The 144,179-nt window shown below is 42.4% G+C and overlaps 2 protein-coding genes across 2 annotated transcripts; both read right to left on the reverse strand.

The window, feature by feature from the left end:
• Positions 1-4,438: 4,438 nt before the first annotated feature.
• LOC148037117 (uncharacterized) lies at positions 4,439-51,982 on the reverse strand. The gene is made up of 3 exons (XM_087676051.1): positions 51,375-51,982; positions 5,734-5,840; positions 4,439-5,519 (listed from the first exon to the last, which is right to left on the reverse strand). The coding sequence occupies exons 1-3, from the start codon at positions 51,852-51,854 to the stop codon at positions 4,808-4,810; spliced, it is 1,299 nt and encodes a 432-aa protein (XP_087532177.1). The 5' UTR covers positions 51,855-51,982; the 3' UTR covers positions 4,439-4,807.
• Positions 51,983-92,752: 40,770 nt separating this feature from the next.
• On the reverse strand, positions 92,753-95,393 carry LOC148037118 (uncharacterized). Its single transcript, XM_087676052.1, has one exon. It carries the CDS (start codon positions 95,246-95,248, stop codon positions 94,346-94,348), a length of 903 nt encoding a protein of 300 aa, XP_087532178.1. The 5' UTR covers positions 95,249-95,393; the 3' UTR covers positions 92,753-94,345.
• Between the last annotated feature and the right edge of the window lie 48,786 nt (positions 95,394-144,179).

The following is a 144,179-nucleotide window of genomic DNA, read 5'->3' on the forward strand; positions in this document are numbered from 1 at the left end:
GTAATGAATATCTCCAATTCTTCAATAGTAGTAGGATTTCTATAATCTTCCATTGCTTTTTTCCTCTTCAATACTGCCATTGCTTCCATTTTCAACCTTTGTCAGTGCTTGTTGATGGTAGTTTTGCATTCTGCGCATAAAAAACATGGAGCCCCAAGAGGAACACCAAGAAAATGATGAAACTACTGCAAAAATCTATCTTGTCATATCAACAAGCATGTTCTTCGTACTTTAATCGACCATAAGAAAAAAAAGAATGCCAAGAACTAATAATCTTCACACAATATCATATAGTGAATCTCCCACAGATTTATCACGATAAATCTTTAACATATTCTTCATAGAAACTATCAAAGAACCAAAAGAACACAATGAGTGATCAACTTTGAATGGAATTCATCACATAAGTATTCATGTTTCATCATCTTCATAGTCTTCATAGTCTTTCTCTCAATCTCTCTCATGTAGATACAATGTTTCTTCATAGAAAATTGCTATCTCTCATACACTATCTCTATCATATATGCTCTCTGTTAATAGTACATTGGAATAACAAAGAATAACACTCAATAATCCTCTCTTAGTTGTGGATACCTCTTCCAAGAGATATGCTTGCTATGAGGGCTCACCAAAGACACTACAATGACATTTAGAAGCTCACTACTATCATTATTACCTCAGTCTTCACTTCAAACCTTCATTAGCTACTTCTGCTTCTTCGAGCTATTAACAGCTTTCGTTCATCTCTTTTCAAGATTACAAAACATTCCCAAGCTAAACCTTAATCCAACAGAACACTCTCACAAAAGCATACAAAATAAAATAGAAGATTTACAAAAGCTCAACAAAACACTTCACAAAAGGTCTATAAAGGGCATAAAAACCATATAGCTCTAGCTAAAATCAATTCAATCCATAAAAAACCATCCATCTCACTTTGAATCACTCTTCAAAACACTCATCTACATTCATAATCTGTCAATAAAAAAGACAGATCAAAACAAAACCAAAATACACCTTTCAAAACTAAACAGAAATAATATAAAACCTATCAAAATATCATATCTCATCCAAAAATCATCATGAGCTTCTCAATTGTACTCAATCCATCCCAAAACACTTCCAAACCATAAAAATCAATCAAGAAACCCTCATAACCAACCATTCAGCTCACAAAAACACAAAAATCAACTAAAAAAACAAGCCACTTCAATGCTCAATAATTGGTGCATCAAGACACAGCATTGGAGATAAAATGACATTCAAAACATGCATTATAAGTTAGGTATGAGCTAAACAATGCACATTACCATTGTATTTAGGCAAAGCATACGTAGAGACTATGCACTTGTCCTCCCCCTCTCTCAATTTTTCATTCATAGTATAAATATAAACTTTGCTATGTTTATAACTACACTCAAGAATAGCTTAAGTAGGAGGGAAAGTGGTTCCATTCCTAGGTGAGACTATTTATGCAGTCAAAAACTTTTTCCGATCAATTGCTCTTCTATACATTGTATTTGACCACCACATGTAGTGTGCTATAATGCGAGTCAAACTCAAACTTAGCCATGAAACGACATTAAAAGTAACATCCACAAGCAAAGATGCGCAATGCAAAATGAAGGCACAAAAATATCTTGTGAATGTGCTATTTAAGCTATTAAATAGTTTGAACCACATAAAAAAGCTAAGGAAATCAAAGTCCTAAGCAAAACATATTATAGAATGATTCCTTTGTCCTAGCCAATGAAGGCTACAATACAAGGCAGTTTAATAGCTATGAAGAGCAAAAGAAAGAGTACATATCGATGTGTTTTATTGCCATTGGTTGAAACTTTTGGGATAGCAAGTTTTGACATAATAACCACATGTGAAGATTTTCTTCCACATTGTGTTTTTGGGAGTGCTAGCATAATTGGACTATCTAGAAATGCTTTTTTTTTTCTCATTCCTAAGTGTGAAATCATATAGCTCGATTGAAAGATCATCTTCACTAATAGTTTAGCCATGGAAGCATCATTCCCAATGATGATCTAGTTTCTTGGCATATTACAATTTCTTCACTTTCTTTGTTGTACATGTAGTCTGCTTGTAACACTCATATTTTCATTCACAATTGTTATTACAATTAGTCTTTTCAGAAAAAAAAGAGAGCACGTTTTAAATGCAAGATTATTATAATTTGGAAAAAAAATTGAGAACATTGTTTGCTTGCCATGTAGGATCCATTAGTAGATTTGCCAATTATATTATAGTATAGATAGTATAGATATAGATTGTAACATATGGCTTCACCCTCCAGATGTTGTGCATGTATTACATAGTATTTTAGCCTAGCATGATTTGAGTTTAAATGTGATGCATGTTAATATGCACCATATACATATAAGTACAATAGTCGCTTTTCTCATCAAAATCTTTACTATCTTCAATAGCTTTGCAAGATGGATCAAATCATGATAAACAAATCAACAAACACCCAAGCAAGAGATCAAAAACATGTGCCAATTGCTAAACTCTAGACTCTCCTCTCAACATGAGATGTGCTATCACCATAAACCTTATTGTTTTCACTTCCATAAGGACCACATATGATGGCACCAACTCAACTAATCATTAGGCCAGCCTAATATTATTGTTGAATACTTATATGTTAATCACATCACCACCAATGCCTTAACGATACAATCAAGGTTTCTTCTCAGACAAGGCAATAATAAAAATACTTAGTACACAACAATATCCAATAGATAACATATCTTACAAACACAAGCAAGAATCTTAATTGATCCCATATACAAATTTAGACAAATTGCCACTATGAATTATGACATCAAGAGCTTCTGTGAGGTATGAATTGCATACCTAGCTAGGTGGGTGTCAACAATTCCTTGTCCCCAACCTACCTAACTAATCATGAGCTTCTAAAACATGGGAGGGGCCACACACCTAGCTAGGTGCCGCTAGGGGTAGGGGATTGCCAAGCGAGGCCAACAATCCCCTGCCCTCAGCCACACCTAGGTAGGTGTGCGGTGCCTTGTGAGGAGAAGCTCACCATGTTGAATGCTATAGGGAAAAACAAGTAAAAAGATCCCCATTTCCCACATGGGAAGCTGTAAAAAACTTAATGTGTAAGCACGGTGCATGCCATAGCTCCAAAATCGATGATAAACCAGCCCAACAATTTCGAGTATAAACTGATATCATATTGGATTAGGACCAAACCGACTACTTGAAAGCTTTGCCCTTAATTTGGTTGAGAAAACACTTTTCATGGACACTACATAGCCGTGATGAAATTATAAACAGATGGATTATGAACCTTGATTGCTTCATTATTCGAAGTTCTCATCATTATCATATGGCTGCCTAATGTTTCTTATCATTATCATATAGATAATGGATGCCCACAAGTGGGATAATTACTGTGTGGTTCTTGATCTCCTGTTCAATCAGCGTACAACACGGGCAGATGTGTGCCTAAACCCGCGCGCGCGCGCGCATGCAGCATCGATGCTACATGGCAAAGCAATTGGCACCCCATGCGGTGCCAAAGCAATGTCGTTTAATGAGAAGCTACAAATGGGTGCCAAAGCAGTGTCGTTTAATTAGAAGCTACTAAGCTATGGCTTTAAAATTCTGTAGCAAACTCTTTTTCTGACTCATGGATTAGCAGTCGTGAGGGCCATGAGCGTGGCTGGAGACGAGTGAAATGAGCTTTAGCTTAGGAACTATGGCGCCTTTCAAATAACGATTATTTATTCGTGATATGCCTATCAAAACACTGATCGCTGCCTACATCTCATGGCCTCATAATTTTTCTTAGTACAGGTTACTGTTTTTCTTAGGGTCGCGTACTATGTTTAGTGGGATGAACAAGGGCCAGGGCCATACACAATATGATAAGCTTTACTCTCTTAACCAGACCGTAAGGATGTCAATAATCCCCTTCTTTGTCCAAATATTTCAGGTATCCCAATCCTGCTCATCGTACGAAACAAACTTACTTCTGCCGCACTAATGAATCACGTGAAGCTTGGTTTTGGAGTCAGTCAATGCTACAATAATGCTATAACGGCGTGCACTTTACGATGTTTGTGTGAGAGAAGCAAGAGCATGCCTAAGGCCCCTGTTTAAATTTTATGCAGTATCAACTCATAAAACAATTGAATCTAATACACGGTAACCTGCTTGTGTGAAGCAAGAGCATGCCTATGGTCCCCATTAAATTTTAGATAGTATCAACTCATAATAAACTCAATTCAATCTAATGTGTGGTAACCTGTTTGCTGAGCAAAATGGCACGTTGCGGCTTACATACCATCAATGCTACATTGCAATGAACTAAGTACAGAGCAATGGCGAGTTGCTGCTTATGTATTATCAATGCTATATTGGAATATTAATACAAAGCAATCCTCCACAACAAGAAACTTGAGCTATCCCAATCACAGGCAACAAACCATGGGAGACCCAAAACCATCAATATTTCAAAATTATCATCGCCTGATACATAGATACTGTTTATGTACCATCAATATTGCATTGGGACATGAGTACATAGCAGATCAACTCATGTATTTCTTTTTCTTAGGTGTAGTGTAGATCATATCAGTGAGAGATATGAGAAAATCAGTGAGTGAAAACTATAACACAACAAATTGCAATATAAGAAAGATCATGGGGAGGAAATGCCTCCACCTAAACATCAAAAGGCCATTTGCTAAGAAGTAAGATAGGTCCACTTCCAAGAGATCCTTCATCCACCAACATAGATGGTCCTACAAAGCATTTAGGACAGGTGTCATAGATTCGGAGGCACAAGGTCAATTCTTTCCTTGCGATTGGCAAGATCATGCACCAGCCCTTCCAAAAAGTCTCGGGATAAATAAAATTGGTTGTTAAGCTGCTCCCTTGCATCACTATGTATCCTAAACCAGGGGCCAAGCATGCTATACACATGTGAGCGTACCATTCGAGGGCGAACGGGATACTTCTCCACTAAGTCAACATACTCTAAGAGTAAGCGCAGCTGATCTAGGGACCTCTCTTTGTCCTTGTGATCTTTACTTCCATCATAAACAGTAGGTTCTGACACTTTATAGCCAGCAAAAAGAGCTGGATTCTCAAGTAGAGATTCTGCTGACATGACTCCATCCACACCAGTTTCTTTCAGACAATCATTAATATCATCAAGGCACCGGATGTTTCCATTTGCCAAAACTGGAATCCCAACAGCCTCCTTAACTGCTTTAATGGCATTCCAATCTGCCCTTATTCTCTTGCTGTCCTTCTGATAGCGTGTTCTTCCATGGACTGCTAGTAAAGAGCAGCCTGCTTCCTCAAGCATGCGGACATATGAAAGCGTGTCTTCAAGATCAGGGAAGATCCTAATCTTGCAAGAAACAGGAACCAGCAGATGTGATGCAAGTTTTTCTACAATGAATTGGACAAGTGGTAGATCATTCATTAAGAACGCCCCATATCTGCCTCGTTTTGCAACACGCTGAGGACACCTGAAAATTGACAGGGAGCTGTCTGTTGGAGCTTTACAAAAATCTGGAAAGAATGCTACATTTTACTGCACCCATCTCTTCATCCTTTGACCAAATTGAGAACCTCCACAATTTTTCATTTATAAATGTCATGTGCTTAGATTACTTCAATGGACATGTTGATGGCACACAAAGTAGCAAACTAAAACTTCCCTCACAGCAAACAGAAATTTACCCTAGATTAATGTCCACATAGTCACACATTGGTTCAACCATTTTGGCAGCCGCTAAAAGTGTGTCAGGATCATTCCCACAAAACTGTACGAATAATGGTCGGTCCTCCTGCAGCCAATAAGTGCGAGTTTGAACCTTCAAATATACTGAGATATTTATATTGAGATGACATCAAACAGGAATACCATTAAAGGAAAGAACACTTTAAAATGAAGAGCCAACTGCACCAAACTATTAGCATTGTGCATATCATGGGTATATGATACCTTCTTTATGGCTGGCGTATGAATTTTCATGATTTACTGATTCATTTCTTGATTTATTGATTGATTTAGCATCCATTCATTCATTACTTCCGTCTGTTTCTTTTGTGTGCTTATCTAAGTTCATTGTGTTTTAGTCCTGTCCATACACCCTGAGTGTTTTTCTACAAACCCTGGTGTACCTTCACAAATGCTGCCACCCTTCATCAATCCAGACAGCATAGTCATCCTCTTCTCTCCTTCCACAGGTGCTGCCAACTGTCTCCAACCTGAGCTTCGGGACAATCATCTTGAGCCACTCCAATGTCACCAACCCCTTGGCTCTCCTCAGCCCCATTCGTAGAGAAACGAAGGACCAAGGTCATTGTATTATAATGTATTTCATTCATCATCATTCATTGATTCTCTGAGTTTGTGAGTTCATTCACTACTAGTATTTGTCATGCATTGCCTTTTGTCTCCACTGCAAAACCTATAGTTCTTTACATGTGGTTGTAGCTGAACTGAGAGACTCTGACTCAGTGCACATCATTATGAACTATCATCAAGGTACCATGAATTAGTTCAAATTACCCAAAAAATTGGTTTAGTATCTTCCCATTTGGATTTACTACTGAATATTTGCATTCATTCAATGTCCCATGTAAGCTATTTGAAAGAGGGCCAAGGTGAGCCTATTGTCCCAATTGAGATGGTCCCATACTAGGAGGATACAACTCATACATTCCACTTGGACCCATATTGGTTCTTGTGAGCAATGGAAGCAAAAGAACACAACTGTTGAAACACTGAGAAGAATGAACATTGAAAGAGAACACAAGAACTGAAAGAATGAATGAACGTGCAATAGAGTCCAAAACACAAGGCACAAGATGTACCAAACAAACCATAAGTGATGCCACATGTGACAATAAATAGTATCTCAAATTTTTCCATGTGGTTATCATCATGTACAAAAGAATGAAGGAGTGTAGTATTATATTCGCTACAGGACGAGAGCCAAGACACAAATGGACTAGCCCTATATGATACATGTAGCTATCCATACAAGCACCCAAATAATGGCCTAATAAAGTGCCTGACACCCACAATATGTATACCGCTAAGACTCTCTTTTGGATCATGGGCGATCATTGATCAGTACAATAAATATACAATGATGGGAACATACAACTTCCTAGGGGCCTCCACCACCTCCCATACCACAACAATGATCTACCAAAAACTTGCAACACAATAGTACATACAACAATGACAAGTGATGCTCCAAGAAGTCACTCGAAGTATCTGAATGCACCACCAAAAATACTCCAAGACTCTAGCTTTGGGTCATGGCTCCTAGTCCATGACATCTAAAGAAGCAGGAAGTCAACATTGATCGTACTCAAACCTAGATGACCAAACTTATAAATAGCCAGTTGTAGATGTCTGTCACAAAGAGCCCTATAGAAGACATCATGACTACAGATTTCCTGCCTTCAGCTAGACTGGCAAAGTGTTCCCCTATGTGGGAACTAACTAGGAACACACACCACTTGCTGTCCAACCATCCATCATGGACCTGAAAATCAAACCAGCCCCAAGATTTAAACCAACTAACTAACTTGATGCATGTAGAAAAGCCTCTCTTAGGGTCCACATCATGTAGATGTATGGCAAGCATCGACATGTCCTACCTCTACTCTCTCACAATCATCCCTCTCAAGACCAAGGATACATCATGTAGATGTATGGCAAGCATTGACATGCCCTACCTCTACTCTCTCACATCATCCCTCTCAAGACCAAGGATACTTAAGGGGCACCACTCCACCATGATAGAATAAGAGCATCCATGCTCCTTGCCAAAGCATGTACCGGAGAAGAACCAATGCCATTGTAGAGGAGATCAAAGAATGCCTTTTGTCAAAAATAATAGGTATGCTCTCATACCATGTCAAAATAAGCAACGGTGCAAAGAGACAATAGGGTTTGCGGGGAGTGACATAGTGTGTATGGCAAACACAGAGAAGAGAAACTAAAAAACAAGAAGAACATGGTGATGATGCACTGAATCATGCTATGAGAAGAAAAGTTGATACATTGAAGCCAAAGCTCAAAAGATAACTGCACTGTCCTATTTGAATCAAGCGACAACACCTATGGGAAATCTGCACAATGAAGGGAGCGAAACGCAATCCTCCGAGTAGTGGGCTATTGAAGTAATCACTAGAAGGTGAAAGACAATTGTTGGGGGAGAAAACCACAATCCTCTAATGCCATTGGAGATATGGAGGATGATCACCAACTCTCCAGGGAACGAACTGGAATCCTAGGCAGCAAAACGCAAATCCCAATGGCCATGCTGCAAAAAAGTAAGTCCCAACAACCATTATGATAGACAAGTGATGAAATCACTTATGGTTGGTGATGTAGATTGTCGCCAAAGGCTAGGATACTGACGCCAAGCTAGAGATGATGACGCTAGGCAAGGAGAAGACCTCCAGACTAAAAAAGGCAGATAAAGGTGGAGCCTTATGGAAAAGGGTGCCGACGCCTAGCAAAAGATGGTGATGCCAGGTGGAAGATGCTCCAAACGCAAGACCTGATAATGGAACAAAATGTTTAAAGCAGAAGAGAAAGGGTGAAGGCAGCCAGCAACGAGCCACCAACCACAATTTCCTCCTAAAGAGGTGTGTGGGCAATGGAAGGGGTTGGTGAGAGAAGGGAAGGGTGTTTGATGATAGAAGAAGAGAGGTGAAGAATGACTGAAGAATGGTGGGGTGGTGACCAAAGAAGGTGGTGAAGAATGAACAAAGTGAGTACCTATTTATAGGCATAAGCTGTATAGGGTGGCGCACCACTATGTGGATGCCCACTGAAAAGTGGCCAAAAGGTGGACACCAACCCTTTTTGGGGCTATCAATGTGAAACCCTAAAATGAGATGAAGTGTGTGAACTGAAGAAATGCATAATTATAGATGAGGGTGAGCCTCTTACATATAAAGAGGCCAAGTCATGCAAACTTAACAGTACTTGGGATCTTGTGTCGTTGGCCAAAGGAAGAAAGCCTATTCCAAACAAATGGGTTAACAAAGTAAAGACACTTGATGGGAAACCCAAGTACAAGGCAAGACTGGTTGCCAAAGGGTATGCACAGAAGGAAGGGATTGACTTCCAAGAGGTCTTCTCACCTATTGTGAAGATGACCACTCTACATGTGATTTTTGCTCTCACTACTGTATTGGATTTAGAGCTATACCAAATGGATGTGAAAACAACTTTTCTGCACGGTGACATTGATGAGGAGATCTACATGAAACATCCCGAGGGCTTTGTAGTTCTTGGAAAAGAGCAGTTGGTATGTAAACTAAAACGCAACTTGTATGGGCTGAACCAAGCACCACAGCAATGGTACAAAAAGTTTGACACTTTTCTGCTCTCTCATGGGTTTACACGCAGCCCTACAGATCATTGTTTATACATGAAAAAGGATATAGATGCGCGGCCATCTTGCATTAAAACAACCCCAATGTTGTTTCCACATGCATCACATTGCACAACAAATGACTTCCTGAGATCGGGCAATACAAGAACAAGGCCCGAAGTTATCTTTTCTTTTAATGCATCAAATGCTAAAATTTCCACTACTGTCCATCTGAATGGCACATTTTTCTTTTGCAATGCATGCAATAGAGAAGCAATTTCAGCAAAGTTCCATACATACTTCCTATAGTACAAACATAGACCCATAAAGCTACGCATCTCATGAACATTTCAAAGATGTGGCCATGAGCAAATTGCCTCAACTTTAGCAGGATTCATACGAATGCCATCAGCCGATACAATGTGGCCCAAAAAGTGAATTTCATGCAAAAAGAATTCACTTTTCTTGTCATTAATCAACAACTGATACCTATGCATCTCATTGAATACTATGGCCAAATGCTTGTGATGCTCGCCCTCATTCTTCAAAAAGACAATCATGTCATCAAAGAAGTGCCCACAAATTCCTTATACTACCGAAAGATGCGATCCTTCATTCTATTAAACGCGATAGAAGCATTTGTAAGTCCAAATGGCATGACAAGAAACTCATATAAACCAAAAGGTGTTCGGAAGACTGTCTTGGATACATCCTCAGGCCTAATCCGAATCTGATGGTAACCACTTTTCAAATGTATACAGCTGAAAATGGCTGCCCCTACAATCTATCCAAAATATCATCGATCCTAGGGATCAGAAATCTATTCTTTATCATGATTTTGTTCAACGCATGATAGTCAATGCACATACGCCATGACCCATCCTTCTTCTGCACTAGAAGCACTGGAGAGCAAAACGGAGATGAACTGGCTGAATCAGCCCTTTCTCTAACAGCTCATTTACTTGGCTCATAATCTCCTCCTGTTGGGCTGCACTAACCCTGTAAGGTGGCTTATTAGGTGGCCTATTGCCAAGGATCAAATCTATGTTATGATCCTCAGGCCTTTTAGGTGGCAAGTGTCCCGAAAGTGACTGAGAAAAGCAAGCAGCATACATGTGCAAAAATGACATGCGATCTTTATCCAAAGTAGTCACATTCCCAACATTTCCATTATCACTTTTATCCTTAGTGAAAACTAAGTATGCTGAAAGATAATTTTTCATTACTTTGGAAATAGTAGAAGCAGATACAATAGGGACAGATTCCGCTTTCAATTTTACATCCAAAGTATGAACTTTGCCTCTATGGAAGAGGGTCACAATCTTATCATGAGTATCAATCACTGCATGCACACGATGACACCAAGGCATACCAAGCAAGACATCACATCCTTCCAATGGAGCAATAAAGAACTCTTAGCTGTCCACGTAACTTTGAATGTGCAAACGAAGCTTTCCAATGATAGGAGTGACCAACTCTACATGTCCCTTGCATGCCATACCAATCTCACCCATGGGTCCCATCTCATCCTCTCTGATGCCTAAACGGGCTGCCATATCAAGAGAGATGAAATTTGACCGTGCCCCTGGATCAAGAAAAATCAATGCATGCTGATTTCTGATTTTGCCCCATGTCCTGCAAAGTTTAGTACTATCTTGATTAGGCTGATACTCCACTACATCAAGCACTAAACCAATAGTGGTTTTGCCTTTCTTTCCCTTATTATCATCCTTTTCAGCTTGCTATTTATTAGGACAGTTGCGTTCCATAAGCCCTTCCTGTTCACAAATATAGCATTTATTTGCAGCCATCAGCTCCTTACGTTGTGCATCACTTTTCCCACTCGTTCTCTGCAATTAGTTCCTCTTTCCAGCCCTATTTTCAGATCTGCCCTGATTTTCAGCTTTATTGTCAGATTTTGTTAGGAATTAAGGCTCTCGTGCCTTTAAATGTGCTCCGGTGTGAACACACCCTTAGCACTTGTACTTACACATATATATCTATCTAAAAACCTAAAGGTACACTCTCTTCATTGTACCAAAAAACGTGTACACTCTATTTTGCTCTCTTCCACTCTCTCTGTCTCTCCACGCCTAAGGAACACCTACCGTCTCAATCTTCTTGTTGACCCGTCACAACAAATTGGTATCAAAGCTACGGTTGAGGCATTTGTACCTCTCGGAGTTCGAGCAAGACAAGCAAGCAAGTCGTGAGGCGATTGACGGGAGCTATAGCCTGAATCAGGCGGCATTTAGTCACAAGCGACGGGTCCTAAGCTGCAGAAGGCTCCAGCATGCAGAGTGTGCGCCTAGCCCCATCATGGAGAGCCGGGAGCTGTAGCGTGGCAGCGTTGACAACAGACGCTGCATGGCTCAGAGACGCGACTGGCAGGAGCTGCACACGACGACTGCAGGCGATGAGCGAGCTGCATGACGGAATCGCTGACGGGCCTCCACACGCGACGCGACAGCTAAGAGTTCTGGGAATTGAACCAAGCGGCGGCTTGCACGGCAGATCCGTTGACACGTCGTTCAATTGTTTTTCCTTCAAGATTCTTTTTTCTTGAAGTTCCCCTACCGAGGGTTCACGCGTGGAGGCACACCATCAAATTTTCGTGCAACCCAAGCTCAAAAATTTGGGGTCTTTTCCCAAATTTGGGGATCTTAACGCAGAACTAGACAATCTGACTCAGAAATTGCAAAATCGGTGCACATTTACCCGGGAATTTTGGGGCTTTTTCACATTTTAGTGAAATTCTTTCAATTTCACTGAAATTAGTGTATGGAAGACTTGGAAAATTTGGGGCTTTGTCAAGATTTGGTGCACGCAAGATGCAACAGTGATATCTGTCTCAGAAATTGCAGGAATTTGTGACATTTTGCCTCCGACATTTGGGGCTTTTCATGTACATGCACAAATTGGGCTGAAATTTACCCAATTTCTTGACATTGATGCACATTGGACCCCATGCAATTTGGGGCTTTTGCAGTTTGGGCAAAATTTGTGCACCATTTGGTCATTTTATGCGCATGCACGTTCAATTCCATGTAATTTGGACATCCAACACTTGGAAAATTTGGGGGTTTTGCTGAAATAGCTCTATTTTGGCAAAATTGGGCTGCTCTATGCATGACAGAGAAAATGCGGATGTGTGGTTGATGCTTTGAGCACAAAAATTTTGGTGCTTTTGACCGTGCGTGTCAAAAATTATGCCTGTGGGTACATGTACAACAGAAATTGCAACTAAAATTTGGGATTTCTCATGCAATGTGATGCATATGCCCTTGGAACAGCTGTAATCAGGTGTGGAATGCTGTAGCACATGGTTTGGTGCTTCTGAAAAGTTAATTACAGATCTGAAATCTGTGCTTCTACGTGGTCATTTATTGCTAGTTGGTACTTGTTCGTACCTTGGTCACTTGGGTGACAGTTTGGGCCTACATTTGCTGATTTTTTGGTCACATTTGGGCTGAAAATCATGGCTGGCAACAGTGACAGCAGTAATCTCATGCACATAAAGAAGCTTGAAGGAGCACATAACTTTGCAGTTTGGCAAAAATAGTGCTACAATATCTTGTTGCAAAAGAAGCAGGCAAAGCCGATTAAAACCAAAGGGGCAAAGCCTGCGGACATGGAACTGGAAGATTGGGATGAGTTAAATGAGCTTGCATGCTCAACCATGGAGCTATGAATTTCTGATGCCTTGCTATTTCACATTGAAGGTTGGATTCTGCATATGCTATATGGACTCGACTGAAAGAACTATATGCACAGAAGAGTGTTGCAAGCAAAGTGTATTGGCTGAAAAAGCTTATGGATTTGCGTATGAAAGAGGGTACAGCAATGTCTACTCACTTGAGTGAGTTTAACTCTATTTTCAGCCAACTAGTTGCCTTGAAGTTCTTAATTGTCTCCTTGCTTTGGTGGGCCTTATGTTGATAGTGAAAACTAAACAGTCGGTGATTCAATCTATTGGCACAGAAACTCTAACCACAGAAATCAATTACTCAAATGTCACAGGCTCGGTCTACTTGTATTCTAATGAGCTTGTGGCTACCTATGGCTTTGTGACAACAACCATATCTGTTAACCTGGGTAGCATATGGACAAAGATGACACTTGCTTGTTTATTCTCCACGAGATTCATTCCAATGTATTCAATGCATCGAATACAGGCCTTAGTTTAGACCTAAGATGTCGTGCAATCGCTTATCATGCTTAGAACCCAAGGTCGCTATGGCAGTTCGACAAACATCATAGCACCATTCAAGTGCTCAAATGGGCATTAGACAAAATGGTCCCTGCAGGTGGTACCGTGTACCTTTTGCACGTACAACCTCCACTACGCTTCATCCACACTCCACTAGGGCACCTCCCTTTCAATCACGCAAATGAAGAAAGCAGGAAGCAAGCCAGATACCAATATGCTGCAGTAGCTGAGAACCAAAGGTCTTTTGTATTGATAGTGATTCTATTAAAGATGGAGTGCTGCAACAAGTCCAAGCCCTTAGCATCTCCAAACTTGTTCAGGGATCTTCATCTCAAAGTGGACTCAAGAGATTCAGGCAATCACAAACTTCAACATCAATAGCACATGATGATCCTTATTTTTTTATGCTGTCATGGTTGTGCACAAAGGAAGACTTTCTTCAGTAAAAAATGCAAAGCACTCATTGCTATCAGTCTCTTCAAATGGCTTTGATACCATGAAAGAAATTAGAGAGAGAGACAGCTAGGCCACAAGGGTAGCAGCCATGCTCCCTATTCAATTCATTATCTTTCCACAGTCAACTGTGTACACACACCAAAATCATACAAAAGTAAGGTAACCTATATGTAACCATAGGTGAGTCAGTGTGACCCAACCTTATTCAACTAAGGTAAACAGACTGAACCAAGGATCATGAGCTTGACTCTCAAAACAACACGTTTGCGAGCAGAAACATAGACTGTGTACAACAAACATTGAGAGAGAAGAGAAACTCAGAATCACAAGAAAGACACAATGATGATGCATTGAATCATCCTATGAGAAGAAAAGCTAATACAATGGAGCCAAAGCTTAGAAGATGACTACACTGTCCTGTTGTGCTAAGAAATGCGCCTAGCCACTTAAACAGCCCCAAAACATGCTTATTTTAGGCTTATTTTAGCCAAAACCCTAAAACGGGGAGCAGATCGAGAAAGTTAAGTGGGAGAGGATCTAAAACCCTAATTTTCTATAAATTGGCAGCCAGCCCTCCACTCTTTTACAATCTCGTTTTTGCAGGTTTCAGGTGCTACCAGCTTGCTGCCCACACGCCGGTCACGAAGGACATCTCATCCCTTGCTGCCCACACCCTGGTCACGGAGGACATCTCATCCCATGCTGTCCATCATTGTTCCCTACAGTCTGGCGCCTATTTCCAGCCCTCCACACGCTGATTGCTGTTGTTTCTACCTGGCGATTGACTGTTGTTCATCTGCACTGCTGTCGTACAGCCTACCAAGCAAACTGCTGCGTTTGCAAGCTCCAACTGCCGCCCTAACAGTTTTCTCTCTCCTGTCTACAGTCGCTGCAGTCTTACTCTCTCTTGCAAGCTCCGTTTTTAGTCTTTCTCTCTCTTGCAGGCTATCCTGCATACGTTTTCAGTCTTTCTCTCTCCTGCAGGCTCCGTTTTTAGTCTTTCTCTCTCCTCACTGCTGTCTGCATCAAATTCAGCTTCTCACTGCTACGTTTGTTGGTGTTCGTCATCCGGAGGCTGCCTTGCCGCGATTCGAGATCCGTTCGGAGTACGATACACTCTCCAGCTCATTACCCTTGCCCTGATCCTAGAGATACAGGAGTTCGAGGTTCAGTATTCATTCACTGCATAGTGTGTTTGCTGCATGAGCATCGTATTATTAGTAGTCATATCATTTCATTTATTCACTGTGTTCATTGTCTCTGAGTTACTCTAACCCTAACCCTAACTCTGTTCTTTTTATCAATTCATGCTTTGTCGTACGGTTTCTGTTTATGTTTTTGTGTTAGGGTATTTTACTTTACATGTCCTGTCAAACTTAGGCGACAATACCTATGGGGAATCTGCACAATGAAGGGAGCAAAATGTAGTCCTCCGAGCAATGAGCTATCGAAGTAATCATTGGTAGGTGAAGGACAACTATGGAGGGAGTGAAGCGCAATCCTTTGATGCTGTCGAAGATGCGGAAGATGATCATCAACTGTCAAGGGAGCGAAGCACAGTCCTTAGACACCGAGAAGATGACCTAGGCAGCAAACGCAAATGCATGAGACTTATGTGAGCTGACGCCTAATGAGATGGAGGTCGCCAGGTAAAGGGGCAGCCACTAGGAGGGTAAATCTGGTGGTGCTAGAAGAGAGAGAGCTGACGCTTGTGTGGAGATGATGATGTCAAGCAAGGAAAAACTCCAAATGCAAAGTCTGATAGTATGGGAACAGGGCACTTGAAGCAAAGGGAGTGGATGGTGGAAGGTAACCACAAACCACGAACCGCAGTGTCCTCCCGAAGGGGTGTGAGAGCTATGGAAGGGCTAGGTGGAGAAGGGAAGGATGTTTGATGACAAAAGAAGAGGAGTGAAGAATGACTGGGTGTAGAATGAATGAAGTGATGGCATATTTATAGGCCTAAGCTATCTAGGGTGACACACCATTGTGTTGTCGCCCACTGAAAAAATGACCAAAATGAGGATACAAGCCCTTTTTGGGGATATTAGGCGAAACCCTGACTAAAGTGAAGAAACTGAAGGAGTGGTTTCTTAACAGTGCCCAATGCTCTTGTTCTTGTTGGACCCACCCACCTCAAGCTTTCAAAACCTCTAAAGGTTTGGGTGACTAGTTTGCCACACTTGCTTTGTTAGACTTCACACAACATGCTCTTCTAGCCACTCTTCTAGGAACTCCTAATGCATTCCCACTTCGATCCATTTCTTCACCTTGCCACGAGTTTCTTTGGCAAAGATATGTTGATGGACATGTGCTATGGTGGCCACAACCTTATGCTAACACCTAGGATCCTTAAGGTATCCTAAGCTAGTACATTCTTAGGCCAGCCTAGTCTTCACCTTACTCTTAGTTCATTAGGCTAATGAGTCACGCCCATAGGCTACTATCCTTTAGGGTTTTCATTTATCTTTTATTGCACACTTTTCTTTACAACATTAATCATTCATTTCTAAGCTTATTTTTCCATTAGCTTTGCATTCCTTTTCTTTGCTTAGCATCAAAGCATCTCAATATGAAGCATTGGTGTGTGAGTTCTAGTCTTTTACCAATACTTACATGCTTGGTTTTGTACTTCAATTAAGGACTAACATTGCAATTTTGCATTGGTCCTTACTAGACTAAAGACATGGTAGCGATCAGGTCCTGGCCGCCGGCAGCCAGTCAGACTGCACAGTCGGACTGCCACGTGGCAGTCCGACCTCAGGACAGTCGGCTGCATTTAATGCAGCCAACCTGCATTTATTGGGCGCCTGTTTTGTGGCTATTTATAGCCGATTTTCCAGCAGTCTTCTCACACTTCTGATCGTAGATTCAGGCTGGAGATTCGTGCAGATTCCGTCTCTGTTCGCAGATTTCAGGCAGGAGATCGTGCAAACTGCAGCGGACTTCGAGGTGAATAGCAGGTTGCATCGTCGAGGTGGAGACACGCAGTCCAGCACGCTGCGCCCGTGTATATATCTGCATATCTTTGTATACAGCATACTTATACAGCAGATCTTCATCTTCCACTGTCTCTTTCTCTCTCTTCTCTCTGCGTTCTCTCTCTCTCTCTCAGTCTTGGTCCCACGCTTCCGCATCGCTGCACTCTGACATGGTATCAGAGCAGTGTAGAAGGGCTGGCTGAGTGAAGAACCAACCTGAAGAGGAGTTTCCATCGCGACACAAGGCTGCGTTTCCAGCGTTTGAGGGCGAAAGAGCGGGAGGGCTGCGCCTCGGAACAAGGCTGAAGCGAGCATGGGCGCGCAGGAAAGGAGTCCAGTTGGTGGATTTGCTGATGTTTGCTGTTGTTTGAAGAGGAGGAAGGCTGAGTTTTCAGTCTTGAAGTGCAGGTTTTGCTTTTTCATCGCCTCCGGCGGGTGAAGAAGGTTCGGGACGCGGAAGAAAGAGCCCTAGCAGGCTGCGTTTTCACAGTCAGAGGGGGCTGCTTTTACGTTTGTGAAGGCATTACAGGTGAAGATGTCTACAGAGATTGACTTGGAGTTCCAGACGATCATGGACCGGAAGGTGGCTGTCTTACTGGCTCTTCCCGCAGATCAAAAGCTCGATGGCGATAACTACCGCATCTAGCACGTGATGATGTTGGCCATCCTTGAGTCCTACGATTTGGCGGAGCTTGTACAGGAGGAGATCGACCGGCCCTCGGTGAGAGATGAGTCCAAACTCTCTTTCGATGCTCGTGCGGAGTTGGCCAAGGCACAGTCTCAATGGGACAAACTGAATGCCACGATTCATTCTTTTCTTTTTCTGTCTTGTACTACAGCCGTGATAGCCGACATCGAGCACTTGACGGTGGCTCGAGAGATATGGTTGGAGCTTGATCAGATGTATAACCGGATGACCCTTATGAAGCGGGTTTCTTTGGAGGTGCAGATGCGAACTTTGTCCGTAAACAAGTCTTCTTCGTTGCGGGAGCACATCAACAAGCTTAGACAGCTTCAAATGCAGGTTCAGAATGCAGGGAAGTCGATTTCCTCCGAAGACATGGCGATCACACTTTTGTCCCAGTTGCCGCCACGATTCGGTGCTTTCTACTCCGCCCTTATTGCTTCAGGGCGTGAGTCTACTCTTCGGTGGGAAGAGCTAGTTCCTATGGTCTTGGACCAAGAGGAACAATTGAAGGGACAGCATGCTTCCAAGTCGGAAGCCTTGACAGGTCGAGCCTCTCAAAAGAAGGGGAAGGACCAAAAGAAGAAAAAGGAGGACAACAAGTCAAAGAAGGACAAGGACAAAGAATCCACATGCCCTATTTATGGAAAGACTGGCCATTGGAAGAAGGATTGCCCTGACAAAGACAAGAAGGACACCAACAAGAAGGACACCAACAAGGACACCAAGGATTCTGGACATGGCTGCACCCTCATCAACTGCGTTTCTTTATCTAGCTGTCATTGAGGACTCTACACCGAATGCTTCTGATGCTGCGATGACAGCTCCCCAGGCTCGAGAGTGGATCGTTGACAGTGGTGCCTCCCGGCACATGGCTCCTTCATCAGATGGTGTTGCCCAGTTGCGACCTTCGCGTGGGCAGATTCTCATTGGAGATAGCTCTTCGGTGTCTATTGCAGGACGGGGTGAGATGCAGCTTATTCCAGATGAACGTGGTGGTACCCATACCTCAGAGGTTTTGCATGTGCCAGGTTTAGGGTATCATCTACTTTCGGTTCATGAGATTTGTTCCCTTGGACTTTTGGTGGAGTTTGACAGTAATTCGATGCGAGTCCTTGATCGTGGGTCAAGGAAGGTTCTCTCATCAGGATATGAGGAGAACGGCATCTACAAATTGGCGTCTTCTACTGCCCTCCCTACTCTTCTTCTTACCTCTCAAACACGGTCAGAGTTATGGCATGCTCGGTTTGGTCACCTCAACTATGATTATCTTCGGAGGGCGTCACGTGGACAGCTTGTTCGAGGGTTGCCGAACATAGTGGTGAGCCAGCAGCCATGTGTCTCTTGCATTCGTGGGAAGCAGCTTTAAAATATTACACGGCGCAGCGAACAGAATCTGAGAAAGAGATAGAGAGTACACAACAGATAAGAGGAGAATCAGTAAATTCTTTAACTCCAAACAACTGATATAAAGATGGCTCTGTCCACCCGTGCGCTTCCACTGTGTGAAGCTTAGATGGCGATCTAGACAGAAGATAGATGAAGAGCTTAAGGCTAGCTGGAACAACAACTTTGACTGGGTGAAAGATGAGTGATCGATGGCTGTGAAGGGGTTTAGCTTTTATAGCCTACGAAGGCCATGAGGTTGGCCTGACCGACCTACCATATAAGCCTCCACTAGTCGGTCAGGGAATATTCCAAGGAATATTCCCTTTACCATCGGGCCAGGGGTGCTACCCCCGGACCCCCACCAGGGGGGCCGCTGGCCCCCCTAGGACCCCCCCAGCCAGGGGCCGCTTTTGCGGCCCCCGAACCCCACAATAGGGGCCTCTTTTAACTCCCTTACCCCGCAACTCGATGCAATGCGCCTCGAGTTGCTACCAGCTTAACCACTCCGTCTAACCCAAAGATTAGACCCACAATGGTCACCTTTTTGCCATCCGGTCACATAGACCTCATCTGATATACAAGTCAGGACTAAACTAATGTCCCGGCTCACATTTGGCTTCTCCTCATAATGGGGGCCTTACAACTTTGAGCACCATGGATCATTGGTAGCACCTAATGAGGGTGGGGCATTGATCATATCTAACACCCCCCCTCAATGTCCACCCATAGGTGAACTATCTCCTTGGCCCAATGCGGAGTCTCTGAAGATGAACTTGAAGCAGATCCTTCGTAAGTGCTTTGGTGAAGATATCTGCTCCATTCTCCTCTGTTGGACAGTAGACCAGTTCCACTATCCCATCCTCCATCAAATCACGCACATAGTGATACTGGATCTCTATATGTTTGGTGCGTGGATGAAACACTGGATTTTTGGCAATGGCGATGCAACTCTGATTGTCACATCTCAGCATAGTTGGTTCTTCATCCTGCACTCCCATATGCCATAGAATCCTTCTCAACCATACTGCTTCACATGCAGCAAAACAAGCTGCCTTGTACTCTGCTTCGGTAGAAGACAATGCCACTGTTGGCTGCTTCTTACTAATCCAAGAGAAAATTCCTGAACCCAAAGAGAAACAATAACCAGAAACTGACTTCCTGGAATCACTGTCTCTTGCCCAATCTGAGTCACGGTTCCCCACAAGAGAAGTTCCGAAACTGTATGTGATACCATAGTTAAGAGTTTTCTTCAAGTATCTGAGCACCCGTATCCCAGCCTTCCAATGACTCTCATGAGGTTTGTTTGAGAACCTGCTCAAAACACCAACAGCAAAACTGATATTTGGTTTGGTGTTACACAAGTAGATCAGACTGCCGACCAACCTACTATACCTCCCAATGTCTGCTAGTGTTGATGTATCCTCGACGGATAACTTTGCATTCACCTCCATAGGTGTAGCTATCTCCTTGCACTCGGTCATGCCAAATGCCTTCAAGATCTCCCATGCATACTTCTTCTGAGAGATGAAGATCTTTCCTGGCTCTTGCCAAACTTCAATCCCCAAACAATAGTGCAACAAGCCAAAGTCTGTCATTTCAAACTCAGAACTCAAAGCCTTTCGAGTTTGGTTGATCATATCTTCATAGTCACCTGTAATAAGAAGGTCGTCGACATATAGGACAATCACTACAGACTTTTTACCATCCCTGTAAACATACAAGTCAGCATCTGAGGCACATCTTTTGAAGTTTAGGTTTAAAAAGAACTTATCTATCCGCTGGTACCATGCTCTGGGGGCTTGTTTCAGCCCATATAATGCCTTCTTCAGCTTACACACTTTGTTCTCAGAATGGGGGGACCTCAAACCCTGGTGGCTGAGCAACGTACACCTCCTCCTTGAGGTCACCATTTAAGAACGTTGACTTAACATCCATTTGGTACACTGGCCACTTCTTGTGGGCAGCCACTGCAAGTACCGTGCAAATAGTGGTCATTCTGGCAGTTGAGGCAAATGACTCTTGAAAATCAAGCCCTTCAACTTGTGAAAATCCTTGGGTAACCAATCTAGCTTTGTACTTTTCTAAGGTACCATCAGCCTTGTACTTTACCTTCCAGATCCACTTGGTGCCAATAAACCTTCCGCTTTGCTGGTCGATCCACTAGCTCCCAAGTGTCATTCTTCATTATGCTGTCATACTCCGCCTGCATAGCAACCTTCGATGATGGATCTGCAAGTGCTTCTTCTAAGTCAGTTGGCTCCTTTACTTCTCTCATAATCTCAACCATCAAGGCCATATTGACTATGTGAGCAGAAGCCCTCCTTTGCTCCTCTATTCTCTGAGACCTCCTTGGTCCGTCTGCCTTCTCCTCAATAGATGCAGGCATAGGATTATTGTGGTCATAGAGCTGCTTCACCCAGCGCGGCAATGGCTTTTCCGGTGGGGTGATGTCAGGTTTTTGAACTTTTTCCTCATCATCTGAAGATGATGCTTCCTCCTCCTTAAGGATAGGGATAGCTCTCGGGATAGGTTCATAGTGGACTACTTCTTCGCTTGATGATAAAGTGGAAGAACTTGTTAGAGATCACAGCCAGGCAGAGGCAGGTGTGCAGTCGGACTGCACAGTCGAACTGCCACGTGGCAGTCCGACCAGTGCAGGCAATCGGCTGCATTTTTCTGCGCCCTGTTTTGTCCAGATTCTGGCTATAAATAGCCGACATCTCCAGCAGTCTCCGACACTTATCTGCTCGCAGATTACAAACCGGTGACACGCGCAGATTCCGTCTCTGTTCGCAGATTTCAGACAGGAGACAGTGCAAACTGCAGCGGACTTCGAGGTGAACAGCAGGTTGCATCGTTGAGGTGGAGACACGCAGTCCAGCGCACTGCACCCGTGTATATATTTGCATATCTTTGTATTCAGCACACTTTATACAGCAGATCTTCATCTTCCACTGTCTCTTTCTCTCTCTTCTCTCTCTGCGTTCTCTCTCTCTCAGTCCTACGCTTCCGCACCGCTGCACTCTGACATGGTATCAGAGCAGTGTTAGAGGGCTGACTGAGCGCAGAATCAACCTGAAGAGGAGTTTCTATCACGACACAAATTTGCATTTTTTGCGTTTGAGGGCAGACAGGAGGGCTGCGCCTTGGAACAAGGTTGAAGCGAGTGTGGGCGCGCAGGAAAGGAGTCCAGGTGGTGGATTTGCTGCTGTTTACTGCTGTTTGACGCGGAGGAAGTTTGAGTTTTCAGCCTACAAGTGCAGGTTTTGCTTTTTCATCGCCTTTGGCGGGTGAAGAAGTTTCAGGACGCGGAAGAGCCTTAGCAGGCTGAGTTTTCACAGTCAGAGGGGGCTGCTTTTGCGTTTGTGAAGGCATTACAAGTGAAGATGTCTACAGAGATTGACTTGGAGTTCCAGTCGATTATGGACCGGAAGGTGCCTGTCTTACCGGCTCTTCCTGCAGATCAGAAGCTCGACGGCGACAACTACCGCATTTGGCGCGTCATGATGTTGGCCATCCTTGAGTCCTATGATTTGGCAAAGCTGGTACAGGAAGAGATTGACCGGCCCTCGGTAAGAGATGAGTCCAAACTCTCTTCCGATGCTCGTGCGGAGTTGGCCAAGGCTCAGTCTCATTGGGACAAACTGAATGCCAGGATTCGTTCCTTTCTCTTTCTATCATATACTACAGCCGTGATCGCTCACATCGAGCACTTGACGATGGCTCGGGAGATATGGCTAGAGCTTGATCATATGTACAATCGGATGACCCTTATGAAGCGGGTTTCTTTGGAGGTACAGATGCGGACCTTGTCCGTAAACAAGTCTTCTTCGCTGCGGGAGCACATTAACAAGCTAAGGCAGCTTCAGATGCAGGTTCAGAATGCGGGGAAGCCGATTTCCTCCGAAGACATGGCAATCACACTTTTGTCCCAGTTGCCGCCACGATTCGGTACATTTTACTCTACCCTTATTGCTTCGGGGCGAGAGTCTACTCTTCGGTGGGAAGAGTTGGTTCCTATGGTCTTGGACCAAGAGGAACAGTTAAAGGGACAGAATGCTTCCAAGTCGGAGGCGCTGACAGGTCAAGCCTCTCAGAAGAAGAGGGATAACAAGTCCAAGAAGGACAAGGACAAGGACAAGGACAAAGACTCCACATGCCATATTTGTGGAAAGACTGGCCATTGGAAAAAGGATTGCCGTGACAAAGACAAGAAGGACACAAAGGATTCTGGAGCGGTGGCTGCACCCTCATCAGCTGCATTTCTTCGTCTAGCTGTCATTGAGGACGCTTCACCGAATGCTTCTGATGCTGCGATGACGGCTCCCCAAGCTCGAGAGTGGATTGTTGATAGTGGTGCCTCCCGACACATGACTCCTTCATCAGATGGTGTTGCCCAGTTGCGACCCTCGCGTGGGCAGATTCTCATTGGAGACAGCTCTTCAGTATCTATTGCAGGTCGGGGTAAGATGCAGCTCATTCCAGATGGACGAGGTGGTACCCATACCTTAGAGGTTTTGCATGTACCCGGCTTAGGGTACCATCTCCTGTCAGTTCATAAGATTTGCTCCCTTGGCCTTTTGGTGAAGTTTGACAGTACTACGGTGCGAGTCCTTGATCGTGGATCGAGGAAGGTTCTATCATCTGGATATGAGGAGAACGGCATTTATAAATTGAAGTCTTCCACCGCCCTCTCTACTCTTCTTCTTACCTCTTAGTCACAGTCAGAGTTATGGCATGCTCGGTTTGGTCACCTGAACTATGATTATCTTCGGAGGGCGTCACGTGGACAGCTTGTTCGAGGGTTGCCGGATATAGTGGTGAGCCAACAGCCATGTGTCTCCTGCATTCGGGGGAAGCAGCATAGGGATGCCATTCCCCACACAGCTTCGCGGCGGTCTACTTCACCGATGGAGCTTGTATCTACGGATCTATGTGGCCCTATGAGGAATGCGTCCTTGCGTGGGAGCTCGTACTTCATGCTGATCGTAGATAACTACAGCAGGATAACATGGGCCTATTTTTTGGCATTAAAGTCAGAAGCTTTCTCACACTTCAAGGATTGGCTTCTCTTTGAAGAGAACTGATCGGGCCGGAAGTTGAAGACCTTGCGATCCGACAAGGGCGGTGAATTTGTTTCTAATGAGTTTGCTCGGTTTTGTGCAGATAAAGGAATTCACCAGGAGTTTGCCAATACCAACACTCCTCAAGAAAATGGCATTCTTGAACGGAAAAACCGCAGAGTGATCGAGATGGCGCGCACCATGATGGAGCACCGACAGACCCCTCAGGTTCTGTGGGCCGAGACTGTGGCTATTGCAGTCCACATCCTTAATCGATCCCCTACTTCGGCCGTGGAAGGGATGACCCCGTTGGAGGCTTACTTTGGGACGAAGTCAGATGTTTCTTACTTTAGGGTCTTTGGGTGTGATGCCTATCTTCACATTCCCAAGGCTCACCGTGATAAATTTGAAGCAGCTTCCCGCAGACAGGTATTTGTTGGCTACAGCTCCTAGTCCCAAGGCTATCGATTGTATGATCCCGTCAAGCGAGATGTGTACACTAGCCACAATGTGCGGTTTGTGGAGGTTCCGGCCATATCAACGGGTGACCTCCTCGCTGGGCCTGTGACACACTCCGTGATTCAGGGATCGAGGGGGTTCCTGAGGAGTGGGGACCGCAGGATGGTCCACGGCAATCACGGCGGCACCAGGCACATTCTACGGAGCTTGTTTGCTCTAACTATTGTTTGATGACCCGTGTTATACAGGATCGAGAGCCCACCTCCATCAAGGAGGCTTTACAGTCCGCACCATGGAAGAAAGCTATGGAAGCCGAGTTGGAGTCTATAGAGAGGAATGGCACTTGGTCACTCGTGCCCCGCCCCCTGAATAAGAAGGTGATTGGCGTCAAGTGGGTCTTCAAGACCAAATACCTTAGCGATGGTTCTTTGGATAAGCACAAGGCTCGCCTTGTTGTTTTTGCTAAAGGTTTTGCACAGCGCCCAGGGATTGACTGTCATGATACTTTTGCCCCCACAGCTCATATGGCGAACATTAGAGCTGTTATTGCCTTGGCTGGCCATAGGAGATGGCCTGTTTACCAGTTGGATGTGAAGTCGGCCTTCCTCAATGGTGATTTGAAGGAGGAGATCTATGTTGAGCAGCCTCCTGGCTTTGGATCCTCAGATGGGAAAGTCTACAGGTTGAAGAAGGCTTTGTATCGCCTCAAGCAGGCTCCGCGTGCATGGAACGAGAAGATTGATTCGTTCCTCCAGTCTCAGTTGGAATATCGGCGTTCCAAGGCCGATCCGCAGCTTTATATTCACACTGCCGAGGATGGTTGTGTGCTTTTTGTGTTATATGTTGATGATTTGATTGTCACAGGTGATGATGCACAGCAGGTCCGAGAGACGAAGTCAGCTTTACATCGGACGTTCGAGATGACGGACTTGGGTCTACTCCATTTCTTTTTGGGCCATGAGATTTTTCAGTCTCAGAGGGGGATCTTCATCTCTCAACAGAGATATGTACAAGAGCTCTTGGTGTCTTTTGAGATGGAGGATTGTCGAGCCCTTTCTACTCCTATGGATCCGAACTGGAAGGCCACTTCCCATTCAGCTTCTCCTATGGCGGATGCTTCCCGCTATCGTCAATTGATTGGGTCCTTGATTTGGCTTCTCAACACTGGGTTGATCTTTGTTTTGCTGTTGGGCTCTTGGCAGGGTTCATGAGTGAACCTAAGACGGTGCATTGGCAGGCTGCTCAGAGGATACTTCGGTATTTGAGGGGGACGTCTGATTTAGGGATTCATTACCCCGCAGGGACAGATGGTTCGGATCTTGTGCTTGCAGGTTGGAGCGACTCGGATTGGGCCGGTGATGTGGACCACAGGCGGTCTACTACAGGTTATTGTTTTACCTTGGGTGCAGGTGTTATCTCATGGAGTAGCAAGAAGCAGCCCACGGTAGCCCTTTCGTCTACTGAAGCGGAGTATCAGGCCGCGTCTTCCACCACATGTGAGGCTGTGTGGCTTCGGAGATTATTGGAGGAGCTTGGGTGCCCCCAGACTCGTCCTACTTTGCTGCAATGTGACAATGAGAGTTGCATTGCCTTGGCACGGAACCCTGTTTTTCATGCCCGGACGAAGCACATAGAGATCCAGTACCACTTCATCAGAGAAAAGCTTCTGGATGAGACCATCACTGTGGAGTACTGCAAGACGGAGGACAATCTTGCGGATTTGTTTACGAAGGCACTTCCCCAGGCTCTACTTCGGTGACATTCCAAATCCCTCAGGCTTCTACCCTGCCCCGGCTCTGAGAGGGGGTGTTAGAGATCACAGCCAGGTAGAGGCAAGTGTGCAGTCGGACAGGTAGTCGGACTGCACAGTCGGCTGCATTTAATGCAGCCGATAGGATATTTTCTGCGCCCTGTTTTGTCCAGATTCTGGCTATAAATAGCCGACATCTCCAGCAGTCTCCGACACTTCTCTACTCGCAGATTACAGACCAGTGACGCGCAGATTCCGTCTCTGTTCGCAGATTTCAGACAGGAGACAGTGCAGACTGCAGCGGACTTCGAGGTGAACAGTAGGTTGCATCGTTGAGGTGGAGACACGCAGTCCAGCGCACTGCGCCCGTGTATATATCTGCATATCTTTGTATTCAGCACACTTTATACAGCAGATCTTCATCTTCCACTGTCTCTTTCTCTCTCTTCTCTCTCTGCGTTCTCTCTCTCTCAGTCCTACGCTTCCGCACCGCTGCACTCTGACAGAACTTGCCTTCTCCTCCTCCACTGTATGCGGCTCCTCCTTGAACACCACATCACGGCTCGCGATGATCTTCTTTGCCTCTTGGTCATATAATTTGTAGGCCTTCTACTCATCACTATAACCCAAGAAGATACATTTTCTGCTTTTTGGTTTTAACTTGTTTCTCTTCTCATCTCGAACATGTGCATAACATTCACATCCAAAAATTCTGAAATATGAGACAGATGGTTTCTTACCAGTGTAAGCCTCATGAGGTGTTTTTCCCTTGAGAGCCTTTGTGTAGCTCCGATTTAGAATGTAGACTGCAATATTAACAACTTCAGCCCAAAAAAGGTTAGGCAATCCCTTGCCCTTTAGCATGCATCTTGCCATCTCCACAATGGTGCGATTCCTGCGTTCCACAATACCGTTCTGTTGAGGTATGTGAGGCGTCGTCAATTGACGCTTGATCCCTTTGCTCTTGCAAAAGCCTTCAAACTCCTTTGAGTTGAACTCACCACCACCATCTGTTCTAAATTTCTTCACACTTTTCCCTGTTTCATTCTCAACAAGTTTTAGCCATTCTTTAAACTTACTAAAAGCTTGAGCCTTATCACGAAGGAAGTACACCCACATCTTCCTACTGTAGTCGTCGACAATCAACATAAAATAAGAAGATTCCCCCAAGGCCTGTGTAGGCATCTTACCACACAAGTCAGCATGCACCAACTCTAGAGGAGCCTGTGCTCTATTCTTACTTTCTTGTGGAAATGCCTTTCTCTGTTGCTTGCCCATCATACAAGCTTCACATGGTTCCTTCAATTCAGTTATTGTAGGTAGGTGAGCAACCATACCTTGCTTTTGCATCTCCTTCAACACTACAAATCCGATGTGTCCAAACCTTTCATGCCAAAGCTTACTTGTGCCCACTCCAACGGTGGCTGTAAGAGCACTTAGCTCATACAGTTTATTCCTTCTTTCTCCTTTGCCAACAATTGTGCCAGCATTATCAAGAATTTCTGCACTTGTCTTCTTGAACCTCACTTTATGACTAAGATCAGTTAGGGCAGCAACTGATAAGAGATTTCTCCTGATTTCGGGAACATACAACACATTTGAAAGCTTTTTGACTTCACCATTTGCAGCAACAAAAGAAATAGTACCTGTGTCCGCAGCAAGGCATTTAGCATCATTTCCAACCGTCACAGTGATGGATTCTTGTAGAGGCTACATAGAACTGTATAGACCTTTCTTATTGGTCATGTGACGGGAGGCCCCACTATCCAACACCCATGAGTCAGTTGTAGATTTTTCTTGCGCCGAGGAGCACACTTCCTCAATGGTTGCCATGAATAATTCCAGCTCTGCTTCAGCCGTATTGGTTGTCTCTTTCCCTTTATTTTTAAGGGTACCATTCTTTTCATCTGCCTTCTTGACACGACAATCTGCAATTGCATGTCCTTTCTTCTTGCAGTAGAAGCACTCTCCTTGAAACTTCTTCTTTCCCCTCTTCTTCTTTTTGTCACCATCATTTTTGGTGGAGGAACCACCTTTGCCTTTTGCATTGGCAAAGAATGCAGCATCTCCATTGTTGCTTCCTTCTCGGGCTTTCAGCCTCAACTCCTCCTCCATTGATAATGCACAAAACTCCTCAAAAGTCAAAGCTTGAGGTCTCACCTGAGTATTAAGGGCAGTTACTAGTCCATCAAACTTTTGTGGACAAATCCGAAGACATCTCCGAGCTAGCTCTTCGCTAGTTTTTTGTATCCCAGCGCCAGCCATCTGGTCGCGCAGCTTCTTAATCCAAGTGATAAATGCTTCAACCGTCTCTCCTTCAGCAAACTTCTCCGCTGCTAGTTGATTCTCCAAGTTTTGAATCCTTGTTTGGTTTCATGTTTCATACTGACTCCTTAGTACATTCCAAGCCTCTGACGCTTTGGTTGTATGTTGAATCAAAGTCAGAACACTGTCAGAACAGCTTGTAACTAAGACACACAATGCATCTGCATTCCTTCGTTTCCAAGCTCGTAGAAGATCTGCATTTGGAGGAATCATCACACTAGGATTTGATGGATCGAGAGTAGGCTCTGGTTCTGCGTCAGTCCCCAGCACAGTCTCCAGAAGCTCATAAGAATCAAGGATAGTTGTAATTTTAAAGTTCCACAAGGTGTAGTTTGTACCATCTAACATGCCTTCGCTGAAGGTTGGTGGACGAGTCCTCAGTGTTTGAATAGCCGGTACAGCAACACCACCTCCTGCACTGCTTCCTGATGCGCCAGAACCGCTTCCGGAAGTCATCATAGTTTCTCTTTGCTATTGAAGCCTTTGCCTCTTGCACACTCTCCGATCTCTAGAGCCCCCTGGGCTCTGATACCATGTAAAATATTACATGGCGCCTTTTAACTCCCTTACCCCGCAACTCGATGCAATGCGCCTCGAGTTGCTACCAGCTTAACCACTCCGTCTAACCCAAAGATTAGACCCACAACGGTCACCTTTTTGCCATCCGGTCACATAGACTTCATCTGATATACAAGTCAGGACTCAACCAATGTCCGGGCTCACATTTGGCTTCTCCTCATAATGGGGGCCTTACAACTTTGAGCACCATGGATCATTGGTAGCACCTAATGAGGGGGCGGCATTAATCATATCTAACAGCAGCATAGGGATGCGATTCCCAACAAAGCTTCGTGGCGGTCTTATTCCCCGATGGAGCTTGTATCTACGGATCTTTGTGGCCCTATGAGGAATGAGTCCTTGAGAGGCAACTCGTACTTCATGTTGATCGTAGTTGACTACAGCAGGATGACTTGGGCCTATTTCTTGGCGTTGAAGTCGGAGGCCTTCTCCCACTTCAAGGATTGGCTTCTCTTTGAGGAGAACCGATCGGGCCGGCGATTGAAGACCTTGCGATCTGACAAGGGTGGTGAATTTGTTTCTAATGAGTTTGCTCGTTTCTGTGCAGATAAAGGTATTCACCAGGAGTTTGCTAATACCAACACTCCTCAAGAAAATGGCATTCTTAAACGGAAAAACCGAAGTGTGATCGAGATGGCGCGCACCATGATGGAGCACCGACAGACACCTCAGTTTCTGTGGGCCGAGGCTGTGGCTACTACAGTCCACATCCTTAACCGATCCCCCACTTCGGCCGTTGATGGGATGACACCTTTTGAGGCATACTTGGAACTAAGCCCGATGTTTCTTATTTTAGGGTTTTTGGGTGTGATGCCTATGTTCACATTCCCAAGGCTCATCGTGATAAATTTGAAGCAGCTTCCCGAAGACAGGTGTTTGTTGGCTACAGTTCTCAGTCCGAAGGCTATCGTTTGTATGATCCCATCAAGCGGGATGCATACACCGGTCGAGATGTGCGGTTCGTGGAGGTTCCAACCATAGTAGCGGGTAAGGAGCATCCCGTTCTTGGAGATCCAGGGGAGAGTTAGGCTCCCGAGACAGTTCCTTTGGAGCCCGCGCCTTTTGATTCCGATTCTGTTTCCGATACAGAGTCTACTGTTCCACCGGTCACCCCCGAGGAGTTACCACCGGTGGATATCCCAGAGTCTTCAGCTGATGAAGAGAGATGAGGAGAGGTCCGGCCTCCTCGTTGGGCCCGTGACACACTCCGTGATTCAGGGATCGAGGGGGTCCGTGAGGAGTGGGGACCGCAGGATGGTCCGCGGCGGTCACGAAGGCACCAGGCACATTCTACGGAGCTTGTTTGCTCTAACTATTGTTTGATTACCCGTGTTATGCAGGATCAAGAGCCCACCTCCGTAAAGGAGGCTTTACAGTCCGCACCATGGAAAAAAGCTATGGAAGCCGAGTTGCAGGCTATTGAGAGGAATGGCACTTGGTATCTCGTGCCACGCCCCCCGAATAAGAAGGTGATTGGCGTCAAATGGGTCTTCAAGACCAAGTACCTTAGCGATGGTTCTTTGGACAAGCACAAGGCTCGCCTTGTTGCTAAAGGTTTTGCACAGCGCCCAGGGATTGATTGTCATGACACTTTTGCCCCCACTGCTCATATGGCGACTATTCGAGCTGTTCTTGCCTTGGCTGGCCATAGGAGATGGCCTCTCTACCAGTTGGATGCGAAGTCGGCCTTCCTCAATGGTGATTTGAAGGAGGAGATATATGTCGAGCAGCCTCCTGGCTTTGGATCTTCAGATGGAAAAGTCTACAGGTTGAAGAAGGCCTTGTATGGCCTCAAGCAGGCTCCGTGTGCATGGAACGAGAAGATTGATTCGTTCCTTCAGTCACAGTTGGGATATCGGCATTCCAATGCCGATCCGCAGCTTTATATACACACTTCCGAGGCTGGTTGTGTGCTTTTTGTGTTGTATGTTGATGATTTGATTGTCACAGGTGATCATGCACAGAAGGTCAAAGAGATGAAGGCAGCTTTACATCAGACGTTCGAGATGACGGATTTGGGTCTACTTCATTTCTTCTTGGGCCATGAGATTTATCACTCTCAGAGGGGGATTTTCATCTCTCAGCAGAGATATGTACAGGAGCTCTTGGTTTCTTTTGCGATGGAGGATTGTCGGACCATTTCTACTCCTATGGAACCGAACTGGAAGGCCACTTCACATTCAGCTTCTCCCATGGCAGATGCTTCCCGCTATCGTCAGTTGATTGAATCATTGATTTGGCTCCTCAACACTCGTGTTGATCTTTGTTTTGCTGTTGGTCTCTTGGCGGGGTTCATGAGTGAACCTCAGACGGTGCATTAGCAGGCTGCCTGGAGGATACTTCGGTATTTGCGGGGGACATCTGATTTAGGATTCATTATCCAACAGGCACAGGCGGTTCAGATCTTGTACTTGCAAGTTGGAGCGACTCGGATTGGGCTAGTGATGTGGACCACCGGTGGTCTACAATAGGTTATTGTTTTACCTTGGGTGCAGGTGTTATCTCATGGAGTAGCAAGAAGCAACCCACGGTAGCCCTTTCGTCTACTGAGGCGGAGTATCGGGCCGCGTCTTCTACCACATGTGAGGCTGTGTGGCTTCGGAGATTGTTGGAGGAGCTTGGCTACCCCTAGACTCGTCCTACTTTGCTGCAATGCAACAATGAGAGTTGCATTGTCTTGGCACGGAATCCTGTTTTCCATGCCCGGACGAAGCACATCGAGATCCAGTACCACTTCATCAGAGAGAAGCTTTTGGATGAGACCATCGTTGTGGAGTACTGCAAGACAGAGGACAATCTTGCAGATTTGTTTACGAAGGCGCTTCTCGAGGCTCTACTTCGGAGACATGCCAGATCCCTCAGGCTTCTGCCCCGTCCAGGCTCTGAGAGGGGGTGTTAGCGATCAGGTCCTGGCCGCCGACAGCAAGTCGGACTGCACAGTCGGACTGCCACATGGCAGTCCGACTTGTACTAGGACAGTCGGCTGCATTTAATGCAGCCGACCTGCATTTATTGGGCGCCTGTTTTGTGGCTATTTATAGTCGATTTTCCAGCAGTCTTCTCACACTTTTGATCGCAGATTCAGGCTGGAGATTCATGCAGATTCCGTCTCTGTTTGCAGATTTCAGGCAGGAGATCGTTCAGACTGCAGCGGACTTCGAGGTGAACAGCAGGTTGCACCATCGAGGTGGAGACACGCAGTCCAGCGCACTGCACCCATGTATATATCTGCATATCTTTGTATACAGCACACTTATACAGCAGATCTTCATCTTCCACTGTCTCTCTCTCTCTTCTCTCTGCGTTCTCTCTCTCTCTCAGTCTTGGTCCCATGCTTCCGCATCGCTGCACTCTGACAAGACATGGGTTGTTAGCCTTTCCCTTTGCTTTCATTTTTCTTTAAGCCTTGTTCTTCTAGCAGCATGGAGGCTTCATCTTCCACAGCAGATCTTTAGGCATCTCTTGATGCCCATAGCAACTACTTCTCCCCACTACCAGTCGAAGTACTGCTTCTTCCTTCATCACATGATTCTATGAGAGCATGTAGTAAAAAGGAAAGTGAACACAAAGTGAGAGAGAGAGAGAGAGAGAGAGAAGGAATGCAGAGCAAGAAACAATCTGACTGAGACTGAATGATACAAAGACTAATCTATGACAGCCCCAACACACAGCTCTTGTTAACAAACGTGTGTCTCGTATCGTCATCTCCTATCTATGAGCATCAATCTAAGTCAAATGAGAACATTAGGAGCTCTAATATTGTCTATTCTATCATTTACATGCTTTAGGCACTTTAGATGGAGGACACATCATTGCATTTCTTTGTGGGCATTGTAGGCTATCCTAGGCGCACACATTATGGCCTTGGCCACTTTATTACCAATTGTGGCCCTAGGGTGTCTATTTAAAGGTAGCTTGCCCTCTCACTCTCATTATCCCCATCATTGATCCTTTGTGATCAACCACCCCTCCTAATTCTCTCATCCCTTGCTATTGTCTAGCACCCACATTGACGTGTAGAGTTGTGTGTTGAGGTTGACTGTTGCAGCCTTGTATCCTTCAGCCATTGGAGTCAGATTGTTCCTTCTCTCACTTGCGTTCTCTTGCAATCTCCTTCTCTCCTTGTTTGCTTTTTCTATCCTGCTACACACTCTCAAAGCTCAAAGCATTAGTGCGGGTGCCAAACAGAAGCAGAAAAAGAAGATGATGATGGAGGATGGCTGAGAAGACTAACTAGTGGAATGAATACAATGGAGAGTGGGCTGGCTATCTATAGCTAAAAGAGCCAAAAACTGGCTGACCTCATGTAGAGGCCCAAAATATAGCTGACTTGACCTATGTGCCCTAAAACTAATGTGGCTACTATGCAACTAACTAATGGAATGAGTATGGTGGAGAATCAACTAGCTATACAACCAAAGGAGCCAAAAACTAGCCAACCTCATGTAGGGGACCAAAATATGGTCGACCTAATCAATGTGCCCTAAAACTAATGTGGCCACCATACCAAAAAGTACCACCACCAAAAGTGTCTAGGACACAAACTAAGAGACAATCTCAATGTCAAAGCTCATGTAGATGACCAACATAGCTGACCTCATGTAGAAGACCAAAATAGAGCTGATCTGATCAATGTGCCCTAAAACTAATGTGACCACCGTGCCAAAACAATAATGCACTAGTACCACCACTGAAAGTGTCTAGGACACAAACCGAGAGACAATCTCAATGTCAAAGCTTCAAATGTCCTCATCTGACTCAAACTAGGACTCGTGGGCAAGAGATGACTATATATAACATACGATTATGAACACCCCCTCAAATCCTAGATGTGGCAAAAGGCCAACTGAGACGAATGGATTCCAAGGTGGTAGGAGTGTCACTTCCCATGAAATCTATTGATGAAGAATGTAAGTCAAGGAGTAAGACCACCTCTCGGAATGAAAGCCCAATGCAACAAGATGCCACCATAGGCGAAGGAAAGCGAAGAGGCCTCAAACACATCACTCTAGAAAGCTCTAATCAAGAAGAGTACACCAAGCCTTTGCTCCAAAGGAGAGATGTCAACGAGGAGCTATCAAAGGCACCATAACCTACCAAAGAAGAACAACAAGGACCGAGGGCTAGGGGATGGGTATGCAAACAACAGGGAATGGTAACTTGATGACAAAGGAAAGAGGCCGCCACATGAAGGAAAGGACCGTAGAAGATTGCAATCCTAAATAATCTCCTTGCGATCCTAGGAATCCTCTTCTAAAACACCTCGCCTAGGAAATCCACAATTGCATGTCCAATATCATCCCCCTCTAAAAGGGATGGGGGGCACAAGGGAACTGCTAGAAGAGACAGTGGGGGATGGGATAGGACCTATGGGGTGGAAGGTGCACAAAACAGTTGCTAGAATAGAAATTTGCCTTAGAGGCCCTTCACACTAAAATGGGAGTGGAGCTTATATGGCCCTTCCCCTACCAAGCTATCGCAAGAATGGCTCCTAAATTGGGATCATAAACAAAGATGGTCTGTTCGATGAAGACAACTTGAATACTGAGTCTCGTAAGGCCATGAACACAAAGGAGATGGAAGCCCAAGTCTAGAACATGTAGGACTTCTAAGATGAAGCCTAGAGATGGACGATTAGGCAACAAGGATAAGGTGCAAACATCACAAATAGGCACCAATGAAATGGCACCTACAGTGACTATACTCTTAAATAAATGAAGATCCTAGAGCCAATCTCCTTAGGATGTCATATGCCTCAATGTACCACTATCTATGAGCCAAGGCCTCTCAAAAGATGAGACAATTGAAGACGACAACTCCATCTTACGAATGTGAAGAAACACTGACTCATGAGTAATAGCAGGTGTAGACTAGGAAGTAGAGGTAGAGGGAGGCTCTGATAATATAGCTCCATCCTTCACTCCCAAATGAAGGCGAGGATATTTCTTCCAACACTCCCCTTGGGGTGCAAAGTTTTCCCATAGTGTGGACACTTGGGATATCCTTTGGGCTTCCTCTCTAAATTATTTCTTGGACTTTTTCCTCATTTCAACTCAAGCACTATTGGGACTAGCTCGTCCCAAGTAATGGTATCCCTCATACAAGAGGTGAGAAGATTGTAGTAGAACACGTCATACTTCAATGATGAAAGATGTGAGAGAAATGTCACAGCAAGGTCCTCCAAAACCAAGGGATGCTAGCTCATTCCCAATCTCCTTCATCTTGTAGATGCAGTCCTTCATGGAGGGGAATCTGCGCAACATATAGCTATCAAAGCTTTCGCTCGAGGGTTATACAATGCCCAAATATCGAGACCTGGTAGAGAGATGCAAATCTCTTCCAAACCTTTGCAACAGTGTGGACGCATTTTCATGCACGAGCACAGAACCTACACGACTCTAAAAAGAAAAGGACAAGCCCAAGCGTTGAGCCAGTGCCATAAAGTTATGGAGTCCACCGTTGATCCAACATGGTCAAAAAATCGCGACTATCACGAAATCCAAAAGGTAAAAAGTGTTGAGAATACACTCACCCAATCCCATCCAACTTTTCTGATGTGAGAAGAGAGGGTAGGACAAGCACCTATTGAGCTAAGATAAGCATTACATGCTGGATTAGCCACTTAAACAGCCCCAAAAATGCTTAATTAATTAAATCCCTTAATTGGTGTGTGGTTTGAGAGAGAGTTTCAAAACAATGCGCAATACGAGGTCCCGAAACTTTTTACAAATAGATGGGGCTGCCCTCCATTCAGTTCCAACATCATTTTTACAGGTTTTAAGCCCTCTAGCTTTGTTGTCTATACCCCGTTCATGGGGAACATCTCAACAGAAGCTGCCCATTTCTATCTACATCAGTCCAGCACCTGTTTCCAGCCTTCGCTTCGCAGTCTACATCCCTCCCAGCTGTTGCATGTTGTCATCTACCCTTCTAGTGGCTGCACATCAGCCTAGCAGCCCATTTTTCTACGTTTACTGCAGCAAACTGCTTGGCGACTACTCCTACGCCTGCATTTGGACCTTCCAGCTACCGCCCAGTACTCTACATATTCCATACTACTACATTTGGTCCTTGTTGCTGCCGCCCAAGCTGTCTATACCCTACATCTATTTGCGTTTGCAGTTTTCTCTCTCGTCTACTACCTGTTTGCATCAGATCTAGCCTCCTTGGCTGTGTTTACTTGTGTTCGACTCTGGTAGGCTGCCTTTGACGCGTTTCAAGATCCATTGAGTATGGCACTCTTCCACTTAGAATCTCTCCCTCGGTCCTCAAGACATGAGAGTTTGGGGTACAATTGTCATTCCTACATGGTTTGTTTGCTGCATGAGCATTGTATATTCAATATTCAGTCATTCATTCAAATTCTCTAGGTTCATTGTCTCTGAGTTACCCTAACAATAACTGTGTTCTTCTGAGTTTATGCTCTGTCATACACTTTAGCTTATGTTTCTGCGTGAGGGTATTTCTTCACATGATATCAAAGCAAGGTTCTCTTCCACGAAACCTTGGCCTTTGATCTCGAAGCCCTTTGCAAGAAGCAAGAACAACATGAGGGCAAGATGACTTCGAACACAAATTCGCCACATCATCATGATGCTCTCAAGCCTAGCACATCGAGACACGCAATAGAGTGGGCTTCATAGCTTGCTCCTCCATCCAACATGGCCGGAGAGTCTTCTAACCACCGTGGAGTCCACGGAGCATATGAGATTTCACGAGCCAAGTACGATCTCATTCTCATGTATTGAGCTCAATAGCAGATTAAAGATGAATTTGAGTTTTCCCCTTTAGATTCAATGCACCGATCTAATGATTTTGCATGAAAGACCAAAGTTCCACAAAGGACTGATCCCCCTTATGTGGAAACTGGCATGGAGTATAAGCCATTTTCTCCTCCACCTTCATTCACTCCCATGTCAAGTGCACATGCTACTTCTCAATCTTTTGAATTTACTCCCTTTTTTCCGCAAGTTATATCAAATGTATCCCAGTGCCTCCATCTCCACCGGCACTTTATGGAAACATTCATGTTACAATGCCTTCACATCAATTGGGCACCCATTGGACACTATCAACCTAGTTCTGCCTACCCACCTCCCCCTCTCACTTATCCCTCTTCAAACCCCCCCCCCTTCCTATTCCATTTATCCAACACCTGATGGTTCTTCATTCTCATCAGTCCAACATGCCTTTAATGATAAGACTCGTTTTAACAAGTCAAACTTCACTACTTGGTTAAACCTAATGAGATATATCATTGACTCCCACAACCTATGGGATCTTGTGCAAGGGTTGGAATCCCAACCTGATCCCGAACTCGTTTCATACAAGGTTGTCCACTTATGCAATGCTAGAAATGTCTCCGCTATTGTCGAGATGATACAAGGTGTATTACCTAAATTTCATTCACAACTTCAACATTTTGACTTAGCATCCAAGCATTGGGCACACTTGATTGACCCCTATGCGGCTTGAGATAGGACCCGTTGCATCAATTTGGATCATAAGCTCCAAAACTTTAAATCAATGACTACAATGACTTGAAAGTTAAGTTGGCTAAGTATCAGCGCCTTCTTACCAAGTTCTCTACCACAGGGGCTCCCAAGTCCTCGAACAACCAAGTCACATTGTTTCTAAACAAACTACCAAGGAAATGCTTCTATTTTATGCAACAAGTAATTTCATAGCCCACCATGCCCACATTCCATGAATTTGAGTGTCAACTACTGCATTACACCCAATTGTTCAATCAATTTCATAGTTTGACCTCTATAGAGAACTCCCGTTGCTTCTTATTAGAAGGGGTAGCAAGGCAAGGATAAACAAAATCAAAATTTCAATCAAAATCAAAATCAAAGCCAAACTAGTGAGACCCAAGGAAATTCCCACTCATCTCTAAAACCTGGGTGGCAGAATGTACTGAAGAAAAATCAATATTATCAACATTGTCAAAAGGCTGGCCATTTTGATGACGAGTGTCAATCAAAGGTAAGAGACACAACACCAAAAGCTAAGAATCCGAACCCCGCCCCTCAATTGGGTAATCCCCAACAGGGTAGGCAAGGTGATGGCAAGCCTCTCAGTACACGCAGTGGAAAAGTCAAACCCACACTACCACCAATCAGTCATCACAATCAACAATGTTTTCAACACTAGAAGGCTTGACCAACTGGTCTACCAAGGTCCACATCATTTCCATAGAGACATTTGAGGATGCGACTCGCGAGTCTTGTCCACATCTGCGAGTTGCCTCCTAACGAGGTGACTACAAAAGCCCACTCATCACAACTAAGTACTTCAGCTACTCCTTGGATTGTGGACAGTGGAGCTACTCATCATATGACTCCCATTGCGGACATTTTCACTTCCCAAGCCCCTACAACTCAGTATGCCTGAGTTGGAAACAACTCCTCCATCACAATTTAGGCTCAAAATTGCATCAATTTTTCCACTACCGAGCTTGAATCGCACTACACCGGATGATGTATACTATGTCCCCTAGCTAAGGGTGAACTTGTTACCATTCAGCAGCTTTGCCAATTGGGTTGAGCACTCTTCTTCACAACGACCACAGTCGAGGTCCTTGACTCTCAAACTGGTTTAGCGATTGCTCACAGTGAGGCACAACCTATTGGCTAGTACCACATGACAATTTCTTTCCAAGTCGACAGTTGAGGTCTCTTGGTTCCACCACTTCCAAGCTTTAGCCACTACGCGGGAGCCTACGAGCACTGAGTATCTTTGGCATTATTACTTAGGACATCTTAGATACAACTCTCTTTATAAACTACTGTGTCATCAGATTGTTGATGGCCTTCCCCGCCTAAAGCTATTGCGGGATGTTTGTAAAGCTCATCAACTTGGGAAATAGCACCATATCCCATTCCCTCGGCAATCTACACAGAGTAGAGGTGCCTCTTAGATTGATTCATGTTAATCTTTGTGAGCCAACATCCTCCACCGCCTAAACAACACATTGTATTTCTTTTTTATTATGGATCATCATTCTCGTTACATGTAGATGTGCTTTCTCAAGTATAAGTCTGATGCCTTAACATATTTTTCTACTTGGATGTTATTAATGCATAACCAAACTGGTCCTCATGGAGGATGCATAAGGAGTGATAGTGGGAGCGAGTTAACCTCCCACAAGTTTTCCAAGTTTCTACATGGGCATGGTATTTCCTACTAGCTCACCTCTACCAACTCCCCCTCTCAAAATGGAGTTGTAGAGCATAGGAACAAAACCATTATAAATATGGCACGCTCTATGCTCTTTGCAACAGAGCTCCCTTAGCACCTTTGGATCGAGGCTATTAACACTTTGATGTACATCCTCAACCGGTGCCCAATAATATCTATTTCTCAGAGGACTCCGTATAAGGCATTCTTTGGCTCTCGGCCTGTAGTTTCCCACTTTAGAGTCTTTGGGAACCATGCTTACACACACAACCCTAATGACAAAATGAGCTCACTCCCCGAGCTAATCTCTTATTTTTGTAGAATACTACTCCAAAGCGAAAGCCTATTGTTTGTTCAACCCTCAAACAAACAACATGATCATTAGGAGGGATATAGTGTTTGATGAGAGAGACATTGTGCAGTCTTCTACACTAGATTATGTGCCCTTTCCTCATATTATTCCTAGCAAGATAATGCCTTCTAAGCCAAGTCTACTACCCACTCCTAACCCACCTACAAATTCACCTCCCATGTCCCCTCCACGAGACCCATTACCTCACTGGTACTAGCAAACCATGCGGGATTCAAGGATCCTTCCACTAAATTCCACAGAAAATTGATAGGAGGCTCTTCAATACCCCTAATGGCGAGAGGCCATGGAAAAGGAGCTTGAGAGTATTGACCAAAATGAGAATTAGACCTTGGTGGATTGTCCAAGCCACAAGAAAGTCATTGAGACAAAGTGAATTTTTAGAACTAAGCTACAAGTTGATGGGACTTTGAACAAATAACAAGCTCACCTCTTGTGGTGCAAGGGTTTCAATAGAAGTAAGGTATTGACTATGAAGACACCTTTGCTCCTACAGTGCGGTTGACTTCACTTCGTCTGTTAGTTGCACTCGCTACTCACCACAGTTGGCCAATATATCAGAAGAATGTCAAAAGTGCCTTCCTAAACGATTACTTGGAGAAGAAGGTCTATGTGAAGCAACCTTTCAATTTTTCTTATGCCACTAACTAGAAAGATAAGGTCTTTCGATTGCGGAAAGCTCTCTACAAACTAAAGCAAGCACCATGGTCTTAGTTCTAGAGGATGGATGAGTTCCTTATCATTCTATCCCTAATGGCCCGAACTTCTATGTCCATACTACTTCAAAGGGGATCAGCTATATCCTATTGTATGTAGATGATTTACTTATCACTGGCTCTGATTCTACTACCATACCAAAGATAAAGGCCCAGCTTTGCTTTACTTTTGAGATGACAAACCTTGGTTTGTTGTCTTATTTTATGGAAACAAATTGAGTTGGGCTTTCTTTCTTGCTCAGTTTTGGGGCCTAAGGGGGTGTTGAGCTAACATAAGCATTACATACTGGATTAGCCACTTAAACACCCCCAAAAATGCTTAATTAATTAAATCCCTAAATTAATTAAACCAATACATGGTACGAGGTCTCAAAACTTTCTATAAATAGGTGGGTTGTTGCCCTCCATTCAGTCCCAATCTCGTTTTTGCAAGTTTCAAGCCTTTCTCGCTTTGCTGCCTACATCTCGTTCGTGGAGAACATCTCAGTCGAAGCTGCCCATTGCTGTCTACTTCAGTCTAGCATCTACTTCCAACCTTCACTTCGCAATCTACACCATTCCAACTATCACCTACTGTCATCTACCCTTCTGACGGTTGCGCATCAACCTGGCGGCCTGTTTTTTTTGTGTTTACTGCAGCAAACTGCCTTGCGACTGCCTGGACCTTCTCGCTCCCACCCAACAATCTACACACTCCACACTGCTGCATTTGGTCCTTGCTACTGCCACCCAGACTGTTGACACCCTACAAGTATTTGTGTTTGTAGTTTTTTCTCTCATCTACTGCCTGTTTGCATCAGATCCAGCCTCCTTGGCTGTTTGCTAGTGTTGGAGTCTTGGAGGCTGCCTCTGCTGCCTTTCGGGATCCGTCAAGAGTACGACACACTCTTCCACTCAGCATCTTTGCTTCAGTCCTCGAGGCACAGAGTTCAGGGTATAGTTTTCACTCCTACACAGTTTGCTTGCTACATGAGCATTGTCTATTCAATATTCAGTCATTCACCCAAAATTCTCTATATTCATTGTCTCTAAGTTACCCTAACCCTAACTATGTTCTTCTAAGTTTATGCTTTGTCGTACACTTTAGTCTATGTTGCATTAGGGTATTTCTTCACAGGACAATACACAAAAGGTGCCATACTAGCCAATTGGGGACTTATAGCCTTAGAGATTGAGAAGGGAGAGAAATATGTGACGGTGATTGGGAAGGAACCAAGTCAAGGTCCATCCTATTATCTGAGCCACAATTGTCACCTCGATGGTCCCCTTAGTCCCAATCCACACCATCTTGCCTATCATCGTCGTTTGCCATGGATGACTCTCAAGAAACCTGCAAGAAAACACACGAAACACTGCAGTTGATGGAGAAAACAGCCTAAAAAAGGATGTCTTCAACCTGTTCAAGGTCTGTCTTGTCTACTATACAGCAGTGTTGATTATGTCAGAATTGTAGATCGGAGAGCATCCAAGGCCAGAAAGCCAAAACCCTTCTGGGAATTAAGCCTGGACTGAAAACACAGGGTGGGCAGGGGGTGCAGACACAAAAGGCAGCCTTAGGCAGGCTGAAAACTATGCATACAGCACAGATGGATGCAGCCCTGCCTGAAACACAGTGTTCCAGCACTCCAGTAGATGACGTCAGCACCAGAATTATGTCACCCAGAAAAGGAGGAAGGCCATCTAGCTGCTATGTTATCCCATATGGTGAACACCGCACCGTTGATTGGTTTATCCCTTCCTTTCGGACAGCATTTTGTTGCTCAATCATTAGAAAATGACATGTTCATGATTCTGAATGCAAGAAGGGATAATCTTCCCAATGAAGAGTGCGAGAGGAAGCACTCAGGAAATGTGCATGTCAATCGAGGTGTGTGCAGCTGTTCAGTGCAATGAGTGAAGAGTCGAGGGATGGGTCTCTACTAGTGTGGTACACACAAAGAATAAAAGAATGTATTTATATTTAGGGTACAGTACACTTACACCCTCAAGGGTGTGTTCACATGTGTAAAGTAATATATACACGCGAGTAGCATAAGAGCCTTTACACCCAACAACCTCCCACTTAAAGGTCCTAAGCAAACCTTTAACCAACTCCCACTAGTCGAATGCAAAGCTCATGTTGAGCTTTTGCAAGACTTTTAGTAAGAGCATCTACAACGTTATCCTGTGTTTTGGTCTTAGCCAACATGACTAGACCATCATCCAGAACCTGTCTGATAAAGTGATACCGCACATCAATATGTTTGGTTCGTGCATGAAACATGGCATTCTTAGCCAGGTATACAGCACTCTGGCTATCACATCCAAGTACAAGTGTTTTGGTGGGCAGCCCAAAATCCTTGACCAAACGACCAAGCCAAATAGCTTCTTTCGAAGCTTCAATGGCTGAAATATATTCAGCCTCAGTGGTAGAAAGTGCTATTATCTTTTGCAATCTAGAGCACCAAGAAACTGTTGACACGTGTAGACCTTCTTACCCACTGATCTGTGTCATCAAGCAATGGATCCACATCCAAAGAAATATCAATGACCTCATTATTTGGTTGCTGAACTGCATGTTCAGGTTGCTGTAATAGATTTTCTGGCTGCTATAATTCATTTTCAACATGCTGATTTTGTTGCCCAAACTGGTTTTTAGCATCCCTTTGCTATGCCCATTTTCATCTGGCTCAATGATGATACGCTCATTATCTAACCAGCATCAAATGGAGCTCAATTTTCAGTGGGGCTAATGGTTGTTCAAGTGGTTGATCATGCTGAAAGTTTACTTTCTTTTTGTCCAAGTCATTAGATCTGGCATTTTCCGGCAATTTTGACTCATTAAATACCACATCTCGGCTGCGTAGCACCTTTTTCATGCTTGGAACCCAAACTCTTTAGCCCATTTCACCTTCATCTCCATAACCCATGAAGATGCCTCTATGGGATTTCATGTCAAGTTTGGTTCTGCTATTAACAGGTACATGTACATAGCATTCGCAGCTTAAGACCCTTAGGTGGTCATATGAAATGGGTTTGTCATACCAAACCTCTTCAAGGATGCCACTTTCAAGTGCAGTGTGGAGATCGGTTGCAAATATGCACCACAATTTTAAGTGCCTCACCCCAAAATGATTGTGGGAGATTAGCTCTGGACAGCATGCACCGAATCTTCTCACATAACATGCGATTTATTCACTCAGCCACACCATTAGATCATGGATTATAAGGAGCTGTAAGCTATCGTTTAATCCCATTGACATCACAAACTTTATTAAATTCTTCTGATACATACTCTCCCCCGTTATCAATTCTTATGCATTTCAATTTCGAACCCTTTTGAGTACTAACAAATGCATAAAACTTTTTAAAAGCGTCCAATGCCTCGCTTTTCTGATTAAGCAAGTAAAACCATAGCTTTCTAGAATGGTCATCAATAAAAGACAAAATAACAAAAACCACTATGAGTTTTTATTGGCATGGTGCATACATCAAAATGGACTAAATCCAAGATGCATGCCTTCCTAGAGGCTATATGAGAGTATGAACTCTTTACATGTTTTCCCAAAACACAATCATCACAAAAGTCAAGCTTTGAGTTTTTAACATCAACTCTTCCAAGTGAAGAAAGTGCTTGTAAACCCTTTTGGGTCATGTGTCCAAGACACTTGTGCCATAACTCCATGTGTGGCTGCACTTCAGCAACTGCAACAAACTTTCCAAGAAGTGCCTTGCAGTAGAGATAATATAGAGTTCCCTTTTTACCACCTCTAGTGACTAGCAGACCCTTTCTGTATCTTCCACATTCCACCACCAAAGGTAGTGAAGTAACCCCTACTATCTAGCTGCCCAATAGAAAGCGAGCTCTTCTTAATGCTAGATACATATCTAACATCATGAAGAATCAATTCCTGACCATTTTCAAGAGCCAAGTGTATGGTGCATATTCCTTTAATATCACATGTATGGTTGTTTCCTAGATAGACTTTCCCAAGGTTGCCTTCTACATAAGAAGAAAAACACTCCAAACATGTAGTTACGTAAAATGACGCACCACTGTCAAGAATCCACGATTGTGACAAACCATCATGAGCTAACAACAAGGCATCTATCACATCCCTTTTAGTGATATACATGTCTTCTACTATCATAGCATGTGGATCTAAAGATGCAAAAAGCAAATCAACATCTTTATCTTCTTCTATCTCCTCAATAACAACATAAAATATCACATTTGTCTTCTCTGTTTCTTTTGGGATAGAACTATCATCCTTTTCATTCTTTTTGCCTTTTGCATTAGCCTAAATCTTGCATTCTTGCTTCTTTTTATAGTACTTGGAATCAGGTTTTTTATACCCTTTGCGTCCACACTGATAACAAGTGACATCTTGTTGTTTTGCCTTGCTTTTGCTATGATTTTTGTTCTTATTTACAGCATTTGACCTTTTTTCGGTTCTTTCTCTTACATTGTAAGTTGATCCACTGTTTTCCCCACTTGTCTTGCCTCTAATCTCTTCATTGAGAATAGAACTACGCGCACCATCAAATGCCAAGTTGGGGTTGTTGCTCAATGACACAACCAATGCTTCCCATGAATCGGGCAAAGTCATGAGTAAGAAGATAGCCCTCAATTTAGGATCAAAACTTGGCAAGCCTACATCCTGTAACTGACTCAAAATACCATGAAAGCATTTAAATGCTCTAAGGTAGACTTAGACTTATCAAGCCTCAAGTTAAGCAACTTTCGCATGAGATGTACCTGATTGACAAGAGTTGTATTCTCATATGTAGCCTTGAGTTTCTCCCAAACCGCATAAGCAGTAGTAAGTTCCTTGATATCAACCAAGATATCATCTGTGATAGCCATTCTAATACAAGTAATACAAGTAATAGCATTTTCATTCATTTAAGCCCAATCCTCATCTGACAAAGCAACAGGCTTATGTTCAGCCAAAGCATCATCACAATCCTTCAGAAAAAGTATACTCTGCATACGATCTTTCCAAAGATCAAAGCCATTGCCATCAAATTTACGAATCTCAAAGAGATTCTTTGTGTCACATGTAGATGCACTGCCAGCCATCTTCAGCAATAAAAGACTACAACAAAATGCTGAATACTTTCAACCAACAGCAAGGTTGCTGAATATAACAGCAAGTACACACACTTGTACTTCGAAAGGTATCCAAGAAACAAATGTTTTGCTGCAATTTCACTCTCAAGTACCGATTACAACATATACATGAATCAAATCTGATACATTTGCATAAACGACAACTCCCACTTCAGTAATACATCACCATAATGCCCAAATGCAATAACCCAAGTGCTGTGTATACCACTATTTCACTGCATAATGATCATTCAACAATACATGTACCAAGAGGAGCTGCCCTTTTATAACATTTGATATATCCCAAGTCCAAATTTCTCCCACTCAGCAGTGAATCTGTTGTAGTTTTATTGTCAAGGCACAAATCGGCTCAAAATGCATCTCCGAAGCGAAAAGCCCCAAAATTTTTGCAATGAATCTACCCCAATTGCATCAATACATCATCCCAAGTATCAAATGCGGATAAATGTTGCAGAATTTTCACAAATTCTGCAAAAATCCCCAAATTTTGGAATCCAAATGTGCACAAATTACAATGAAATTGGCTCAGCTAAGCAAAATTTCACTTGTACATGAAAAGCCCCAAAATTTCCGGAGCAAATGTGCACAATGTCTACAATTTCTAGGTCAAACGTCACTGTTTTGCATGACCAGCATCAAATCCGAGAAAAGCCCCAAATTTTCAAGTATAAATCTACATAGATCCATGTCCTGTACTTGTGGTCGTGAATCTCCGTTAATAAATAAGGGGCCTGCTTTGCTGGAGGGAATAAAAATTTATCAAAAATACCAAGAAAAATGACGAATGGCCCAACCCTTGACATATGACATATCGTCTGTTGTCCATCGCCTGCAATCGACGCCGCTTACCGATCACTAGTCCTGCCAACCTATAGCCAATCCTGCCAGCTGTCACCAGTCCCGCAGGCTAGTTCGTGGCCTACAACTGATGTTTCCTACCGTCGACTATCCGCGCCAACCTGTGGCCTGCCACATGCCTATCACCTACAAACCCTGTTCATCACCTGGTGCGAAATGTCATGCCTGCCTATTGACTATGCTTGTTGGTCACAACTAACAATGACTGCATGTTTCGGTCCTTGAGATTGCAGACACGTTTTCCAATGCTCTGATACTAGTTTGAAGAGTGCAAGAAGAAGCACTCAAAAAATATGCACGTCAATTGAGGTGTGTGCAACTATTCAGTGCAGTGAGTGAGAGTGAAGAGTCGAGGGATGGGTATGTACCAGTGTGGTACACACAGAATAAAAGAACGTATTTATACTTAGGGTACAGTACACTTACACCCTCAAGGGTGTATTCACATGTGTAAAGTAATATATACAAGGGAGTAGCGTAAGGGCCTTTACACCCAACACCCAAGGCGAATGTTTGGAATTGTCTTGGTTATGCTTCTAGACTCCATACTAATGCTGCGAAATCCTCCCTCATCACCTACACTTAAACCGATTTTCAATCCTTGGAATGGCAAGGGATGGTACTACCCCATCACAATGTTATCAGGTATCTAGGATACCCCTTGGGTGTTGATGCTCACCCAAAGCTCTTGCTGAAATGGATCTCGCGAAAGTTGAAGGCTAAATTTTTTTATTGGAAATCCCAAGCTTGGCCCTTTCATGTTTGAGCTAAAAATGCATAGCTTTATTAAAACATCCTAAAACTCAATTAATTAAAGAATTAAATCTTTTATTTTTAAAAAATGTGTTCTTAGAGAGTATTTATGTCCCATAAGCACAAACCCTAATTGGAAGGACCCAAACTTTCTATAAATAGGTATGCTACCCTCCATCCAGTCTCAATCTCAATTTTGCAACTTGCAGATGCCAAAGCTTTGCTGTTCACACCCCATACACACAGGATATCTCAGCCAAAGCTACCACCACTGTCTAACATCATCAAGCATGTCAAAATATGCAACAATGTAAGGAGAAACACAGTGTGTACGGCAAACACGCTGCCAGGTGTAGTGGACTATCACCAAGCTGGAAAAGGTGATGCCAAGTAGGGGAAAGGCCTCCAAACTGCAAAACGCAAATGCCATGTTGATACCAAGAAGATGGGTGTTGATGCTTGTTGGTGGAGATCCTCCTAATGCTGCAAACGCAAGCTAGAGAAGCCTGCGATGATGCCATGATGATGGAGATAGTCGCCATGCTAATGGCGAGAACATAGACGCCAACCACGAACCGCAATGTCCTCTTGAAGGGGTGTGAGGGCAATGGAGAGGTATGAGAGAGAAGGGAAGGATGTCTAATGATGGAAAAATGAAAAGGATGTCTAATGATGGAAGAATGTGTGGTGGAGAATGAATGAAGAGTGTAGAATGAATGGAGAGGTGGCCTATTTGTAGGTCTCAGCTGTCTAGGGTGGCGCCCACTCCAAGATAAAGTGCCCAAAATGAGGGTGCTCGCCATTTTTAGGGCTATCAATGCGAAACCCTAACTAAAGTGAAGAAACTGAAGAAGTGGTTTCTCAACAAGGCACCTGCTGTCTGGCCTTCTCTTGCAGATTTTTTAGTTTTTCCAACTACTGTTCAGCTGCTATCCAGCCAAGCATTGCTGTTGTCTACTCTCAACCTATTGTCACCTGCATTCAGCCAGCCCAAAAGGCTGTGTTTACTCTTGTTTGTCACTTTCCACCCTGCATGGACCAGCCAGGAGCTGTGGCCTACTACTAGTGGCTCCATATCATGATGCATTTTGAGCAGCAAGTGGCAGGCCAGCCACAAACATCATTCTAGAGGCTGTGTTTTGATCATTAGCTGCTGCCCAATCCCTCCTCTACTATATTTGCTGCCACATCATCATCATCATCTATGTTTGCTGATTTTACCCTATTTGCTTCTCATGTGACACTAATCCGGCACATCTCTGCCACATTTGCTAATGCCAAACACATTTGAAGGTTACCTTGCTGCGTTTCAGAATTTGTCAACGTTCAACACACTCTCCAACTCATACTCTTTGCTTTGATCCTCAAGACACGGGAGTTCAAAAAACAATATCCTTCACTGCATAGTGTGTTTTTTGCATTGAGCATTGTATTCTATTCAATATTCATTCATTATTATTCATTGTGTTCATTGTCTCTACATTAGCCTAACCCTAACTATGTTTCTTTATCAGTCTATGCATTTGGCATATGATTGTTTTTGTGGTTTCTATGGTATAGCATTTCTTTACATCATGTACATCTCAAAATTGCACAAGCCATCATGCTGCCCATGCTTGCTTACTTTTTGCCACTCCTGCCTTGGAATACCACTACCTTGAATGGTCTTACTAGGCACATTTGTTTCATGTTGTGGAAAGAGGACTCCTTGCATGCAAGTATTTCTTGGATTTCTTGGAGTTGCGTTTGCACCCCGGAAAGCATGGGTGGAGCAGCTATTCAAGATGTGGAGACCCATGTGATGGCTCTTCGATGGTCAGTTTCAAAGCTATGTGCACTAATCATCACCCTTTAGTTTTTATTGTCCATTTCTTTCTAGAAGACTGGGATCTCCCATCAACAGCCTCCTCCTTTTTTGTGAATCGTTTGGCTTGTTCTTGGCAACTAGTTCTTACAAATGTATACTAGCATCTGGGAGAGGATCGTTTGACAACTAACTCCTTTCAATTGGAACTGCTAGCTGTGTCGTGCCTGCTCTCTTGGGATGAGAAACAAGAGGACCGGCTAAAATGTAATTGTATGGCACATCTAGGTTTGTCTTCTATTGTTGATGCCACTCTTGTGAGTTGCAAGGTGTTGATGTCCTTTTGTACAATCACAAGACTTTCAGATTCCTCATAGATATTGTAACTTATGGCGCTAGATTGAGAGGGCCGAACAACCTATGCAACCCTTTTCCGTACTTGGTTATAATCGTCTTTAATAGGATTGAAATCTTACAAACCATCTTAATCTTCAAAAGGCTTCAGCTAACCATGTGTATCATTGCATGATCAAGGATCATCGTTGGTCGATCACCAAAGCCAATTCGGTTTCAAGCATGCATAAATCTCAAACTTGGTAGAACACAATTGAGATGGAAGATTGGCTGTTGAACAAGACCCCATTCAAATACAAGGCCTTTCTTTGGAGAGTGCTCATTGTTGGAGTTCCCCTTGCCTTGGCTCTTTGAAAATGTCGCATATCAAATAGCAATTGTTTTTTTGCATGACCAATATAGAATTCCCACATCATAGATTTATTTCCTACTCTTTAGCTAGGAAAATATGGACCCTCTTGTCAATTATTTGGAGAGCTATGGTTGGCTTGTTGCTATGTCCCTCTAACTAGATTTTTGCTATGGCAAAATACCCCACCCCGATGCAACCATATATGAAGATTTTGTTCCACTTTTTCAAACTTTGGAGTTGTTGGCATAATCGGGTTACTCGGAATTTCTTCTTCGACTCTACAGCACGCATCTAGTGATATATTGCCAAGATTAAGAGTCTTCTATATTGGCAATTAGATCTTGTTCAATATGCTAATCTTCTCCCTTTGGGAGGATTTAGCTCCTTGGCGTACAACAATCACTTCTGCTTCTTTACTGTGACTTCGTATCTTTCCTCTAACCTAACTTTAGTACTCCTAAGATTTGACATATTATAAACACTCACTACAAAAAAAGAGAGAGCATTGGTGGAGACCACATTTCAAAGCCTTGTGCTTTGCACTATTAGTACGCTTTATATCCTTATGTTTAGGAGATGTATCCCATTGCCCACTTCTGAGCCACCTCATGTCTATATTTATTTTTACTATTTAGTTCATGTGTATTTGTAATCTTGTCTTGTGTGCTATTGTTTCCATTCAATGTATATTCTCACACAAACACCTTTGAGCACCTAGAAGGGCAGTGCTACTATGAAGATCAAGTGTAGCAAAGAGCATGACCTATTTGTAAATATCTAGTCCAATCCTTCACATGTCTGTGATATTAGAGTAGAAGAACAACTATACCGAAATGTATTTAGTAGATAAATACAACCCTTGTAAAAAATGTAACCATGAGCACACGAGTAGCAAGCACATTCAGCTCAGAAGACTATTGAAGTCTAAATGCACTTTTTTGTATGTGATCTGTTGATCATGATGATCCTTCTCCTCCCTCCTGAAGTCCAAACACCCTGCCAGCCACTGCTCTGCAGCATTCCTACACCCAGGCTGCTGCAGACTTCCTTTGAGACACTGAAAACACTTCAAATGGAAGGCGGCATTTCCCACTAAAGAGGTGGAAAATTCTGTGAGGCATGCCAGGCCCAGTATAGGAAACCACATGGCAGGTGACAGTGGGAATTATCCTCCACTAGTCCAGGCTCCAATGCGTGTTTGCAACCCGAGAATCCAAGTGGACAGTCTGCATCAATCAATTTGACATGTGTTTCTGTGCAAGTTTCTGCCATAGCCTCACCCTTATTCCTGTAAGTATATCCTACTACCATACAAATGCTAGAAACTCAACTTTGATCTTAAGAGTTTGAATCCGACTTCTTGGTTTGGACTTGTCACAAAAAACTTTGCATGAGTCTCATCTATAACCATGGCATTACAAACCGGGTGTTTATGATTCACCATTGCTGACTTGAAGAATTAAGGATATACTCCGTGCATGCCATTGATATGCAGTTTAAGCTACTTACTGGAAAGTTTTCTCATGTCAGGTTCTTATGGAGCAGGTCTTGGATGGAGTGGCAAGCAACTCTACCGGACAAGTGGTGAAATCCATACGGTAGTTTGGGTCATCCACAAAGAGTCTGGCATGAAGCATGGGGGTGTAGGCAGCAGTCGCACCGTACTTCCTGCACAGCATCCGAAACGGGAGCTCCGATTGATCTGCCATAGGTGCAACAATGAGCTTGGGGGCTCCAACATTTTTCCAATGCTGCCATGCCATAGCTACCCTGGTAGACTTGGAAGAAAGACTGCAGAGATTCCCTGCTCCCCTGCCATCTTTGCCAGAGGGACACGCCCTGTGTGAGCCTTGGTCAGCAGAATGGCCTTCCGAGGGTGTGCCATCTTGCTGCTGTGAGTTATGGCTTTGGGCGGAGCTCGTTCTTACTGGAAAATGATTCGTGCTCCTGCGAAAGAGGAGCAGAACACATTTCTGCTTCGAGACAGAACTCTCGCTCGTTGATGAGCATCCACTGTGCAGCAAGCTGCTACAACTGATGTAATAGGAGATCATCGAGGGCCAACAACACCCGAGCTTCTCTCCAGAACGCAAGCCGGGAGATTTGCAGAAAGAAGAGGCGCTTGGTGCACGTGACTATTGCCCCTTACCTCTAAATTCTCTTGGAACCTTGGATGTCATCATCGATTCAGCATTGGAGAAAAGTTTGAATATCTAACTTACGTATAGAGGTATTTATACTTTGATATTTACATCTCTTATCTTTTACTTTTTATCTTTTTTATTCGCATCTCTTATCCTTTATTTTTTATCTTTTTTATTTTTTCATTTTTAAAAGGAATTCAATAAAGGCAACACTCCAAAGTACCAAAATACAACCAAGCCTACATGGCAGCCATTCATGTGTCTCAAGCTCAAAAATATATATAAAGAATTTACAAAATTTCAAAAACATACATGTGGTATCACAAACACAATCTCTCATGTGTCACACATTAGCTCTCGCACTTGCGTTGCACTTTACATTTGAATTTCAACCATTTGCTCTCTCTCTCTCTCTCTCTCTCTCTCTCTCTCTCTCTCTCTCTCTCTCTCTCTCTCTCTCTCTCTCTCATGAAATCCTCAAGTTGGTGAGGAGGAGGTGTGGTAAAGAGGAAATGGTCATCATTGCCTTGCAAGTAGATGATGTAGTAGCATGCCCATAAGACCATCAAGCAGAAGAGCATTCAGCATGGGGTTGCCTAGCTACCCAATATATTTCCCTAGTCTTCTTAGGGTTCTCCATCAAAGGCATCCTCTAGAGCCAACAGGCTCATCATCACTCAATCTGACTCCATTAATATGCTCATAGATGTTGTCCATCCTTTAACGGCCTATTCTATGCCAATCTGACTTGCTCCCCATTAATTGAATCTACCCCATAATCAATTCGTCTATTTTTTCTAAGCTTTGATAAGTAGTTAGCCCCCTTTTCTAATGCTTCCCTTCAACTCAAGCTCATGAGACTTCTTCATAGTCAAGCATCATCATCGAAAAACCTGGCCACAACATTGTTGCTATGTGAAGTAGATACTGTCCATGTCTTGATAGTTTCCCGCCATGGCGTTACGGATTGAGAAAGAAGAGTCATGAATTTCTGTCTTCCACGATGGTGTGCTAACATAAGGGGGGTCGATTGCCTTTCCAATTGGCTAAGGGTAGGTTTGCACAAGGACGAACTAATGGATTGTGAAATACTCATGTCCGTTCTCCTTGTGTTTCCACATAGACCAATCAAGGTCAATTTTTATTTTTTGGCATCATGTTCAAATAAATGATTGTAGGCCTATTCGATTGGCCACTTAGATGCCGAAATATGTATTGAGAGCTCAAGGCTTGTCTTCACACTCACAATGTCTATTCGTTTGTTAGCTAGCATCAAAGTGGTGAATGTGTCTAATGTCCATCCACTTTATTCAATGTCAATCATCTTTTGTGTAATAAAGCAACTTTCATGCTACCTTAGTTAGGAAATTAGCCAATTTTAAATTGGAGTATAAAAGGCAAGAGGATGCCAATGTAAATGATCTAGGTTAATCATTTTTCACATCTTCACTTCTTGGAGCTTGAAGGTAATTCCTTCCCCACCATTGTAAGGGGTGAGTTCCTTGCAGTAGCTATCATCAATTAATTCTCAAGCTTCCATGGCTTCAACATCTCTTGTAATTCTTGGTTGTAAGGCATCTTGAATTAAGTAGTGGCAAGCTATGGTTCTCAGCATTTCTTGTTGCTTAGCATTTCTTGTTAGTCTTTGTGTAATTTCCATTGAAGAGGCAACCTTCTTTACATTGGTATCAGAGCATGGACTTTGATCCATGGAAAGAGTCACTTTCATGGAGAATTTAGTCATAGGACAGGTAGTAGATAATTGGAGTACCAAGATTTGGTCACAGGGTTTGGTATAGTTCAAATCGTGACTAGTCGGGATTCTATACAATAAGTCGGGATTAATTTTAGAGGTTTCTTAAAGGAGATCTTGAGGAAGATGGAGGTTCTTGGCCGAAATGGCAGGTCGTGGTCAAATGGAGGCCCATTTTGAAGGTTCTTGACTCTAATTGGAGTCTAAACAGGGATTACTAGAGTTAAACTTTGGTTACTTTTAGAGCTAGCGTCTCTCTCTTCTTTCTCTCAAGATTTTCTCAAGCTTTCATGGTGGATCTTGGCTTCTCCTTTCTTCCAGGCCTTTCAATGACTCAAGTAACCTCCAAGGCTGAAATCTTCACGGAATAAGCTCTCTATAAAGTAGCTTTGAGCTTGCATTGCCTACTTCTCATTTTGAAGTAGGGGAGTATGTGTTTGTGCTGTTTGCGTTGAAAACACACTCCCCTACCTCATGAAAAATTTCAACCATTTAAGCCTTGTCTATGGCTTTAGCAAGCTCCAATTGGGATTCCTCAAGCTTTCTAGCAAGCACTCAGAGCTATTTCTCATTCTCATGATCATTCTTAATCTCCCAAACCCTAGCTATGGCAAATTTTATGATAGTAGTGAAATTTCTTGGAGCTTCTTCAACACTCAAGGGACCGATGTTGAACCATTATTGAACTTGAAGCTTCAAGGATAGTTGGCTATGGAGTGAAAATAGGGCAACAAGCTTTAGGCATCAAATTCTTGGATTATTCTCTTCCATTTCATAGGGCTTTTGCTCTAAATCACTCCAGGGACTAAGTATTCAAGATTTTGAAGAATCCAAGCAATGCATTCAAGATTGAAGATCAATCTTCTCTTGAACTACAAGTATGGCAGAGATTGAAGAATTTCTTTGAAATCTCCATAAAAAAAGATTCAAATTCAAGGGATTTTCATCTATACTACGCAATGGAGCTGAAGACTTAATCTAAACATCATTCTTAGATCATATTTGAAGCTAATGTGTGGATTATGGAGTCTATTCTTCTCTTGATCATTTGTTGGATTCAAGAAGACGATCTATCAACCTTTATGGCTGAAGTTTGACTCAAGCAACATCTTTTTCTTCAATCATTGAAAGAGGTACTTCTATTACTCTTCTTTAATCTCTCCGATTCCTCATTCAAATGTTGTTGCATTTCCTATTGTTGAAGGAGAGGTTAAGAAGAGTACTCTCGCATTGAGCTTTAATCTTTGCATTGATTGAATGAACCATAATACTCAAGTATTGGGGCATTGAATCTTGAATCCCAAGCATGAATTGATTGATGAATCAGCCCTTTGAAATTAATCCATTGAAATTGATGGTATCATTACTCTTTGCATTGTTTGATTGATCAGTCCATAGCATAAACCATGCAATTTCCTTTTGCTAAAGGATTTCTTAACCTCTAACTTTGGGGTCTTTTTTGATTCAATTTATTGAGAATACCCAAGAAATTTGTAAAAGGTGAGCATAGTAAATCAGTGAGTCACTAATTACTATAGGTAAACCTTTCTCACCCTCATTTACATACATTTTACCTTCCAATTCCTGCATATTATGGAAATATCAAAATCTTGATTCAGCCATGCACACCATGTCCTGATTTTTAGAGCACTTGCTTTGCCATGTATATTCCAACCAAGCAAAAAGGTCGTAACTAAACAAAATAGCAAGACAATAGTGAGGTGACGCTCCCTTGCTATTTATGATTCCGTAGGGGTGCACAACCTGGCCCAAAAGGAACTTTGCACACCTTCCGGAGTTTTAGAGCCCATTTAGGTTCCTGTTCATCGTTTTATCCCTCACCATAGGTAGTGGACCATGGAAGACCGCTTGGGAAAGAGTGGACAAAGACTTGAAGATTTATGGTACCAAATAGGGCAATTGGAGACAGTTTTGAACACATATATATGTCTATAGGTACTTTGAAGGTGATCATATTTTGGTGATAGAGCCTACAGGTTATACTTCAGTGCCCACATAGGATTCTTTATATGATCTATGACCAAATGGTTGAAACAGGGTCCAAACAGTGAGTTTACAGGTTGTTACAGATTGTTGTCTCATCCTAGACAGTCATAAAGAATCAATTATAGAAGTGGGAGTTTGGTTCTTATACTCTATGCGTAGAGGAAAAAGTTATCTTTGACCCTACCTATAGAGCACCTCATTTGGACCTACGGTTCAAAAGTTTTGGTCATTTTAATGACATGTGGTCACTGTAGACAACACATGGACAGGTTGACAGGGTACATTGTTTTGATCTGAAGCAACCATATACCTATTCCAAACTTGTAACCTCAGTAAATTTCGTAGAACTAAGTGTTATTAGCTTCATTTGGAGCTATCAAACACTTAGATTGGAGGAGTATGGCTCTAGTTATTGACCATTCTTTGACAGGCAGTCCTAATTTACTACAGTTTCCATGATGGCAAGGAATAAGAAGAAGGAGCATGTATTGGAGCACATTAATGAGGGCTTAGAAGATTACAATGCTGAAGCAAATCCTACCATAAGGGCCACAAATCAGCGACATGAATTTATGGGCAATTTTTACAACTAATGAGAGATCCAATGGCCAAGGGTTCCTCATGACAATGATTCTAGAACTGAAGTAAATGTTACTCATGACTCTAATGATTTCGAGCAACTATCAAAGTAAGTTGGTAACATGAATGAAGGTCTAATCCAACTTACCCATTCAATGGATGACAAGTTTGGCAAGATGATTACACACATGGAGCAACAAAACCATAGGTTGGATGCCAAATTTGAACAGCTGGTTACAATACTTAGTAACTTGGGTAACAAATTACAAAGCAATCCACCTTCCCATGCTGAAGATGTACCTATTACTCATGGCAAAGTGAGGTTCACAATAGCCCATCAGCATATACCATCCACTTTTGAACATGGAGGACCTTCTAAGGTGAATGAAATAGTTCAGCCTCATACCAACTCTTGGAATAGAAATAGGCCAAACTTCACTAATTCAAGAGATAAGAAACAACAAGATTATTCCCTGCATGATGACATCAATGAATTTGATAGAAATGAATTTGTGCATGGATGTCATCCCTTCTATAAAGAGCAATTCTCAACATACTCAAGTTCATAATGTAAGAGATGATCAAGGGCAGTATGCACATGATAAAGCAAGGAATAGAGACAATTTCCAGCATGTTGAAGATCATGATGATAGGTTGCCACATGGGATATCCACTCATAACCAACAATCACATGGGAACTCATTGCTTGGTCATCAATCTTTTGGAAATAATCAAAATGGGCAGCATTCATTTACCCCTAATCATGGACAACAAGCAATGAGTGATCATTTTAATAGGCAACAATCTTTTGGATATACCAATCATAATGGGCACCATTATCATTATGACAAGGAATATAAGGACAAGATCAACATATTTGATTTCAAAGGAGGTAACCCTTCACTGAGACTGAGCTTGAGGAATGGATCAACAAATTGGAAATGTATTTCACTCTCTACCCATGCAATGATCAATCAAAGATTTTTTATGCAGCCCTACACCTAGAGGGATATGCACATACGTGGTGGAGATACATGACCAAGATTGGGGAGAATTTTCAGCCTTGGGAGGACTTCAAATCAGCCATGACTCAAGTGTTCGTGTCAGCGATGGAGAAGAAAAGGCTTGAAAGGAAATGGTATGATCTTAGGCAAAGGGGTTCTACCGTGAGGGGGTATTCTAGCCACACAGTTCTTAAACCTTTCCATGTATGTGGAAGGTATTTCCGATTTAGCCAAACTGAACAATTATATTTTTGGTCTTGATCCAAACCTTTCAGCTGAAGTTGGGGCAGCCAAGCCTACAAATGTCCATGCAACCATTCAATATGTTGAAAGGTACAACCAAAAATATAGAAGAGATTTGATTTGATTTCAACACAAAATAGGAATGAATTATCAATTAAATCAGCCTATGAGATTTGGACAGTAGTTCAGCCAATAAAGAGAGGGATTTAGAGCTGAAAACAAGTTTCAAAATAATTTTAGCAAGGTTCCAATGTACCCTACAGCATATGCTTCAAAATGGGACAATAATTTTAGATATAATCCTGATCCAAAAGGAGAATTCAAGTGGGCTGAAGGCGCAATTAAGCAATATTCCAATGACAACAGCAACAAGGCACTTCCTAATGACAAATTCAAGGATCTTTGCTATAAATGTAGGCAGAAATGGTCTCTTGAGTACAAGTAGAAGTGCAAAGGATATATGGCAAAGTCTAATATGCTAAATATTGAAGACTCTGATGAAGAGGAGACACAAGAAGGAAATCTTTTGCAAGTAGAGGTAGTTCCTACTTGTGATGAGATGCATGAGCATGATGATCAGGACACACAGGAGGAATTAGAGCCAATTAGTAGTTTTCCTTATGATCCAGGTGGTCCATTTGATCCTAGTGGATCAGAGATTGATGATCCTTCTATGGTTTCTTGTCAGCCCATGTTATGTTCCATATCTCAGGATGCATGGATAGGTTGTAAAGGTGAAAATACACTTCGGCTCAAGGGTACTATAAATTCAAAGGTTTCTCATATTCTCATTGACACAAGTAGCACACATAGTTTTGTCAATGCCAAATCATTGTATGAGCTGAAGTTACTACCTCAAGAGATAGATGCTCCACTGAAGGTACAAGTGGCTAATGGTGCTCAAGAGTTGAGCAAAGAGATATGCCGACAAAATCCTATTGAATTATCATAGTGTTGCACTATTATGATGGACTTGATTGTCCTAGATATGGGTCCTATTGACATCATCATTGGCTATGATTGGCTTAAATAGCTTGAAATTTTTTATTTGGACCAAAATCAGATGTTCATGGAGTTTACTCGGAATGGGCAACATCAAGTAAAACTTAATGGCATAGAGAGAAAGCAAGTGGAAATAATCAGCAACAAGAAGAAGATGAAGAAGGAGATTAATGATGTGTCTTGCATTTTCACACTTCTTCTATCAAAGGTAGATGAAAATCAACAATCTACTTCACCTAAGGAGCAAGATCCATGTCTATGTAAACTTCTAGAAGAGTTTAAGGTATTCTAGCCACTTACATCATTGCCTCCTCAACGAGAAGTGGATCATCCTATTGATTTAATGCTTGACACTAAACCCATCAACAAACCTCCTTACAAATTATCCAAGTACAAGAGGGAAGAAGTAGAGAAACATGTTAAAGACTTACTACGAATGGGGTTTATTCAGCCTAGTCAGTCACCTTTTGCTTCTCCCATACTACTTGTCAAGAAGAAAGATGGATCATTTAGGATGTGTATTGACTATAGAGACTTAAACAAGAGCACCATCAAGAACAGGTACCCAATCCCCCGCATTGATGATTTGTTGGATGAACTAAAGGATGCAAGAGTTTTCACTAAGATTGACTTAAGGTCAGGATATCATCAAATCATGATGAAAACAAGGGATGAGTACAAGATAGCTTTTAGAACCAAAAGAGATCTCTACCACTTCCTAGTTATGCCATTTGGACTTTCAAATGCACCTACAACTTTCGAGGCTCTTATGAACAAGATTTTGTAGCCATTCTTGTATAAATCAGTCTTGGTATTCTTTGATGATATTCTCATCTATAGCAAAGATAGAGAGGAACATCTAAAGCATGTCAGAGAAGTCCTTCTTACCTTGAGGAGACACAAGCTTTTTGCAAAGGAAAGCAAGTGTACTTTTATGGCTGATGAGGTAGAATACTTGGGTCATATGATTGGTAAGAAAGGAACTATGGTTGAAAGAAGGTCTAGTGCATCAATGATTGGCCCATACCATAGAATTCTACTTAATTGCGAGGATTTCTTGGATTATCTTCTTTCTATAGGAGATTAATCAAGAATTATGCCCATGTAGCAGCTCCTCTCACTGAAAATTTGAAAAAGGAAGCCTTCTTTTGGGATGCTACAGCCACTATGAGTTTCAATGAGCTGAAAGGTCTTCTCATCTCAGCACCTATCTTAGTGTGCCCAGATTTTTCAAAGGAGTTCACTATATTTGTTGATGCTAGTGGCAGAGGTATTGGGGCTGTTTTATGCCAAGACCATGGTGTTATTGCTTACGAAAGCAAGAAGTTGCATGATAAAGAAGGATAACTCCATGTCTATGCATAGGAAATGTTAGCTATTCTTCATGCAATCAAGAAGTGGCACCACTACATTTATGGCAGCCATTTTAAGGTGAAGAGCGACCATCGTGTACTGAAGTATTTTCTCTCTTAGCCAAATCTCTCTCCCAAAAAAGACGATGGTTAGCTACACTTCAGGGATATGATTTTGAGATTTCTTATATGGCAGGCAAGGATAATGTAGTGGCAGATGTCTTATCCAGGATGTGGGCATGTTCTGTTTCTACCATCTCTACCATACATAAAGATTGGAATTCAAGAAAAATATCTTTTAGATGAGCACATTACCAATATTATGAAGAAATTATAGCAAGATGATGGATCTAAATTTCCCAATTTCAAATGGCAAAATGGACTTATTTGGTTTAAAGGGAGAGTATACTTAACTCCTCAGTCATCCTTTAGGTCACGAATTTTAGAGAAGATGAATTCTTCTCCTTTGGTAGGGCATATTGGATTGTTTAAAACCTTTGACAAGATCCATAAATGTTTCTATTGGAAGGGACTTTGGAAAGATATCAAGGAGTATGTGATGTAGTGCTTACCATGCCAACAGAATAAATATTCAAATTTATTGCCTAGTGGTATACTTCAGCCTTTGCCTATCCCACATGGTAAATGGACTGATATCAGCAAGGATTTTATTATAGGACTTCCTACCACTAAGCAGGGCTGGAATAGCATTTCTATTGTGGTTGATCATCTTATAAAATTAGGCCACTTCTTACCTACCAAAGTCCAATATATCAACCAAACAAGTGGCAGGCAGATCAGTTCATGGAAGAAAATTTCAGACTTCATGGATTACCTATGAAGATTGTTTGACAGGGATTTCAAGTTCATGGGGAATTTTTGAAAAATCATTTTTACTTCCATGGGCACCAAACTAACTCCAAGTGCTGCCTACCATCCACAAACATGTAACCAAATTGAAAGGGTGAATAAATGGTTAGAAATCTACCTCAAACACTTTTGTCATGATACACAGAATGCATGGGATCATTGGATTCATCTTGCAGAGTTCTGTTACAATAATACTCATCACATGAGTATTGGTATGTCACCATTTGAGGCATTGTATGGATATAAAGTCAAAGTACCTTCAACATTGTTTCATGACGAAGTGAATCCTCTTGCTCGAGAAGAGTTGGAAAAGATGGAAGCCTTAATTAAGCAGTGTAAGGAAAGCATTAGGAAGGCACAAGAGACAATGAAATTATATGCAAATGATAAAAGAAGGCATGTGGATTTTGAAGAAGGAGAATGGGTATTTTTGAAAGTAGCTAAGTCTCATTATGCTTCTCTCAAGGGTGGACATAATAAGCTTGCTCATCACTATTATGGTCCATATCAAATCACAATGAAAGTTGGAGATTTTGCTTACCAACTTGATTTTCCTTCAACCACATGCATTCACAATGTTTTTCATGTGTCTCAACTTAAGAAATACATTGGTTCTGACATACAAGTTCTTGAAGAACTACCTCCTCTTAATGAAAATGGCTTAATCATTTATGAACCTGAAAGGATTATTGGCAAGAGAGATAAGGTTCTAAGGAACCATATTGTTGTGGAATATCTTGTCAAGTGGAAAGGATTACCTATGGAAGAATCATCTTGGCAACATGCTTCATATTTAGATCAGTATCCATGGCTTCTTCAAGAAGATAATTAGTTCATTGCATAGTGGACAGCTTGATGTTATAATTTTCTGTCATGACAATAATTGACCTATCGATGTCAAAATTGGATTTTGATGATATGGATGGATACCTTATGAAGTACATTTTTATATCTCATATGTGTCATTTCGACATTTCATCCAAGGTTATGGGGCATTTACTATCACTACCATGTTTAAGACAACATTCTAGATTTCCACTATTTTGAGCTTATTTTGGAGATTCTTTTCAATGGAAGATTATCTTCTTCAATGGACAACTTCAACAAGGATATTCAACATTGGTCTCTCATTTCTTAACATTTACCGTTCACTTGTCCTTTCAGTCCAAAGTTTTGAGAACAAAACTCTTGGGCAGGGATGGATTGTAATAAAGCAATTTTCATGCTACCTTAGTTAGGAAATTAGCCTACTTTAAACTGGAGTATGAAAGGCAAGTGGATGCCAATGTAAATAATCTTTGTTAATCATTTTTCACATCTCCACTTCTTGGAGCTTGAAGGTAATTCCTTCCCCACCATTGTAAGGGGTGAGTTCCTTGGAGCAGTTGTCATCAATTGATTCTCAAGCTTCCATGGCTTCAATATCTCTTGTAATTCTTGGTTGTAAGACATCTTGAATTAAGAAGTGGAAAGCTATGGTTCTCAACATTTCTTGTTAGTCTTGTGTAATTTCCATTGAAGAGGCAACCTTCTTTACATTTTTCCATGTTTGATAAACACCTATGCATGGAATCCATGTCTCTTGGACATGAACCCTCCATAAACTGTGAGTCATGGACATGCATTATGCTTGTGAGTCAATTCACACTAGTTGAATGCCACCCTAGAAACTAACTTCCTCAAGGGAAGGTAGTTGTAAGAATCGCCAGTTTAAAGCTTGAAATAATGGTGGATCCTTGTAGCTATAGGGTCAATCCAAAGGAAATTATCTCTACATGCTGAGTTTTCAAACAAAATCTCACCTTTACAATTGTTGGCTACTATTGCAATCTTGCACAATAAACATTTTCTTCAAACTCAAAGGCACAGATAAATATAGGTAGCTTGAAAGAGAGGCCAACTTTTCCATCTCAAAATACATGCCAATCCATATCCTTGAGCTAAAATTCTTTATATTTCTCCCCCTCCTTCTTGCCCACTTTGGAGCCTTTGATACAAAAACATATGAAGAGAATAATTATACCTCAAACTTTCATAGCTATTTATAACCCACCTTTTTGTATAGATTTATGCCAATTGGTGAAAGGTGAGAAGGATCGAAGCTTGCTTGGAAGTGAGCTATGGCAGAGAGCAAGAGCAAGAAGAGAGAGAGACACAAATGGAAACTCTAACAGTCACAATGTGTGATCGGGCCTTCCTTTATTCAAACTGTCACTAAAAGAATAAAGAATAAAGTGACGGTGACAGGCACCCATCACTTATAGTGTGCAGTGGTGGGTACTGTCAGTGTAGTAATACACTGGCGGCTAGGCAGAGGCGCCTTTACCCCCAAAAACCTCCTACTTAAAGGTGAATCAGCCCCAGTGAGGAATGAAAAGAAAAAGAAAAGACAGTACAATGTACACATGTACAACAGGATGAGGAAAAATATCATCTCATCCAACGCCCATCAATCTCCTAAGGAAGACAAAGTACTCAATAGTGAGGCTTTTCGTGAGCAGATTTGCAGGATTTTCATGAGTGGAGATTTTGATAAGGTCAATAGACTTGTCCTCCACGACCCCACGTATGAAGTGATACCTCATCTCAATGTGTTTTGTATTGACATGGAAGACCGGACTTTTGGCTAGCTGAATAGCACTCATAGAATTCGACTACAGCGTAGGTATAGTATCAATCCCAAGGTCATGAACCAAATGGCCTCCTTGCAAGCCTCAGTGGCCGCAACATACTCGGCCTCAGTGGTAGAGAGAGCCGTACACTTCTGAACCCTGGACATCCAATAAATAACACCTCCAACATAGGTAAAGACATAGTCGGAAGTGGATATAGGCCACTGATTCAGATGATGATTACATACTTGCAGCTTCTTCATGCAATGCCTTACAAGCTTCTGAGATACATTCTATATATGCGTAGTGTTGGCTCTTGGATTGGGGTGCGTCATTTCATGTGACACCCTATAGAGATTGGTTTCATACCTATCGTACCATGTCTGGTTCTGTGTGTCTTGGTGATGATAGGTCTCTTGACATTGTGGGCATTGGAGATGTTAGGCTGCAGTTTCCTTCTGGAAATTCTTTTGTTTTGCATGATGTACGCCATATACCTGCGTTGACTCGTAGATGATGTAGGGTATTTTGTGTCTTTTGGAGACTCTGCATGGAATATTACTCGTGGCAGGCTTGTGCTTGCAAGAGGTGCCAAGTCTGGTAGCCTCTATCCCTTACTTGTATCTAGAGCTACATTGGATCATGTTTTGTCTGTGGGTTCTATCCCCCATGTATCCCTTTGGCATGCTCGTTTGGGGCATATGTCTCTTAAAGGAATGAAAATGCTCCGTGCTTTATGCCTTTTGACTCTTCGCATTTTGATTCTTATGATCATTGTTTGTATGGTAGGCAAACTAGAAATATGCATAAAAAGTTTGGTAAGAAACACATGGGTGAGCCCTTGGCTCTTGTGCACTCAGATATATGTAGGCCCATGCCCTGTCAGTCACTTGGTGGGGCAAAGTACTTTGTTACTTTCATATATGATTATTCACGTAAGGTTTGGGCTTATTCCATAAAGAGAAAATCTGATGTCTTAGACACGGTCACTATTTTTATATTCTGCTCACTAGTCAGTTTTACAGGTTATGCTTTGTATATTGCTTCTGGTCAACCTTCCGTGGAACCTAGAGATCCTTTTGACGAACACGCAATACGTGCCTGGATAAACCAAAATATCGAGAATTTGATCTAGGTCGTCCGGTTAGCAAGCATTGATTATGTAAGTCTTCTTCCTCAACTCCTCCTCTTGTTCTGTGGCTTTTCTTCTCCTCTCTTCCTCAACTCTTCTTGACTCATTCTTGGATTTTTTGCAGGTCCACTTTCTCCTTTTTCTTCCTCTCTTCCTCCTATTTTTTTTACGTCATCTTCTTCTTAGGCATCCTTGCCCTCCTCTTGCTAGATTGAGCTTCTTGCTCTCCCTCCTCCTCAATGACCATCCTCTTGCTTGATTGTTCTTTGTCCTGCCAAGGAGGTGACCTATCAGGTGTTTCATCTGGTCCCTCTTCTCTGTCTTGTGCCTCTTTTATTGCCTCTTGGCGATAAGGGTGGTCAAGACCCCTCCATACCCTATATGAGGCTTTAGTTGAGGGCTTCTTCTTGTCGATTCCTTTCAATGCTGGGGATTCTCCACCCATCGAGTGGTCTACTTCCAAGGGCTAGCGCTCTGGCTGATTGGTCTATGGTCTTTCTAATGTAGCCGTTCCAATCTACCTCATCCAGTGAATGAGCCACCATGCTCTCCAGCACAGGCACACTAATCCTATGCATGAAAAAATTGTATCTTTGGCTGGAGAAGAGGAAGTGGATCACCTTTGCCTGCAATTTGACTTCCACATCATGAATGTCCTGGATGCTTATGCCATCATTCATTAAGACACTCTCCTTTCTCATCCCCAGCATGGCATAGACGTCTCTCTTTGGCCTCTTCTCCACCTTTGGTTCCAATCCCAATGCCTTTTCCACCAAGGCTCTACTGAGTGGGACCTGTACCTACTTGATTCCTTCTATGCTTCCTACGGATACTATTCCGCATTCCTTGTCGGGGTTATATGTCCTTAGGAATTCCACGCACTTAGTGTGGTCTCCGAGCTTTTCGATGTACTTGGTGAGGTTGCACTGGTTAATGATCCTCCTAATGGCCTCCTCACTAGTCACCACCTCTTTGATGTTGTGAATGCTCCTGAATCTAAGTTGGCTATACGCCCGGATTTTCAAGGGAGAGGCCGTACTTTGCTCTTTCCTCTTCCGTGAAGAGAAGGCGATGGGCTCGGTCTTGCTGCAACATCTTCAGCTTCTGTCATAAGCCATGGTTTGTCATTAGTGCTTTTCAAAACAATCATTTGCTGGAAGAAAAACTTTGTGCTTGGAGAATTGAAATGTTTTTAGTACAAGATTAGACTTTTTCCTCCAAGTAGTTTATTGATTTCAAATTTTATTGACATTTTCCTCAATCACAAGTTGTTTCATCCTACCATTGAGGTCCCCCATGTGTGCTTTTCCTTTATTGTTTCCCTTACATGCTTGGTTTGATTCACCTTACTCCCTCCCCCTTCTGAAATGAGAAGAATCCTTCCTAGGATTAAAGGTTTAGAGGATGAAGGGCCTTCAGCACGTAATCTTAGCGTTTTACTGTCACATGAGCCAAACATAGAAATTCGAGTTATATTCTAAAGTAGCATAGATGTCCATGTCTAAAGGGTGGATGCCTACATGCGTAATGTAAGTGAGGACATCAAGCAAGAAGTTACCCGAGTCCACTCGGCTAGCAACGTGCAGCTCCTCCTCACTGAGGATGCAATCTAAACAAGGAGGTCCCTTATTATGCTCTTCAAGGGGTCGATTACAAAGGGTAGTCAACACCCTATATGAAGTGGGGGCTACATAGGTTGGGTCGTATTCCAATGCCTTGATTGCCCATCGCTGCTCAGTGTTTATCATTATTTGGCATCCCTCTAGTTCCCATTGCAATCGAAGAGTGTACCATTTTCACAAGAAGGAGGATTCATTGTCAACAAGCTGTTGCAACCGTGCAATTTCTTGGTCCGGCCATGACTGTGGTTCTTGTATATGACATAATGAGACGTGTGGTTGCCTGTTCTTTCGATATCTTAGTTGCAATTAATTCCTCAGCTGCTTCAAACGCCTTTACGAATACAATTTCTGACTCTTCCTAGGAGCAAGGGAGTGTGCATACTTTCATTGCTATAGGCTCTTCCAAGAGACCTAAGTCTAGTCGATCGTAGCTTTTAGCCAGTGTCATGAAGGTAGTGTCCAAATGTCTTAGGCAAGAAACCAAGTCATCTCCTGTATTTTCAGCTAGATCTGCAGCCAAGGTTAGAATTGATTGATGCTTATAACACGGTTTAAGGCTAGCAATGGTTGAGGTTTGATGGTAATAGAGAGTTCAATAGCTAATGGTTGCTACATGGTTTGCTTCTGAGGTTGTAGCTTGGTCTCATGTTTGATGGGTTTGGTTGTAGCTGTGGTTGTCCCGCTACTAGATGCTTCTGAGGTGTGAGGGGCACCATCATTGCTAGATTTGGGTAGTTTGTTAGCAATAGGCTCTGCAGTTTTTGGTGATCGATTGGTTTAGGTTCTATCGATCTAGGCTTTGGAGGTTCCATAGACTTAGCGGCCCGATTCTCTTGTGAGAACTAAGTGTCTCTAGCTGAATGTTTCGTGTGGTCAAGCTTGAGAGTGGCATTTGAGTAGGTCCTTTGGTTGTTTTGTCTTTAGGTAGCCAAATCCAGGTGTTGCCCTCATAGTAGCATTGCACTTGCAATAAGGCCTTTGGGACCCATCATGGCTTTTGACCATACACCGATGTTTATAGTTTCGTCTTGCCTCCTAGGTTTCAAGTGTGGGTCATTAGCCTTGCACGACCGTGGGTTTCTGGTTCTAGGTGGCGGTGCTTGATGTTTAGGTACCCATTTGAACTGGGGCATATGGGCTTCAGCATTGGGTTTAGCGGTTTGTTGGCATTGAGGCTTGGCGGGTTGTGGCAAGTCACGACCCCCTTCTTAGACTTGACAGTGGGTTTCTCTACTAGTGGCTTTGCGGACTTAAACGGAGACTCGCCGCCCTTGCTAAAAGCTGTAATGAGGTAGATGTTGCCCATGGCTAGGTGGATATGCTGCGACTCGTAATCGACATGGCAACGAGCTCGCTTGTTAAAGGTTCATCTAACAGCGATTCTGTGCATGCATCTTTAGTGTTGCGCAACACATAGAAGATCATCAGCATGCTTTCAGACTCGATAGAAACTGCAACCTTGCACTTTTCCAAAAGTGTGTATGATCGACCTCTATATATAGGCTGAGCTTAGCATTAGTGGGTTGTAACTGCAGTTTGCCAATTTGTGTCCAATGGTCATGAGTTAAGACATTAAAGTTAGCTCCATCATCGATCAATGCATTGATGATGCATGTGTGCTTAGTAGTGACTGTTATGCTTAGGTAAGCTGGTTCTACAGCTTCCTCAACGTCATTGTCCATCTCAGTGATAGTGGCTACTCGTACTTGGACAGGGGATGCTAGCATTAGAGGCTCATGCAATAGGTGCGTGTGAGGGAAGTACTTCTTTATGCGGCTACCATTGAAGAAGCCTATGCCCTCACCTTCTAGGGTTTTGAGTTCTACATTGCCAATTCGCCTAACGGTTCAAACCTTGAAAGAACCTAGCCCTCAAAACTTCATTTTTTGCTTATGTCCTTTGACTAAGTACACCAGTACTAAGTCGCCCTGTTTAAAGTTGCGCTGCTTGACATACTTGTCAAACCATCATTTGCGTCTTGCTTTCTCGAATATTAGCACATGGGTGGCTAGAAGCTGAGTTTGCGATAAGCGTTCGAGCTCAATTAGGAGTTCCATCCATGCCTCCTTCCTGTCCCATCTCTCTTGAAGGGCATGAAGAACTCTAAGGGTAGAATTGCCTCCGTACCATAGGTCAATCTAAAGGGGGTCTGTCCTACAGCCGTCTTGTAAGCCGTGTGGTAGGCCTATAAGGCCACCATCAACTTATTATCCCAGCACTGCGCGAAGTAGAGATGACCTTGGTCAAGACGTTTACCAAGATTTTATTTATGGATTCAGCTTGGCCGTTTGCCTGCAGGTAATAAGGTGATTTCCAATGGATGATTAGGAAGGAGGATAGGAGGTGAGCTATCACTTCGTTGATGAAGTGTGCACCTTGGTCATTGACTAGTTCGATGGAGCAATCGAATCGTGTGATCACCTGATCCCATAGGAAGAACTTGGCACTGGTCCTAGCGTCATTTTTTCTCGTAGCTCGTGCTTTTGCACATTTTGTTAGATAGTCGGTGGCAACAATGATGTATGTGGCTTGTGAATACTATGTCATGGGACTAATGGATCCGATGAAGTTGATTCCCATTTCTCGAAAGGTTGTCATGCAATAATTGGGGTTAGCTCCATGTGATCCTTACAAATAGGGACCTTAGTCCATTGGCACTCATCACAATGCTTCACAAATCATGTTGCATCTCGAAAAAGAGTAGGCCACCAAAGCTAAGATTGCAGCACCTTTTGAGCTATCACATCTCCGCTGAAGTGTCCTCCTACGATTCCGTTATATGCCTCTATGAGTACGTCATGCATCTCATGCTCACTCATGCATCTATGCAGTAATCCATCTTGCCTCAACCTGTAGAGTTGGCCTACTATCAACTGATAGGGTTGGATCTTTAGGATGAACTGCCTAAGTCGGGCCTTTTCTATTGGTCATTCCGGTAGTCTGTGGTCAAGCACTTGAACTATGTCATCTACCCAATATGGTGTCATGTCGGCTCTAAAAAATCCCCTTTCACTAGACAAGCTGAATAGATGTGCATCTGGTAGTTTGTCTACAATGCCTTGCCTAGCGGATTCTCCTGTGGGGATGTGAGACATATGGTTAGCCATGTAATGTTTCTTCCCTTTACACACCACCACGTAGAAGTCGAACTCCAAAAGTAGAAGTAGCCATCTAGCAATGCCTCCTGTAGCGCAAGGTTTGTTAACAAGATACAACAAGGCTTGATGGTCAACAAAGAAGGTAAAAGGTGTAGTCAAAAGGTAATGCCGAAATTTCTTTACAGCAAATACCATGGCCAAGCCCTCTCTCTCCATTGTTAAGTAATTTATTTCTATTTCAATGAGTTGTCTGCTAGCAAAGCTCACTGGGTAATCCAGGTTGTATTCACCAGGTTGGCACAACACAGCTCCTACGTCGAATTTTGAAGCATCAATGTGCACATGGAACGTGAGTGTCCAATTTGGGACTCCTAGAATCGGTTTTGTGATTAGAGCCTTTTTTAGTTCCTCATACATGTGTTGCCATTCCTCGGTCCATTCAAATATGGTCAATAGCTTGTATAGAGGTCTAGCAATCAATGCATAGTTCAACATGAACCGTCAATAATACCATGTATGGCCTAAGAATCATTGAATGCCCTTGTAATCAGTTGGGGGTGGAAGGTCGACAATGACCTTGATCTTCGAGAAATCTGTGGCAATGCCGTTCTTCGACACCACGTGTCCTAGGATGCATCCATACTTCACACAAAACTAGTACTTCAAGGGGTTCAATGAGAGATGATATAGTCAACACTGTTCAATCTAAGTGTTCCCTCCAAGTAGAGTGAACACACAAGTCATCCACGAAGACCTCTAGCTCCTTCTTGAGCATGTCTTTAAATATAGTGCATATCAATCATGTTGGAAGGTAGCTGGCGCGTTAGTCAATCCAAAAGGCATGACTATGTAGGCAAAGACATCCCATTCAGTGGTGAATGCAATCTTATGCCTATCGTTAGAATACACTTGCACCTGATTGTATCCAGAGAAGTCGTCCAAAGAACTATAGGTCTCTTTGCCAGCTACTCTCTCGAGCATGTGCTCGGTGTATGGCAATGGATAGTTATCTCTCTTTGTAGCCGCATTTACCTTCTTGTAATCGACATACACTCTAATCTTTCCATTCTTCTTTAATACAATGGCTATGGGCAAAACCCAGTCCGTGTGTTCAATTTTGTATATGAATCCTTCTCTCATTAGCTTGTCAATTTCTTCCTTGACGGCATGGGCGTGCTTTGGATTCATGGGATACAGTCGCTGGTTGACCGATGTTGCGTCAGGTGTCATGGGTATGTTGTGAGTCACTACACTCGAGTCTACCCCCTTGAGCTCTTCAAGCGATAGAGCAAAGATGTCTATATACTCTCGTAAGAGAGTAATGAGACTTGTTTCCTCTTCCTCAGTCAAGTCATCGACTATAAGGACGGTCATGGTGTCTCCCCTTCCTTAGCTAAATTAACCTCTTTGACCTTGGCAGGTCCTTTGATTGGTTCGCTTACTTGCCCCTATCATTTGGCTCCCAACAAGATCACCACCCTATCTTCTTTTTTGAATTTTGTGAATCGCTTTGGTAGGTCTTATGGTCTTTGCTGCTCTTTTGTCTACATTTTCCTAGGCAACTTATGTGGTTCTTCCCTTAACCGTCGATATCTTAGATGGACGGGTAGGTCCCCCTTGGTGTGTCTAGTCTTGGAAGGTCAAGGTATCTTGGGGCCACTATCGGAGCTAACTTCTGACTCAGAATCAAACTCTCCATCTTCGCTAGAAGAGGGAGTCTCTCCTGGTGGTCGCAGCTTGGAAGGCGAGTCTGTTCTTAGCAGTGGTGCATCACTCAATTGGGCTAGGCATACCTGTTCGTAGTCGATTGCGCACATGTGCTCCAACCAAATTCGATTGCAGTCCTTGTGCATGATTCCTTTCTCTACTCTAAGGGTGCTCTATTTGCATGGTTTGGGGTCCACTCATATTTGTTCTATTACACTTCCCCCTGTGTCGTATTCTATAGTATCGACTTCCCTTTCGCTCTCACCACTGAAGGAATGGAAATCTTCATATTCATCATCAAAGCTGTCTTTATTCGATTGCTCATCATTTCTAAGTTCTGATACGTCTCTTCTTGCTGGTCGAGGACTAAAGCCCAATTGTACATTAAGTATAAATTGTGCACCTTGGACCACCACCATTTAGGCTCATCCAAGAGATTGTGGAGTGGCCTGAGATTAGTTGTTGGATTTGGATTGACTAATGACCATGTCACCTTTAATATGCTAATGCAATATATTTTTAGACCGTATCTCGATGATTTTGTACGTGTCTTCTTTGATGACACCTTGGTTTATTCCAAGGAAGAGGAGGATCATGCATCCCAAGTTCTCATTGTCCTTGAGACCATGGACTCATAAGCTCTATGCTAAGAAGAAAAAGTGTGCCTTCCTCAAGAGAGGCATATTGAATATCTTGGATTTATTGTGTCAAATGAAGGTATCTCTGTAGACCCTACAAAGGTTAAGGATGCCCAAGAGTGGTCTCCACCAACTAGTGTTAAAGAAGTGTGTAGCTTCCTTGGATTAACAGGTTGGTATATGATCTTCATTAAGGACTATGCCTTTGTTAACCCTCAAACAACAATGTGGAAAAGCCAAGAAATCTAAAGCAAAAGACAAGACCAAGGAAAAAGTGAAATAGAAGACAAAGGTGCACCAAGAAGAGTCTGGAAACACAATAAGTGCAGAAAAGTCCTAAATCAAGGAAAAAGGCGCACGAGAAAAAGCGCAGTCTATACTTTTGTAAAAAAGTGCAAGGTGCACCATGGTTTATTTTAAGAGTGCCGAGATCTCACTCGTGCAATTTGTAAAGGTGATTGAGCGGTAGGAAGGAAGCTAGGAAGATAGAAGAACAATGGGACAAAGGGCCTAGGCAATGACCGGATATGTAAAAAAGGGGATGACTGCCCAAAAGGGATTTAGGGTTTTGTATATAAAGTTGAAAAGTGAATGAGAAGCTCATTCTTATGTGTGCCAAAAAGCTTCTTCTTCTTCTTCTCTTCTTCTTGCCTTCTTGCTTGTGCTTGAGAGAGGGAGTGAGTGAGTGTGAGGGAGTGAGTGTGTGAGAGTGAGGGATTGAGGAGAAGAAGCTCCCCATCTCCTCTCTTCATCTTCTTCTCATCTCTACTCTTCTCTTGTCTCGTGCGGCTATGGAGGATGGAGCTTTTTGGAGAGGGATTGAGGTTGCTTGAGCTTGCCTCAAGGATTGTGGAGCTACTAGCGTGCACAGGAGAGGAGGGTACTCGATCGGGCATCAAGGTAAGCCCACTACACCCCATAGGTAGGGAGGGTGCATCAGCTATGTGAGAGGTAGCCATGGCCGCTCGGCTTGAAACGCTTGACCAATAAGCGGTCCGTAGGTCTTAGGGGTTGAGCTTGAAACTCCTTTCATTTTGGTTTTGTTACCGGGACCGATAAAATTAAGCCTTGAGTGCCGCATGCTTCGAATTGAGCATAGAAGTAGGGTTTTCAGTCCGAACTAGTGCTTGAGATAGATAGGAGATTTAGGTGGGTTGATCTTCGAAAAAAGTAAGTATTTTGGTTAGTTGTTGAGTAGGCAAGTAGGTAAATCAACCTTAGCCCTTGTTTTTTATTTTTGTTGCGTTAGGATAGGATTAGAACCAAGGAAACATGGAAAACAGAAGGGTTTTCTATTGCTGAAAACAAGCTGAAAACTGGGAGAAAGGGGCATAAAATTTAAATCTTGAGTAGATGGGTAAAAGAGGGAAAACCATAAGGTTGAAGGAGACTTGAGCAGGGCAATAAGAGGCTCAAAAGGTCAGGGGAAGCCTCAATTTGGAGTTAGACATTGAGAAAGAGAGGTTGAGAGAGAGAGACTATGAGTGCAGGTGCAGAAGGGATTCGATCTAGTCATTTCGATGTCGCCCAACCATCCCAAGTATTCCTTGACCTTCTCTGAGTTGTGTTTGTTGGATTTGGAAAGTTGGAGCTTGTGCTAGGACCCCCACACGTTGCATTCATCATTTGCGCCCTCGCAATTGCGCCGCAATAAATGAATCGGACCACTCTGTAGGTGTCCGAGTCCCAGAATCGGACACTCGGACTGTCCAACTCTCGAAGTCGGACCGTCTACCAGTCGAACCACTCTACTAGCCGGACCGCCCGACTCGAGCGTACCCCCTTAGAGTTGGACCACCCAGTCCGATCGGACCAACTACACGACCTGACCATCCGACTTTGCCAGTCGGACCTTGCCACGTGGCAGTAGGACCCATTTTGAGACTTGGACCATTTGGTCCGATCAGACAGTCTAACTCCACCAATCGGACCACCCGATCCAACTCTTAGAATCATACCACTAGGGCAGAACATTGTAAACTGGTAAGTGAGCAACCTCCTCAGGCCAAGGCCACTCCGAACACATCCTCAAACATCCTTGAGTACCTAACCTGGCTCTCAAAAGATAGAGATTGGAGAAACCACACCTGGGCAGCCTAGAGTCAATCTCTAGAAGCAAGCCATAGAACATGTGAGACTTAGAGCTGAAACTAACCCTTAGATTCCAATCAGGCCTTGACAGAGTGTAGAGTGTGCAGCATAGACCCTAGACAATACGAGAGGATAGCCAGGAAATGCGCTTAGAGACATATTAGGCTATGAACAAAAGGGGGAAGAGCGGGAATTGCATGGGTCATTTTGCATTCGCACCCCACACTGATTTCATAATTTAAAGTGCACTAAAAGGGAGAAAGCTTGGTTTGGCACTGTGCACTGGATAGCACTAAGCACAAGTGTGAATAAAATTGACAACTGCTTTCAATAACAAGGAACTCACATAGAATTATAATAATATAAAGAACCCACCAGTAGGAGCAGATCATGAGGCATAGCTGGGTGCCACAGAGCCCCGTTAATAAGACCCCGGACCCCCGCAGAGGGGGCTTTGCCCCTCTCCACACCTCCCCCTAGTAGGTTGGAGAGAAAACACGCGCTGTGATAAGTCCTCCAAAATTAGACCCTGGTGTAGTAATGGCACTACACAAGCATGGATTCTCACTTGCAAAGGAGCAACCAAAAGCCCATACCCGAACATAGACAAACAGAGAACCTAGAGTCTCAATGGGCTGATCTAGCCAACAAGGGAAAAAAGGCCACACCGCAAAAACACGTATGTGTTGCGTCCGGATTGCATCTAGTCCCAGCGGAATGGAACAACATCAAGCTACAACTGCGAGGATGATAGACATGACAGTCTTATTGATAGATGTACCTAGAATGACACTACACAAACAACCCAAGAAATCAGTGGAGAATCCACATCCAGTTGCGTAGTTGGGGACTCAAAGGCATATATCAGAAGGCTTGAATTTACAAGCCAAGACTTGGAAGATGAAGACATAGTACCACTTGCTTATCTTAGGGAGGATAATCGCAACCTTTAGCAAGGGTGACCTCATTAAACCTCGAGGGAAAGACAAGGAATGTTCTGACATAATAGGCAAGCCTAGTAACAAGAGTAAGGACTTGTTGAAAGATTTGATACAAGCACATGTTGAACAGAGAGAACCAGTGAGCGAGGCCATGCGTGAAACAAGAAGGTTAGGAGACAATGCCAAGGACAGGCTTTGGACTTACAAATATTGCAGAAGACCACAAAAGACGCTGAGGCCTTACAGACGAAGGCATTGATGGAGAGCTAGCAAAATGCCTTGATGGATATTCAAAGTGTTGCTATGTGCTCAAGGGTATTACGTAGGTAATCGATGGATTTGGGTACCAAAGCCTCTGGCTAAACCACCTCTGTCAGCTGAAGGCTAGTTGATATCACAAGTAGGGAAGCGCAGGAGGAAATCTAAACGAAGAACCAAGTTTCAAGTAAAAAACATTGGAGCGACCGATTCCCTCACGATTGAAGTCAAGAAACCAAGCGGGGCTATTTGAAGGGTGGATCCTCAACCTAGCATGCTAGACATGCAGATATTAGATGTGATCGTTGAGGGTACATAAAAGCCACTAGTGCCCAAGGAGCCTTTGACTTCCCAAGTGGATAACAAGGATCATAGGTGCAACATTGCTCATGGCAAGGCTAAATGCTCAATAACGCAAATGACAGAATCATCTAACAGCCACGAGCAAATCTCCCAACCAATGTCAAAGCCACTTAGGGGTCCCGAGTCTTCTACACCCTCTTTCCCTAAACGGACATAGGAAGCACAACAACAGTCATCAAGTGCAGCCGCTCAATCCCAATCTCTATCTTCATCCAAGCTTCCAGATGTCCAAGAGGTGGGACATGACACCACCCACAGCTCTCGGCCCAAGGATATGATTGTGCAATCTAATGTGACTAGATCAAGTGAGGCTCGATCTGCACAAGTGAATGCTCAAAGGGCAACAAAATACACAACCACTTCCAATCTGCATGAGGACCTGACACCGCAATCTACTAACAATAGCCAGTCCACTAAACTAGCCATTAGTACTTCCAATTAGGAATCATGGCAATCACAGCCTTTGGCCATGACAACACCTCTGGTGGAAGGCGTCCTTGGCTTTTCACCTATGAAAGAGGTGTTGCAATCAACATCTTTAACACCCTTGGCACTGCCAACGTACCTATAGCCTAGGATGGAGGAGGGATCTCTTGAAGAGGAGGCCCAACCAAACAAACTAGAGAAAGAGAATGTTGAGGCCCAACCAAACACATCAACGATTGACCTGGTTCAGAGTCCTGAGTCCTTAAAGGATGCACCGCAATTGCCCAAGAAAAAGAGGAGAAAACAACGGCAGTTGCTAGTGGCTGTAGACACCAAGAAGATTGAGACCAAGAGCGCTGATGAGCTAAAGAATAAAGTGTCGAGTCCATCTACCAATGAGCCCGTTGCCATCTCTCCTAACAGCACTAAAACCTCAGGCACATCCATGTGCTCTGAAAAATCAAAGCAACCATTACCATCAACGGTTGCTTGCAACACTCAATCCATCGACAACAGAACTTGCATTGATCAATCAAGAGTGGATACAACACTGTCACAATAGGGTGACAAATCTATACTAGTCGTATCCAAGGAGAACCATGACGCAATAACAACAAAGCCTCAAGAGAAACATGGAAACCCTGAGGACATAAGCAATCCTAGAGTTAAACAATCTTGCTTATCTAGGCCTGAGCCCTAACTTCCGCCATCAAAGATTGTTGCCAACACTGCCCAAAATCCAATGTCACCTTTTTGTGCATTTTCATAATGCTATTGAACAGGCCTGCTAAATTTACCAACAAACCGCCACCTCTTGTTGAATCTTTGCATATCAATGTTTTTCACTATCATCTACTTCGTCAGCCCATATGACAATAAGCCTTCAGTTCAAATGACCATTAGCTCCTTTCTCATACACCCAACCTCAAATAAGCATGTGATCTCCCCTTTTTTACGTCTAGAAAGGATATCCCCCTGACCCTGAAACACTCCCTCCATTTGGCCCAAGTCTGGAGCGTCGACCTCGTCTGCTTAAAACTGAAGCATCTGATCGCGCCGAAGTAGATGTAATAGAGCAACCTGACGATGTCCGAGGAGACAGCTTCTAGTTCGCCACGTCTCTGAATCTTGCCATCTGATCTGGAGACATGCGTGTGAAGATATCCTGCAACTTCTCATTGCACATCCCTCGACTCATCTTGATGATCTAAGTATCCACAAAGGTCACTTGCACAGACAAAAAATGATGTTAGCATAATCAGTTTAAATCATACAAAGCATGGTAATATAAATCTTTAAAAAATGATCTTACTTAAAATGCATATCTTATGTATCCTTATAAGTGATTAGTCAACGAATTGAGTAAGTGGATGCTCCAAGTATGAAGTATCATATGGTCCCATGTCAATCTCCTGACACAACTTGACATAAACTGGAAGGTTGATAGACATGTCACCACAAAAGGATGAGTCCACCTCGTTCTCAAAGAATTCTTGGACTCCTATATTTCCATCATTGTTACCCGATGCTGGCTCCTCTACATACTTCAAGCTTCACCCCTTGCAATATCGACCCCTCTATTTGCATATTGCCCTCATCTATGCTTGGAATATCGCTTTGATCATATACTCTCGCACTTCGGGGAGCTGAAGGTATAACATACCACTATCGAGATTGTCGAGAGTTTAGATAGAAGATTACCTATTTACAAATATGTACAAGAGAGATTTAACTATTGTCACATGTACCATGTTGGAATACAATTAACAAAGAAACAAGTTCATGTACCTGTTCACAATGGGCTGGCAACACAAAGGTGTTGCACAAATCCGTCCATTTTTTTTCGGAATCTATTTCGAGAAATCCAGATGGACCTCGTCGAATTGTTGCTCCAGCTCCTTCGAGTACCACTTTGAACCACTACACATCGAATAGTATCATGGAGAAGCTACAGCAATCCATCGTAACAATACTTTGTAAGTTTCCAAAATACTCCATCTCATCTATAATTGTGTTTGGATCCATTGCTCGTCGGCTCTCTTGCTCGAACCTTGCCATGATACCAGTCTGTTGTGGAGTGCATTTTGTCAATACGCTCCACGTGAAAATACCGTCCATGCAACCACGCTGCACTATATATTTTGTACTGTACATTGAAATACTCAATTAGTTGTTGCATATAAAATATAGATACAACAAATCCTAAACATGTCATCACCTTTGGACTACATCCCCTCGAGAATTTCCACTCCTCGGTTGAGACCTCCGCCCCTTCGCGAGATGCTGCGATCAAAGCTCCATGCAACCATCGTGTTGACATAAACCGCGGCATCTCTTCCATGTCCTCGAAATATTGAATCGATCGATGGCACGCACTACGTCGAAATTCAGACCACACTTCCTCTTGATCTTGCCTAGCTTACTGGTACGTGGTGAGCCAAGTCTCCATAGAGGCATGGTGCAACATACAAAAGCGATTCACTTTCTCCTCCATTGCAACATCCATTCTTTTTTCTACCCCATTTCCAACCACTATATCTAGGGTCATTCTATCATCATCCTTAAGCGACCATAGTATACTGTTGTTTGGATCCACCCTTAGTAGCCATTGTGAAATATGCACTAGTGCCTCAGACACCAACCAACCTTCAGCCATGCTACCTTCTGGCCAAGCTCGTTGTCGCACAAAGCCTTTCAGGGTTTTCATGAAGCACTCCAAGAAGAACATCCATCGCATATGGACACATCCAGCAATCTCCACTTCATCTACAAGATGCACAAGAAGGTGGATTTGTATCGTGAGCATGCTGGTAGGCAGGTATTTCTTAAAGAGACAGATCGTCTCCACTGCTCCCCGCCTTGTGGATTCAATAGAGGACGTCTTAATCTCCTTTTGTGAGATCCATTGCACTAAAGTCGACAACCTGTAAATGGCCCCACGTATTTCTGGAGTAAGGCATCCTGCGATCGCGATTGGTAGTACAAACTATCACAAATGAGAAAGCATTATGAACAATGACTACACTCCAAATAACAAAATGCGCAGGCTACTTACAATCCATTCATAGTACAAACTTGACATATCTTATGCCAATCATGGGATTTTAGCCCTGATAATTGGTCGTCTTTAGAAAACGCAGACTTAAGAGAACGCATCATACCCGTCGGAGTGCGGATAGACTTGACTATTTGCTTTACAATGGGCTCTTCTTTAGTGGATAAAACCCAAGGAGCGTGAGGTAGCTGCATGGACCATCAGTACTCGATTGTGGCTAAAGCACCTTCATCTTGCCTACCTCCTTAAAATCCATTCATGCCCCTATAGTGTCTCTCTTTCTTGTGATGTGGTCCCATAGCAAGCTGCCCACGTTCTTGAAAATATGCATGGGATCCAACAAGTGGTTGATCTGTAAGTGGGTCCAACATGGCAACTCATAGAAAACTAAGAACCGTCGCATTCCATTTGGATGTGACTCCGTGTGGACCATTTTTAGCTCATACCAGCTTTGGGCATTCATACGTGTTGGAGGTCGTCCAAGAAAACCTTCCCTGAGTTCATGACCCTTTAACAAGAAAGCGGTGTGTCCTTGATATACCATCTTCTTCATAGTTCGTGACCTTCGGGAGTCTAACTGTGGCTCGTAGAATGGACATGCATGATAACCTGAGGTAACCAGACCTGTCCCAACACCTCTATCTAGTAAATACAAACTTGAACGAGCTATGATAGATATTGCCAATGAGAATGGAAGCCTATTTATCTGAGCACTCTATGAATCCCGGAAAGTCATGCATCATCCACACGAGAATGGCTCGAATATTGGTAGACTGTCGACCATCGTGTTTGCTCATATCTTGCACGGTGACCCCCTCCTCCCACAAAATCTTAAGCTCATCGACTAATGAATGAAGATATACGTCCATATTTTTGACTTTGTAGCGGCCAGGGATGAGTACGCTAAGGATGAGATGTCCTTTCTTCATAGAAAGCCATGGAGGAATATTGTAGTTGACAAGGACTATAGGCCACACACTGTAAGAAGTTGAGCACAAATCAAATGGGTTTAGCCATCCATTGCAAGACCGAGCCGAAGATTCCTTGGTTCTTAGGCAAAGCCTGGGAAGGTAGAGTCAATGTGGCTCCATGCGTGTGAATCCGCTGATATTCGTTAAACTCCATTTGTGGACCTATTCTACTCATGCCATGTTGTCAAGCTTACCATGCCAGACGTACGAAACATGTGGTTTATGTGGGGGATAAGCGGAAAGTGTCTAAGAACTTTTTGAGGGATGGTTTGCCCTTGCAAGTCCTGTCGATACCTGTGAGAACCACACTTTGGACATGTCTCCATAGTCTCAAATAGTATGCAATCGTTGATACATGTATGGATGCTGTTGTAGTCCATGCCAAGCTTTTGTAAATCATGTCATGCATCATCACGAGACTCAGGCATGGTATTTACAAGTGATAATATATGATACTTTAGTGACCTGAAAAAAATCATAAAATACCTTGAAAAAGCACAAATGTTTTTAATGATAGTGCCGAAAAGAAATCAACGAAGCATACGTATAAGGTACCTGATCAACTCGGTCACACTCGCATCGCTCCACCCATATTTTGCTTGCACACTTAGGAGTGCAAGCAGTGTCTTTAGGCGAGATACTTGGCACCCATCATATAATGGTATGGATGCTTCCTCTCTAAGCGGATCAGAAGTCTCGACATCCATGGGAATTAATGCATCGATCATTGCCTTCATCTTAGGCTCCAAGATTGTAGGTAAGTCTCCAAGGCTGTCTGTCTCCTCTGGTATTGACGGTATAGATTAGGTAGTACCTTCCAAGTGGTGGATTGGCTCAAGCACTCCATCCATCGCACGGCCACAAACTCTTCTAATTGGCTGCAAAGGGTGCACTCCTCCTTGGGACAACACGTCACCTCCTTGGATAAAAAATTTGCCATCCACACCCAATCTTTTTGTATATGGTATTCAATTAGCTTGCGAGTACAATGCATAATTGATATTAATTTTTCTTACCGTTTGCTGAAAATCCAAGATCACCTGATCAATGATCTCAGATTGAAACTCGCCGAAGCATCATACGCGTTCTATAGACAATCGACGTTTTTGTCTAATTGCTAGTTTACGTTAAGAGTAAGGACATGGGAACACATTGATTAAGATACGCCTCGCGATCTTGAACATCAAGACCTTCATTGTTTTCCATTTTTTCTACGTTACGACAAACAATTTGTTTTTGTTATCATTCTTTTTTTCTTTCTTAAATTGTTTGAGAAGGGATTTCTTCTCTTGTAACTCAGCAAAAATTAACGTATGTAAAGTCTCCACCCACCCATCCACAAATTAACGTATGTCGGAGTGTTTCCCGTCTCATGGTGTTGCACTGGACCTCACCAGACCTCGCCACCACTCTCTCTTTGCTTTTATCCATTCATTATCTCCTCTTCTTCCATCTCTCTCTCTTTTTCTCTTTCTTTATTATGCTGTATGTTTATTCCCTCTCTCTCGTTCCTTCTTCCTTTTTCTCTTCCTCCCCCTCTCTCATTTTCTTTAACAAAACATATATCTCTCTCTACAACAACAATAACAACAACAACAACAACACTAATAACAACAATAACCACTACCACTACCACTACTACTACTACTACCACGACGACGACTACTACTACTACTACTACTACTACTACTACTACTACTACTACTACTACTACTACTAAGAAAAGAAAAGAAAACTACTATTACTATCACTACTACAACAACAACAACAAATAAGAGAAGTAGACAACAAAAAACAAGAAAACAAAAAAAACTATTACAACAACAACAACAACAACAAAAAACAAGAAAACCACTACTACTACTACAACCACGACTACGACGACTACGACCACGACTACGACTACGACTATGACTACGACCACGACCACGACCACGACGATGACCACGACCACGACCACGACTATGACCACAACTACGACTACGACTACGACTACCAGTACCAGTACCACTACCACTACCACTCTAATAAACAAGAAAAGAAGAAAAAACTACTGCTACTACCACTACTACAACAACAATAACAAATAAGAAAACTAGACAATAATAAACAAGAAAACAAAAAAAACTATTACTACAACAACAACAACAAACAAGAAAACCACCACTACTACTACAACCATGACTATGACTATGACCATGACTATGACTACGACAATGACAATGACTATGACTACGATTACGACTACGACTACGACTACGACTACGACTACCACTACCACTATAATAAACAAGAAAAGAAGAAAAAACAACAACAATAACAACAACAATAACTATACTACTACTACAATAATAATAAATAAGAAAATAAGAAAAAACAACAACAACAACAACAACAAATAAGAAAACTAAACAACAATAAACAAGAAAAGAAAAAAAACTACAACAACAACAACAACAACAAACAAGAAAACAACAACCTCTCCCTCCTTTTCTCTCTCCCTCTCCCTCCCTCTCCCTCTCTTTCTCTCTTCCTATTATGTTTAATGTTTTCTCCCTCTCTCTCTCATTCTTTCTTTCCTTTTCCCTCACCCTCTCTCTCTCTTTCTCTCTTTCCCTATTATGTTTAATGTTTTTTCTCTCTCCTCTCCCTCTCTCATTTCCTTTTCTCTCTTCCTCTCCCTCTCTTTCTCCCTCCCTCCCTCTCCCTCTCCCTCTCTCTCTCTTGTTTCCTCTCCCTCCCTCTCCTTCTCTTTCTCTCTTTCCCTATTATGTTTAATGTTCTTTCTCCTCTCCCTCTCTCATTTCCTCTCCCTCCCTCACCCTCACCCTCTCTTTCTCTCTTTCCCTATTATGTTTAATGTTTTTTCTCTCTTCCTCTCCCTCTCTTTTTCCCTATTATGTTTAATGTTTCCCTCTCTTTCCTCTCCCTTCCTCTCCCTCTCTCATTTCCTCTCCCTCCCTCTCCCTCTCCCTCTCTTTCTCTCTTTCCCTAAACCAGTTTAATATTTTTTCTCTCTCCTCTCCCTCTCTCATTTCCTTTTCTCTCTTCCTCTCCCTCTCTCCTCTCCCTCCCTCTCCCTCTCCCTCTCCCTCTCTTTCTCTCTTTACCTATTATGTTTAATGTTTTTTCCATCTCTCTCTCGTTCCTTCTTTCCTTTTCTCTCTTCCTCTTCCTCTCTCATTTCCTCTCCCTCCCTCCCTCCCCCTCCCTCTCTCTTTCTCTCTTTCCCTATTATGTTTCTCTTTCTCTATTATGTTTAATGTTTTTTCTCTCTTCCTCTTCCTCTCTCATTTCCTTTTCTCTCTTCCCTATTATGTTTAATGTTTCCCTCTCTTTCCTCTCCCTCCCTCCCTCTCCCCCTCCCTCTCTTTCTCTCTTTCCCTATTATGTTTAATGTTTCCCTCTCTTCATCTCCCTCTCTTTCCTCTCCCTCTGTCTCCCTCTCTTTCTCTCTCATTTCCTCTCCCTCTCTCAATACACATGAATTTTAACAAAAACAAGTAAAATAGAAAGAGAAAACACAAAAACAAAGCAAGAAGAAATAATGCACTCACCGTAAAGGCTCGAAGAAGGATTCGGCGGCACCTCTTCGCGACGGCGGCTCCTCTTCGCCCTCCGTACACTTCCTCCTCTTCTTCGCGAACAGCGACAACGGCAGCGAGAAGCTTTCCTTCTCCCTCTTTCTCTCTTTATCTCCCTCTCCCTCTAAAATGCAAGATGTTCGCTCTCCCTTTTGCTCTCCCTTTCGCTCTCTCTTTTGTGTATGCGCACAAAATAACGCTCTCGGATTTCAACCTGCGTTTTTTTCGTCTGAGTACCATCACTATTTGTGTCGCTATTAGCGACGCTAATAGCGATGCAAATAGTGACACCGCTATTTTGCGTCGGAAAGCACCGTCACTATATCTCCATATCCTTGTAGTGCCCCCTTCTTCACCTCACTCCGATGACGAAGACTAACTTCTGTCATGACTATGTGACTTACAAAAAAAAGAAGAAAAAGGAAGAGAAAAAGAAAAAGACAAAGACAAAGAAAGAAAAAGTGAAAACACTAGACCCTCCCCCCCCAAAAAGCATCTTGAGTATCATAATCACTACAACTAGGGGTTCTCAAGTAGGTGCGTCTACTGGCCTCGGTCGACCAGCTCCATCCCTAACTCCCTAGCCTCATTTTGATTTCCCACTTCATGCTTAGGGCACATCAAGGGCAGGACGCACCTAGGGAGGTAACACTTGCCTACGGTTAGACATGTCACCTTAAGTTGCCCGCACTGCAAACCCCCTTATGCTACAACTCGGTCCTCAAGTGCGGGACACCACCGAGGGCTTGCCCCATCTCCTAGTTTCACAATCACGTGAACCACCCACCACACGGCAGAGCAGGCATCCCTAGGAAGTGAACCTTCTTTTCTTTTTATGTACAAAGGAAGGCTCCAAATCCTAGCTTCGGAGGCTCCATCATCCATGTAATGCACTCCCGGCCTCCATCACCTTAACCAGGTGATCTGTGAAGTCTAATTCCTCTACAGTCCCATCATCATCGACTCACACTTCTGTCCTTTCTCATCGAACCTTTATCAGCTCAAAACCGCAATGTCTCGGAACTAGCAACTGCCTAAGAGAATGGCCATCTTATGTGACAACGTTCCCATGCAGGCCAACGAAGGTAGAGGAAGACCGAGGTAGCCCTAGTTAGAAAGTGACCGAAGAAGCTCATTTGGAACAATGCAGGAGAAGACAGCCAGGAGGGCCAAAAGACTGATCTATGTAATACCATCTTAAATTTCAAAGATGGATTCGTCCTCCCGCCATCCTCCAAGCAGGAATCCGTCGAACACCATATTCAATTTTAAAGATGGATCCACTCATCCGCCTCTCTCCATGCAGGGATCCGTTCAACTTTATCTTCAATTTGAAAGGATGAATCCCCTCAATACCAGTAGCAAAGAAGGACCCGCCCCAACTACATCTTCAATTTTTAAAAATCGGTCCATTCAACACCATCCCCCGCAAGGGCTTGTATACAAACTCAAGAAAGCCATATGGCTACACCCATTCCCCCTTCCAACGACTTTATATTAGTGCCATGGGACTAGTACTCATCTAGGAGGGGGGTAATGTTAACCCTCAGATGAACAAGGTGAAAAATTTAAAGTAGAAGACAAGGCCGAGGCAAAAGTGAAACGGAAGACGAAGGTGTGCTAAGAAAAATATGGAAACACAAGAAGTGCAGAAAAGTCCTAAATCGAGGAGAAAGGCGCACAAGAAAAAGCGCAAGTCAATACTTTTGTAAAAGAGCGCAAGGTGCACCATGATTTATTTTAAGAGTGCCGAGCTCTCACCTTTTGTGCAAATTGTAAAGGTAAATGGGTGGTAGGAAGGAAGCTAGGAAGATAGGAGAACAATGGGAAAAAGGGCCTAGGCTACGGTTGGCCATGTAAAAAAGGGAATAAGGAGATGACATTCCAAAAGAGATTTAGGGTTTTGTATATAAATTTCAAAAAGTAATTAGAGCTCATTCTTTGGTGTGTGGAAAAGTGGACTTTTCTTCTTCTCTTCTCTTCTCTTCTCTTGCTATCTTGCTTGTGAGTACTTGAGGGAGGGAGTGTGAGTGAGTGAGGGAGTGAGTGTGTGAGGGTGAGGGATCTTGGAGGTGAAGCCCTATACCATCTCTCCTCCTCTTCTTATTCTCTTCTCTTCTCTCGTTTTGCGCATGGCTATGGAGGATGGAGCTTGGAGGAAGAGACTTGGGGATGCTTGAGCTTGCATCACGAATCGTGGAGTTACTAGAGTGCTTGAGAGAGGAAGCAACTCAATCGGGCATCAAGGTAAGCTCACTACACTCGTAGAGAGGGATAGCGTGTCAGCTATGTGAGAGGTAGACATTAGTGCTCGCTTGAAACGCTTGAACAATAAGCGGTTTGTGGGTCTTGGCAGTCGAGCGTGAGCACCCGACACATTAGAACACTTGCAGAAGCATACAGAAGACAACAAAAAGCATACAGAAGCTCAATACTACATAGAAGGTGTACAAAAGGCATAAGAATCACATAGCTCAAACCAAAACCATAAGAAACCATCCAAATCACTCTCAATCATTTCTCAAACCACTCATCTACAATCATAACCTCTCAAATAAAAAGGAAATATATCAAAATAGAAACCAAAATAGACCTATCAGAACCAAACAGACACACTATAGAATCAATTAGCACATCATAACTCAACTCAAAACTATCATGAGCTTCTCAAACCTACTTGATCCATTCCAAAAATCTTCAAGTAATTCAAAACCAATCAATCAACCACAAAATCAAACAAAAATCACCCAAAATCCAACAAAAAAGACTAAATATACAGACATTTCAACACTCAACATGAATTCCATTTTAACTTTTCTAATGTGCAACATTGTCCTTTGGCACTTATCACACATAGGGCTTGACAAAAAGGGTTGCATTGTTGAATAGTGTGGGCCATTATAGTTGGGATTAAAGTACCTTTCATACTATGGAAGATACATCAAAGTGTCCATCGACAATGCCACCATGCACCTCTTGTAGCACATCTTCAATTTTATGTTCATAGGCACTTCTCCTGAGTAGAACATCTTGCCCTAAGTGGTACAACTGACTGGCGATCAATTGTTGAGGTCTAGTCTTAATTAAGAGATATGCAAGGTGAGCTTTCTCAATTGGCCGTTCTATTAGGCCAAGCTAAAAGACATGAACAATATCATTAGCCTAATGACATGCGAGATTAACTTTGAAGAGTTGATCTTCTTATTTAATGTGGAATAGATAAGTGACGAGGAGTTGGTCATCAACCCTTGTGGCCTTTTTACAAGTAGTCACTCTAGACAAGTGATTGGCAAATAAAGTGTTGTTTTTCTTTGTGCACACTATAGCAGAGAAGTCAAATTCTAGCAACAATAGAAACCATTGATCAATGCATCATATGGCACAAGGTTGATTTATAAGGTATAAGAGCACTTGATGGTCTACAAAAAATGTGAAGGGAACATGGAGACAATGTCTAAACTTTTTAACAACATAAACCATTACTAGTTCTTCTCTTTTTGTAGTCGAGAAATTCATCTTAGCTTCAATGAATTGTCCACTAGCGAAACTCATTAGAAAATTCATATTAGGTTCATTGGGTTGGCATAATACATCTCCAATTGCAATCTTAAAAGTGTCTATGTGTACATTGAATGTGATTGTCCAATTTAGGGCTCTTAGGATGGGTGTAGTCATTAGAGCCTTTTTCAATGCTTCATAATGGGAGGATTGGCATTCCTCAATCTATGCACAGATGATGATAGCTTGTAAAGTGGTCGAGCAATATAGCTAAGCACAAAGTGATGATAGTACCCAATATGGACAAGGAAGCACTGTACCCCCTTCAGGTTGGTGGGTGGAGAGAGATTCATTATGACTTTGCTCTTAGCTGTGTTAATTGCAAATCTATTTTTCGACACAACATGGCCCAAGATGATGCCAAGCTTTACCCAAAATTGGCATTTTAGAGGATTGGCATTTCTCAATCTATGCCGAGATGATGATAGCTTGTAAAGTGGTTAGTGCATAGTTAAGCACAAAGTGATGATAGTACCCAGTATGGTCAAGTAAGCAATGTACCCCCTTTGGATTGGTGGGTAGAGAGAGATTCATTATGACTTTGTTCTTAGCCGTATCAATTGTTTGCAGTTCTATTTTTGGACACAACATGGCCCAAGATGATGCCATGCTTTACCCAAAATTGGCATTTTAAAGGATTTAGGGACAAGTTATACTTTCAACATCTCTCAGAGACAAGTTGGAGTTTCTCAAGGTACTCTTCTTAACTTGAATGGATACAAAGGTCATCTACGAACACCTTGAGCCACTACTATAGCATGTCGTTAAAGATAGTGCACATGAAACTCCTAGTCCCTCACACACACACACACACACACACACACACACACACACACTCTCTCTCTCTCTCTCTCTCTCTCTCTCTCTCTCTCTCTCTCTCTCTCTCTCTCTCTCTCTCTCTCTCTCTCTCTCTCTCTCTCTCTCTCTCTCTCTCTCTCTCTCTCTCTCTCTCTCTCTCTCAAGACAAAAGCAACAAACCAAGAGCCAAAAGTTAGCACACACAAGAATAGCTTGTTCCATTCATTCTCATCCTCTTTTTACAAGTTTTAGGGTTAGGGTTTTTCCATTTCCTTTGGCCATTCTAGCCCTCTTTTTTGGCCAAGTGACTTGTCATTCCTCCTTGTATGCATATAGATCTATTGATTTACGTGTCATTAACTCTTAGTATTATTCATTTGTTAATGCAATTTGCACAAGAGGGAGCCCGCATCTTGTTATACCTTTTAATAAAAAGGTGAAACATAGTAATTTGTAAAAAATTGTGGCCCTTTCATGCTCTTCTCTTTCTTCATGTCTTCATATAGTCAACAATCTCCATCGTATCATCGACACCATGTTCAACTAGTCTCTTCCAGAGGCTGGGTGCCGCATGAGTCTCTATCACATGTCATTGTGGTAGGTGTGGTAAATTCTTTTGGTCTTTTTGCTTTCCTTGTATGAGCATGTTAATTTTCTCTAACTCCTATCTAGTAAATCTATCCCATAGGGAAGTCCTCTATTGACTTGGTCACTTGAAGCCCACTGCTTTATCCTAAAATTAAAGAGTTGAAAGCACACATATAAAGCCCCTCCAATAAAAAGGGTCTTTTCTACATAAAAGGATACTGAAATTATGTGAAAATTTTATACAAGGCGTGTTTGCATATTATGGTTTTAACACAAGTGATATATCACTACTTTCTTAATAGTCACTATCCTCAATTCTAATGAACATTGCCTCAACAAGATCACTAAAGGTTTCCTTTCTTTTGGTTAGTAACACTTGCAACAAGCATTTCCTACAATATGTTAGGACTTTTAAGCACAAGCTAGGGGACATTTAGTATTAGTCAAAGTGCCATTCTAATAAATGGTAAGCTTGAAGTGAATTCTTGTCGATGATTAGTCCTAGCCTATGAAACAAATATGTATAAGCTTGAAGTGAATTCGTGTTGACGATAAGTCATCCTAGCTTATGAAACAAATATGTATAAGAAAGCTTAACACTAGTGACCATTCAAGGGCTCTTGGAGAATAGGAATCCTTATAATCAGGCATCGCCATCACCTCAAATATGGATGGATCTAGTACCACCAATCTCCACCATTCATAGACTTGTTGCTTGTTGACACCTAGGATTGCCACTTGTGGGCCTCCTAAGAGCAACCTCTCGCGCTCCTCCTCCCCTTGCTAAGGATGGGGTGGATCTAGTAGATGTCATGCCTCGATGACAAGGTGAGCACAACCATCTTGACAACAATGCATCAACACACCACAGTGGTGGGGATGATAACCCTCCCTTCATCTGTTGCACGAGGCATGGATAGTTGCCCCCTTTGCAGAGGATCCTCAAGCCTCTAACAAGGATCCTTGGGACATTTGAGAAACTATTAAGGTCCTTATCACAACTAAATTGGACTTGGATGACTTGATAGAAATTGAGAGCTTGCCATAGCAGATGAGAACTATTGGGCGAGGATGGATATATGTTGCCGAGCAATGTGCAAAGTCAAATGTTCATAAGTTAGCAAGATAGTGCAAGACCCACTGGAACCAAGCTAGTAGAGAGTGGAAGGCAATATATGGTTACGAGCGGTGGATCCCATCTAGACATCCCTAGTACATTGCCATATGAACTCAGGAAGCTGCCAATATCAAATTTTGACAAAGGTGTCCATGATACCATAGATAACCGCATTGGCGGACATCGTGTGGGGCGGGGCAGATCGAAGGGATGATGCAGTGAGCACATCTGTTGACCAGCCGCAACCCTCAATTTGCAAAAAAAAGAATCGTGCACCAAATATTCATTATTACAAATCTTTAGTTCTACTTTACATTTGATTATTTACTTCACAAAACCATCGACAGGGCATGAAACTGCAAACCATGCTGACAGCGATGCACCTGCCCATGAATGAAGGAGTGGACGATGTCGCAAAGAAAAAGGCTCCAGTAGACAACAAGACTAATTATAAGGAATCAGAAATGACAAACTTGTCAACAAGCAATACTATGTAACTTAAGCATCTCAATGCAAAACATATCATGCAAGAGCATCCCTTTGGGCCTCTGCATATTCATGGTCAATTGCATCCTCTCCATCAATGCAGATGTTGTTCAATGCACAATTACAGACCATAATGCATTTTTCAAGAAACCTCAGCGAGGGCCATGATATTTTATCATTCAAATATCGCTAGTGTTGTTTCAAGCAACCAAAAGCCCGTTCAAGTATATGTTTAGTAGACAAAACAATGTAGTTGTAATCTCTTCTGAGATTATTTTGTGGCAATCTGTACGGCATTATCAACCAATTATGCAGATCCTATCCACCATAAGATATAATGCACTTCCTAGTTATGGAAACATTGCCATCTATGAATTCAAGCCATGATAAATACTCCCCGCTAAGCCCGCAAGCATAAAATATTGAGTTGCGCAACACATGAATATCATGTATTGCTTCAGGCCATCCACCATACACATCCAAAAAACCCAAATCCATGACATCATCTATGCACTATACAGACATAGAGTAGTTTTTATTTTTGTCAAACCAATTTGTAGCGCTTACACCACGAGGCTTATCCATGTTCACATGCATTACATCCAAAGCCCTACAAAGTTTGGTAGTCTACCCCTATGCAACAAAAATCCTTCGACTTTCACTCTCTCCATGCTTTCTGCATCTTTTGGCCATTGGATAAAGCGTGCTTTGTGTTCCAAAACGACATCAACAAACTTACGCATGATCTTGTAGATAGTGGCTTTTTTACCCAAAGTGTTCACCGATCTCTATGCAGTGTGTGCCACTAGCAAGACGAAGCATTGCAATGGCAACCATTTTCTCAATAGCAAGAACTCTACCACACATTATTGTCAAAGGGTACGGAATGTCTCCTTGCCTCAAGTGATCATGCAACATGTTAGAAAGGCACATGAACAAGCTAACAAGAAAAGGAAACACCTCCCTGTAGTGAGCAACATCGCCTCTTGTTGCTCGAACATAGAAGTTCCACCAATCGATGGAGCAAGGCTTGACATAATACTCAAAAAGAGGAACTTTCGCACATTTCTTTGATACAACACCTTGAATTGCCTGCACGATCAAGAGAATATATGCATACACCATAGTGGAATTAGCTTGCATCAAAGGCAAGGACCTATGTCTTTGCATGTCATTTATTTTCATCTTGTCACAATCGACATTATCCTCATCATTCCGAATTGACATCATATTTTTCCAATACATGTCAACCACAATCAGGCACAACATAGCCTGTTGTATTGCACCAGTAAGCTGTCTAGGATCAGCCATACGAAACAAGTTTTCTTGCGCATTGGAGAACAGTAAAAAACACTAGATGGATGGTATCTTTTGCTCTTTTGACAGCAGTTGTTGGCAAGAAATTACTTTTAACCTTCAAAGTGTTCAGAATTACAGGATTTGTTGCATTATGGAAGACAATGACTTATAAAATATTCAGCATGATATTGAAATGTAACACTTAAGCATCAAGAGCTGAGATATAATGCACGAATGTTTTTGCTAATTCCAGTCAAGGGTGTTACAGTTTTGGCATTTTGAGAGGCTGAACGGTATCACAGAAAATACAAAAGAGGTTTCATATCTGCATCCAAAGACCACTAAAAAAATCTGATTTCATAGCGCCATCCACATTCGGATAACATGTAATACCCACACATGACTGCATATTGGAGCCCTTGTTTGCATTGGTAGCATGCACAACCAAATTCATTGCAAAAGCATCGTTCTACATCTATACGTATTTGTCATCATTTCATATGCAGCATTATAATCACAGTTTTTCCTGCATGCAAAATCGTGTATGTTTGTCCGCATGTGTTTGACATGTTTCATACTCCTATATGCATTAATTGGCATAGCCATCTTACACAAGTTGTTTCAGGAAGAACAAGAAGATTTATGTTCTCAGCAGTGAGGCAATCTCGCGCTTGAAGTGTCTCTCAAGGTATTTGCAGGGGGCCGTAATCTAGTTTAGGTATGAAGTGCCATGGATTCTAGTATGTCAGTCTTCTCCATGCCTCAAGCATGCCCTGTTCTCCTACATCTTTGTGTGTTTACATACAAAGGTACAGTGTCAATGAAAGTGTTGTGAGCCATTTGCAAGTGCTTAAGCAAGTTGGATATATGTTGGCCATCATGTTGTGGGCTTGCATTGAAATAAAATCTGCACTGCATTTGTTTTTCCTGTCAACCAATTATCTGCTGGCTACATTTTCACATCCTGGTTGCAGATGCCCTATGCAAAAGAAATCTGTTTTTTGATGGAAGAGTCACTAGAAGAGTCACTAGAAAAATTAAAAGGTTTTCGGTTGTACGCAGGTAATTCTGGAACCAGGTAATTCTGGAACGACATCCTCTTTTCATTTGCATCTCAAGGCATCACAGAAATAGCCATCGCACTACGTGATGTACAGCGCCATCATCTGTCGCGTGTGTCAAACATGTAAATGAACCGAGGTTGATGCTAGTTTGGTCACACTCTTCAAGTATGTCTTACTAGTCAGTATGAACATTTGCAGGTTGAAGGAGGGGGCCTAGCGTTGTCCACACAAGCACGACTGTAGACCCAAAACATGCATTTGATCCTCTCCATTGTAGCATTTGATGTGAACTGTCATCCTGAACTCCATGGTGGAACACCTGTTCTGGCATCAACTGCGTACTATGCACCATGGAGCAAGACAAAAGCCCTCACAGCAAGAAATAAACCTGACTGTTGCGCAATGGAAGTAAACGATGCTCTCCATTCCCTCCCTGAGCTTGCCCGTAGGATGGCACGAAGATGGGTGATAACAAGTTCCACATTGCGGACCCTGACGTGGGCCGCGCGCAGGTGGAGTAAGCCTGGCGGCCCGCGGAACGAGTGGTGTCTCGGGAGGTTCCTAACAAGGAAACAAGTACACATAAGAGGTTGATTTGTTAGGAGGGGCACCCAAGGAGGAGAGAAACATTTTTCAAGGGACCTCCTACCATACATGGTTGTTATCATCTCACAAGATTACATTGCATAAGTCATCCGGCACCACCTCCAATGGATAGAATGGCCAAATAGGGGGCTAAACTCGCCATAACAACAAAATGAATTCATTCTAGTTTCATGCTAAGCATTCAAAAGGAAGGGGCATAGAACAATAACAATGTTAGCTTCCCTTTTGCAATCCCAAAGTAGATAACACATTCTTATTGGGATAGTGGGAACAAATCAACGTGAAACTCTTTGTCCAAAATTACAACAATTTCAGGAATAGTTCACTTGATGACAACCCCTTGATTGTTGAGTTTATTAGCTTCTCTAAAAGCTTTGAAAATCCACATTGACCCTAAGACCACCTCTTTATGGACTACAAAATAGCCAACCTCCTTCACCATCATCTATGTGTGATCATAACTATTATTGTACATGCTTGAAGAGAGGCACAATTGCTAACAACCCAAACCATATTGTAGTGAGGACCCATTGATCAAATGTAAGTGTATCGTTATTATGACAAAATATTTTCCAAATTGCATTATGATTTGAGAAGCACATTATGGCTTGAATGGGGTGAGATATACAACAAAACTCCAGCCAATTTCAATCATTGAACCCTGCAATTGCTAGTGGCAAGGAAAACCTTAACTCCTATTACCCCCCGAACTCCTTTCTAATTCCCGCTAAAATTTCAATCAACTTGAGGGGAATTCTAGTGTCGAGGAGCCATTTCATTTAGAGTAAGGTATTGAAATAAGCAAGGTACTGGACATTTTCAAATTTCAAGTGATCAAATACTTTTGTTGTATATAGGAACTATCAAGGTCGTATCTTGTTGTGTATCGGAACTAGCAAGGTCTTAACCATTGCTTCAATTCAATTGCAATTTTTAGATAAGAATATAAAAACTGGCAATGGGGTCCCTAGTACTCCCTACATCTACTTGTATACGCGAGTGTCAAGAGAATTAAAACTCGTGAGATTTCATAAGTGAATTGATTTCTATTCAAAAAGGCCGGGACGGATTAGTTATGATAGGATCAAAAACTTGTCAAACTTGAGAAAATGGCTGCAAATTATGTAGGCGGAAAGTTCTGATACAGGTTCCGGAAGAAAAGTTTTGGTGCTAAGGTTTGAAGGTCTAGCAGAAAAATGTTTTTGTTGAGCAGTGTATTTGATGAACTGTACATTGTGGCGTGAGATTCAACCTATCTAAAACTCGGAAGGCAATGGTAATTTTCAGACTAATCGCCATTCCACCTGTCCTCAAGTGGTTGCGCACAAGATCCCATAATCTGCAATCCATTAGCTGGTGCAGAGACCGGCAGACTAAATTTTGCTCGTTGAACTATCAATCGAGACATTTCAAGCAACTAGCCCTTTTTACAGAAGAAAGAAAGAAAATGTAACGGAAGGTCAACAGTGATTTTGTTAAAGGCTAATCCTTATCACAACCACGACTCCTCCTTGCAGAGATGGCCACTTTGCAGATAGAAAGGACGAACAGTTTCTATGGACATCATCACAACATCATCATCTGCCATAGCTTTGATCCGTCCCGTGCTTGTACCGCCTCATTGACTCCAGTCTTTGCATCTTCATTTTTAGATAAAACTGGCTAATGTATTCGTCTGCTTTCCTGTCGACCTCATCGTCTGCGAATCCGCCATTGATCTCCTCGGCTGGCGCAGAGGCAATCTTTCTCAAAGATTCGCTGTCCGCCACAGGAGGAGAAGCAGTGGCTGCAGCAGCAAAATATTGCAAAGAAGAACTAGAAGGGGAAACGGCTCCTTCTCTCTTCTTGTTCTTTTTGTGGTCTGATCCATGGCGATGGTGGAGTCGATGACCCGCGTATGCAGCCGACAACGTCGCAGGAATCTCGGATTTGCTTTTGGCAAGCCTGAGGGAGCCTAAGGACCTGTCTTTTGGTGCAGACACAGGAGAAGAAGGAGACGGGTCGGGAGGAAGCTTTTCACCTGGCTTTCCCGCAGGCGAAACCCTAGCTTTCGTCTTTTCTTCTCGGAAGGTTTTCTCCTTACGCTCGGACTTTTGCTTGAGCTCGGCCTTCTGCTTATAAGGTTCGCGATGGCTTCTTCTGTTTACGATGCGGGACGTGAGCAGGAGCATCCCGATAACGAAGTTCAAGAGGAAGAACAAGGTGAAGGGAGTGAGGCGTTGTTCGAGGAGGAGGAGGAGAGCGGACCATAGCTCTGAGGCGCTGGAAGACGAGAGGAGGAGGTAAGAGGAGGACGGGGAGGAGGAGGTAGCGGGAAGGACGGCGAGAGGGAGGGCGACAGAAGAGACGAGGAGGAGCTGTGCGAGAGACATGGAACATGAAGAGGTAAGAGACCGAGAGAGAGAGAGAGAGAGAGAGCTTCTTGCAAGCTTCTCGCAATGGCGGAAAATGATAATTAGAATATGGTTTAGTAAAGGCATAGTTAATATAGGATGGTTAAGATTTTGACTCCTGTGGATGAGAAAATGCAAACACGCACATGCAGTCTGATGCAGAGGAGCCGCCTCTCGCTCCCTCCCTCTCTCCCTCAGAGAAGAATCTCTCTCTCTCTCTCTCTCTCTCTCGGACGGTGGCACCCTGCCTCCTACCACGATGCCTGCCGGCTGCCACGTCTTCGGGTCGTCGTCGCCTCTTTGTAGTCACTGATGGGGCCCTGTTCCTAATATATCGTACTTTCAGTACTATGAGGTTGGTAGGGCATTGTTTTCAACGCTGAACCTTTCCATAATCGCGCGTCCGCATCCATGGCTTCCATGATTGCCTCATGAGTGTCTATCCGAAGCCCAAATGCCCAAATGCCAATATGCTCATGTGCCAAGTTCCAACTACGAAGGCTGCAATGTCCATACAAATTTACAAGGTTAGGTAAAGGCAGGTTCGCTTCATCCTAGAACTTGTTCACCTTCATAAAGACCCTTTTTTAAATTTATGCATCAAATAGCATCTCAATAGAAGATACTTCCTTCTTAGATGATTGTGAAAAGGATTTAGTTCCTCTTCCTTCAAATTTTTTTCCCCAACCTTGATGCAAAACCCAACATTTAGTGTATTTTTTCTCGACTCAATTTCCATAACGACAATCAAAACTCGAGTTTGTATTGATGAAAAGTGGCTATTTTTTGGCCCATTAATTTATAACACGAACCCATTTCATATTTTTAAAACCCAAACATCGGTCGCATTTTAACATTTTCCTTTTTTTCCATTGGAAGGGAAACAAGTCTTTCGTGAAGATTGTGCCAAAGGACTTGTCATCACTCTAGTACTCAAAGCATGCTGGTGTTTGTATCTTTACTTTTTGGCATTGCTTTTTGTCCTTTCACATCAAGTTGAAAATTAATGTTTATCCTAAGGCCAAATCCCAATGCCCATGTGGCAAGCCACTAGTTTGGATTTCTTTTTCGTTGAACCATATCAGGATTCTAGAATACTCTTTGTTGTCTCACTGCACTCGAAGGAGGAATTTGAATGTTTGAATCTGTTTTTCCACACATATTTAGAAAAATATACCTCTTAAACGAGATATTTTTGAGAGGAACTTTTTTCTTCTTACACAATTTTAAGAAAGTTTTTTTTAAAATAATGCAATGTTATATTGAATGAAAAAATTGTTTACAATTTTAAGAAAGCTTTCTCAAAAAGCCAGTTAGTTCTAGGATGAACAAAACCAATATAATAGTTGATATTCATGAAGCATCAGGTTAGGTCTAGCCAAATATGGGCTCAAATTGTCCAAGGCCCCAAAAGGATTAATAGTAACCTTTGCACAAGGAGAAGCCAAGGAGGTTAAACATGTCTTTGAAGTCATCTTAGGTCTGGAATTCTATGACAAGTATATCATTGCAATGTTTGGGAAGGGAGTTAATGAGATAATGTTGGACATGCAAGGAGTGGTCGTTAGCATACCCTATGAGAGAATGCAACTTCCAAGTAGGACATCAATCAAAGTGCAGTACAAATTTCAACAAACTTATCAAGCAACAATTTCGAATACTCAACTTCATCAATCACCCAAATTTTGGAAGAATCATAATGCTTGTGGTACGTGAGGTTCTCTATTATTTGTTTCCATCTCCCAAAAAATGGTGGGACATTGACACAATCCTTGGTTCTTGTGTTCACAAGCAAATATGCCATTAAGTGTCACTTGCTAACATTTCTCAACAAATGGAGCCAATCCTTGAATGTGGAATGTAACCATCACCTTCATGCAAGCCTTTAAAGCATGTGTACTAGTATCATTGATGCAAGTCTCTGTGGTACTTGCATAATGTTTGAACTACCAAAATAAATTCATCCTTCACTTGTTAGAGGCACAAAACCGATAAGAGGACCACATGTATATAATTTAAATTGTGGAAAAGGAAGCTTTTCACCATTTGGAAGTTGCACAATGTTATGAGGACCACACATATTATCTTTCTTTTCCTTGGATCACATATGCCTTGTGTGCTTCACATGCCTAGTTTAAAAAAATAAATCAATTTGTAACTAAACCACATCATATGCATTTATTCTTTCTTTCTCTTTTTTCTTTTTAGAGAAAAATCTCTCCTTCTCATTATAAATTCACGACTTGTAAAAGAGGAGCATACATATTATATTTCTTTCCCTTAGATCACATGTGTCTTGTGTGTTGCAAATGCCTAGCAATCATCAATTTGTAACTAAACCACATTGCATGTGTTTATTCTTTCGTTCTCTTTTTTTTTTTTTTTTGTGTGGAGAAAATTCTCTCCTTCTCATTATAAACTAGTTGCCTAGCATTACTATTTTCCTAAATCTCAACTTTATTTTCAGGAAGTAATGGCATTTTCAACATACATTTTTCTTGCAAAAAACATGATAGATCCTTTAGAAAGCCTCCCTTTGTGAAACATATCATTATACATCTTAATCTTATTGGCCATTTGATTAGACATTTAAAATGTACTTAAACCAAATGGCTACTTGATTATTGATTCTATGTCATAACACCTCTTTCAATCAACAAAAGAAAGGACTTCTAACAATCTTGGAGGCCCTAGGACATGCATGGTCTAATACATGATAACCATTAGTAAACTATCCTTCTTGTATCAATTGGTTGAGTAAAATTAGGAATCCTGATTCTATTAGTGTTTAAGGATGAGGTAGCCCTACTTTTTGAAGCCTTACATGAGGCTACAAAATGAGGTGATGAAATCACAATGTCTACCATAATAACGGCTAGTATTCAAGGAAATGGAAGTAGCTCCATTTTATGAAGGGCAAGATATTTGCTACTTTAGTTCTCCTAAACACTCATTGCATATTTAGTAGGCTTTGATTTTGGAATGTCCAAACATCCAAATTTTAGGAAGAGATATTTATAGTCTTGTAACATCTTAACGAGCACAAATTCTCAATGCCCTAAAAGTTCAAGCTTTTTCAAAAGCCTAAAAATGTCATAAGAATTTAATTGCTACATTACTTCTCTTAAACACTTATTGCATATTTAATAGACTTTGATTTTGGTATGTCGGAACATCCAAATCTTAGAAAGAGATATTTATACTCTTGTAACATCTTTATGTGTACAAAATTTAAACACCCTAAAAGTTTAAGATTTTTCAAACGCCTAAAAATGACATAAGTTTTTTCTTCAAGATGGAAAATAACAAACATAAACCATTTTCACATTTTAAAAACCTTAAAAAATATATAATGTGAAATAATGTAAGAAATGAAACATACAATTGACTTCTCAAATGCAGCATGCAATTGGTATCTTTAAAAATGCATGCAATTGATATATTTAAAAATCACATCAAATATTTATTAGAAGAAGCTTAGAAAATAATGAGGTAGATGAAGGAGAAGCTTACTTGCCTATCATAAATGCCAAATCTACACACATAATCAAATTTCTAACCTAACTAGATGCTCATTTAATACTGAAGAAAGCAACTACATTGATAATATGTCTTCTTTCAATCTCCGATGTATTTAGGGGAGGAATGAACTAAAAAGTGATTGTGTTAGAAAATTAAGACTAGTACCAATAAGGTTTTGAATATTAAAAAGTGGAAAAGGTGAATCTCTTTTGCCTTATCTTAAGAAGTCCTTGACATTGATTTTCTCCCTACATGAAACAATGAAATCACTCTAATTCAAAAGTGTTATTGGTTGAATATCCAATGCATCCAATGTAGAGTAATGATGATTTAGTGAATTGTCATCTCTAATATCTCTAGTATTATATTTCATTCTCTTCCTTCTCATACTCATGCACCTAACCCACAAGTCTTAGAGCCCCTCCAATTGCAAGTATGTATCCTAGTGTGGTGGAGGGGGTGGACTTAAAGTAGACCTATCCACAACTAAGCAAAAGAAATGACAAATCCGACCATTGTCACGATGACAAGAGGAGAGAGATAGTTGACATGATGAGAGAGGAGAGACACTCCCACAAATCGTCACCTTCCACATCAACTCAATTTGTAGTAGTTGATGGAGTACTTGCTTATTCAAGGATACTCAATCACCCAACTTAGAGTCCCACTTCCTATAGTGTCCAAGTACGTGTTTGTGTCTTTGCATCAAACCTATCGACTCTATCTACATGCATATGATAAAATTTAGTTGGGTCCACTTTTTCTTCATGAGAAAACATACACAAAAATGCATTAGTCAATGTGGCTTACATGTGTCACTTGATTCAATGGACTATTCCCTATCCATTATTAAAGCTTTTGTATGGCTAGTACTATAGTACTATGCCATCACCACATTACTAGTTAGTCGTATAAGTACTATTTCCTTGGTACTTATCAGTTTTCCTAAATAAACCAATATATTAATTTAATTTTGAAATAAGTAGGTTTTCTAAAGAAACTTGTTATTACTATTGTGTCATTGTGCTATCTAAGGTTAATACTTTGTTACTTTAATGTTTTCTATCTTCTATTGATAGAGCTAGTCTAGTAATGACACAATGTTGTGTTTGTAATGCTTGTAACTGCATTCATAAGCATAGCATTTTTATCCTACTGAATATAAAAGGCATGGAAGTATTCACACCCTATAGCATGAGTGAGAAGGAACTATAGGTGTGCATGGATTTGCACAAGGCTTGTCTACAAAGCTTAAGAAGCCAACAATTACCTTTGTAGAGGGCAACCCTAATAGACTCGAGAGAGAAAGGAGGTGAAAGTAATAGACTTAAGAGAGAAAGGAGGTGAAAGAAGCCTGCATTTGGAATGGGCAAAGGATGTAAAAGAATCTTAAGATGAAAAGAAGTGTAAAAAGAAAGCCATGAGCAACCAAATAGAGCATTTAAGCTTTTCCCACATTGATAAAAGCTACCTAGTTGAGGTGTCAAGTGAAGGACCTCCTTAACAATAAGGGGCAGGAGATTATACTTCGAATTCCCATGCTAGTTCACATACACTACAAGGGACTGGGGCAATAGCGACGCCGATTAGCGACGGCGTTTATCGGCGTCGCTATTGGCGTCGCTATATGCATCGCTATTTGTGTCGCAAATCGCCGCAGGGAAAAAAAGCGCGGCCGAAACCAGAGCGCCGTTTTCATTTTGTTTTCTTCGCCTTTTGAGAGCGAGAGCGAGGGAGAGAGCGAGGGAGAGAGCCAAGGCTTTGTGAGAGAAGAGGAGGAAGAGACTTGCTGCCGCCGCCGCCGCCACCGCCACCGTCGTTGTTCGCGAAGGAGAGGAGGAGCCCTCGTTGCAAAGAGAAGCCGCCCACGCTCGCCATATCTCATTGGTGAGTCTCCCTCTCTCTTTCTTTTACTTGTTGAAGGTTTAAATCGTTCTCTTTTGTTTATTTAGGAGAGGAAAAGAAAGAGAAGGAGAGGGAGAGGGAGAGAGAGGGAGAGAAAGAGAGGGAGAGGGAGAGAAAGAGAGTGAGAGTGCATTCTCTCTCTCTCTCTCCCTTTTGCTTGTTTAATGTTTAAATTACTTTCTTCTTTGCTTGTTTAGGAGAGGAAACGAGAGAGTAAGAGAGAAAGAGAGGGAGAGGGAGAGGGAAAGGGAAAGAAAGAGAAAGAGAAATAGAGGGAGAGGGAGAGGGAGGGGGAGGAAATAGGAGAGGGAGAGAAAGAGAAAGAGAGGGAGAAGGAGGGAGAGTGCATTCTCTCTCTCCCTCCCTCTCCCTTTTGCTTGTTTAATGTTTGAATCACTTTATTTTTTGCTTGTTTAGGAGAGGAAATGTGAGAGAAAGAGAGTGAGAGGGAGAGGAAGGGGAAGGAAATGAGAGAGGGATAGAAAGAGAAAGAGAGGGAGAGTGCATTGTATCTCTCCCTCTCCCTTTTGCTTGGAGGATGTTTAAATCACTTTATTTTTTGCTTGTTTAGGAAATGAGAGAGAAAGAGAGATAGAGAGGGAGAGGGAGAAAAAGAGAAAGAGAGGGAGAGGGAGATGGAGAGGGAGAGGGAGAGGGAGGGGGAGGGGAAGGAAATGAGAGAGGGAGAGAAAGAGGGAGGGGGAGGGAGAGGGAGCGAGGGAGCGAGGGAGAGGGAGAGGGAGAAAGAGGGAGAAAGAGGGAGGGAGAGGGAGAGGGAGGAGGAGGGAGGAAATGAGAGAGGGAGAGAAAGAGAACGAGAGGGTGAGGGAGAGGGTGAGAGAAAGAGAGGAAGAGAGGGAGAGGGAGAGGGAAGGGAATGAAATTTAAGATAATATACGTATCGATAATGGTATGCAATGTGCTTTGCATACAGCCACGTACTTCATCAAAATTAACCCAAAATTATTGTTATAGAAGTGGAGATCCCTTAAATTGAGTATAGGATAATTTCTCTCAGGTCTTATGACTATGAGTAGAATTGATTGAAATAAATTTTATTACTATAGTTGTAAAATTTCATAGATGGCGCGCATTAATTTTAAAATGGATTACTTATACTCAAAGCCGAGATATAACAAAAAATTATCTACCGGGACAAACAAATCGTTGAGCATGATACAAGGCCGAGATATAACATCGGAAAATCTCTCGACTACTATATACAATGCAAGGTTTATGGTCAACTTGCAAGTTGACGTACATCTCCATAAAGCTATCCATTTAAGCCTCGTTTGTTGTAATGTAGATAAGATGGCAAACGAAGAAGGTCCTATTGTTCAAGACCGCGAGTCGTATCTTAATCAGCGTGTCCCATGTCCTTGCTCTCAATGCAAGTTGGCAATTAGACGAAAACGCCGATTGTCTATAGAACACGTACGACGATTTGGCGAGTTTCAACCTGAGATTATTGATCAGGCGATTGCAGATTTTCAGCAAACGGTATTTTCAAGTTAGCATTTTTCATGCATTGTACTCTCAAGCTAATTGAAAACCATACACAATAAGATTGGGTCTTGTTGGCAAATTTTGTGTCCAGGGGGGTGATGTCTCGACCCAAGGGGGAGTGCACCCTTTGCGGCCAATTAGAAGAGTTCGTGGACGTGCGATGGATGGATGGCAGGAGCCAATAGACCACTCGCAAGGCCCATCTATATCGTCAATGCCAGAGGAGACAGACAACCTTCCCGACTTGCCTACAATCTTGGAGCCTGAGATGGAGGCAATGATCGATGCATTGATTCCCATGGATGTTGAGACATCTGACCCGCTTAGAGAGGAAGCATCCATACCATTATATGATGGGTGCCGAGTATCTCGGTTGAAGACATTGCTTGCACTCTTAAGTGTGCAAGCAAAATACGGTTGGAGCGATACGAGTGTGACTGAGTTATTCAGGTACCTTGCACACAGACTTCATTGTTTTTTTAAAAAACAGTATTATTGTAAATATGGATGGATTTTTCAAGGTGTTTTATGATTTTTTCAGGTTATTGAAATATCATATATTGCCACCTGCAAACACCATGGCTGAGTCTCGTGATGATGCACGACATGTTTTACGGAAGCTTGGCATGGACTACAATAACATCCATGCATGTATCAACGACTGCATATTGTTTCGAGATGAATACGAGACTATGGAGACATGTCCAAAGTGTGGTGCTCACAGGTATCGACAGGACTTGCAAGGGCAGACCATCCCTCAAAAAGTCCTCAGACACTTTCCGCTCATCCCCCGCATAAACCACATGTTTCGCATGTCTGCCATGGCAAGCTTGACAACGTGGCATGTGCAGAATAGGTCTACGGATGGAGTGCAACGAATATCAGCAGATTCGCGCGCATGGAGCCACATTGACTCTACCTTCCCAGGCTTTGCGCGAGAGCCAAGGAATCTTCGGCTCGGTCTCGCCATGGATGGTGTGAACCCATTCGGTCTGCGCTCGACTTCTTACAGTGTGTGGCCTATAGTGCTTGTCAACTACAACATTCCTCCATGGCTTTCTACGAAGAAAGGACATCTCATCCTTAGCTTGCTCGTCCCGGGCCGCTACAAAGTAAAAAATATGGACGTGTATCTTCGTCCATTAGTCGATGAGCTTAAGATTTTGTGGGAGGAGGGGGTCACGGTGCAAGATATGAGCAGGTGCGATGGTCGGCGGTCAGCCAACATTCGAGCCATTCTCATGTAGACGATGCATGACTTTCCGGGATTGGGAGAGTGCTCAGGTGAGCAGACCTTTGTTCACGCCGGTAATATCTATATTTTATTTCATTCAATCAAGTATTCACTAGGTCGTGGATCGCCTTGCAGGTCTCGTTACCTCAGGTTATCATGCATGTCCATTGTGTGGGCCACAGTTAGACTCCCGAAGGTCACGAACCATGAAGAAGATGGTATATCAAGGACACGCCACTTTCTTGCCGGAGGATCATGAACTCAGGGAAGGTTTTCTTGGACGACCTCCAGCACGTATGAACGCTGCAAGCTGGTACGAGCTGAAAATGGTAAACCCGGAATCACATCCAAATGGAATGCGACGGTTCTCAGTTTTCTACGAGTTGCCATATTGGACCCACTTACAGGTCAACCACTTGTTGGATCCCATGCATATTTTCAAAAATGTGGGCAGCTTGCTATGGGACCACATCACAGGAAAGAGAGACACTATAGGGTCACGAATGGATTTAAAGGAGGTAGGTAAGATGGAGGCGCTTTGGCCGCAGTCGAGTGCTGAAGGGGGAGTGCAGCTTCCTCGCGCTCCCTGGGTTTTCTCTACCAAAGAAGAGCGCATTGTGAAGCAAGTAATCAAGTCTATCCGCACTCCGACGGGTATGATGCGTTCTCTCAGGTCCGCATTTTCTAAAGATGACCAAATGTCTGGGCTAAAATCCCATGATTGGCATAAGATATGTCAGGTTTGTGAACAGAATGGATTTTAATTAGCGTGGACATTTTGAAATTTGAAAAGTGACCATTATTCTTAATGCTTTCTCATTTGTGGCAGTTTGTCCTACCGATCGCGATCGCGGGATGCCTAACTCCAGAAATTCGCGGGGCCATTTACAAGCTGTCGACTTTGGTGCAATGGATCTCACAGAAAGAGATTAAGACGTCCTCTATTGAATCCGCAAGGCGGGGAGCAGTTGAGACGGGTCTGTCTCTTTGAGAAATACCTGTCCACTAGCATGCTCACAATACAAGTTCACCTTCTTGTGCATCTTGTGGACGAAGTGGAGATTGCCGGACCTGTCCATACGCGATGGATGTTCTTCCTGGAGCGCTTCATGAAAACCCTGAAAGGCTTTGTGCGACAACGAGCTCGTCCGGAAGGTAGCATGGCGGAGGGTTGGTTGGTGTCAGAGGCATTAGTGCATATCTCACAATGGCTACCAACGGTGGAACCAGACAATGAAATGCTATGGACGCTCAAGGACGATGACAGGCTGACTGGAGATGTGGTGGTTGGAAATGGGGTAGAAAAAAGAATGGATGCCTCAATGGAAGAGAAGGTGAATCGCTTTTGTATGTTGCACCATGCCTCCATGGAGACGTGGCTCGCCAAGTACCAGATTGCAAGGCAAGATCGAGAGGAAGCGCGAGCTGAATTCCGACGCAGTACGCGTCACCGACCGATTCGATATCCCGAAGGCATGGAGGAGATGCCGCGGTTTATGTCAACACGATGGTTGCATGGAGCCTTGATCGCAGCATCCAGCGAAGGGGCAGAGGTCTCAATGGAGGAGTGGGAGTTCTCGAGGGGATGTAGTCCAAAGGTAATGAGGGGTTTAGAATGTGTCGTATCTGAATTTGTTTGCTACATCTAATTTGAGTGTTTCAATGTGCAGTACAAAATATATAGTGCAGCGTGGTCGCGCGGACGGCATTTTCGGGTGGAGCGTATTGACAAAATGCTCTCCACAATGGACTGTGGTGTCATGGCAAGGTTTGAGCAAGAGAGCCGGCGACGAGCAACGGATCCGAACACGGTTGTGGATGAGATGGAGTATTTTGGAAATTTGCAAAGTATTATTACGGTGGATTACCGTAGCTTCTCCATGATAATATTCGATGTGCAGTGGTTCAAAGTGGTACTTGGAGGAGCTGGCACAACGGTTCGACGAGGTCCATCTGGATTTCTCGAAATAGATTCCGAAAAAAAATGGATGGATTTGCGCGACACCTTTGTGTTGCCGGCACATTGTGAACAGGTAATCTTCTAGTCATTTGCTTGCTAATTGTAATACGACATGCTTTATGTCACAATGGTTTGAAGACGGTTTGTAAGTGTTTGTGAACAGGTAATCTTCTATCCAAATCCCCGACAACCTCGATGGTGGTATGTTATACCTTCAACTCCTCGAGGTGCGAGAGTATACGATCAAAGCGATGTTCCAGGCATAGATGAAGAATATATGCAAATAGAGGGATCGAAATTACAAGGGGTGGAGGCCACCGCAAGCTTGGAGCCCGCATCGGCTAACAATGATGGAAATACAGAAGTCGTAGAATTTTTTGAGAACGAGGCAGACTCGTTCTTTTGTGGTGACATGTCTATCGACCTTCCAGTGTATGCAGAGTTATGTCAGGAGATTAACATGGGACCATAGAATACTTCATTCTTGGAGAATTGTATTACTCAATTCGTTGTTTAGATCTTCCATAAAGGTAGATAAGATATGCATTTTAAGATGGATTTTTCAAAATTGATTTATATTAATGCGCTTTGTATAGTTTCAATTGATTATTCTAACATTATTTTTTATCTCTGCAGGTATCGATATTTTCAGGATGAGTCGAGGGATGAGCGATGAGGAGTTTCAGGAGATGATGGCACGTATGTCTCCAGATCAGCTCGCGAGATTCAGAGAGATAGCAGATCAGGAGCTGTCTCGTTCTTCGTCAGGGCGCTCTGCTAGATCAGCTTCAGTGCGATCAGATGCTTCAGCTTCGAGCAGACGATCTCGACGCTCGCGACTTGGGCCAGAGGGAGGGACTGCGACTGCAGGAGGATCAGGGGGGTGTTGCTGTGGAGACACGGGCGCGGTGTCTCCGTCTCGTCGTTCAGCTGGAGCTCGGTCACCTCCAGGATTTGTCACACCTGTGGGGACGTCCACTCCAGTTACTCCGGCTTTTGCGCAGCCGTCGGCAGATGTCACGCCTTTTGGTGGCACCCCCTCTGGTGGCACTCCTTTTGGTGGCACCCCCTCTGGTGGCATCCCTTTCAGTGGCACTCCGGGAGAGGGTACCCCCGTCGGTACACCGGATGTTCAGGGGTCTCCTGGATATGTCCAGGAGCGTGGACGGAGATGGGAGAGGGCCCATACGAGGCACACTCCTAGGGATTATGGATACCTAGTGGATGGCAGGTCAGGAGCTATCATCATGAATGATGAGGGGAGGAGGGTGATGGCTTGCATGAGGGAGTTGTGCCAACAAGTTTTTCGGCACAACGTCCTGGATCATTGGAGGAACATACCGGAGGGGAGCAAGGAGTACATAGTAGCATCCTTGCACGAGGAGTTCCCGGTGCCAGCCGCAGTGGATAGATTCTCTACGGGCTGGATGATGGATTGCATGCGTGCATACATGTCACATAGACGATCCGACGCACGCAAGGCAATCAAGAGTGGGGCTCCAAAGCCCGAGTGGTTAGATGCAGATGACTGGTGCCGACTGAGGGAGGAGGCTACAAATTCGCCAGGACGTTGGAGTCAGCAGCGGGAGGCGGCGAGGGCACGAATCGAGGCCGGATCGGTACATCATCTTGGGAGTGGCGGCCACAGGACATATTTGGAGGACTTTGTAAGTTTCTCTTTTGTTTTGCTTATTTGTTTTTTTGAGATATTATTTGTACTGACAATCATGTTTCTATTAGTTAGCATTTTGTTTTCTTTGCAGCACTCCATTACAAATCGTGATTCGCAAGGCCTTGAGACTCAATATGCAGAGAGGCACGGTCTCAGATCATTGATCGACCGATTGTACAGACGCGGCGGCCCAGTAAGTCTCTCATCTTTCATGTCCGTAGTTACCATGAGATATTTGAATGCATTATTGTATGGTGGATTGATATGTTGTTTCTTTTTCTGCAGAATCCGTTTGATGCTCCTTTACAGCAGGAAGAGCTTTCGGGGGACGACGATTTGTAGCTCGCTCTCGGATCCTTAGCGCTCACATACCTTTAGTTTTTAGTCGCCCGATCTATGTAGACATTTTCTATGTATTAGTGATATTGTTTTATGATTGTACCAATCGCATTTTATGCGATATCATGTATTTATTTGATCTATCAGTTTTATGATTTCAGTATAGATTCTTTTTGTTTACAAATGCTTTGTATGCAGCAGTGCAGAAACTATTTTGTATGGCTCTCATACAGCGCACAGTGCTCTGCCACAATTTTTTTTTTCTCTGTTACCGTCGCTATTTGCGTCGCAAATTTACTGCAGGCATCGCTATTGTCGTCGCTATCAGCGTCGCAAACTCTCTGTAACCGTCGCTATTTGCGTCGCTATATGCGTCGCATTTGCAAATAGCGACGTATATAACGACGATTCCATGGCGTCGTCAATAACGACGCTTTTTGCGACGACGGGGGCAAATTTTGTTGTTTGTATTTTCGTCGCTTTAAACGTCGCTATAAGGTCTATATCTTGTAGTGATAATACATTTTTATCTGGCATGCTGCTTTACATAATTTAATTGTGACTTAGGTACAACTACTAGTAATTTTATCCATGAGGGTGTTTTTTGAGTGGAAGGGATCACCCTTTCTATATAAAACAAATACGTAACAAAAGTTCAAAAGTAAGAAAAATATTAGGAAGAAAAGTCTCTTTCAACTGGTTTAGTGTTAAATTATTTATCTATGTCATGTTTCTATCTGATCTAATTCTAATGGTCTTTGTCATTTGGTGATCTAGATGATAATATAAAGGTTGAATTGGTTCTTATGCTAGAGTAGGAGCATGAGGAGGCCCTTGTCCCCATAAAGATGCCCAAGTGCATGAGAAGCCCACTTTCCATAAGAGACCCAAGAGCATGAGGAGGACATTTTAAGAGATACATGAGGAGGGCATTGCTAAATATGCGAGGGCACCACTACCAAATAACATGAGTCCACTACCCAATCCCTTGATGATGATCTAAATTTGTATGGCTTACTCCTTGCTAAGGTTTAGGAAAAAGAAAACTCATCACCCTCCTATCCATAGTGCTTTTAATCTTGTAAATGTGTACAAAACCAAATCTAGCTCTAAATGAGCATATAATGTTGTATTTCCCTTTGCTTATATAAATATGATGTAGTTTTTATAATGCACCTTTTCTCTTACATATTTAGTCAAGTTATTTTGTCATGTACTTTCCTCTGTCTTTTTAGGAGAGTTCATTTGTATGAACACATTTTTAAAAAGTTGGTCTTTCACTTATGTAGTACATTTTGTAAATGTGACTAATAAAATGGAATCAATATTCAAGTGAATGCTCAACACCAGTTCCTAGAAAAATGTTTGTTTACTTTTTATGTTAATGGACTCATGGTGAAAAGATGGTTCAAACAAGCTCCACCCAATGTGCATCCATGTAGTCAACTCCACATATAGTTAAGAAACATGTTGTGTCAATAAGGCTTGGATTGATGCAATTCCTTGCACAATAAGGGCCTGTTATGATGTGGGGATCTAGAGCAGCATGACCCCCATGAATCTAATGCTGATTGTTGAATTAAAAGAGAAATAACTAGCTACGGTTGGTTCATGCTCCTAGTTCAAATTCCCCTTATTTCAAGATAATTGTGTGGAGTAGCTAGGCATATAGTACCCAGAGAAAATTGGTGTAGGGGCATTCACATGGACCCTCAACATACAATGTGGATGACACTCCATTTAAGGCATGCTTGAGTTTAATCAAGACAACTTGCTATGTTAGCATGTATAGTGATTATTTGATTGATAATGCATTGCTAGAGATATTGTTGCTATACTTGCAAAAGGTTTTAACGTTTAAGGATACTATTTCAAAGTTCTCGATCCTTTTAGAAAGGATTTATTTTTGAGAAGATTGCATTGAAAAAGAGTATACGCCCTTGCATGAGCTATTGAATGTAATCGAGGTTGGAGGGAACGAATTTAGATGTTGCCCCTTGATCTAGTTGTGCATATTAAAGGAAATGCCACCTTTTGGATGGATAGGCAAATTATGTGATAAAGTATAGTACATATTATAAATTGATTTCATATGATATCATGTATATAATGATACATTGTATTACAATCAAAGGTCTAGATTTTGGGTCCCCTTGACCACACATTTAACTCGATTTATTAGGCTTTTCCTTTCATCTATCAATCTTAGACTTTTTGTGACTTTAGGATATCTCTATTAATCCTTTTTGTATGATTCAAGTTAGTATTACTTTTGTATGTGTAGTACTATTCAAGTTGGTATTTGTTCAATACTATTCAACTTAGTGTCATTTTAGTACTATTCAAGTTACGATAATTTTAGAAATATACTAGTAGATGGAAATTTTAAAGGTGCCCCTTAGTGGCCCTTGCTTGAGCCACTCGACTGGCCACTCATGTTCTACATTTTGGGTTCCCTTGAGCACATATACTTCTTTGTAAAATTGATTCTAAGTAAAGACTAGCCATATTTGTATGAGCCAAGTTTAGGATTTGATGGCCATTTGCAGTTTAGTAAGCCTTGAACATGTCACATGAAGGGCATGTAAAAAACAAAAGTGTCCAAAGAATAGCAAGGCTTGCCCTTCCTTAAGGAAAGATAAAACCTTAGTGGAAATATCAATAGAAAGCCAAGGACTAAAATACCCATCCTAAACACTAGTGATATTGATATTGACTATTCTTGTAGAAGTATATCAAGTATACACGTAACTTAAATGAATAACTTATGACACATGGTGGCTTTAGAAGAATATTAGGCTAGAAGTTCAAGCTCCACATCCTAGATCCCTTTATTGTGTTCAAAATATATGGGCCACCATGTAAAGAATATCCTATAATATATTATCAATGAAGCATTGAGAATTTAGAACTTAAGGCTTGAAAACACTTGTAATGATCTAGGATATGCCACAATCCAGCATCCATTAGGTGCTATAGCTTATGCCCCTATCCATCTCCCGTTAATGTTCTCCATGTCCAAAGTTATTAATACCCAATATAGGCACTGTTTTAATCCGCTTGAACACAAGTTCTTCTTTTAAGCATGTTTCTAAGTAATAATCGGAGGGGGGTGTGTGTGTGTGTAAGTGTAATGGGTTGTAGGGCTAGATGATGTAATTCACAAATTTTAGATAATTACTTGGTTCACTTTTGTACCAATCCAAAAAGCATGTGTAAGGTTTACTTATACATTGGTGAGATTGATGGGGGATGATATATGGGTTGGAGATTGAGAAATTGATGGGGGAAAATATATGGGTTGGTCAGATTGAGGTATTTATGGAGGATTATACATTTGGGCTAGCAATTGACAAGGGATGATACATGGGCTATGTAGTAGTGAGGATCATATGAACAATAGGAACCATGGCATGAGGGATGATACATGGGATAGGTAGTAGGGAGGATCATATGAACAATAGGCACCATGGCACAAGGGGTGAGTATGATCAAAGTAGAGTACATCACAACTAGGCATTTTTGGATAACAACATTGTTGGGAGGCCTTGTTTGGGCACTAATCTTTTCTTTCTAAACTTGAAGTCACCATGTGGTTGCTTGAGTGTGTCAACCTATGTCACCATATAAACATGTGTAGTGATTAAGAAACTACAAGACATAAAAAGGTGTTATCCTTGTATTAACCTTCTTTTTAATCCTGCAAAACTAGGTATAATAATCTTTGGGTGGCAACACATCATCTCCTCTCTCAAAAACACAACATAGATAGCATCCAAACTCGAATTTCTAGCCACTACATAATAATCATCAAGGAAGAAAATAACCATCAAAGGGATATTTGATCTCTAGGAAAAACCCTTCAATATCAAATTAACTTTTGTAAATAAAAAGTTATTCTTTCTTGTACATAAATAATTGTAAAATAAAAACCTTAAAAATTTTTATACAATAGGAATCACAAAGAGGAATTATACTAGCACTTCAACTTATCTCTCTTGATCAACTTCATATTATTCTTAAAGTCTTATTAATGGGTTGCAGACTAAGAGTAGATAGAAAGTGGCAAAAGTCCAAAGTTGATATAAGAGGAGGAAATATTGATGACAAACAAGGCTAGAAAAGGGGCAAGATCCATTATAGTTCCTTAGTACCTTAAGAAGAAACTCAATAGCCATCCACTAGTCATACCATTTAAGCAGACAACCTTAACTTGTACCTCCTCAATAGCCTTTTTCAAGAGGAGATATAATCCACTTCAATCAAAACTTTACTTCTTTACCACCAACACATCCATATGAAGCTTAGTTCTTCTTAAAAAACAACCCGCATTGTACTTCAATCATCTCTGCCCTCAACTTTTGTCATACAAATCTAGATATATATTACCAATGTAGAGAGCCATGGGGCTATTATTTCTAATTAGCCTTCACATTCTAATCCTTATGCATACATGGCTAAGATCTTGATATATGATGATTGTTGGGAACCACAAAAAAAAAAGGAAAACAAAAATTAAAAAAGAGAAAGGAAAGAATAAACAAGCATCCACAAGCACTACAAATAACCTAGGGCTTCTCAAGTTAAAGAAGCTAGGTGGCCTTGATTAACCAACTCCTTCCCTAATCCTCAAGCCTCCTTCTACATTTGTCCACATACTATCAAGGCACATCAAGGGTAGGATATAACTTGGGGAGTTTTGGGTTAGACCTCTCACCACGCGTCAGTTATACTTTATTCTATAGACTCCATTCACTCTAATGTGATAGAAGATCAAACCCTTTAAAAGCAAGGTAGTCAAGGCACTTCAAGAAGAAAGATACCAACATCAATTGTCATTTTGATTGGTGACCAATACAATGGAGAAGATGTCTTGTGCACATGTGTGGGGTGCTAGTGCACTAGGGTCGTACTAGCATAGGTGTGCAAGAGACTAGTGAGCTAGGGAATACTAGTGCATGTCTACGCTATGTGCAATGAAATAAGTACCGTGATGTGGTCAAGTGCATGGGGGGATTATGGAATACAAGGGTAGAGTTGAAGTGCAATGGTGTGTACCCTAAGGTGTACATAGTTGAGGCTCTAATGGACTAAGTGTAGGGTGGTGCACTAGACCATGTGTGCATTAGTGCACATGTGCACTATGATGTGTATGGGGTATGCAAGGTGCACTAGTGCATGTGTGCAATAGGGTACAATGCACTAGGCTTTAGTGCATTAGGGTATGATGCACTAAAGCCTAGTGCAGTATATCCTAGTGCATTATACCAATTCAATGGAGACTATGTCTTATGCACATGTGCGGGGTGCTAGTGCACTAGGGTCATACTAGCGTAGGTGTGCGAGAGATTAGTGTGCTAGGGAATACTAGTGCATGTCTACTATTAACCCTCAGATGAACAAGGTGGAAAATCTAAAGCAGAAGAAAAGGCCAAGAAAAAAGTGAAATGGAAGACAAAGACACGCTGTCGGAGGGGTTTTTGTCGAAAGGTCGTATCCATTGGGGATCAGAGGTAGAAGGAAGTAGAGATAGGAGATGGAAGAGAAGAAAAAGAATAGACAAGAGGTAAACATGACAAAGACAAAGAACAATGAATCAAATCAATATGTATTGACAGAACCTGAAATCCTTTGTCTGGCACTACTCAAAAGCACTCTCCAGACATTAGATCTCCTAAAGCTCCTTCATCGACAAAAAACGTGCATCCAAATAACAACTCTTTCTTTGCTACTTGGAACCCAAATCTGATGGCTCTGTTGGCTTTGGAAAGGGGGTAAAACCCTAGGACGCCTGGTCCAAATCACTTTTTCTTCTTCTTCCAATTCAAAGTGCAGTTTTCAGCTTGTCAATAATGATCGTGATGCCTGTGATTTCACCAATCTGTCTTTTTAGTGAAAATCCCATAACTGACTGAAAAAGCCACTTGCTTTTTGCATGCCATCCTAATCTAGAAGCTTTTCTAATCGTTTTTGGATATTTATAATAAATAATATTAGAGAATAGGCTAAAATGATCCAAAAATCTAGTATTTTTGGATAATCCATGCCACTCACACTAGTACTAATGACTCAGATCACATTGACTCTCTTGATCAATAAGAAAGTCAGATGATGATGCACTCTAGAGTTTTTCACGATGTGTCCGCATAATGGCAGAACATCTACCCCCTCTGAATCTGCACATCCTCCAGTATGTGCCAAAATCCTAGTTGTCACTAGATTGTGAGTCCTCCTCATCCTCTACAACCATATCCTTTGCTTCTTTATCTTCCATATCTTCCTGGCTAGCCCCTGTATCATGGCTACTATTTTCTTCCAATTCTGGCAACTCATAGCCAGTAGATTCCCACCTCTTGAATAATTTTATTCTTTTCCTTGCTACCGGAAGTTTTATGGCTATCCCATCCAATTCATTTAATGCATAAGTAGGATTATCAAACACCTGTCTTACCACATAGGGTCCAAACCATCTTTTGGAAAATTTACACATGGCACTATGCTGGTTGTCTAAACTTCTATCATAAACCAATACCCAATCCCCATCTTGTATGGTTCTTGGTCTCAGTCTATGACTTTGTCAAACCGTTTCTTGTTTTGTATCCTTGCTGCCCGTAATTTTGCAATTGCTGCCTCTATGTCTTCTGACTTTCTTTCCAACTGTCTAATGCACAAGGCTAACAACTCCTCTTGATTCAACTCCTCCTCCCAAGGTAGCACGCTCCATGTGACTGTCATCTCTTTTATTGGCATGATAGGTTTTTGACCATACATAAATTTAGGAGGCATATAACTTGTAATAGCACTATGTGTTGTTCTGTCAGCCCACAAAGCATAAGGGAGCAATTGTGGCCACTCTTTTACCTTCTCTCCACATGTTTTTGCCAATGCCTTCACAATAGGTGGATGACCTCTTTCACTTTTTCCATTTCCTTTAGGGTTATAGGTTGAAGTTAAAGCAAGCTTTATCCCCAACCATGCAAAGAAATCACGAGCTTCATCTGCATCCAGCTCACCCCTATTTGCTGTAATTTTGCTCACACAGCCATACCTACAAAAGATCTCTTCTAAGAGAAAATTACACACAACATTTGTTGTCTTAGTATGTAGAGCTCTCCCTTCCACTTGATTAGTCAAGTCTTCACGAGCAAGCACAAGATATCTCATTTGCCAAAGACCTGTAGGCATCATGACTAAATCCACCACTCACTAAAATGAAGAGACAATGGATATGTGGACTGCAATCCATCCCGATGTCTCACAGATGAATACATTTGACATGTCATACATGTTTCCACAAAGTGAGCAACATCCTTATACATACCCTGCCACCAATATCTTTCTTTGATCTTTGCAAAAGTACCCCAAACACCTCTATGACCAAGCCATAAACTTTCATGAAATTCTTGCATAACATTTACTTGTGAAGCTTTGTCGCCCAAAACTCACAATGGCATACCCTATTTCTTTTTAGCATGTTTCCAAAAGTATCCATCTTTTAAGAAAAACCCATAAGCTTTCCTCTTGATCTTCTTAGACTCCTCATCTGACCATTTATCTTTCTTTGTTAATGTGCTAAGGTATTGACCAATTCTCAGCCACTCTCCTGCATATTTGTCTTCCAGAAACACTTCTACACAAGATGCAAAACATCTAAAGTGTCTTCTCTTTGTTGTCCAAGCTTCTGATAATGCTGTAGCAACACCTTGCATTGCTAAATTCACTCTTAGAACATCATTTTCAGTAGCAAGAAATTCATCTTCTTCCTCTTCATCCATCATCCCATCTTCATTCTCATAGCGTGCTCGAGATAACATGTTTGCCACTAGGTTATCTCTTCCTGCAATATGCTAAAATTCAGGGTTCAAAGATTTTATGTATGCAATCCACTAGAGCATAGCAATGTCCGGGGTAGCACAACTAGTAATCATACCCAATACTGGCAAACAATCAGTCTCAATGACTACATGAGTGTCCATAAAATACTCCTTATCACATTTAAGGGTTGCCACAATTCCCCATAATTCTCTTTTTACCTGTGGATACCTTCTTTATCATTTGGTCAATACTTTAGAACTAAAGCAAATTACATATCTTTGCCCTTCCTCATCATCTTGCCCAATTGCCCATCCAATCTAGATTGGGCTTGTGTCAATAGTAATAATGATAGGCTTTCCATGTGAATAGTCAGCCTTTCTCAATTTAGGAGCAAGTTTTTAAGAGTTGCTTCAATTTCTTCATTGCTTTTTGATGCTTCCTTTCCCAATGAAATCTTTGACCTTTCCTCAGAAGCTGATATAGAGCATCGGCTACATGTGCTACATGTGCAAAGTGAGGAATCCATATCAAATAGAACATACATGCTCCCAAGAATCTACCACCTCTGATACATTCGTGCAGACATCTTGCATTCTATCAATCCCATCTATTTTTGTTGGTGATGGTCTTCACCCATAGGGCCCACACATATGCCCAACAATCAAAACCTCTTCAACTCCAAAGACAGACTTTTGTCCAGAAAGAGTTAAATGCACCTCTTCTAGATGCGTCAAAATCCTCTCACAATCCACAATATGGTCTGCAACAAATTGTCTTCATCCATGAGCATCCATCTCTTCATTCTTTTCATCCACTCCACACCCTTTGATTGGAACATCATCCAAGAAGGGCATTGTCAATTGTGGTATAAAATCCATGAGTACCCTTTTCATAGCATTTGTCATATGTGCCACTGAGTTTGTTGCACGTTGTAGGAGAGTACACATCCGATAATCCCTGTTTTCAATTGCAAGCTGAAACTGATCATACCCCGAGTAAAGATCACCCAAACAATAGATCGCTCTGCCTGCAACAGCCTCTGCAAATTCATCAATCACAGGACCTGCACCCACATTTCTTATGGTCACTTTATTGACCAGTTGCATGTCTTGAATAAATCTCAAAGCCCCATTCTTTTTGGGCACAATAAACCAATGATTTGAGTACGGGGCTGAAGAAGGCTCCAAGATCTTCATGCAAATATTTTCATTTAACAAATCCATCAGCTTTGGCAAGTAAGCTTTAGGCATTAGAATAGGCCTCAAGTTCCATGGTACATGTAGCACAGTAAATATGACCATAGGAGAGACAACATTTGGATCCACACAACCTATTTCACTTGGCTGAAATGCAAATTCATTTCCATGCCTAGCCAACATCTGCATAAAACAGTCTCTCTCAGCAGGCAAAAGAAACCCTTCTGCACCAACTTTCAATTCCTGTAATGTTTCAGATGTAAATTGATGACCTATATCTTTAGGATCCTGTAAGCTTGGCTACCTTGACACTTTTTCATACATACCCTCACTTTCTGGTGGAAGTGGCAAAGCAATCGGTTTCACCTTTTTGTCAATTGTCTTATATTTTTTCTCCACAAGTGCTTCAACCCATTGTAATCCAACCTGCTAAGCAAACAATGCTATAACATCATACATGTCCAAAGAACATACTGACAACACTCTGTTTTCAGCCTCATTTTCTGCATGTATAGTTGTTGATATTTCAACCATAGTGTCATTAATATTCATCCCATAAAAGATGCCTGAAATGCCTTCATTTTTAGCTAACAGTCCCAATGCTTTCAGTTCCTTAGTAGCCAGTTTCATAGATATGCGTCCAGCCTTGCACATAGCATCCATAGGCTTAAACCAACATGAATTGTTTGCTGTAAACTGAGAATAACCAATAGTAAATACATGCTTTATTCCATCAAGAGGTGAGTACATCCTCTAAAGAGCAGTACTGTAGCCCTGCATTACAGTAGTGCTTAATGAAAATCCAGGTCTTTGAATTCCCTTGCATTTAGAGCCAAAGGAGACTCTCGAAGCGCATTGCGATTTCTAGGATGATTAACACAAATAGTAAGAAATTGGTCTGCTTTCCTCCCATCCTTGCTTCTGAATCTTGCATAAGCAGAACCATCATTAAGCACCTTTGTTTCCATACACACTCCTGCAATATAGGGCTATCCCAAAATCACTGCATATGAGGAATTATCTTACACAAAGAAGTGTTGCTCTTCTTGTACATCACCAATCGTCACTTTTACATTAGGACATGCAGCATAAAGCTCTCTCAAAGAATTATTTGCAAGCCTCATATACCAACCATGATCAGTGTCTACAGGCCATGCACCATTTTCATACAATCCACGCTCAATGACATTTATCTCAGACCCATGGTCCAGTAAAGCAATACAAGGAGTTTCACATTCTCCTATTTTCACTACCGCTTCAGTGGTAGCTTTGGCCCAACGATTTCTTGTGTAGTGACTTTGAGGAATAAATTCTAGAGTCTCTTCCCCATATTGTTGCATCTGCCTTACTCCACCATGCACATGGCTACGACAATGCATTTTCAGCCCCTTTTTTCTCTTTTTCACATGATGTCCACTTATTAGTAGCATCTTGCATAGATAATCCAATACTTACTTCATGCTCATATTCAACCCGAATACCCAACAAACCATTTTCCTCTTTAAATTACAACAATGCACTAGTGGTATCACCAAGAAACTGACGCTTACTCTTAATTATGTCAATGATCTCATCATGAAATTCTCGCTTGGCGATGCCAAGCACCTCTCCCAAGGTGAATTCCACCCGACTGTTTAAGATCCGTTCTTCAAGAATCTTCTTTAGATCTGTGGCTATCTCAATGTCAGACTGCAACTTATACCCTGGCTGCTTACCCTTCTTTTTGCCCTCTTGTTTGCTATCTTGTTTTTGCTCTTGACTGACCTCTTCCATAACATGCTTGGGAGGTGGCTGATTTGTAACTTTAGACTGATCCACACTTCTTCTTGTCACTCTTTTAGATGTCCCTGTATTATCTTCATCTCTCTTTCATTTTTTTTCCACAAGTACATCCGTGTTTTGTACCTTTGCTAAATATGCATACACTGAGTATGCATCTACCGGTGATTCCCAACCGGTTATGTCACGAATGTCTTGCCCTGCACGAGACATTTTCACCAGTAACCTTTCTCTTTTCAACTGCATGTAAAGCATGTGCTCATATTTCATCCTTTGGACCAACCATCACTTGGCCATACATTCTATCCAATTGTAGACCAAACATAGAAGCATGAACCGTCGCATAAGCATTTCGGATAGCCAAGTCTTCCAACAACTTTTGCATACCTCCCTTTCCAAAATTCAAAGCAAGAGGCAATCCCGTTTCTTATGCATGGATCTTGCCATCTTTCCAAAAGATGAGCTGTCATGCCAAGGCCTCTTGATAGGTAGCACAATCCTTTCTCTCATGTTGCAAACTATCACACCACATACATCTTTTTCCAGGCTTAGGGACTGCTGCCTGTCCCCTTTCCTCTTGTTCTTTTCCATCTAATTTTGCAACCTTTAATTGAAGATCCCTCATTCCTTTGACCAATTCATCTAAGATATCTTCCCTACTAATAGAGGGAACAATAGTAGGTATAGCCATAGGGTTAGCCATAGAAGTAGGTGGCTTACTGGATACATCAACTGTCTTGCCCGTAACAGTGGGCAGGCTAGAGATATGCAATATTTCTCTTCTTCTATGCTTCTTCACAAGTGCAGTAACATCTTTCTTGACATGTCTCCACTCTATTTTAAGACTTGACTATGTAGTCTGATCCTCTAGCAAATCATCAAGCTTCTCTTGAAGCTCAAGATCAACTACATGTAGAAACAATTCAATTTTCTGACTTGCAAGAGCTTGTTGTTTTGCAAGATCCAAATGCTCAAATCGACTTTCAAATTCTCTTAACAATTCTGTAGTAGCCACAAGACCGTTATTGGGTTGTAAAACCCACTCGTGAAAAGTCTTGCGCGTAATCAAACTGGTATCCTCAATGTAAAATTCTTCCATGAGTGTCTTCTTGAAAGCTACCCAGTCAGCATCCTACATGCATAATTCAGTAATTCGCACTTTCAGTTCATGTATAGTAACACGTACAAAATACCAAAGTTGAGCCACTCTAAAGAATTTCATCTTTGAGCATAGGTATGTACATATGCAGATATATTTTTGCCATTGAATCACTTCATCTCACGCTCAATTGCATGTAGAGCATACATCACAACACTTTCTGTTTGAGCAGAAGCTTGCATCACCTATTGTTGTTGTTGTACCTGCATAAGCATATTCATATTTTGCACCAACTGTTGCAAAACATCACTGGAGATTGTGTTCAAAGGTTCTCCTATCTTGTCTTTCCTTCTTCAGACGACCTTTCACATCAGGTTCACCGATGTTGGAGGGGTTTTTGTCGAAAGGTTGTATCCACCGAGGATTAGAGATAGAAGGAAGTAGAGATAAGAGATGGAAGAGAAGAAAACGAATCGACAAGAGGTAAACACGACAAAGACAAAGCACAATGAATCAAATCAATATGTATTGACAGAACCTGAAATCCTTTGTCTGGCACTACTTAGAAGCACTCTCTAGGCATTAGATCTCCTGAAGCTCCTTCGTAGACAAAAAACGTGCATCCAAATAACAGCTCCTTTGCTGCTCAGAACCCAAATTTGATGGATTCATTGGCTTCAGAAGGGGGGTAAAACCCTAGGACACTTGGTCAGGGATCTCCCAAATCACTTCTTTTTCTTCTTCCAGTTCAAAGTGCAGTTTTCAGCCTGTCAATAGCGATTGCGACGCGATTTCACCAATTTGTCTTTTTTGTGAAAATCCCATAACTGGTTGAAAAGGCCACTTGCTTTTTGCATGCCATCCTAATCTAGAAGCTTTTCTAGCTTTTTTTGTATTTTTACAATAAAAAATATAAAAAAATAAGCTAAAATTATTTGAATAATCCATGCCACTGGTGCGCAGATTGGATGCCGCATGCTTGCGTAGTGAATGCCGGAAGGTCCCCAAGAACAAAAGAACTCTACTTTTTGCACAAAACTCAAGGTAAAAAGTATGCACGACATGAACAAGAGACCATTTGGGTGCAATCTCCCCCCATGCCTTGTGTGAGCGCTCCACAAAGCATGTATTTTATGTATTAATCATCTTTAAGCTCAAATAATAGCCCCAATTACAAAATAGTACGCTTTTGGCTTTTGAGTTTGCTTTAGCACAAAATAGAAATAAAGCTAATGGACGGTGCCCAAAGAGTCAGGCATACCCAATACAATATCCAAGTACAAATAACATAATTGTGCACCCATGCGCATACAAAATAATAAATAAATATCCAACGCCTCAATAAATAGGTGCGATAAAATATAGGCGCCATGCCTAAGGTATGCGCCCATCAAAATATAAGTGATAACTTGAATACTCGTTAACCTCCAATGCTTTCCTCCGCCACTGCTGCTATCTCTACACATTAACTGAAGCATTCACAATCGTTAGTAAAATAATATAATTAAACCAACAAAAGTGAATACCTAGCAGTCTTCAGCTACATAAATAAATCAACTGGTTAGAAATCAATCCTAACCTTAATTTATTACGAGTGCGCACTCTAAACTCATAAACATTTATTAATTTAATATGTATTTTACGGAATCACCCGCTATGGAATCACCCATGTACACACTAAATTTATGAAACGCCCGAAAAGGATAGGCGTCCCCATCAACTTCTCGCACAAAGAATCCACTTTGTGTATGAGCCCCGGTCAACAAAGTTTACAGAATCCACCGTAAAACCTCATGGAATCCACCGTGGCACGGAATCCACCATGAAATATGCCTCCTGGCATCAGCCACTCACACTAGTACTAATGACTCAGATCACATTGACTCTCTTGATCAATAAGAAAGTCAGATGATGATGCACTCCAGAGTTTTTCACATCGTGTCTGCGTAGTGGTGTGACAATGCCAAGAAAAATTTGAAAACATAAGAAGTGCAAAAAAGTCCTGAATCAAGGAGAGAGGTGTACAAGAAAAAGCACAAGTCAATACTTTTGTAAAATAATGCAAGGCGCACTATGATTTATTTTGTAAAAGAGCGCCACTCTCATCCGTCGTGTAAATTGTAAAGGTAGATAGGCGGTAGGAAGGAAGCTAGGAAGATAGAAGGATAATGGGAAAAAGGGCCTAGGGCCATGTAAAAAAGGGGATAAGGGGATGACCATCCAAAGGGAATTAGGGTTAGGATTTTGTATATAAAGTTGAAAAGTGAATGAAGAGCTCATTCTTGTGTGTGGCCAAAAGTAGCTCTTCTTCTTCTTCTTCTTCTTCTTCTTTTTCTTCTTCTTCTTCTTCTTGAGCTTGTACTTGAGAGAGAGTGTGTGAGTGTGAGGGAGTGAGTGTGTGAGGGTGAGGGACCATGGTAGAGAAGCTCTCCATATTCTCCTCTCTTTTTCTCTTCTCTTCTCTTCTCTTGTCTTGCTCGTGGGAATGGATCTTGGAGTGTGGAGCTTCAGGATCGAGCTCATTTGAAGCTTGCACTTGGATCGTGGAGCTACCAGAGTGCTTAGGAGACGAGGCAACTCGATCGGGCATGGAGGTAAGTTCACTACCCTCGTAGAGAGAGATAGTGCATTGGCTATGTGAGAGATAGCCATTACTACTTGGTTTAAAACACTTGAAACAATAAGCGGTCCGTGGGTCTTGGCGGTTGCCCTCTACATTTTGGTTTCATTGCCATGACCAGTGGATTCAAGCCTTGAGTGCTTGCGTGCTCTGAATCGAGCAGCATTGAAGTAGGGTTTTTCTCAAACTGGTGCTTGAGCTAGATAGGTAGGAAGTGAGGGAGTTTGGAGAGGTATTCGATCTCCTTAGCAAGTAAGTTTTTAGTTTTTTGGATTTGGAAAAGTAGGTTGGAGTAGTATAGATGTTTACTTTGTGATTTGGATGCATTAGGATAGCAAAAAACAAAGAGAAAAAAGGAAAGCATGCATTAGGGTATTTGTTGTCATAACATGACAAGAGGGTTTGATTTGTTTGTCGATTTGTATTTTGGATTTTATTTTCTATTCCAGGTATATATAATCCTTCATTAGGGTCTATTCTTACATTCTGGAAGTTTGTGTGACTTCTCATAACCAAAATCATTAGAACCGAGTTGATTTTTGTTATCCCTGGAAACTCGTCCGTAGGAAATTCAAATTTGACACATCTGAGCCTTGAAACCGACCCAGAGACCATATAGAGCCGAAAGTATATCATAGATTTATCACTGGGCTGAAATCTAGAGCAAGTAGTTCAAAACTTGGCCATGATGAACGGTCCTTCAAATCGTGCATGGTATTTAGTGTAACGGCCCTGTAAGGGGCTGGGGGGATTGCGTCCTTCCCCCCCCCCCCCCCCCAAGACCCCTGTAGAGGGGGCTCTGCCCCCTCTGCACCTCCCCTAAGTAGGCTGGAGAGAAAACACATGCCATGATAAGTCCTCCAAATTAGATCCTAGTGTAGTAATGGCTCTACACAAGAATATATTCTCACTTGCAAAAAACCAACCAAAAGCCCATACCTGAATAAAGACAAACAGGGACCCTAGAACCTTAATGGACCAATCTAGCCAACAAGGGCAAAAAGGCCATGCCACAAATATATATATATGTTGCATTCAGACTACATCTAGTCAAAGCAGAATGCAACAACATCAAGCTACAACTACGAGGATGACTAGACATGACAGTTCTGAGACGATAGATGCATCTTGAACAACATTGCATAGATAACCCAAGACATTAGTGGAGAATCCACATCTAGTTGTGCAGTTGGGGACTCGAAGGCATGTATCAGAAGGCTTGAATTTATAAGCCAAGATTCGGAAGATGAAGACATAGTACTGCTTGCTTATCTTAGGGTCAAACTCACTGCAAAAAGAGAGCAAAGTGTCGATGCTATCATCGATGAAGGAGCAGATTTTAATATCTTGACCTATGAAGCATGGACTCGACTAGGCCAACTAGAGCTCACACCGACTAATGCAACTCTTAATCCTTACAGGGGACACCCACAAGCACTTATAGGAAAGTGCAAAATCCTTGTAACTATTGAAACTGAAAGCTTGCCTATCCTATTCCATGTTCCTCCAAATAGTGCTAATTGTGGAAAGGAAACCCTCCTAATAGGAAGACCCTTCAAAATGGCAACGAAGTGCGAGGCCGATTATGTAGCATAGAGGAAACACTTGACACATCGAGTGTGAGGATAATCAAAACCTTTAATAAGGGTGACCTCATCAAACCTCGAGGAAAAGACAAGGAACATTTTGACATACCAGGCAAGCCTAGTAACGAGAGCAAGGACTTGTTGAAAGAGTTGATACAAGCGCATGTTGAACAGAGCGAACCAGTGAGCGAGGCCATGGTGGTTGAAACGAGAAGGTCAGGAGACAATGCCAAGGATAGGCTTTGGACTTACAAATATTGTAGAAGACCACAAAAGAAGCGCAAACCTTATAAACAAAGGTATCGATGGAGAGCCAACACAACGCCGTTGTCGTGACACTATGTGTCCACCACTACAAATTTGAGGGCGGAGTTTTTTCACCAAGAATTTGATCACATTAGTCAATGTCATTAGGAATTTATTTTCCATTGTGTGTGTCTCTTGTTTGCATTTGCATGATGCACGAGCACCTGTAGTTAGGCTAGGCACAAATTTTTCAATGCATTCATAAATTTTTTTGTGGGAAGCATCACTCGATTGATTACGTAGCATGGATTTTAAATTGCAAACCACATGAATGATTGGGCACGAAATTCTTTTCCAAAGTATATTCTTGATAGGGCACAATGCATGGAAAAATAGGTTCATATGAAGGTTTCCGTTTTGAATACTCAAGGACAAGAGGAAAAGATTGTAATGTTGATCCTTTGCTTTGGACTTTCCTCATGTGACTTGCTCTTTGGATGTTGCCAGTGCAGATGATATGTCTCTTCATAAGCAAAATTAGCTCAATATTTAGCAGTCTATGAAAGCTAAAAGTTATCTGCTCATATCATGGATATTTAAGTGGGGTATTACTACATCCGACACTTGCATTCTTTGTGAAGATGGTGGAGATTTGCTATGATGATAAAATAAGCTATGGTGGAGATTTGTGAAGATGGTGGAGATTTGCTATGATGATAAAATAAGCTTAACAAAAAGTATGTTGTTGCATGATAAACAAATTGTCGTGTCGTTAACATATACATTCGGTATTGACAAAGTTGATCGGGACTACACATACCAAGGTCCTGGTTGCAACTATTGGAAGCCAAGCCTTGCTTTCACATTTGTCATCTAAGTTGTGACTAGGAAAGCGGAAGAATGCTCCTTGAATGTGATGGCAGAAAGCTCAATAATGAAAGTACATTTGTGGAATTTTGGAACTTAGGAGAGTGTCATGTTTTGGGCTGTGGATTGCATTATGTTTCGCTAGAGGCAATGAAGCAGGCTAAATTGACATGCATGCTATCTTTAAGTCCCTGCCTTCCCTTAAGGGAGAGAAGGTCTTCAATACTACAATTCTTTCTAAGGATGACTAAGAAACTACTTGCAGGGTATCTGGGATGTACCCAATGAAGTTTTTATGTCTATTCTTAGCAGGCTATCACCTACAGACCTGCGAAGTGTGGCAGCTACATGCATGCATATGCGAGAGCTTGCTCTTTATATTATACCTTGCATGAACTTGAAGCTGTTTCCATAACAACAAGCGGCGGTCTACTAGATGTTGCAATGGGAATTAAGCACCTCCTTGCATTACTGACTTCAGAGGTGGCCTTTTCTATGATGAACTAGGCCTAGGAAAAACTGTGAGAATCATTTGTCTCATCTTGAAGACATATGGCACACTTGTTGATGCGAGCACAGATCGGGTGATAGGTATATTTCTTCTTATCGAGTCACATCTGTGCTTAAAAGATGCATGGATTTGCAGGCCAAGCACAACAAAGTTGATGGAAACTCCCACCTTTCCAACCCATCCTCACACCATTTGACACAAAGCATGCCAATGGGAAGGCGATGTAGAGAGTCCACATGTGAAAATTTTCAAAGTAGTACGCATGCGAGGCATCACATTTCAGAATCAGGTCCTGCAACAAGAGCTTCCACTAGGTTAAGAGGAGGCTTTTGGAAGCATATGAAGGCTTAGTTGTGGATGGTTCAACAGATGGCTCAACGGTTACCATTTGTGAAAAGAGGGAACATCGTTCTGGGACTATAAACCACTTCTTTTGCAAATGCTATTTAGCAGCACAACGACGTAATCTCTGATGTCAAATAAATAATGCTTTTTTTTGTGGAGTGAAGAACGATATTATCAACGACGGCTTCAACGTCATCATTGATGATTAAGAACGAACAATGCTTTCTTTTAGCTTTTTTAAAGTAGCAGATGGCTATAAAGAGAAAGGAGAAGATCGTGGAAGTCCGGTAGATGGTGACGAAGGAGAAGACGACAATGAAGAACCCACCTTCTATGCAGTCACCCTTCTGATGACCGTGATTGCCAACCTAGTAATACGGTATGATTTTTGGTGCATCACCTTCACTGACATGGAGGAGAAGCTGATCGAGTGTGGAGGCAAGCAGTAGCGATTGAAGAAGACGATGTAAGGCATAATCATGGCTTGCAACTCGCGGAGACGGCGATGGAGGAGAAGACCCAATCTTCTGTATAGTTGCGCACTTGGCCATGTTAGCCATCCTGGGATGGCACCAAGTGATGTTCAAACGGAATTATTCATCGGGAGGAGGAGTCATTGGCAGTTGAAGCTTACGCTTACGATGGAGCCGAGGTCTGTGATTAAGCAACTCCTGGCACGTCTACACTTGTGTGGTTGACGATAGGAAGATCATGGATTTATTGCATCGAGTTTGGGAGGCCGTCAGATTTGCAATCATGATATACTAACTCTCCCAACCGTTAGAGCTTCAAAGCTGATACTCTCGAACTAGACCTTCGCCTTCTCTCAAGAAGATTCGCTGGCAAGATCGCATGTGTCCATTCAACTATATTCCTTTGCTATTTACTTCTGAATCTAGTCACAACAACTTGACTCACCAGCAGATTGCCAAAAAGTTAAGGACAAGATCAACATTGTGATGCTCGTGTTCTTCACCTTTGTGATTTCTGTTGGTTGTAGGTCATGTAATCATGCTCAAGGAAAAACTGTGCCTATTGTTGAATTCTGGACAAGTTCTAATTTAGCATAATTATCATGATTAAGAGCTTGATCATCTATGCCATATCGAAGTCCTTGAAGGAAAAAGGGAAGACTACGAGGGCTAGTTGTTGTCTGTACATCTTTTCTTGGCTTGAAGGACAAACCACTTATTGTTGAGTTTATTCTATGGGATTTACTGGACTTGCAAATATCTTTGCAGGTGACTTGTCATGGTGATGATCAATCCAAATCTGTTCGAATCAAAATAGACTTGGATCCTGAGATAAATGTTGCTGATATTGCTATAAACAAACTTTTAAAAGGTTTTGGTGAATATGACTATTAAGAAGTGACCTTCTTCGACCTTTGGGACCTTAAAACCTAGAAGCACCATATTATCATTGCTAAGTACACTTCTATTACCTCTCTTTCATGCATATTCTTGGCTTTTTACTATCTCTTGTAAATCCAAACTTTGAATATCTTGTGGGAAAAGATACATTGAGCTTATCATTCGAGTGCATTAATTCATCAAGTCCGTATTTTAGATCTCATGTTATGTTGTATTGTGAAGATTGAAATCGATTATTCCCATCTCAAAAAGTGTCCTTCTAGTGTGTGACGTTCGCGAACCCCCACATGAATCCCATGGGACACCGCGATGGATATCCAAAGTGTTGCTACATGCTCAAGGGTATTACATAGGTAACCGATGGATTTGGGTACCAAAACACTTGCTAAACCACCTTTGTCTGCTAAAGGCCAGATCATATCAGAAGCGAAGAAGCACAGGAGGAAATCTAAACAAAAATCCAAGTCTCAGTTCAACAACATTGGAGTGACTGAGCCCCTCACGATTGAAATCAAGAAACCAAACATGACTGTTCAAAAGGTAGATCCTTAGCCTAGTGTGCTTAACAAGCAAATATTAGATGTAATCGTCGAGTGTGCACAAAGACCACTAGTGCCCAAGGAGCCTTTGACTTCCCAAGAGAATAAGAAGCACCATAGCCACAATGCTGCTCATGATAAGGCTGATTGCTCAACAAAGCAAATGGCAGAATCGTCTAATAGCCATGAGCAAATCTTTCAGCTATTGCCAAGTCCACCTAGGAGTCCCAAATCTCCTATACCCTCTTTCCTTAAATGGACACATGAAGTAGCACAACAACAGTCCTCAAGTGCAGCTGCTCAATCCCAATCTCTATCTCCATCTGAGCTTCCAAATGTCCAAGATGCAGGACATGACACCAACCTTAGTTCTTAGCCTAAGGATATGCCTGTGCAATCCACCGTGACAAGCTTAATTGATGCTTGATCTGCACAAGTGAATGTGCAAAAAGGGCAACAAAAGTCATGACCACTTCTGATGTGCTTAAGGACTTGACACTGCAATCTACCAATAGTAGCTAGTCCATTGAACTAACTGCTACTACTTCCAACCAAGAATCGTAGTAGTCACAACCTTTGGCCATGACGACGCCCCTTGTGGAACGTGTCCTTATCAGCAATTCACCTCCAGCACTTCTGAAGCACCTAAAGCCTAGGCTTGAGGAGAAATCTCTCGAAGATTTGGCCAAGGAGATGGTGCATCTAACCAAAGAACCAAAGGTGAAGTACCTGATGAAGCTTGATCACAAGCTGATAGCCATCACACGTGCGTACGTCCATGTGGACATTGGAAGGCCAACACCAAAGCACACAAAGCTCATAGCCAAACCCTTGACTTGGGATGAGCAACAATATGTTTTCTCGCACTATGTAGCTTGTTGAGGAAGTCATAAAGGACATCCCAAAGGCCCCTGCTACAGAATTGCACTTGATACCCTCACTCTATACTACTCAATGTGAGACAAACAAGGAAAAGATCGAAGCAATCAAACGAAAAGGGAAAGGACAAGGTAACTTTGTACAGAAATGGTACTCCAACCAAAGTTTTTTTGTAGCCAAAATTGGCCATCGACTAATGAAACTCACTGAGCAAAGGAAGCCCTTTGGACATCAATACACGATCCCGCGTACATTGCCCTGACCTCATTAAGAGTGTTGGCAATGGTCCATGAGGTCCAACTTTTTTCCACTGTCCAAAAACATCCCTTGTAGGATAAAATACTTCTAGAAGAAGATCTACATGTGGCTATCAGGGGGAGCATGGTGCTTGATGTTAGCACATATATCTTTTGCCTCACTCAAGTCCCTGCAATCCTAGAGCTCAATGATTTCCATCAATACAACCCTGACTTCTTCAGCTAGTTCTATCCAAGCCTACATGACAGGAACCCTAAACCATATCTTGGTTCTGTACTAGAGTCACCCTAACCTCCAAAGCAAGAGAAAAATAACTCTAAACACAACACCCACTCTGATAAGAAGCAATGGAGGCATGTTCCAATGGGTAAGGACAAGAGCCTAGAGAAAACACGTGACCAGGGGCAACTGCCAATGCAATCAGATGAGGGGCTAAATGAAGGGGATTTAATTGAAGAGCTAGACTCTCCAAAAAGAGAGGCAGTTGAACCATCACAACCTAGCAAGACTGTTCAACATGCGATGGCTATGTCCCATAAGGACATGCCAGAAAAAGAGAATGCTAAGACCCAACCAAGCACATCAACAACTGACCTAGTTCAAGGTCCCGCGACTTTAAAGGATACACCTCTATTACCCAAGAAAAATAGGAGAAAACAATGAAAGCTACGGCAGTTGCAAGTGGCTATAGGCACCAAGAAGATTGAGACCACCAAGAGTGTTGAAGAGCTGAGGAATAAAGCATCAAGTCCTGAATCCATTTCCATCTCTCCTAATGGCGATGAAACCTTAGACACATCCGTATGTTCTAATAAATCAAAGCAACCATTACCATCAATGGTTGCTTGCAACGCTCAATCCACTGACATCAAAACTTACATTGACCAATCAAGAGTGGATATAACAAGTTGACCTAAACTATACCAGTCACATCCGAGGAGAACCATGACACAAAAATAGCAAAGCCTCAGGAGAAACATGAAAACCCCAAGGACATGAGCAATCCTAGCATTGACCAATCTTGTTTATCTAGGCCAGAGCCCCCAACTATGCTAAAGCCTAGGGAAACTCCCAGAACCTTGCATGAGATAGCAATCGAGCAGGCCCTCATTGAACATAGAAGTATCATAGAGTGCTCGATCGAGTTGGATGCTAAACTCAAATTATTCGCATGTGCCTAAATCCTTGCAGACATGGGCACATTCCCTAGGGAGTAGCTTGAGGAATATTTGTCATGTCTGCTATCATGGAAAGAGCAAGAATATCTTAACGAGCACTATGACAAGTGTGGGAGCCTTCGCTCAACCGCCAAGACCCACGGACTGCTTATTGTTTCAAGTGTTTCAAGCTGAGCACCAATGGCTACCTCTCACATAGCCGACACACTATCTATCCATGAGTACAATGAGCTTACCTCCATGCCGATCGAGTTATCTTCTCTCCTGCGCACTCTGGTAGCTCCACGATCCAAGTGCAAGCTTCAAGCAAGCTCCATCCTCAAGCTCCACACTCCAAGCTCCATTGCTGCGAACAAGAGAAGAGAAGAGAAGAGAAGAGAAGAGAAGAGAAGAAGAGAGGAGAAGATGGAGAGCTTCTCCTCCTCGGTCCCTCACCCTCACACACTCACTCCCTTACACTCTCACACTCCTCTCTCGAGCACAAGCTCAAGCAAGCAAGAAGAAAAAGAAGAAGAAGAAGAAGAAGAGGAGAACCACTTTTGGCCACACACAAGAATGAGCTTCTCATTCACTTTTCAACTTTATATACAAAATCCTAAATCCCTTTTGGGAGATCATCCCCTTATCCCCTTTTTTACATGGCCGGCTGTGGCCTAGGCCTTTTTCCCGTTGCCCTTCTGTCGTCCTATCTTCCTTTCCACCTCCCTTCTACATTTACAAATTGCACGGGTGAGAGCTCGACGCTCCTTAAATTAAATCATGATGCGATTGTACTCTTTTACAAAAGTATTGACTTGCGCTTTTCCTTGTGCACCTTTTTCCCTTATTTAGGACCTTTCTGCGCTTCTTGTATTTTCAGATTTTTCTTGGCGCGCCTTCGTCTTTCGTTTCACTTTGCCTTGGCCTTTGTCTTCTGCTTTAGATTTTCCATATTTTCCACCTTGTTCGTCTGACGGTTAACATTACCCCCTCCTAGACGAGTGCCAGTCCCATGGCACTCACCGTCGTAGGTAGCAGGCTTTGGCATGCACTGAAGACGTGGGTGGAAGGGACATTTGTGGTTCCCGTGGAGGAGTGTTGGTGGTGGTGTGGAGGAAGGTTGTTGGGGGCACGATGGTGGCCTAGGTGGCTGGTGGTAGGGTTGTTAGAGTTGGTGGCAGGGCTATTCTTTTTTGGGGATTGCACTAGTGGCCAACACAAGTGTTGGTTTGTTGGGGATTCTACACATGACGATTCTGGGCGGGCTTGCAGGATGATAAAGGATAAGAATTCAGAGTTGAGTGTCGATGAAGAGCGAACGACACTTTCGTTGGAGTCTTCAATACCTGCAATTGAAAACCTCTCATAGGTGGTCTCTCCCTAGGGGTAGTGCTAGTCTTCTTTATTGTGCACAAGACGTAGTTCAATTAGTTTGGGAGACAGGTCAAACTCTAAGCAAGCTGAGAGTATTGTCTTGCACTTGAGGACCCAAAATATGTATATGTTTCGGTGCAGATATTATGTGAGTGCTCGTGCATATTTAGATATTATGTAGTTAGAAGACCGTAGGCTGGTTTTTCATAACAATGTGTAGATGAAGCAAAGTTGTCCATGTTGAGAAGTACACGTGAAGGTGTATGAGACATCATTTGCATTGTGACTCCATGACGTAGCATAATTGAACACAAGGACACCACACGTTCGATAGCTGGAAGCTATTGGACTTGCTTGATGAGGACAGTGTACTTTTCATGGCCATTCGTGCGGTGCTTACCACGATTGATTGCAATGGTATTAAGGCAGAGTGCAAGAGGGAATCGTGCGAATGGGTCAAGGTGACAGGTCTAACCATAAGCGAGACAAGCTCCCTAGGTATGTCCTGGCCTTGATGTGCCCTGAACAATTGTCGGTGATGTTAAAGGGCCAGGGGACTAGGGACGGAGCCAGCCGACCAAGGTCACTAGATGTACCTAATTTGAGGACCCCTAAGTGTTGTGCTGTGATCATGGGTGCTTCTTATCTTTTTGTTCTTTTTTTGTTTCTTCTTTTCTTTTTTTCTTTTTCGTTTTCTTTTTGTTTTCTTTTTCTTGTTCTTTTTTCTTTCTTTCTTTCTTCTTCTTCTTCTTTTTTTTTTTGGACCTGCATGAGTACAACCATTGCAATATGTAGAGGCTATCAGCCTTTCAATGGGTTGGGAAATGTCAAGCTTTGAAGGCTCACGAAATGGATAATACAACGATGAGTGTGTCTTAGCCTCGTTGTTGGAGAAGCAGTTGTTGAGATGGGGAGATACTTTTGTAACCCTCTTTGGAATGTGTGATGTTGGTACAATTGAGGTAAGAGTTGCCGTGAGTGCCCGGTGTAGAGTGTAACCCAGAAAGAGAAAGTGGTTATGATCATGCTTTGGGCCATGCGATGTGGGTGATCGCCAAGGATGATTTTCTCTTTCGGCAGCGTGGCTTTGTCGCGGCTCTTCGTGGGGTTGGTGGTCTTGTGGTGTCTTGGGTATTGAATACTTTCGCACAAAGACCTGCGTCATCCTGCATCCACTTGCCACTTCATGAGAGTACATGCATGGCACATGCCGCAACTATAATAAACCAGTGCAACGCAAGGAGACATCACTTATCTGAATTCCATGGTGTTGACTTGGATACTTATCACCTGTGCTTGCTTATGTTTTTCTTTTGCTAAAGCTGTGAAATATATTAAACGCAGATATGAAAAGTTTGTACAATTGGGGAACCTATCAACACTTAACCATTTAGAGACAAAAAGTCATGGCCAGGTAGCATTTGATAAGCCTTTTATACAACATGGGGCTACTCTTTTTGTACGAGGCAGGGCGAGTCCGGGTGGTCAGGCGATTGAGGCTCTGCTGGTGAGGGGCTCCTGTGAGGCTGGGCGGGGAAGATGTCGGTCGGGACTTGAATGGTGTAGTCCCTGGCCACAACTGTTTCCAGAATGCTTTTGAACAATGCATCAAATTCTTGCTTGTCTTGAGCTGCCCTCTCCTCTTTCGAGCACCTAGGGTCCGAGCTTATAGGGAGGGCCCGCACGGTCGGGGTTGCCACTCCCTGAGCATTCCCTTGAGCTTCTGTTCCCCTGGCCTTGGCAGTTTTTGACCTACGTCCGGGGCGGTGTCGCTTGGGGCCTTGTTTCTTTGCATACCTTTTAAGGGTAGGTACGTAGCATTCCAGCGGAGAAGCTTGTGCTGCATGCTCCCTCTGACTGCAGATAGCGTCCTTACGAGCTAGCTGCACTGGGTATCCCATGTCGGCTATCATAGGGGGACTTGCAAAATGCGAACCAAGGATTAGGCCCTGAGGCAGGATAAAACTATTTGCATGGAAGGGATTATACAGTGGGTTATCTAGCACATATGACGAGGAGGGGTGAGGTGAGGCATGCAGCGTTTGTTGTAGAGGGACAGCCCCTGTTGATGTTCGTTTTGCCTCTAGCCATTAGCAAATATTGGCTTATGCTAAGTTGCACGGAGTGGTTGCCATGGAGTGGAGTAGGGCTCATCCCTGGAAGGATAGACCGAAAAAGGGAAAAGGTGTATAAAAAGGGACGGTGCCCCATATACACCATCAAAGATATTGGTCAGAGCTTTGTATGGCGATAATGAGGGTTTCATGCCCTCCTCTTGGAGGTGGGAATGGTCACACAACTTCTAAATGTGTGGTGAGAGGAGGACCTGAGGAGCTTAGCCTATCAAACCCAACTCTTCTCCCTGCACTTGACTATCATTGCTTGTGTGTGTTGATATTGTCTATACAGGGTTACAAAATTCATTGTTTATTTATATACATATTTACGAATCCATGACACTTCATGAGGATAAAAACCAATTATAGAACTCCCAATTGTACTGGAGTGTGGCACACACATCCAGTACTCATGGCAACATACTCAATAACGATAGATATTTTGCAACATTGAGTAGCATGGCACCTTGTCCCAGTCTACTGGCAACATGCAACTCCTCCTCGATGAGAACCTTATCAGCCAGAGAGTTCTCTTGGCTAGTTCCAGCTAAGTCTGTACCCCGAATGGCAGTTAGCACCCGAAAGGAATTTGATGCCACATAGGTTGGGTCTCTTTGAGACCGCGCCATTTGGCCAATCGCTCCTCTGAGACTGTTGGGCTTCTAGTTCGGCCATTGCAACACGGTTTCCAAACCAACGCTTTTCAAATTGACTTCGACCCTCCGATTGTTGATTTAGTTACTCTATCCCTAAGAGATTTGGTTGGCAGAGCACATCATTGAATGTTACAGTTAAGCATAGTTCGTCAGCTTTCTCGTCAGAGGTTAGTCGCATGCGTTCATGCAGGAGCCTGTCATAGTGCTTGTCAAGATGTTCTTGCTCTTCCCAGGATAGGGGAAATGGCAAGTATTCTTCAAGTTGCTCCTTAGGGAATGCGCCCATGTTTGCCAGGACATAGACACGTGCAAACACTTTGAGCTTAGCATCCAACTCAATTAAGCTTTCTGCGACACTTCTATGTTCAACAAGGGCTTGCTCGGTTGCTATCTCATGCAAGGTTCTAGGAGTTTCCCTAGGCTTTAGCATAGCTAGGGGCTCAAGCCTAGATGAGCAAGATTGGTCAACACTAGGATTGCTTATGCTCTCGCGGTTTCCATGTTTTCGTGAGGCTTTGTTGTTGCGTCATGGTTCTCCTTAGATGTGTCTGGTATAAATTTGTCACCCTGTTGTGACAGTGTTGTATCCACTCTTGATTGGTCAATGCGAGTTTTGTTGTCGATGGATTGAGTGTTGCAAGCAACCGTTGATGGTAACGACTGCTTTGATTTTTCAGAACACACAGATGTGTCTGAGGCTTCATCGCTATTAGGAGAGACATCAATGGGTTTATTGGTGGGTGGTCTCGACGCTTTATTCCTCAACTCTTTGGCACTCTTGGTTTCAATCTTCTTGGGGTCTATAGCCACTAGCAACTGCCATTGTTGTTTTTGTTCTTTTCTCTTCTTTTTCTTAGGCAATCGAGGTGTATCCCTTGAAGACTTGGGACCTTGAACTAGGTTAGTCGTCGACGTGCCTGGCTGAGCCTTAGCATTCTCTTTCTCTAGTGTGTCCTCATGGGACATAGCCGTGGCCTGCTGAATAGCCTTGCTAGGTTGTGAGGGTACAACTGTCTCTGGAGAGTCTAGCTCTTCAGCCAATTCCCTTCTGTTTAACTCCTCCAGCGTAGGCTTTAGGTGCTTTGGAAGTGCTAGATTTGTCAAGGATTCTAGTTGCGGCACCTCCTCTACAGGTGAACTACTAAGGACATGTTTCGCAAGGGGTGTTGTCATGGCCAGGGGTTGTGACTATTGTGATCCCTGATTGGAAGTAGTAGCAGCTATTTTAGTGGACTGGCTACTGTTAGTAGATTGCAATGTCAAGTTCTTAGGGCAATCGGAAGTGGTCGTGTATTTTGTTGCCCTTTGAGCATTCACTTGTGTAGATTGAGTATGAGTTGATCTAGTCACATTAGGTTGCATAGGCATATCCTTGGGCCGAGAGCTACAGATGGTGTCATGTCCCATCTCTTGGACCTTTGGAAGCTTAGATGGAGATAGAGATTGGGATTGAGCAGCTACACTTGATGGCTGTTGTTGTGCTTCTTGTGTCCGTTTAGGGAAAGAGGGTGTAGGAGACTTGGAACTCCTAAGTGGCTCCGACACTGGTTGGAAGATTTGCTTGTGGCTGTTAGATGATTTTACCATTTGCTTTATTGAGCATTTAACCTTGCCATGAGCAATGTTGTGCCTATGATGCCTGTTATCCTCTTGGGGAATCAAAGGCTCCTTGGGCACTAGTGGCTTTTGCGTATCCTCAACGATTACATCTAATATCTACTTGTCAAGCACGCTAGGCTGAGGATCTACCCTCTGATTAATCCTGTTTGGTTTCTTGATTTCGATTGTGAGAGGGGCTTGGTCACTCCAATGTTTTTGACTCAAGACTTGGTCTTTCGTTTAGATCTCCTCCTACGCTTCTTTGCTCTTGATACGATCTGGCCTTCAATCGACAGAGGGGGTTTAGCAGGGGTTTTGGCACCCAAATCTATCGGTTACCTGCGTAACACCCTTGAGTACGTAGCAACGATTGGATATCCATTGCGGCATTGTGCTGACCCTCCATCGATGCCTTCGTCTATAAGGATTGGGTCTTCTACGATATTTATAAGTCCAAAGCCCATCCTTGGAATTGTCTCCTGACCTTTTTGTTTTCAGGCATGGCCTCACTCACTGGTTCTCGTTGTTCGACCTATGCTTGTATCAACTCTTCCAACAAGTCCTTGCTGTCGTTAGCAGGCTTAATTGTTATGTCAGCACCTTTCTTGCCTTTTCCTCGAGGCTCGATGAGGTCACCCTTGCTAAAGGTTGTGACTATCCTCACTCCCGATAGTGTCAGGTGTATCCTTTGTGCTACATAGTCGGCCTCACACTTGGTCGCCCTTTTGAAGGGTCTTCCTAGGAGGGTTTCCTTCCTGCAATTAGCACTATTTGGAGGAACATGAAATAGGATAGGCAAGCTTTCAGTTTCAATTATCGCAAGGATTTTGCTCTTCCCGATGAGTGCTTGTGGATGTCCCGCGTAGGGGCTAAGAGTTGCATTAGTTGGTGTGAGCTCTGATTGGCCTAGTAGGGTCCATGCTTCATAGGTCAAGATATTAAAATCTACTCCTTCATCAATCAGAGCATCGATACTGTGCTCTCTTTTCGCGATGAGTTTGACCTTGAGATAAGAAGGCGGTACTATGTCTTCATCTTCCAGGTCTTGGCTCATAAATTTAAGCCTTTTGACAAATGCCCTTGGGTTCCCAACTGCACGACCAGATGTGGATTTTCCACTGATGTCTTGGATCGCCAGTGCAGTGCTATTCAAGGTGCATCTATCATTAGGACTGTCATATCTAGTCCTCCTCGCCATTGTAGCTTGATGTTGTTGCTTTCCACTTTGACTAGATGCAGTCCAAATGCAACACGTACGTGTTTTTGCATTGTGGCCTTTTTGCCCTTGTTGGCTAGATTGGCCCATTGAGGTTCTAGGGTCTCTGTTTGTCTCTGTTCAGGTATGGGCTTTTGGTTGCTCTTTTGCAAGTGAGAATCCATGCTCATGTAGAGCCATTACTAAACTAGGGTCTAATTTGGAGGACCTATCACGACACACATTTTCTCTCCAACCTATTCGGGGGAGGTGCAGAGGGGGTAGAGCCCCCTCTGCGGGGGTTTGGGGGGGCAGTCCCCCCGGCCCACAGGGCCGTTACGGTAAATGCCATGCTCAATTCGAAGGACCGTTTATAGCCAAGTTTTAAACTACTTGCTCTAGATTTGAGTCCAGTGAGATAGATCTATGATGTGGTTTCGGCTCTATATGGTCTCTCGGTCAGTTTCAGGGTCTACGATTAAAATTTGAAAAAATCCAAATTTGGCCCAACAGGTCCGAATTGCAGGGGCCGATGCCCAATTTGGTCCATTCGAGGGCCGAGTAGAAAGAGCGAAATGTAACTAGTTCGAATGTCAAATTCAGCCAGTCCGAGTTTGGCTGTTCGAGGGCCGAGTGGTCGAGTGGGTCGAGAGCCGAGTCGGGTGGGCCGAGGTGGCAGGGCCGAGGGCCAAATTTTAAAGTTGATCCGAATGCTTCACTCGGACGGCCGATTGAAAGGCGTCCAAGTGTAGTGGACCAAATGACTGGATGGTCTGAGGGCCGAATGGCCGAGGGGTGTGAGGGCTAATTCTGGGACTCGGCCTAGAATCTCCATCACTCGGACGGGCCGAGCACGATGCATTTTTTCACTGGACTTCAAAAAATTCGTCGCATCGAGCGATGGAGGCCTTCCTACTGGTCGAGCAGCCAGATCCAACCTACTCATGCAGTGGAAGGTGTGGAATTACTTGGGCTAGGAAAATAACTCCTGGATGGCCAAATCGAAGCGGATCCACTCAATGAAGATTTCTCCCTCTCTCCTGCTCTCCTGAAATCGTGCAATGCACAATGTGGCCTTTCTTGCCACTCTTGGCCTCTTATCACCCTGCCCAGGCCTGTACTCACCTTAGTCTTGCTTCCCTTGCTAACATTTAACCCAAAATTTTATTTTTTTTGCCCTTCTTTTCCCTATTTCAGCCTGTTATACAACAACAGAAAACCCTATTGTTTGCTCCAATGTTTTGCTCCTATCCTTTCTAAATGCAAGAAAAAATCATAAGGAAAATACCTACACTACTCCATCATACTTTCCCAAGTCCAAAAACCAAAAATCTACTTTCTAAGGAGATCTAATATCTCTTCAAACTCCCTCACTTCCTACCTATCTACCTCAAGCACTAGTTCGAGGAAAACCCTACTTCAATGCTCGATTCTTCGAAGTACGCAAGTGCGTAAGGCTTGAATTTGTTGGTCCCGGAAATGGAACCAAAATGTGGGAGCCTTCGCTCAACCGCCAAGACCCACTGACCGCTTATTGTTTCAAGCGTTCCAAGCCGTGCACTAATGGCTACCTCTCACATAGCCGATGCACTACCTATCCATGAGTGTAGTGAGCTTACCTCCATGTCAATCGAGTTACCTCCTCTCCCACGCACTCCGGTAGCTCCACGATCCAAGTGCAAGCTTTAAGCAAGCTCCATCCTCAAGCTCCACGCTCTAAGCTCCATTGCTGCGAGCAAGAGAAGAGAAGAGAAGAGAAGAGAAGAGAAGAGAAGAGAAGAGAAGAGAAGAAGAGAGGAGAAGATGGAGAGCTTCTCCTCCCCGGTCCCTCACCCTCACACACTCACTCCCTCACACTCTCACACTCCCTCTCTCGAGCACAAGCTCAAGCAAGCAAGAAGAAGAAAAAGAAGAAGAAGAGGAGAGCCACTTTTGTCCACACACGAGAATGAGCTTCTCAATCACTTTTCAATTTTATATACCAAACCCTACATCCCTTTTGGGCGGTCATCCTCTTATCCCCTTTTTTACATGGCCGGCCGTGGCCTAGGCCCTTTTTCCCATTGTCCTTCTGTCTTTCTAGCTTCCTTTCCACCACCCTTCTACATTTACAAATTGCACGGGTGAGAGCTCGGTGCTCCTTAAATTAAATCATGATGCGCTTGCACTCTTTTACAAAAGTATTGACTTCTGCTTTTCCTTGTGCGCCTTTTCCCCTTATTTAGGACTTTTCTGCGCTTCTTGTGTTTCCAGATTTTTCTTGGTGCGCCTTCGTCTTCCGTTTCACTTTGCCTTGGCCTTTGTCTTCTGCTTTAGCTTTTCCATATTTTCCACCTTGTTCGTCTGACGGTTAACAAAAGCTCTTACATGAACGCATGCAACTCATCTTTGGTAAGGAGGCCAATGAACTATGCTTAATTGTGACATGCAATGAAGCACTTTGCCAACCAAATCTCTTAGAGATAGAGTAGCTAAAGAGATACAATCAGAGGGTCGAAGTCAATTTGAAAAATATTGGTTTGAAAACCATGCTACAATGGCTAAACTTGAATCCTAGATTATGATAGTCTCAAAGGAGCAATTGGCCCAATGGCGATCTCAAAGAGACCCGACGTATGGTTTTGTGACTATGTATAATAATACCAAAAGACAAAGCCAACACACACATAAGCAATGAAAATCAAGCGCAAGTGATATGCATCAAAGTCAACACTATAAGATTCGGATAAGTGACGTCTCTTTGAGGTGCACATGTTCATTATTGTTACGACTTCTTCAAATGCCATAACAATCAAGACACATTATTCTACCTATCAGATTTAGCAACATAGAATAGTTGTCCATCAAATATTACAGTATTTACTCATAGCCATCATTAGTTAAATAACTTGAAGGAGAACAACATTAATACTTAGGGAACAAACAAAGAACAATAGGATCAAACATTAGTCGCCATTTCAGGGCACTGTCTCTCATCATATATCATTCTTGATCACACAACCACTGCTCGAATACAACTGCCTGACATTTTAGACCTGCGCCTTGACTTTCAGGTGAAGCATCATATGAAAGATAAAGGTTGCTTCATACATACTGATCCAAAAGACTACATGCACACTAATTCTAAGGTATAAAATAGTGCTAAATATATGGTGGAATGCAAGCCCTAACACCTGGCACAGCCCAAGCTATTCATGACTCGAACTCACAAGCATATAGATATCTAACTGAAAACATGAAAACTAGATATGATGAAGAGCTACTCAGAAAACACAATTATGCCTTGCTAGAGGCCTTGCATCCCAAGACAAGCCACATTGAGCTACCATGAGTAGACCCCCTCTAGGATACTCATAGCCCTCTTGTGCAGTTGCATAATTAGTTCTAAGAGTCAGTAGAATGCTCAAAACATGCCACAAACAAAACAAGAAGTACAACCAAACAAACAACTAAGAGGATCTAGGAGTATGGAGAATGATGTCTGTGCATGAAGACATCTTCCATACCATAGCATCAGCATCATGATCCTCAACAGTATCATGATCCATGACAATAAAATCCTGATGAACTATGTGAATCACTTCCTAAATAATAGAATCACCATCATGAGATCAAAAATCTCTATGCTGCAACAAAGAAGCCACATACTCATCACTTTTTCTTTTTGCATCCAAAGCCTTCTCCAACTTATCAGTCACATCCATGTATTTAGTCTCCAAATCTGCCACTTTCAACCTCAAGGCATCTCTCTCATGCACCACATCCTCATAATCTACTGAAACAAATATATTTTTAAGAATATGATAAGGTCTGGAAATCATTCCATCAAACGTATCAGCAACCATTTGCTATGCAGTTTTGACATCATCCAACAATGCATTCCTAATATCCTTAAACTTAGATTTTACTATCACCAAAGCATCTACCTCAACTTCTATATTGTTCAAAATTTGTTTTTCAACTTCTCGTAATGGCTGAAATATTTCCAAGTGAATTTTATAATCAACCTGAAGTCCAACATATTTTTCCATAAAAATCAGTATCTCATCCAAACATTTAGTCCTAAGTTCATTAGTCCACTTCTCAAATAAGGCAATAGACATCTTGTTTCTATCCAACAACTACTGCATCTCTGCAAATTTTCCCCCAAGTTCAGATTGCAATGTTTCATACTCAAATTTCTTTTGCTACAACTTCTGAGACAACTCCTCAATTGTCTTTTGCTGAACAGACAATTGAACTTGCAAGTCACTAACCTGAACTGCAGTCCGAGCACTCTATTTATCATATTCCTAAAAATAATTCATGAGTTTCTGCATATGCCCCACAACATTAGAGAGACTATCAATATGACCATCATGCATCTAAGAACAAACTGAAACAAAAGGTGTATCTGCTTCATTTTTAGTCACATGCTGATCACCAAGTACATTACCAGAATGGTTTTGAAATTCAAGAGAAACATCCTGTTTTTTCCCATCTAACATAGGCATACTCCTAAGCCATATCTTGCCAATCTTTTACTTTTCTTTGCAAAAAGGTTGCCTTCCATTTTAGAAGTATTATGAGCTTGTTTTCCAACATTAAGTGCATTCTCAATACCTGTATCCTTATTATCTTCCTTGACAAATTTTGAAGCAACCTACTTGGCACATGCCTCATCATACCCCACTTGCCTCAAATCACAATACAATAAATAGTGTGTTTCTGAAGATTACCATCAAACAAATCATGAACATTATGAACATTTTTACCATCATGAGAAGCATCAATTTTAACCTATGTTTCCACTGCATCGTTTGTCAAAGATGTAACATCCAACTTCAACAAATATACAACAGTAAGTTTGGGATACAACACCCATGCATACTCATACAAACCTGCTAGGAAACAACCCATCCAAGATTTTTGAAAGAACTTCTTGGTTTTTGAGATCTTAATGTCAGCCATTAGCCTCTCATACATAAGACCTGCCCAATTCAACATGCCCAAATTTTCAGCATAATACAGAATGCCATAGGTGTCTCTAGCAAATGCTGTCGATTTTAATGAACGACATAAACCGCTCCATAAACCATCGCAGCTAGCTCACAATTGCAGTAGTCAACTCGACACGGCCTGTAATCTTGCCATTGGAGTAGCTTAAAATATCCATTCGTACTGAAGCATGTACATTTGAGGCCCACTGATCCCATGGCAATCGGGCATACTCATACAACCCTATCTTTTGCAACCATAACCGATGCACCTCTACCTTAACATTAAGATAAAAATTAGAATCCACAAAGGGAGTACCTATAGCACTTGGGCTTGAAAGACATGCATCATTCGTTGGTATAACCTCATCGTTTCCCTGCTTGCGTCGATTTGTCATCATCAATGCCCTCATACAACTCATCATCATCTTCTTTTTGCCGGCCATGCTTGGACATTGAAAGCTTACGAGCTGAAGAATGATGGGTATGCATCATGGTGACAAGGGCTGTAGGTTGAGAATGAGTCGAGAATGGCGAAAGGGATGAAGCCCCAAAAGAATGCATAGTCTCTTCCATATGCATGCCAAAGTCCAATTTATCACTTAGTCCACCCTCCTTCGTGCCAAATGTCACTTCATTATCATGGGTTTTAGACCATTCACACACATGATTTCCACAAACTCATTCTCTTGTCCCACTTGAAAGAATTACATGAACATTTGAATAATAGGGTTGTACTAGCCTCTTCAGCCTAAATCCATTCATTGCAGGGTGTAAAACTTTTCCTTGCAGGTTCTGTAATAAAAATGTGCCCTGACCCATCTCCTTGAAAATCACAAATGGACTTGCATACCTGATTTTTAATTTACCAAGAAATTTTCCAAGTTGGAAGTTATAAACTACAATCCAATCTCCTTCCTGAAAAATTCTCTTTTTGATATGTCTATTAACCCAAGCATGTCTCCGCTATTGTGTGACACCTGAAATGTAAGCACCCCCAATACCCTATCCTCCTCCAATTTTAGGAGTTGTTCTAGTCTATGCTGCATTGACTCTTTAGGATCCAACTTATGTATAACAACAATTCTCAAACTTGGTACCACAAATTCCATGGGAACCACAGCTTCTAAACCATAGACAAGTCTAAAGGGTGTAAGCCCTGTTGCAACTTTGTATGCTGTCCTGAAAGCCTACAATGCTGAATCAAGCTTAGTATCCCAATCGTCCCTATTATCCTCAACAATTTTCTTCAAGATGTGGAGTAAAATCTTGTTGGAATTTTTAGCTTGACCATTAGCTTGAGGGTGATATGGGGTAGATTTCTTGTGTAGAATCATGTGCCTGATAGTCAATTCTCCGATCACTGAATTCAAGAAATGCTTTCCCTAGTCACTAATCAGCTCAATAGGACACCAAAATTTGGTCATAATGTTAGAGTATAAAAACTTGGCCACACTTACTGCTTTATTATCTTTTAATGCCTGAGCTTCTACCCACTTTGTAGCATAGTCAGTGCAAACCAAAATGTATCTATTACCTGTCCGTTTAGTTGCTGGCTTGATAGTCCTGACAAAGTCAATTCCCCATTTTTGAAATGGCTCAAGTGGTAATACAGGATGATCTTGCATCCTATCCCTATCAAGTGGTTGACCTTCCTTCAGACATTCCAAACACTCTTTTGCATATTAATGAGCATCTTTCAACATAGTAGGCCACCAAAGACCTGCCTACAATATTTTCCTGCCTGTAATCTCTCTTGAAAAATGATCTCCTGATAATCGGGAATGAGCTTCATGCAATACTATCGGTTGCTCAAATTCAAGAACACACCTTCTCAATACATTACCAACTCCCCTTCTATATAGTGTGTTTAAAATGACTTGAAATAATGTACTCTTTAATGCCAACCTTCTTCTCTAATCTACTGAAAGGTGTACAGGCATAATTTCTAACTTCAGGAAATGCAGCATCTGGTCATAATATGAATCAGGGTCAAGCACATGAACCTCAAAAAGTTCAGCATCAGGTAACTAATCATAAATTCTTGCCTCAGACTCATCAGTTTGCAATCTACTTAGATAATCAGCAATGGCATGCTCTTTCCAGGGGTTTGAACAACCTTAAAATCAAACTCTTGTAGCAGCAACATCCATCTAGCTAATCTACTTGTCAATTGGGGCTTGTTAATAAAAAAGCAACAATGCTTGATGATCCACATGGAAAACAATCTAATTTCCCAATAAATAGTGTCTGAATTTCTACAACCGAGAAGACCATTCCAAGTGCTTCTCTTTCAGTGTGATAGAATAGTTCCTTTCAATAGCATTCAATCTTCTTCTTGCATAATAAATTGGTGTGTACCAACCCGGCACTTTATCTTGCATAAGAATAGCTCCCACATCCAAATCAGATGCATCAACAAAAATATGGAAAGGTAAATCCTATGCTGGAGGTTGCAAAATTGGAGCCACCACCAACATCTTTTTCAAAACACTAAAAGCTCTCTCCTGATCTTCCCTTCACACAAACTGCATCCCTTTCTTTGTGAGAGTTGTAAGAGAAGAACAACTATGTGACAAGTACCTTAAGTATCTGCTATGCCACTTAATTTGCCCCACAAACCTCATAATTTCTTGCACATTACTTGGAGCCTTAGCCTTCTAAACAACTACAATATTCTTGGGGTCTATACT

The sequence above is a fragment of the Lygodium microphyllum genome, chromosome 4 (genome assembly GCF_053477565.2).
Source record: "Lygodium microphyllum isolate KBCC chromosome 4, Lygodium_microphyllum_v1.1.10, whole genome shotgun sequence".
NCBI classification, from domain to species: Eukaryota; Viridiplantae; Streptophyta; class Polypodiopsida; order Schizaeales; family Lygodiaceae; genus Lygodium; species Lygodium microphyllum.

Excerpts from the sequence above, each read along its gene's own strand:
- LOC148037117 (XM_087676051.1), bottom strand. The coding sequence starts at position 51,854 with ATGATCTCCTATTACATCAGTTGTAGCAGCTTGCTGCACAGTGGATGC. Across the intron at positions 5,841-51,374 it reads TGGATTTCACCACTTGTCCG|GAGGACCGACCATTATTCGT; the intron begins GTAGAGTTGCTT and ends TATTGGCTGCAG. Across the intron at positions 5,520-5,733 it reads TATGTGGACATTAATCTAGG|GTGTCCTCAGCGTGTTGCAA; the intron begins GTAAATTTCTGT and ends GTCAATTTTCAG.
- LOC148037118 (XM_087676052.1), bottom strand. The coding sequence starts at position 95,248 with ATGCCTTTACTAAACCATATTCTAATTATCATTTTCCGCCATTGCGAG.